Genomic DNA, 144,179 nt, shown 5'->3' with positions numbered 1-144,179 from the left:
CCCAAGGGTTCAGCTTCCACAATACCTTCTCCATCTACTACTGCGTAACCTGTGCACAGCTCTCCCGTGTCCGTCTGTCTATGACAGCTACCATCTGTGAATAAGGTTATGTCTACCTCACTTAATGGGCTGTCGCTTATGTCAGGACGTGCTGTGAAGGTCTGATTCAGGTAGGACATGCAATCATGTTTGTCCTCACTCTCACTAAACTCTGCTTTACCATATTCAGCAACATTCCCATCACCCTCCACCCTTTGTGCCTTGGAAGGCACATGAGGAAGGAATGTGGCTGGGTTTAGTGTGTTGCATCTTTTGATGGTAATATTTACTGGGGCCATCAGCGCCAGTTCCCACTTAGTGAACCGTGCTGAGGACACATGACGTGTTTGGGCAGAATTTAGGAGGGCAGAGACAGCATGGGGAGCATGAACAGTTAAATCGTGTCCCAACACTACGTCCTCACTCTTACTTACTAGTTGTGCTATTGCAGCCACACTTCGTAAGCAAGTTGGGAGTGAGCGTGCTACTGTGTCCAGCTGGCCACTGTAGTACGCTATTGGTCGGTTGGCATCACCATGTTTTTTTACAAGCACTCCTGCCGCACACCCACCTGATTCAGTTCCGTACAGTTCAAAGGGTTTCCCATAATCTGGGATTCCCAGTGCTGGGGCCTTGGTTAGGCTCACCTTTAGTTCCTCGAAAGCCAGTTCAGATTCCTCAGTATGAGAGACCCGATCAGGCTTAGTTGAGGAAACCATCTCTTGCAGTGGTAATGCCAGAATAGAGAATCCTGGGATCCAATTGCGACAGTATCCACACATGCCTAGGAACGTACGGATCTGATGCTGGGTCTGTGGCAGTACCATGTTCTGAATCGCTTGGATTCTGTCGTCGGTGAGGTGTCTCAGCCCTTGGGTGAGGCAGTGTCCCAGATACTTAACCCTGGTCTGGCATAATTGCAGCTTATCCTTTGATACTTTATGTCCCGTCTCTGAGAGATGCATCAGTAGCTGTCTAGTGTCATCCACTGATGACTCCAGTGACCCAGAACACAACAACAAGTCATCGACATATTGTATCAGTATCGAACCACTCATGGGTTGAAAGGATTGTAAACAATCATGCAAGGCCTGGGAGAAGATGCTGGGGCTGTCTATGAACCCTTGGGGTAGTCGTGTCCAGGTATACTGTACTCCTCTGTAAGTAAAAGCGAACAGATACTGGCTGTCAGGATGCAAAGGGACGGAGAAGAATGCTGAACACAAATCAATGACTGTGAAATGAGTACAATGAGGTGGGATTTGCATTAGGATGACAGCTGGGTTTGGCACTACGGGGAATTGGCTCTCAACTACCTTGTTTACCCCTCTTAAATCCTGCACTAGTCTGTAGCCCCTCCCCCCGCTCTTTTTCACAGGGAAGATGGGACTATTGGCCGTGCTGGAAGTTCTAACTAGGATTTCCTGTTGGAGCAATCGTTGGATCACTGGAAATATTCCTAGCTCAACTTCAGGTTTTAAAGGGTATTGCGGTATTTTTGGGGCTATCCTGCCTTCTTTTAAACGGATCTCTACTGGAGCTACATTTGCCATCAGCCCAGCATCCTGTCCATCTTTAGTCCAAAGGGAACTCGGTATTTGTGCTGTAATTTCAGCTACCCTAGATGGATTTGATTCTACAACAGTGGAATACAACATTAGCCTCTGAGGACTGTCCAGCATATCTTGCACTTCTTGTGTAAGATTTTTAGGAGTATCTAGGAATACCCCATCGGGAGTGCAATAGATGACACATCCCATTTTACATAGTAAATCTCTACCCAGGAGGTTAGTCGGGGCCGCTGCAGCCAACAGAAAAGAATGTTTGGTATGCAGAGGCCCGATTGTAACCTCCGCTGGTTTCGTCAGTGGGTAATGTTGTATTTTTCCTGTTACCCCAATTGCCGCTACTGATTTGTTAGTGAAACCCAAGTGAAGAGGAGTGTTGAGAACAGATCTGGCCGCCCCTGTATCAACCAAAAAGGTTTGTCTTACTCCAGCTATATCAACCTTCACCTGAGGTTCCTCTCCAAGGTGTTGTGTTAGTCTAACTGGCTGTAGGATACAGGTATGACCTGTTTCCTATGGTCTGACCTGGGTTGCCCTTAGCACAGTGTCAGCCATCAGATGGGGAGGAGGCATGTTGCGTGACCTGTCTGTCTCCTCCCATTGTCTAGGGGCTGGGTATCTCCGTGTCTCACCTTTGTGAGATTCCCATTCTCGCTTATGTGTCTGATAATTCCTGTGGTTTCCTAACCTACAATGAGCTGCAATGTGTCCCTCCTGATTGCAGTTGTAACAGATAACTGGCTTTCTACCTGTGTCCCTGGTGTTTCGTTGGTATGCAGCTTTGTTTGGGGCATTAGTAAGGGCTTGGATGCTAACCATCATCAGTTTGTCAGTTTGCAGTTCTCTGCGTTTCTTGATGTTACGGTCGTGGTCTACAGCAGATTCCCGTAGGGCATCCACTGTCATTCCACGCCAATTTGGAAAAGAAGTTTGGACTCTGGCTCTCAGGTTTTCGTTAAGCCCTTCCACCAGCACAGAGACAATCAGCTCCCTCAGGTGGGGATCGTCCTTAGGCTCGGAGACACCAGTGTACTTTGATACCGCCATCAAACCCCGGTTGAAATATTCGCTAGCTACTTCACCATCTTGTTGTTTGATAGTGAATATCTTGCTATATTCCACTGCTGCAGGAAAATACACTCCCAACTGTAAGTTAATCAGGCGTATATTCTCCTGGTTGATCTCATCATTTATCTCCTTGTCCACTTTCAATCCACTATCCTGAATGAATTTCGGGATGTCAATGTGAGTGGGGAGACAGGCCCTCAACATGATTCTCCAATCCTTGTTGGTGGGCTCATCAGAGTTTCCCAGATCCCTTACAAATTTCCGGCACGATGCTAGATCTTTCCTTGGGTCAGGGAAATCTGTAATGATGGACCGCAGCTCTAACCGTGTCCATGGGTTTAGCATGGTCATCTTTCTGGTAGGTATCACACCCTCTCTGTCTGCCTTACCATAGGGAACCTCCAGTGTGCGTACAGGGTATGTTTGTACCACATTCGCATTACTGGGACCTGCTTGGGAGTCATTTGTGTCTGTGCTGTGTGGTGCATCATTACCTGAGTCCAATACTATGCTGTTGGCATCAGCCGTCTCCTCCTCCTGTGCTGGGGCCTCAACAGCGGGTTGAGCTTTTCCCTCAATCATATTAATTGCATGAGAGACGGCCAGTGCCAACAGCTGCTCGTTTTCCTCTCGGGTTTCCTTGTAAGGGGATAAGACAGGGTACAGGTTAGCAACGGATACATTATTACTTATTCCTTTCTTATGAGTCATTATCCCCTTCGGCACATATGGGGGTGGGGGAGCTGATTCTATTATGGCAGCGGTTGCATTTATATTTTGGCTGATTGTGTCAGGTATTGCCAGAACTCTGCTTCCCCATTGTTCCTGTCCTTCCTTCTGCCACAATTTAAGAATCTCTATATGCTTCACTCTCTCCTTACGACTGGAGAGTAGGCATATTTCATCTTTTACTGCCGATAAGATTTCTGGATCGAAGCTACCAACACTGGGAAATTCTAGCTTGCTGCCTTGTGTCATTTTTCTCAATTTATTTTGGTAAACAACTGCGAGTTCACCGTGCTTCCTGCACATAATAAAAGCAGCCGATCCTTTTGGCCGGCTTGCTTCCTCCCTATCTTGCACGTTATCACAGCGTGACCCGTTATTACCCATAGTTACAGGAATAAACGTTCACAGCTTAATAGATAATCGGTGGGTTATTACTTATCTGAGAGCTCCCCAACCACTCACTTCTCCACACAGCGACACTACAACGCAATCAAGCGAAGAGCCCACAATGCGAGGTAACGTACTCAATCACCAAGTCTTTCAACTAGCAGCGAACTTCTAGCCAACTTGCTTGATGCGGCACAATTTTTCCAGGGTATAACAAACTTGTTTTCCTATACCCCCAAAAATTGGATTTCTAAAGTAGCTAATCGGAAACAAGTGCGTTCCGATGTATCTTCTTGTACCCTCCTAGCGGAATTAATTCCACTGAAGGGGCAGTTCCTATGTGTACGTCGGCACGTACACCCTGTCCTAACTGGACCTGTCCTACACTGGACTACACTGCGCTTGGGTCGTGTCCGTCCCACACCCGTCCGCCTCAGTTATTTTTCACACTGGGCGCTAGTTACACCTTGGTCTTACGCTTATTTTTGAAATATTTCTGTACAGAAAATTTTCCCAAGCTGGTAGCTTTTCACTAGATACTTATGCAGGTATAAATCCCTTATAATAAACTATAGGAATCTATTAAAATAATGCTTGAGTTGCTTGCTTATGAAAAAAAAAATGAACAAAAAGAAAAAAAACTTATTTTCTTTTATTAATCACCACCCTATCCACAGTATATTGCTATACTGTTTAAATAAAGCTAGTGGTTTAATACTGTTCACCTTTGAGTTCCTATGTGTGCTGCATGTGCAGTACCAATGAACAGCCACGTGGGTACGTGCGTTGTTCACAGGCCGCCGATGAATCGGCCACCCACGTGTTCTATAGTGTATTTGCAAGGTTGCGCTCGGGTTTCGCTATACGCAGTAATTGCGCCTAAATGTGGAATAAATCCCTTAACTCTGTCCGAGAGTTACGTATCAAGATGCGAAATAAATCCCGCACTTAATCCGTAAATCACGTACAAAGATGCGAAAATTTCCCGATATGGGCACGTGCGCGCGCACCTTGCGTAATACACAATAGACGCTTTACGTTACTGCAAAAGGCCCAGGACTTGTCGCCACGTGGCGGAGTCCCTGTTTTTTTCGGTAACTAACAATAAACAATTATAGTTTTGCACAGAGGGGATCCTCTATGTACTATAATAAACACAGATTCCACGTGTGCGAACCTTATCGCACGTGGTACATATACTGTAATAAACAAGCAACCCAAGACACTATACCCCGTTAAACTACTTGTGGCAGGCAGAAGTACAGTTTACTAAACACTTAGGTATGATATACTTTAAAACACGTGGCTTTCACTTATTGTACTCCGGGTTCAGCGCTAGCACTTCCCGAACCCCGCACCGCCGCGGACTCGGCCTATCCAGCAATGGAAACAAATAAATACTTCCACCCTTTTGCTGGTATAGGTCGAGTCGCACGCCTGGTACTGAGTTCTGGACTGTGAAACGGCCGGGCGAGCACCCCAATTGTTAATGGTGATTAAAATATAACCAGAGTGACAATAAGTGAAAAGCGTTGATTACGTAATAAGTCCGCAACCAACGTACCCTTTATACCTAGCTACGTGTGAACAAAGCGTAGCGCAGCGTAGCGTACCTTTTATTGTATTATGTATACCAAGAACCAATACCTTAATCAGAGATTCCTTCGCAGTACTTTGTCTCTAATCTGCGAATATACCTTATCGGACTGTGTCCGCAATATACCTTATCGCTATTATGCGAATAAACAGACAACGACCACTGTATAGAAATATGGAGATAAGAGCTCCGTAAAAAGGTTGTATTTGAGTCCCTAATGGACAAAAGGGGGTTACAGAAATAAGAATAAACAGGTATAACAAGTAATACAATATACTAACAATGAACGCTAAACAGACTCTGCTAAGGGGAAAGAATACAGATACAAGACACAACCAGCCAACTATACAATAAGTATAAATACCGTTAATGCAACCGTTACCGTTCTCATCAAATATGCGAAGTGTAGTCCGGTCAGAGCTCACTATCGTTCAGGGATGAACTATAGTCCGGTGGTCAGGTCAGGGAAAGGTAGATGTGCCGAAGAGACTTTGGCTGCTCTGGGTCGCCTATCTTATAGGGTCAGAAAGGGGAGGTCAAAGGCCATTCTCATTGGTCAGAGATCATATGTCCGGTCCACTGTGATTGGAGGTTAGACGCTGTACCTGGTCTGACCAGGTGCAGGGGAGTGAACTTTAAGAGTCCTTTGTTTGGTGGTTTCGGCGTCAGCAGGGATAAGAACTGGTTTCATCTAGTTTCCTTTGTTAACTACTTTCAACAGAAACTGTCTCTGAGTTATGGATTATGTCCATAACTATCGGGCAGTGTACATTGTGAAATATTCGCAATGACCGGAATACTTCGCATAATGAGCTGAACGGAACGGTACTAAACATGATACAGACAGATGTATGCGGGGCTAACTAAGCTATGTGTGGCGTTCTAAACCTTTAACTACATTTTACTAAGTGTCAGTATGTATTTATGAATTTATGTGTGATAGTATGGCTACTCTTCTGGTCCACTTTGTCACGCATACTCGGGTATGGAAACTTTATTTGCGCAACTCTGCGAACCAAAATGGCGGCCATACTATCCTAAAATGGCGTGTGTGTAACTCGACTTCCATAATACTCACTTTTTTTTTTACACAAACACAACCCATATGTGCAAATGACCATAAATTTGCATTTTTTATTTCTTTGTCTGGATCAGTTGTAATACAATGGTATAAGAAGAGGCATCACAGGTGGTACTTAACAATAACAGATTTAGGCCATTGTAGCGAATGTTCATCGGCTTGAAAGTTGTTGTTTTTGTTTTTTTTCACCTCTTCCTGTGGATGCTCACATTGCTCGGTTCCACCCTTCTTATTCCAGATGTTATGTCCCTCAGATAGCCCACTGACAAGAAGTTGAAGTAGATTCTTGAGAGTTCGGCCATTCGCCCAGTTTTTACTTTGGCCTGTATGTCCATGACCATAGATTGCTGGACAGATTCCCTGGCAGAGAGCCTCCAGTTGGGGGCTCAATGCTTTGAACAGCTAACCTTTTTGAATAACTTCAGGGAGACTAGAACCTACCTGGGTGAAGTGGCTGTGAATGCCGCCACCTTTGAATCTAAGGTTATGACTTCCTCAGTAGCAGCTCATTAAACCGTATTTGTTTTGCTCTTGGCGAGCAGATAGTGAATAAAAAAGCCTTAGAAGCACTTCCCTTTTCTAGGAATATTTCCAGACCTCCCCAAATTCCCCACCATTGACTGAGAATAAGATAGTTGGAAAACCACCATCTTGGGACACCACCACCTACTTACTTTGGGCCTGCTCTTTCCCATTCCAACTGCTAAATGTGTCCATAACATCAGGACTTAAACACCATTGCACAGCAGAAAACCCGGTAAGGTTTATGGAAACCCACAATTTTCAGTCTTCAGAAATTTCCAGTCTTCAGAAAAATGTCTCTGTGCGATCTTCTTTTTGGAGGGACGTCTCCACCCACTCAATATGGAATATGTGAAATAGCTTGGCCCTAAACAAAGGAACAGAAGGGGGTTCCTTGTGAATCCATTGATGTAAGATACATTTACAGGCCACCTTTGATATGATTAGCATCATCTTTTTGCTGGCACGCAGGATCGGCGTACTGGAAGGAAAAACACCTAGGATCGCCCACTCTGCTGACAGTGGAAGGTGGCTCACAAGGAATGTAGTGAAAAATCCCTGAACCTGTTTCTAAAAGTGTTTTATAGCTGGACAATCCCACATTGAGTGTTGAAATGTTGCATTGGGGCTATCACATTCTGCCCAAGTATCTGTGTCCGAGATGCCATTCTTAGTATTTTTAATTATCAAGTGTATTAACAATATTTTAATTGTATTTATTACTTTATACTTGGTGCATCGTTGTATGCTAATATTTGATATGCTATTCGTCTCATTAATGAACGAAAAAGTTATAATACAATATATTATAAATTTTAATACCCAATTCATCAGCTATGATATATCTTTTTAGCGCTCCACCTTCTTTTCCTCTTTTTTTTTCCCCATGTGCACAGCATCTATTCAGGCAGGCAGAGGGGCTGCGGCCATGACCAGCAGCTCACACAATGCTGGCCATACCCCCGAAGCAGGAAAAATGGGGGGAGAGGCCTCACGGTCAAGCAACCCTCTTCCGTCACCTTCAAAGTCGGGAGGTATGCATATATTACATACATGATGACATGTATGTTTATATGTGCTTAACAATCCCCCCCCCCCCACCCTGCACTACATGGGTCTGTCATAATCCAGAGAGGCTTTGGTCAAAATAGTACAAAAAGGGGAAACCGCAGAATGACCTGCATGGAGCTAAGGTCCTGAAGCGTTATCATTCACAAGATGGGGAATTGTCAGGAGCACATGTACAAGCCAGCAAATGAAATTCATTTGGAAAGCCACTTTGAAGTCTATTTTTACATTTACATTCTGCATCTTTCTATCTATGCTGCATTGTGGCATTCTGGCTTTGTTCCATATCCCTGTATGTCTATGACCCCTCCCTGCTGTTTGTGTGACACATACAGAGGGTCAGTCAGTGTGTAGCTAGTAGGGATCAGCAAGTGCAAACTATGGACGTCACAGGAAGTTGCCTGAGTGTTAAGAGGAGATGACTGGTTGAATACATTGCTGACGCTATAGATGTGTAACTATTGCTTTGCTGGACACAAGGAAGACCTGCACAAGACAGCTACAAGACAGCTACAACTATGTTGACTTACAAAAGTGTAAAGATACAAAATAAAGAGTAAAACTTTGTGTATTCATTAAACAGCATGCTCTGTTCATTTATAAACAGATATATTGCTTTTGCTTAAACACAGTATTTTCTGTTTTTACATTTGAAAAGTAAAACCTGGTTACACAATGGGCGATATATCGTTCATGATATCATGTACATATCATCCAGTGTGTATGTTCAATATCATTAGTGATGCACGTGGCTGCGGGTTGTGAAGGACCCACCCTGTCATCTGTAAATGCAGCTCAATCTGACAAGATTGCCAGCGTCTGCATGTATGGAATGGGCAGGGGGGGTGGTGACATCACTGACCGGTATTGTAAACAATATCAGTCAGCGTGTATGCACTATATTGTTTTCCCACGGCATAGTTGATATAGTTAACTATATCGTCAGCCACAGGAATCGCTTATACCCCTTTTACACTTACAAGCTGGGTTGCACCCGGGATTTTGTACCCTGCTCCAACCCAGCTTGTGACCCATTTTAGACTGGCGTCCCTACCTGGCATAATGCTGGGTGACATCACCGGAGGCGAGGCCTGAGCCGGCACTGGGAGATAGATCATCTCCCAGCACCCGCTATTGTGTTGCAGTGAATGGGTCCTGGGTGGCATCAACCCGGATTACCCGTTTACACTGCACAGCGAGCCGGGTTCAAAACAACTTGCTACCCGGATCAAAATGCCGGGGCTCACAACCTGGGTTATTTAAAATCTGAGCATTTAACCTCAAATTTGAGGTTATTTAGGCTGGTGTAAAAAGGGTATTAGTGTGTACATTAGTGAAACACTGTAGGAATTCAAGTCATCCATTAACTCCTTATATGCAAATCTGTGAAAATAAAAGACAACCGCCAAAATCTCATCCACAGTGGGACACTAGAGGTTCCTGTACTAATTTATGATGAGCTGCCCTTAAGAGATATTCCCAGGGTGCAATGTCCCAGGAGCTTTTGCAAGAATTACAATGGCGATGACCTAAAGTTCATGGAAAAATGACAGAATATAAATAGTTTTAAAGTAGATGGGAACACAAACAATGACAATACTTCATTTTAATGTGTCATATACAAAGCATATATTTGTCATATTTTTTTCTGTGCTTTGCTCAGAGGTATCCAAGGTGGTATTTAACCCAATGTATGTAGGCATTTGTAGCAAAGTTTCATCACCTATTGAGAAAATATTTGTCTAAGAATTGTTTTATATTTTTTGGAAGAATAAACTATACATTATTTTTAAAGTGATTCAAGCACATTTGGTAAATATACCATATAGTGTGTCTCTTACACATACTCAGTCTTTGGTAACAAATCTGTATAGTTCCACCAATACAATTGAGTTTGGCTACCTTATTTGTGATTTTGTGGCATATAGTCTTAGTATGGCTGGCCCTGGTAAAAACAAAACAAAAAAACAATGCATGAGGCATGGCCACTTGAAGGGGCGTGGTTCTGGGACCACACCCCCTTTTTAAAAGTCAAACATGCATTGTTGAAAACAACCATTAGATTGTCGAATCTGCGGCTGTTTTGGATCAGTGATTTTTTTTTTTGCACAGCTGGACACATGCATAGTGGACCAGCCAGGGTCAGAACCCAGAAACAAGAAGTCACATGGGGCCAGATTCTCTAAGCTTCAAAAGTGATAAACTGGAGAGTGATAAACAACCAGCCAATCAGGCCCTGTCTGACATTTTTCAAGCACAGTCTGTGACATGGCAGGTAGGAGCTGATTGGCTGGCTGTTTATCACTCTTCAGTTTATCACTTTTGAAGCTTAGAGAATCTAGCCCTTTAGCTCTTACTAATCGCTGGAATGGACATTTATTGGAACCCATGTTCTGGTGACTTAAATTGGTAAATGTCCCAGATAAAATAATCCTTAATACAACTATATACAGCGATAAGGATTCTTCATATTTGTGGGCTAGCTGCAATTTAGAATAAATAGGCCCCTAAGGGGACACAAATATTAAGAATCCCTGGAATGTACCATGGAGTCAAATCTCCAATATCTGATGCGGTTTTTCCATTTCCAAGAGAAGCTAGAAGGTTCTATTTATAGGTTAATATCGGGATGGTTTGGCTGTCAGAATTACCTACTGTAGCTTGGCTCTGGAAACTAACGCCATCTTCAGATCCTATGCTACACTTCGCCCAGATTTTTGGGGGCAGGTTCCCCAGGTACCCTCCCTGGAAATGCATATGCGATTATCTCCGCACAGGTCTTCCAATAATAGAGGTTTGCTGGGATAGATCATATGTGGGCTTAGTACATATGGGAAACGCATTTTCCCATTGATATATCCCACCCACACGGATGACAGAGGAGAGTAACATATATGACATACAGAGAGAGATTGGGAGGGACAGTGATGAAATAGGGGATACACAATGTGGCAGAAACATGGGGAAAATGAGGCTGAGTGGGCACAGTGGAGGTATGAGGGTGGATAGACACAGGGGGGTCATGAGGTAGGAAAGACAAAGGGATGGCTAGAGGCTGGAGAGAACATTAAGGGATGAGATTATATAGACCAGGGGTCCTCAAACTATTTTGCTCCTGGACCCTGTCAGACAATAAAAAAATAAAACAGGACCCCAGCAAGTTATGGCAAAATGGCCGCCACATGTGAGGTAATTGAAGTGAAGTGGGCGCTATATTGACAGGGAGGCAGTGGGTAATGGTGGGATGGAAAAGGGTGACAGGGGGATGGAAGAGGGAGGCAGTGGATGTTTACTTAATGACTTACAACTGTCAAGAAGGCTCAGCAGCGGTTGTTCTTCCTGAGGCAACTCAAGAAATTCAACATCCCGCAGGAGCTGCTGCTCATCTTCTACACTGCCATAGTAGAGTCTGTCCTTTGCTCCTCGATCACAATCTGGTTCGGAGGAGCAAACGAGAATGACAGACGAAAGTTGCAAAGAGTGGTGAGGATGGCAGAAAAGATCACTGGGGCGGAGCTCCCCACTGTCCAAGAACTATACCTAGCCAGGGTCAATAAGCGTGCAGGAAAGATCTTGGCGGACAAGCTACACCCTGGCCACAACCTGTTTGAACCCCTTCCGTCAGGCAGACGTTTTAGGTCCATCCCAGCAAAGACGACAAGAACTACAAAAGGCTTCTTCCCAATAGCTGTCCACCAACTAAACCGTATTGAACATACCAAATACTAACTCGAACTTTTCTAGATACATGTGAAATGTATGTGATGTATGTTTATGCCTCTCTTCCCACCCCCTTTGTGTTCCCTGATTGATGCTGCACTGTTACCACAAAAAATTCCAAGCATACGCAAGTATACCTGGCCAATAAAGATGATTCTGATTCTGATTAACCTGTCCTCCCTACATCCACAGACATATTAGCCTGATGGTCAGCAACATGTCGTGACCCCCTGCTTAGGTGGTGGGGACACACTTTGGGGTCGGGACCGACAGTTTGAGAACCTCTGATATAGACACAGTGGGGATAAGGCTGTATATTGACCACAATAGATAGCAATATGGCAAGTGTTGGTTAAACATATTAGTATATTTCTATACAGCAACATGGAGTGTAGCGAATTGTAATGTGTGTATATAATAGTATAATATATTTATATACAGAAATGTAAACAGATAATGTGTTTACAGTAAATGTATTATCTATTTATATGCAGTAGTATGCACAGTGCAATATACATAATGGGGAAAGTGTATTGTGATTGTAGTGTGCGTGGCAGTTAGTACAAAGCATTGTACATTGAGTAGTTCCTGTATAATAGTGTATATACAGTGCAGGGATGGCTTTGTGTGCAGCTGAGTGTGCGTTTCCTGCTTTCTAGCTGGGAATCTGGCACTGGATGCACAGGCGTCCGATCTCTTCTTGATTCCCTTACAATCCTCTTCTTCCTCCCTTGTTCTGCTTTAGGTTCCCCCTCCTCATGCTTCCCACCCACGCCTGGCAATGGATCGACACACATGGTATGGCTGTTTAACCCATTTCCTTAATGGTTTATCCTAGTCTCCTGTGTTTTAAACTGGGACAGAGAGCAAGGGAGGGAGCGTGGTGGATGGAGATTACGTGTGCGCCTGTACATAGAATGATGACTGAAATATTGTATCTGTTTACTACTCTGTTTATAAAAGCAGTCCCATAACAGATCTACACACATACCCTTCCAATTATACCAATTCACACACAGGCAAATACATATGCAGAAATGATTTAATACTCTGACGTTCTCACCCGCAGTACACAGACTCAAACTCTCACTTCCCATTGTTTAAAAAGCATCAACCAGAACAGAGATATACAAACAATGTGCAGTCACTAGAGTAAACATTTTGCTGATGTACACACTTTCTCATCCATCATATACTGATATGGCACAATCTACTTTTATGCCTGCAGTGTTGCACACAATACAGATGTTTACAGAGTTTATTACTTATTTACAGGTTCTTATATAGCGCAGCATATTCCGTTGCGCTGTACAATTGGAGTTGAGGAATTTATTGCTACTGTAAGCACACAAAAATCCCTAGAAACTCATATGGCACATACATCCCATGGTGTGTACACATAGGCCCGGCATTTCTTGTCCCTTCTGCCTGAGCCACCTAATACCCCTTTCACATTACAGCTAAAACACGGTAAATTGCCGATTTTAAATGGCTTTAAAACGTTTCTAGCTGTAATGTGAAAGGTGCAGAGAGAATTTACCGTTTTTAAAATACCTGTATTCCAAAACGGGTTAAAAGCAGTGTCCTACCCGTTTCAAAGCCAATCCAATTGTAGTGTGAATGGCTCTGAAATGGTATTTACAAGTCATTAGCAGGTCACAGAGGGTGATAGGCTATCTCCCTTGTGATCTCACCAGGCACAGGCAGGAAGTAAAGAGCAGAGAGGAGACTTTTTTAACCCAATGCATACTGTGCAGGTGTTGTGATCATTTGGTCAACAGTCTTTAGGTCAACACTGTTGGATCAACATGCTGGAAGGTCGACAGGTGTCTAGGTCAACATGGCAGAATGTCGACATGAGTCTAGGTCGACAGGGTTCTAGGTTGACATGGGTGATAGTCGACAGGTGTCTAGGTCGACATGGGTTTAGGTCGACACATGTGTTAGGTCGACATGGGTTAGGTCGACAGGTCATTAGGTCGACATGAGTTTTTTCACTGTTTTTTGAGCCGACATGTGCCGACAGGCAGTATCTCATGCCCTACCATACACTAGGGCATGGTGGGAGAAAAAAATAGTGTGCCGAACGCAGCGAGGAACTGTGCCTGAAGCATTGCGAGCGATGCAAGTGGCTGCGGTTCACTCCCAACTATGTCCGTGTCGACTGTGTCGACATTCGGGTAAAAAAAAAAAACAGCGAAAAACCCCATGTCGACCTAACGACCTAACCCATGTCCACCTAATGCATGTGTTGACCTAAACCCATGTTGACATTGTCCCATGTCGACCTAGACACCTGTTGACCTTCACCCATGTCGACCTTGCCCCCGACCTTGTATAAAAAGTCTCCCCCCGGCTGTGGCATTACCCTGCTGGCTGGTTCTTAAAATACGAGGGAACCCTAGTCATTTTGTCCCCCGTATTTTAGGAACCAGCCCCGGAGCCTGGGGCTGGTTTTAAAAAATCAGCGAAGCCCTATTTGTCGGGTTTCCTGATTTTTTAATACCAGCCCCGGCTCTTTCAACCTGGTGCTGGTTACGGCAGTGGGGGGGGGACCCCATGCCGTTTTTTTTAACCCCCCCCCCCTCCATCTTTACTATTTTAAACGGGTCCTTAAACGGGTAAGTGGGAATGGATGGAACAAAAACAGCTTTTACCGTTTAAAAGCTGCAGTGGAAACCGGTCTTTATGGCTATTACCCGTTTAAAAAAACGGATCTTTACCCATGTAGGCAGTGGGAAAGCAGAATAAGAGGAGCAGAAATGGGTGAGCCTGGCAGGAGCAAGTGCATGTCTCGTGCTGCGGTTAAGCAGCCAATACCACTATCTGCTGGCTGGTGCACAGCAGCACTGCAGGCACCCTGCCCATCCCTGAGACAGCCACGGCATGCACAACAGCTCCACAGATACAGTCAGAATACAAGGAGTACACACTCACTGGTGGTAGCCTACATCTTCATCAGTCACACAGTAGGGCAGATGTATTAAGCCTTAACAAGAGATAAATGCAAGGGTGATAAGGAGAGATAAACGTCCAGCCAATCAGCTCCTTACTGACTTTTTTCAAACACAGCCTGTAACATGGCAGTTAGCAGGTGATTGGCTGGACATTTATCTCTCTTTATCACCCTTGCATTTATCTTTTGTTAAGGCTTAATACATCTGCCCCAATGTGTGGTAACTATTTTTAATTTCCTTATTTTTTTTAACCCTTCCCTCTCCCCAAAATAGAACCATTAGGCAGAGAAGGCTGCTTCTTAGTATTCAGCTCCACAATCCAATGGATATGTTAAACAGCAGGGTGGATTCTATTAGCCATAGAACTTACCGTCTGTCAGACACTATAAATCAGACCTGGCCAAAAGGTAGATCCTGATCTACCAGTAGATCTTGGGGCATCCGCTGGTAGATCACGGCCAAATTAACAAAATACACGTGAACTTGAACATCTGACGTTTCAGAACGCCAGCTCCCGGTAGTGCCCCTGATGTCATGACATCACCGGAGTGCTGTGAAGAGCCCTCTGCAGCTGCTATATATCAGTCTGGCCCCAAACCCACATATGCTGGGCTTACCACTCTGTACCAGCACAGAGGCTCCTCACAGCACCAAGAACACCCTGAGCGACTCCATGATGTAGTGTGTGGGGTGTAATTGTCTGATATGGGTGGTACAGTGGCTGCAGGCTGATGCTGCTGGAGTACAGCCGCCGCCTGCTCCGTTAATATGATACGATACCCGAGTGGTTCCGTGCTTGTGTCCTGGTTATCAGTTGCTGGCTGACTAATAGATCCTATAACAGAAGAAAATGGCTGTGCGCAGAGGCGTAACTAGAACTTTTGGGGCCCCATAGCAACATTTTAAAAGTCCCCCCCTTGTAGCGCTGTCGCTTCAATGCCCCTTAGGGGACAGAATAAGGGGAGTGAGAGACACTGATTCAGATGGTGTTGGGGACAGAGAGGTGGGAGGAGGATTGTCATGGAAAGAGAGGGAATGTGAAAAAGTGAGAGGGTGTCAGATAGAGAGGGAGAGGAGCAAGAGAGAAAGGTAGGGGTATGAACAGGAGTCAGTGAGAACGTCAGGGAGGGAGAGTCTGGGAGAGAAAGGGGGAGAGACAGCGCCAGGTAGGTAGACTGATGGGGGAAAGAAAGAGTGGGGGAAAGAGAATGGTGGAAGCATGGGGAAAGAGGTGGGGTGGAGAAAGATAAGGAGGAGAAAGAGACTAGGTGCAGAGCAATGGAGGGGGAGTAAGAGACAAGGCTAAGAGAAAGAAGGGGAGGGAGAATGGGAGAAATAGAAGAGAGGTGAGGCAGCAGGATGATGGGTGAGTGGGGGGGGAGGCGGGCGAGCGATGGGTAGAGGAAGTGAGAGAGAGGAGGGGAGAGAGTAATAGATTGTGTCCTTGAAGCAAGAGGCAGTGCTTGAGAGTGAGACAGGTCAAAAAAAGAGACAGACAGACAGAGAAGAAAGGGGAGGTGAGGGGGAAGAGAGGGCAGATGAGATAAGAGAGTGTAAAAGAAGAGAGAGAGGGGAATGCTGGAGTGAGAGTGCAAGTCAGAGAACAAAAAGAGAGATTGGGGGAGATTATCTAAGGTGAAAATGCGGTAAAACCCCCGTTATCTGGGTTTTTACCGCATTTTAGGATGCTGTAAGCATCCCTGCCGGGTTACCGCAGCGGGGAGCATCGCCAGATAAATCTGTCGATGCCCCATAGAAGCCAATGGGCTTCTTACGCGAACCCACCACCGCCCCGCACGGACCCCCGCCGCCCAGCACGGACCCCCGCCGCCCCGCATCGCCCCCTCACCTGTGTCCGGGCAGCACAGAGCTGTGCTGCCCGGACCTGTGACCTCCTCCCTGCACTGATCCTCTTCCGGGTGCAGGGAGGAGGAGAGCCCGGCGCAGCAGCAGCGCCGGGTGTGTGAGGGAGGGGGGAGCCGACGGGACCTGCTGGGACCCGGCGACTCTCACCGCAAAGGACAGCTCTTAACGCAAGAGCTGTCCTTTGCTATAATTATCGCATATGTTAGAACATATGCGATAATTATAATTGCGATGGGCGGCGAAGGGGGGCAGAGATTCTTAGAGAATTGAGAGAGAGAGGGTAGAGTAAGCAGGAGTTTACAGGTTGAACAGTACCCCTCCCCCTCCTTCGGTATAAACTGCATGGTACCTCCAGCAGTGGCACGGCACCAGATCTCCTCCACATCATCTCAGGCTCAGCATCGTGGGTCCTCTCCGTGGTGCCAGCTCCATGCATCATGTCCAAGTCTCCCCAGCAGCACAGGTCCCCTCTGCGGTGCCAGCTCTATAAATCATTACTGGGTCTCCTCAGCGGCGCCGATCTCCACATCAGCGTCTCTGTGCGCTGACAGGCCCGGGTCCCCACACCAGCACAGACTGTGCCACCATTTCCGCGCCGGGGCTGGTCACCAGTTAGTGACGTTGAGCCCCGGCAGAGAGGGGAGAGCAGAGGCTGGATTATCCAGACCGGCTCCTCCCTTCATAGACCCATCTATAACACCGCAGAGTGCCGGGCAGGGAGGAGGTACAGGCCGGGGCGCTTGAAGCAGGGAAAGACTCGGAGCACGGGACAGGCGGCTGCACTGCGCTGCCAGGGAACTACTTATCAAACATTCTTAAGGGTGCAGGGGATTGCCTGCTGAGCCCTCGGGCCCCCCAAAGGTCCGGGCCCCATAGCAGTTGCATCCCCTGCACCCTCCATAGTTACACCACTGGCTGTGCGCTGTCGGACCACAGTGTAACAAATTATGAGCTATCACAAATATTCTGTTCAGGCAGCAGTCAGATGCGGGTACTTGGACCACATATAGAAAGAACACAAAGAGAGAAAAAGACAGACTGCGCTAAAATAGAAATCAAATGTAATCCAAAAATAAACATAAAGGTATCAAAGCAATTAAAATGCAAAATAAAATCTATCAAAATGAAACCAATTTCATTTGAGGGTTAGTATTAGTAATACTATTAGTAATCCAATGACATATAGCATCTACCATTCTTATATATGTGATTATATAACTAATAGTAGAGAAACTTGTATGCTGCATGGGTGTATATTGTGTGTAGGTATTTTAGCAATTGTCCGTGTTGATCACCCCATGCGAATGTGGGGCAGAGAATCGGCTGGCCTGCGAGGCGCGAATGATTTTAAGCTCAATCAGTCCGAGCACTCTCACAGTGGAGCGAACCCATCGACCAGCACATGTAGTCACCACCCCAGTATACGCCCCAGTTACCGCCCAGTTGTGCCCAGTTTTGTGGCCGCACCAATCCATACGTCCACTTTACGACTACTCTGCACGAGTTTGTTCGCTAGCGTATTTCTACTCGTAAGATCGCGAGTGTGCATGGTTGCCCAAACCTACACATGCGCCTTGGGAATGGTACGCATGCGCAGTGGGCTAAGATACACTCTGCAAATGAATTGGTGTCCGAGCGAGGCAAGCAGAATATGGCCCTACGTGTGTAAGAGCGGTCAGCAAAACAAAATCTATTGTGGGAAGCATAGGGCCTATGAGCCTGGTTCAGAGGTGGATGCTATGTATGTATGTTTGTGTATGTATGTATGTGCAGTTGTTGATTCTTATATATTCATATCTTCAGAAATATACAGTTACCATCTCTACTGGCAGCAATGCCATGTGCAACTGTGCCCGCCATCGTACAGTTAGATTTACGGGTCTGCAGTAAGGGGTTTCCGGTACTTTCATGCATGCCGAAAATATCAAAACAAAATATCAGCATATGGGCCACCTCCCTAAAGAAGGCTAGGAAGCCAACACGGGTAGGAGAATTACCCCTCAACACCATTCTTTCAAGCTACTTCCCCATCCATTCTTTGAAGCTACTACCCCATCCCATCTCCTCCTGGCCGGGAGTTGAGCACACAGGAGCTGGCAGGACAGTGACAGCGGGTGACGGTGAAACCCCGCGCCGCAACCCTGAAGTAACAATCCCGCTCAGGCACTGTGGAGCCGGGCTCACCACACAGCCGCAGCGCTGAACGAGCTCTGGCAAGAAGGACTTCACAAGCGGACAGAAGAACCGGGACCCAGAGGAACTTTGCAGCGGTGAACACAGGTGAGAGGTGCACTGCGGAGGGGACGGGACGCCAGCCCCTCTGCACCACCACCCCTGTGCACTCACCCACCCCCATTGTGATTGTGACATTTCTCTCTCCCCTCACGTCTGGACTGTGAACTCACCCCCATCCCGCTGCCCAGCAGCCCACCATAACCACCCCGCTGCTCAGCAGCCTACCATACCCCATCCCCACTTGCATACCTTTGGCAGTATTGTTGTACATTATCACAATAAATCCATCTACTGCTTGCCTATACAGCCAATTTCCTTCATTACCACCCGTGTAGCATATATTGTGCATCTCATGGTTTGTACATCTCATGTTTTCTGGTTATTCATATTTCCCTCGTGCACATCACCACACTGCATTTCTGTCACCACTGTTACTTCAGTGCAGTTCAGCATTATATTTGTACCAATACCACTATTTATAGCAACGTGCACATCAGAATTACTATACACCAGCCACTAATAGTCCTGAGCACAGGTTACCACCACTCTTTGTACACCTCCGAATCAGGCCCAATGACAATGGTAGATCTCTGCTAATATGTGAACTAAAAGTAGATCCCGCATACCTCCCAACATGACCCATTCCAGGAGGGACAAAATGCTCTGCTCCTGGACTTGCTGCCAGTAGTAGTTGCAGAGGTGGGACTGCACCAATGTCACAAATTCAAAAAGGGGAGCCACACCTGCCAGTGAGTCCAGACTGTGGTGTTTAGGGTGGCAGTTGGTGGGGCTCCCCTATCTGAATTGTGGACTGTGCTGCAGCCCTGCAACTGCCACTGACATGAATGTCCAGAAAGAGAGCATCTTGTCCCTCCTGGAATGGGTTATGATGGGAGGTATTCCCGGGACACAAAAATCTGGCCACCCCTGCTAGAAAACAATTTAACTACAGTGAAAATTGTGTTCATATAAAACCTCACATTACCAAAGATTTATAGGGAAATCCTGCCATAAAATAATACATTAGATTCTGATGTGAACGTAATATTTAAAATAAGAAGTGAAATCACATTTCCCTAGGTCAGTCATGCAAAAGACAAAGGAGCTGTGATGTCATAATAGGCCTCAAACCACAAACAGCCAGCCCTGGCCAATCAGGTGGGGTCTGTGAGGGTATAGTGATGTCATAATCAGGGCTGTACTGAGGCTGTCTCACTCATTCACCTCACAGGACTCGGGCAGTGCGCAGCTCACCAGCAGGAGGACATACTCACATAAGGTTAGTGACTGGACAGAGATAAGGGCAGGTTAGTGCGATGCGGCGGCGGCAGACTCGGAGCGCGACTACTGTAATATATGACTGATCACCTGACCGACAGGACAGTATTGGATACAAACAAATCTCCCACCTAGGGGGCAGTACTAAGCAGTCACTAGGGCTGTACCTGGGACACCTAAGGGCGGTGTCTGGATGATGCTGAATAAACCCTGTATGGAGCGGTTAGGACGTGTCGCAAGGCACAAGATGTCCTATGCTGCATCAAGTCCCAGTACTGATCCCTACTTATTAATGTGCAGAGGTGGGAGAGATGTATATGGTGCTGTACCCATTACTTTGTTATTATCTGATACTGTTGTTATAGATTTATCATAGTTTGGGCTCCATGTAAGAGTGATACTAAATTCTGGCAGCATATTGTGTTTAGTGTCAGTGTGATACACAGGATATGCCGCTGGTATTTACCATCACACACAGTATCTTTCCAGCGAGGACCAGTGGTGTCCCCTCCTCCGCTGCATCCTCTGCTGTGTTGCCAGCAGCCTGTTGGCAATGGGTTACTGACTAATGCACATACATGACGGCTGTCTGTGTATGGGCATAGAGCTCAGACCCAGTGGGGACATAGGAAACAGAGTTAGAGCTGTCCTATATATATCATTGCAGCCCTAACCCCTTATAGCACCAGTAGACGAGTCCTAAAGGGGTTCTGGCTGATTCTTACATAGAGTCCTAATACTAATGTGTAGCTAGCTACCTTGTCTCTTTCCCCCTACCTTGTCTCTCTCGACCCCTACCTTGTCTGTCTCGCCCCCTACCTTGTCTGTCTTGCCCCTTTACCTTATCTGTCTCGCCCCCCTACCTTGTCTGTCTCTCCCCCCTACTTTGTCTCTCCCCCCCATTACTGTGGACATGCGCGTGCCCCCCGGTGCCATCGGGTGCGTTCTTCATCATCTGGGAAAAAAGTTAGAATACAGATTTGGGGTGACAGAAGGGATGACGGGTTATTAAAGGTTAGTAGGTGGGTGGTTTGGGCAAACTCTGCAAAGTCTCTTAATGCCTAGAAGGACGGGCAGTCCGTCAGCCATGGGTCCCCAGAGGTTTCCCCCACAGGGGGTTTTTCCTCTCCTGAGTGCTGATGGATGACTCCACCATCTTGTTCCTCTTATAGGACAAGTGTGTAAGAGTTCTGGAACAATCCTGTTCCAGTATTCCCTATTTTATAATGCAGAGCAAAAATAATATATACTTTTTACTTACAATAAAAGTTTGAATTTATTTACTAAATATATTTTGTGTGAATTTGTCTTTATTTATATTACTAAATGCTCCAAAAGGTCAGGAGGTCGCAGTGAGGGCTGGTGGGTAAATGAGATTAGAGGTGGTAATGGAAAGTAAATGGAGTAGGCTTACACCCTGATCACGGAGGTGACCATACAAATGGGAGGGGCTTATGGAGTAGGCTTACACCCTGATCACTGAGGTGACCATACAAATGGGAGGGGCTTATGGGGTAGGCTTACACCCTGATCACTGAGGTAACCATACAAATGGGAGGGGCGTATGGGGTAGGCTTACACCATGATCACTGATGTGACCATACAAATGGGAGGGGCTTATGGAGTAGGCTTACACCCTGATCACTGAGGTGACCATACAAATGGGAGGGGCTTATGGAGTAGACTTACACCCTGATCACTGATGTGACCATACAAATGGGCGGGGCTTATGGAGTAAGCTTACACCCCGATCACTGAGGTGACCATACAAATGGGCGGGGCTTATGGAGTAATGAATCAATGCCTCCGACTAATATGCGCTCAAGGTTTGGTAGGGAAACATTATATTTGTATGTGAATAATGCAAGTCGGTTATATGATATATGGGTTATTAACTCCTGATAAATAATAATAATAATAATAAATACAAATAAAAAGAAGATTTAACAAAGGAGGTAGAGAAAGAGGAAGAAGAAGAAGAATTATATTTCTACAGTATTTTTCTCCAATTCAGCACAAGACACGTTACAGATAACATGAACGTGTATTACAGAAGTTTAGGTTTTCAGAGACTACAGAAATAATAAATAAAATACAAAGGTGTGACAGACATTTTGTGTAATCAATGCCAAGGATTATTCCTCCTACGCACATTGGGATTAGGAGAGATCATTGCAAAATTATCTTAACCAGTCACGGCTCTTTCTACACAGGAGAGTCCCAGGCGAGGCGGCCATCTTGGGTGCACTACATAGGTTACAATATACAATTAGCAATACATGATATAAGAAGCAACCTATACCCCTTTCACATCGCGTTCATGCCGGTTTCTTGCCGGTTCGACCCGGTAATTGGTGAGATGTGAAAGGGGTTACCGGGTCCTGCAAAGCGGTAGCAACACGGCAATATGAACCGGTAAAAAAGAAGGGTTCTTACGGTTCGTTGTCGTGTTGCTTTGCGGTGTGAACGGGTTAATAAGGTTGAGAGACCCATTTCCCATTCACACCAATGGAGGAGGCAGTGCTTGGAGCAGCGCCAGCACTAAGCATTGCCTCCTCCACCTCCCCCGATGATGCTCTGCCACGCCCCTGGGTGATGTTGAAGAACCGGCAATATTGGCAGTTCGCTGAGGGGATGTGAACAGAGTAAAATGCAGGGTTGCCCAGGGACTGAACCATTTCAAAGTCCCAGTGCGACCCTGCATTTTGCGATGTGAAAGGGGTTGAACAGGATTCACACTGCAGAGGTTCCAATCACGGACAATAATTACATAACTGACCGAAAGTAAAAAATAAATAAGAAAAAAGATATTAAGTCTGTGTGTCATTTGGAAGATGTTAAACTCTGAATTGCATATAATATAGGCATGATCCCACGTGGACTGCTGACAGCTCAGGAGTGATAACTGTGGGCTGTGGTCATGGTTCCAGTGATACAGACTGTTCGGTAGGTTGTGTATGTTATCAGCCTAGCAAACATATGTATGTATGTATATATGTATGTATGTATGTATATGTATGTATGTATGTATATATGTATGTACGTACAAACGTACATACGTACGTGCGTATGAAGGTATGTATGTATATATATATATGTATATATATATATGTATGTATGTACGTACGTACGTATGTACGTATGAAGGTATGTATGTATATATGTATATGTATATATATATTTATGTATGTATATATGTATATATGTATGTATGAATGAATGTACGTACCTACGTACGTACGTATGTATGAAGGTATGTATGTATATATGTATGTATGTATATATGTATGTACTTATGTACGTACATACGTTCGTACGTACGTACGTACGTACGTGACAATGGTAGATCTCCGCTAAATATGTGAACTAAAAGTAGATCCAAGGACACAAAAATCTGGCCACCCTTGCTATAAATCAACGCGTTTCCGCGTACTGGGGTGCCTTTTTCAAGATAATTTTTAAAAGACAAAGAGGTTAAATCGAACAAAATGGCCAGAGGTTTGGCTTTACTTTGCTATTACTGGTGCCTGTCCTTGTGTTTCCCTCCTATATCCCTATAGATTGTAAGCTTGCAGCAGGGCCCTCTTACCTCCAAGTCTGTCTGTTGTTACCCAGTTTGTTTGATCACTGTCTACAATTGTAAAGCGCAACAGAATCTGCTGCTATATAAGAATCTGTAAATAAATAAATAATAATTAAATACTTCTGATTGGAACTACTTCATAGTTCCAATCATATCCCGTCTAGGTCAATGTGTTTATTCTGAGATGTGTGTTTCCACGTAGTCCATATCCCATGGCAAAAAAAGTATGTGGAGGCAAGTATTTTTGAAGTGAATCACATGCAACCTCTAAGTGACTATTGTAGTGTAGTCAAAAATCAGGTGTAGTTCAAATCTCATGTAGTTTAATAATCACACAGTGTACATTCCAAACTGTATAGCATAAATTGTACGGCTCAAATCCCACCTACCACACATCTCACAGTGTTTGGGCACCATCATGATCGCATATACAATGCGATCTGGGTGGGATCTTATGTTATCTATTGGTAGTATGCAGAAGCATGGGCATTGATAAGGAGCCAGTCCCTGCGTTCTGATGTGCGCAGCAGTTAGCGCTGACCGCCCCCCCCCCCCCCAGGAAGACCCTGCTGACCACACTGCCCCGCCGGCGGTTTCAAAGTTTAACTTACTGTACTTAGCCCAACAATGAAGTTGACTATAGGTAATTGTGGGGTTCATTTACAACATCTTTCACCATAGTATCAACAGCTAATAATACAATAAGCAAATAATTTGCACTGTTCAGCATTGGCACTAAAACTATACAGTCAAAGCTGGTCTGAGAGAGCCTCAGCTTGTTCAACAATGCATATGGTCAAAATGCAACCTTTGCTAAAGAAAAACCCATTTGAGTATACTTTCAGAATGTCAACAGAGCGGTTTCTTGAACTTGGATTTCATACGATGTGATGATTTTTGACATACTGTGGTCACCTGCCACCTCCCCCCACTTCTTGCAGTATACCCACACCCACCCTTCGACTCTCACACCCCCGCTCAGTCCAGCCATGCAGAAGGTGAGCCTGTCACACCGAGTTTGGATAAAGAGTCTGATGCTTATATAAGGCAAGGATGAATATCAGGACACTGCTCTACAAAGAGCAGCAGTGTAAGGATTACAGACAGAGCAAAGTACACAAAACTAGGACAGGAGGGTTATTTACAACAAAGCTGATATATACAGAGAGAAAACATCATTAGAACTTTAACACAGGGTCTGATCAATCTATCTATACACACATATACCATACTAATACTACAGTGGAGAGCACTGCTTAGATATGTTGACCTCTATCTACTACAATTTCAAATACTGCTGTGTGTGATATTTTCACAAAAAATTAGGAAATATCACAGGAATGTTTGAAGATTTGCATGCGTGGATGGAGCTAGCGAGAAAGCCATGTCCCTGTGAATCCTCTTCACACACATCTCTTTGCATTTTCCCCCAGAAAATACAGTGAGAAGGTGACCGCGCATTCACCACTGTTAGCTAGCGCTACTCCCCTCCTAACCTCTTCGCTTATACTCCTGGTCTAAGACCCTGGTCCAGGGTAACAGAGCAGAAGCCCAGTGGCCAACTGACTCACCAATCACTGCAACCCTGGCTGCAGGAATTTTTTTTATTTATTATTATTTTTTATTACAGTGACCAGCTTGCAGTCTATTTTGACCACAAAGCTGATCACAGGAGTTGGATTCCAACTGTGCCTATCACAGCAGAGCACGAGTTGGGGAACTGGTGTGGTATCCTGCTTAACGTCATCTGCAGTTAGCGCTTTTATTGCAGGGTTACTCCCCTTTCCGGTGTTTTTCAAACAGATCACATATCCCAATACAGGTTCGGCAGATGTGATCTCATTACATTCTGTGAAATTAAAATCTTGGGGCAGATGTTTTAAGCCTGGAGAAGAGATAAAGTGGAGATAAAGTGAAAAGAGATAATGCACCAGTCAATGAACTGTGTTTGAAAATGACAGTTGGGAGTTGATTGGCTGGTGCTTTATTTCCTTTTACTTTATCTCCACTTTATCACTTCTCCATGCTTAATACATTTTAAAAGATCCACAGGTGGAGCTAATTATGTCACTTGTGATCCTGTGTGGAGACCTGGAAAACGTGCACTGTTGGGGGTACTTGAGGACCAGGGTTGGAAACCATTGCAATAGGCAATGTGGAAACAAGTGAGGTACACACCTATGCAACGGTTGTTTCCATTTCACTAACAATCATAAGATCCCAGAACACACATAACTTCGCAATCTTTGGGAACGATGGTACAAGTAAACTCATTAAATGAATTGTCATTCCTGGGCACTAAGGGCCAGATTCAGATTATTACGTCAGATGATTTCAAAATGAAGCTGAAATTTGTGGGTCTGCGCATGCACAGGAATTGTTCCGTGCGTGTGCAGAACATGTACTCTGTGATTGCTCACAGCCCTCACTTTGGTTTGATGGGTGGCAAACGGGACCATTCTAAAAAATGGATACTACAGCATATGTAGACGGGCCAAGGGCAGCAACCATCGGAACCGATGGTTGTGATAGTGATCGAATGCTCCATTTTTGGATGAAGTAATCAGATTGCAGACACTCACACGAGGTTGCTATTTCATACAATTTCAATCTACAGCATGTGAAAGTTTATTGCGGCTGTGCAATACGGACAATGGGGGTTATTTAGACCTAATCGGCAGCTGCAATAGAAGCAGTCGGGTCGGGTCTGGAGCTGATATCACATGCCCTCCCTTTCAAACGCCTGGGCACATCTGCGTTTTCCCTGACACTCCCAGAAAAGGTCCGGTTACTGCCCACAAATGCTGGCTTTCTGTCAATCACTACTATCAAAAAAATTAGCTGGATTTTAACGCAGAATGACCTCCGTAGTTGTGGGGGGTGGGGGGGGGGGGTTGTTGGTATGCTGGTGGGACCGATGGGCATGCAGGTGAACACTGGCGCAGATGGGCCGGTGCCTACCTAGGTGGGCAACTTATGTTGACTGACATCACATGACATCAGTGCCTGCCCCCTCTTCGATGGACACCGACTGAAATAAAAGTCAGTTCAGACTGACTTTTTTTTCTGGAGAGAGTGTAATCATTCAATGACCATCTAATGTTTTCTCTTCCCTTCTGCTGCATGCAAGGGGATGCGTTCTCATACACATCTCCTTGCATGGTACCAGGCGGATTCGATCACTGCTTAGCGAGCGGTCCTGAATTAGGGCCAGTGTGTACCCACTTAAGTCAGAGGACGTTTTCAAGTGCATTTGATTGTATTTTAGATGTGAAATTCCAAAAATGCTTTCAGGATAATGAATCCAGTATCCGCATAATATATATATACAGAAATATGTGGTCAAACTCAGCTCTTATACCAAGGATTCCACCCAGATCCTCATGATGCTTGAGGGGTTTGAGTGGAAACACACCTAGAGGTGGTGCACTATAGACGTGGAGGCACTTTATACCTCTATTCCCCACGAGGGGGGACTCCAGGCAATTAAATATTATCTTGATAGCGACATTTCTCTTAATGACAGCTTTCGTGAATTTATACTAGACAGCATTAAACTTGTTATGAGTAATAATACATTTGTTTTCCAAGGTGAATACTATGTTCAATTATGCGGGGTTGCAATGGGGACTCCGTATGCCCCCAGCCTCGCTAACCTGTATTTAGGTCAGTGGGAGGAGTGTAATCTTGAAATCAATCATATATATAAGAAGAATATCATTAGATACAATCGTTATATAGATGATATCATCATCGTTTGGGATGGTGATGAAAATCTTTTTAATGAATTTGTTAGAGAAATTAACATTAACTGTTATAATCTCAAATTTACTTCTAAAACAGACAAAAATAAGATCGAGTTTCTTGATCTGTTGCTCGATACTACAGAATGGTCTGAAGAAAACAAAAGTATTGAGACCAGTACATATATAAAGCGAGTTGACAGCAACAGCTATGTTCATTATAACAGCTGCCATCTTAAGAAATGGATTAATAATATACCATATTCCCAATTCATACGCGTGCGCAGAAATTGCGCTAATTTAACTAAGTTTGAAGAACAGGCTGATATATATAGCAAAAGATTCTGTGAAAAAGAATATCCTCCTGAATTGGTCCGTAGTTGTAAAGAAAAAGCACTAAAACGTGATAGAAAGGATTTACTTAAATATAAAGAAAAATCACGTGATCAAGGGACCATTGTTCCTTTTGTCACTAAGTTTAATAGTGACAATAATAAAATTAGACAAATCCTTACCCAACATTGGGATGTGCTTTTATTAGACCCTATATTGAAACCACTATTACCTGCAAGACCGCAGGTCATCTTTAAGAGAGCCTCCTCTTTGAAAAATTCACTGGCTCCTAGTATGCTGAGAAGTGTTGACGATCATAAGGAAGGCTGGTTGAAAACTATGAACGGTTTCTTCCCGTGTAATAAATGCAAGGTGTGTAAATTTGCAGATAAGGAAAGATCTACTTTTTGGAATGCTGAACACACCAAATCTTGGAGGGTTAAAAGTAGGATGTCTTGCCTCACTACACATGTTATTTACATGCTTATGTGTAGATGTGGTAAGAAATATATAGGCAAGACAAAAAGGGTCCTAAAATTGCGTGTGTTAGAACACACTAGGAGCATCACCAATAAATTGCTTACACACAGTGTCCCGAGACACTTTGCTTCATGCTGTTCCTCTGACCTTCAGCACTTCTCCTTTAAGGCATTAGAACATATAAGTCTAGATGAAAGAGGTGGCGATATTCTAACTAAACTTAGTAAAAGGGAGACCTTCTGGATTTACACTTTAAACACTATGTCTCCTATGGGTCTAAATGAGGGGGTTGACATTGTGCCTTTTCTGCACTAAGTGACTTCGTTTACATGACTTTCGCACTGGCTCCATGTTGTTGTTGGGTTGCGGCCCCTTCATGGTGCCTATAGTGCTGAGGTCGTGACACTTAGTCCGTGCAGTTCAGTGTACACTTCCCTCATCTATAATTGCTGTTATATTATAGTTTCATATATTTGCTCGTTTGTCTGTTGGTTTTTATATCTATATCTCTATAGATTAGATTGTGTCTTGCGATTTTTGCTGTTATTGTATATACTGTGATTTCCTAAATTATTTGATTATACTAATACCGTTTTTTATGTATCTTTTCTCCACCCAATTTTTCTTCTTCTCTATCTTATGAGTATGAAATCATATAGTCATTTGTATACATATCTATATACTTTTTAGCAATATATTTTATGTGCATTTATATATGTATATATATTTTGTGTATATATATATATTCTGTTTTTATAACAACCATTATGTATTTTTTCTATTTTTCTATCTTTGTATATTTTGTATTTTTTATATACTGTAAATTATTAAACATTGTGATTTTTATTGATTGTTTGTAATTCCAATCGGGGCGTATATATTTGTTTTTGCTGCCGTTTGGATTGTGTTAAAATAATGCATTTTATGTTGTCTCTCTGTTACATCTGTTTGTACTTGATTGGCATTAGCTGTTTACTATTTTACTAATTGAGCCGGCATATATAAACCCTGCCATACTTACCTCAGACACGCCTCCTGACGAAGTCATCAGTGACGAAACGCGTTGGGGCGTGGTCACCCGACGTATCAGATTTTGATCACAGAGTTACCTGTCCGTCTTGAGTCCGTGTGTGGAGAACGCCGCCGCCGCTGTCCTGAATTCCATTCTGCCGGTCCTCTGGATGTCCTCCGGTGTCCGTGCGATGTACTGGTGTGCTGACGGTGATTACCACTCATGCTGACTGCTGTTATCCTTAATGTATGTGAGCCTGCACTTTGTTCTCAGTAAACGCTGTTCAATCTTGCTCACCTGTGCGCTCCTCTTTTCTTTTGTTACATATATATATATACACTTATATACATACAGCATGTCTAGTGTCCGTTTGTGTGTCTCCGAAACACTGCCATCTGTTGGCAGTGAGTGAAACTACATCTCTTTCTGTCACACATACACAAACACAGAGGAAATCACAAGGTAGCAGACTAGCTTTCGAAGCATTTGCTTCAAGCGGGATTACTAGTCTGTGTATATTTGGTTTGCATTGGGGAATATACATGGAAAACTAGAAGACTTACCCATACAGGGAGGATTTGTTTGTAGTGTGTGTTGTAGTAAGGTACGATGAGCAAACAATGAGTTACTGCTCACATGGAAGAGTAAACTGGAGCAATGAAGCAAATGCAGCATAAGGGAAAGTTACTGACCCAAAAGGGTTATATCTCTAGCTACTCTCCCATTACTGGTAAGGCTGCATATTTAAAAGGTCAGATGGAAGAGAATAATAGCGTGTTGTTCGGTTTCAGATGTTTGCACTTGTAGGGCAATCAAGGAGAAGAGTAGGTGTGTGAAGAGCTCTGTACCTTGCTGCCCCCATTCTGCAGTCCCCAACCGTCTAGAACATGCTGTACTGCAGGCTACATCCATATCCATCTACTCTCCTAATTCTGAGCTGTCTGCACTCAAACGACCGATTAAATGGGAAGAAAAAAATCTATCTGATCCCGTGTGCTGGACAGCTGTGGGGGTGGGAAGAATGGTAAACAAGATAAAGAGCCAAAAATATAAATAAAAAATGAAGGTTTTAATGTATGTACACGTACAGATATTCTTGCATAGATCATACAATAATGTGATGGTGTTTATTGGATATGTTGTATCTCCATGCATGCCAAACATGAAGTTTATATACACCTCAGAACTATGCAATGTATTGATTACGATGTACCACGTTTGCTCTGATCAATAAAAAACAACTTTATTAAAAAAGAGCCAAAAATATAGGGGAGACAAAGGTGGGCAGGGTTTTAGGGGGGAAATATGATAGAGGAAAGAGGGAACAAACATCGGGTGAATGAGAAATGAGAAGGAGGGGAAGAAATCTAGTAAAGAGTGGAGAGAAAGCAAAGGAAGAGAGCAGCTGATATGCACATGGAGGAATGTTAAAAGCATTGGTAGACTGAGTGCTTGGCAGGAGGGGTGAGGCGGGTCAGAGAGTTCTGTAGACTGAAGTGGCTACAGAGCTATATGTTTTTCTCTCTCAGTAAATGCTATGAGCTCCCAGCTTTCAATTGTGGCTAATGAAAAAGTTTCAAACAACAAACCTTAAGCAAACAGCTAATAACATGACGATGAATATGTTGTACTTCAGAAAATAATAGGGTGAATAGAATCACATTATTGTACAATAAAGAATGAAAATGTAGACTTAATTTTATTTATTACCATTTACAGCGCACACATATTCTGCAGCACTTTACAGAAAATATTTGGCCATTCACATCAGTCCCTGCCCCAGTGGCGCATACAATCTATATTCCCTACCACATATACATGGGCCTATAGATTGTAAGCTTGTGAGCAGGGCCCTCCTACATTTTGACTGTCTGTAAATACACTGTTTGTTGTATCACTGTCTCCTTTGTAAAGCGCAAAGGAATACGCTGCGCTATATAAGAAACTGTTAATAAATAAATGAAATAAATATACAGTCAGGTCCATAAATAATAGGACAGTGTAGGAATTACAACGGTTTCTATATGTGCCTCGCATTCTATATGTGCACCCTAATGGGTACTTGTTTAGTTTCAAGGCGGCAGCGTCTCAGTCGCAGCAGGGTCTGTGTCCCCTTGCGGGGCTCGGTACGCTCGCCACGCTATCTAAAATCAACTCCATGCCAACGTGGATAGTGGGGGTATGAACCAATTCACGTTGGCATGGACTTTATTTTAGATAGTTTTCCGAGCGCCGAACCCGGAAGTATCTCCCTTTTATAGCCAATTTCAAAATGGACAAGCTCTTTACCCATTTAATCATTGGAAAACATATGGAGTTGATGTGGTGGGCAGGTTGATTTGTGGGGTCGATAGGAGGCCTCTAACGTTACAGGAAGCCAGAGAGCAATACCCCCCCCCCCCCCCTTCATTAGAGGATTTCCCTCTTGCATTTTTACAGCTTTAATATTATGCCAGTTTGATATAAGGTACTTGTTTCCTAGCACGGCGCCCATCGCATCGTATACCAAGACTAAATAAGGCATACGATGGGATGCGACGAGATGTTGTACAATAAAAAATTGTATGGCATCGTATGCCATACAATGGCATACAATGCAATGGTATACAATTTTTTATTGTACAAGCACCCTGATGGGTCCTTACAATGTTAAATGCCCCCCCCCACTATCAACGCCAACCCGAAGCGTGGCGAGCGCAGCGCTACGCGTCCTCTGACCTTTTCATACCCCCACTATCCCTGTCGGCGTGGAGTTGACTTCAGATATTGTGGCGAGCGTAGCGAGCTACCGAGCCCGAAGCATGGCGAGCGCAGCGAGCCCCGTGAGGGGCCGCGTATTACTTTACATGTATTCCGCGTGCGCTCGCCACACTTCGGGCTTGGTGGCTCGCTGCACTCGCCACACTATCTAAAATCAACTCCACGCCAACGTGGATAGTGGGGGTATGAAAAGGTCAGAGGACGCGTATCGCTGCGCTCGCCACGCTTCGGGTTGGCGTTGATAGTGGGGGGGGGGGCTCTTCTCTTTCATTTGTGCGGCTCCCTCTCTTTCATCCTCCCCCCCTTGCCTCCTTGTGTCTTGCACTGTGTGCATTACAGTGTGACAGGCCGCGGCCGTGATGACCCTCGCATGCGCTGTCACGCTAGACAGTAGTCATAGCGTGACAGTTGTTTAACTGCATTGCTATGACTACTAACATCACTTCCGGGACGAGGGAACCTTTTTGCTGTCCCACTGTATGATGATGCAGTGTTTTGGTTCCGGCGCCTGACTCTACTTCCGGGACGCCAGCACCGTGTATCCGTTGTGATGGGGGATTACGCAGCACAGGTTACCTAACCGGATTTGCAGTTTTTACACATTATGCACAGGTGAGATTTACCATATTTATATGCTCTCTGTACCATTGTTAGGTTGATGCCCTTTGGTAACGGTACTTCATTACCGAAACGGCCCCTCAGGGCTCTATTATGGTTGTATACCATGTTGCTTTCTTCAGCTGTGGATAAGTTTTGATCATTGTGCATAATAAATTGTTCATTATTCGTTTTTTTGCTACAAGGGTGTGTTGGCCCTCTTTGTCTGCTGGTGGCTTACAACCTTAGTGACTGGTTCTTTATTGATTTTTCCTGGCACAGCACCCTGCTATTTACCTTATCTGAGTGTATTCTGTATGTATATATATGTATATACATACCCTGACATCAGTGGCGTAAGTTCATCCAAGTTGCCCGGAGGCAAGATAACTATTGGTGCCCCCCAAATAGCTCAATCAGTAAGGTATCTGTCTCCAGTAAGGTCATGGGATATAATACAGGGTATGATACTTGCAAAAATGATGTTAGAAGGAGGAGTCAGCCACATTAGCAATATCAACTGCTTTCAATTAACGGATTCAAACGTGATGGGGAGGAGAGGTGCCCCCTTGGGAGCATGAGCCCGGCGGCAGATGACTCCATTGCCTCCCAGAGTTCTGCCTCTGCCTGACATCAAGCTTGATGAGACCTTAGTGTCCGCTTCTTATTACTTTATTTACTGCGCTATAAGACCTTTGTGTGCCTCCCAACTTTTGAGTTATATGTATATTTAACAGTTTAAAATGGGGCGTGGCCTTCTGGGAGCTAGGCCACGCCCATTTTTTATGGTCGCGGCTCTTTGTCTTAACGGAACAAATTTTTTGGCTCTTTGTCTCTGATTGGTTGGCCACCCCTGATCTAGCACATTCTAGAGAATAATAGCTAGAATCTGATTTATCCCTAAGAATCCTGGGATTACTTACCAATTTAATTTATGCACACACTAAAAATATCAGCATCTTGCATCTGATGACGTCTCTGTGTCCCCCTCTGATTCATGCCCTAAATGTATTATTACTATAAATGCTTAAGGTTTAAATATTTAGATTGTCCTTACTAGCAGAGCAGGTATCTTTGAGTAGTATAAATCATCATGTTCTATTTAAAGTAAAAGTTTGCTTAACAAAACAAAATGTAATGTATAGATCATTTGCACAAATCACTCACTCAGTCACACTTAAATAGCCGTCACCAACAAACACCGAGACCTATCCTGAAGTGCTTAAGCTATTATAGAGATTGTGCAGGTGACTGTGCATTCCTGCCACTGTTAGCAAACAGTCTGGTCATTGTAGAACGATATTGCGCTGGATAACACACCTGACATCTCATTCTCCCTTTGAGAACTGTTTCTCATTTTGCTGCTCTAGAGGATTCTGGGCCGAATTCAGCAATGCCACTGCAAAATATTTGGTACATATATGGTAGTCGCAAGCTTGCGCAGGCAGGCACCGGGCTGACATTTTCTGAGTCGTAGTAGTGGTTGCATGTGAAGTGATGCAGCCACCGTGAACCAATGCAAAAAAGGTCCGGACATGCCTCCATTATCCGTACTGCGCCCACCCAACATAATGACGACGCTCAGGTGTGCTGCAGCTGGCACCCATGCAGAGTTGTGCAAAAATCGTCAATTTGTGTTCAATCAATAAGGTATCAAGAGCCGTGGCTCTTTTAAATATTAATACGCAGCACGGTCATGGCTTTCTGTCCGTGGGGGGCCCAGGACCCCCAGCCCATAGCAGCTGCACCCCCTGCACCCTCGGTAGTTCCACCACTGATGTATGTCCTGCCGTTATCAAGAGCAGTGCACTATTTATTTATTAACAGATTTTTATATAGCGCACACATATTCTGCAGCACTTTACAGAGAATATTTGAACATTCACATCAGTCCCTGCCCCAGTGGAGCTTACAATCTATATTCCCTACCACATGTACACGCACACACAGACATTCTAGGGTTAATTTTGTTTGGAGCCAATTAGCCTACCAGTATATATTTGGATGGTGGGAGGAAACCGGAGTACCCAGAGGAAACCCACGCAAGTACGGGGAGAATATACAAACTCCGCACAGTTAGAGCCTATAGTTGGGAATTGAACCCATGACCTCAGCGCTGTGAGGCAGTAATGCTAACCATTACGCCATCCGTACTGCCAATGATGGCAATAAATCTCAGCTGCTGATGGCCCTTTAGATGCAGAATTCTGATTACACCACACACCTCAATGTTTGGGAGAGCATGTCTGATATGCAGTCAATTTACAGATTGGTCAAAACAACGACAACCATTGACAGACAGTCAAAATACAGACTTGGTTGAAATGCCAACATTCATTATGCCGGCATGGGAAAAAAGCCAACATGTCGAAACTCGACGAGTTTTTCATGATTTTTTCGTGAAACCGACTTGTTGTTACTTCACTATCCATGTGGGCATAGAGTTAATTATAACAGTGTATGAGGGCAGTGATGCACCATGCCCAAAGCATGACAAGCGCAGTGGGTCATGTGAGGGGACTTGCTACACTTATAAGGTGTCCATGTCAACAGTTTGACCGTGTCTGCATTTTGACTGTCTGCCGATGCTTGTCTGTATTTTGACCTTCACTATTTTGAATGCCAGGAAGTCATACTGAACCAATGAGGCTCAGTCTAATGGCCTTAACAGGAAGTAGTGGTCTACCTGCTCTTATGGAAAATTAGACTGAAATAGAAAACATTACACATGTAAGAGGTCTTGTTACCTAGCTTATTGTACTACCCTTGCATAATAAGCATGAAGCAGTATGCTTATGCAAAATAGTTCACTATACTAACTGACTTCATACAGGAATGTCTGTTTACTGACGTACCAATTCTACAATCTGTTACTGAAAGCTGCCATTAAAACCTCTTAGATTAGAGGAACAGGCACGAATCCTTTATTTAAATCATATGGAATTTATAGTTCCTTTAGAATATTAAGTATTGGAGCTATGTACCAATAGCCAAATGCAGGAGATGTCATGGGAATCTCCTGGAAAAAAAGGCTAATTATCCTCTATGCGGACTGTAGTCTGATCCCTATGTACTGTACCAAGACTTTATGCCTTTGGAGGCAATTTCAGAGGTGAGGAATCTTGAGTATTCTCTGGTGAAGGTTTTCAGAAACTGGGATGTCTTTTGCAGGGACAGGGGGCCTAATTAAGACCTCTTTATTGCACAGTTACAAACCTATCTTTCCAAATTGTAATTGCTTGAGGGTAGTGACTACCCCTTTTTTCAACTGCAGCTTGGCCATACATCTAATCTGGGGCACCCTCCACCATAACTTGTTATTGAATTTCCACAGACCTAATCGACACTTTGCTATTTAGCAAATCAGAAAGTTGTTGCCCTGCCACAGTGAAAACCCGCCTTGTGCAAGTCTGCAAATCCATACGCATCTCACTTACCATTGAATTATTTTTCCAATCTGTGGGAGACCCAATACCTACTCTATGTTCTATAAAGCAGGCTGATAAAGCCGCCCAGTGTGCAGCAAAACGCGTCTTGAGGACCCACACGCTCCTTCCAACAAGCGGACATCCAGGGGGAGTCTACATCAGTGCATGCCGCACAACCCCCCCAGCACGGACGACACACACGCAGTGAACTGCGTCTGCAGTGACCAGTGCCGACAATCAGCTTATACAAACACGCCAAAGGGAGCCTTCTGCCTCTCTGTTGATTGATTGAGGACTGCGCCTCTGGCTGCCCGACGAAGCTATACCGGGCTTACCCTTACTACAACTGCCCAGCAAGGAGACACTGTGTTGGCGGTGGAGACCGTGTGGGAACCGCTCACAGAAATACGGCTCACAAAATCAAAGTGTGTTGGCCACTCATTCAAATCAAATTGGCCTATTTGTTACATCTTGGACACCAAGCCGCCTATAAACAAAAAAAGGGAGGCATTCATCCACACACAAATGTAAGTGAGCCACAATTGAACTTTATTCTGTATGAGCTATACACTTGTTGAAGGGGCCCCTGGACTCTAATCCACGGATGTGGATAACCCATACTGTGGGACTGAAAACCTGAATTGGACTATCGGGTCCACATAACAATCTTAGAGTCCTGCCTCCGATTGATTAATTGTCTAGTTTAAATACTAGTGAGTTGCCTTACTTTTATTAGGCGTAATTTAAATTTTATTTATTTTATTATTTTTCTTGGTATATGTGTAATAAAGTAATATTTACATTTTGATTTGATCCATTATCTATACCCCGAGCGCCTAGTGGTCATTTTTTCTATTATTCTGATCGAGCCCGGAGCCGACGTCATTCCAGGAAAGCGGTCAGGTGACAACCACAAACGTGGCTTCTTGTCTATCAATGGTCAGGTGACAACCACAAACGTTGGCTTCTTGTCTATCAATGGCTAACGATTGGAATAGATGCTGGATTGGCGCTTTTTGGCCTCACACATGCACTCTACGATCCGTACACATGCACAGTCGTTTGATAATCGATCAATATGCCAATTCCCAAATCAGCGATCAGGTCTGAATAACCCCATGTCCCTGCAGAAACTTTTAGCACAGTTATAAAAAAATTGTGGAAAACCATAATATGCAATACAACCACAATAGGTAATAATCACAGGTCTGCCTTGATTATTGATATATAGGCCCCTTAAAGTGGTTGTGGTATTAATAGCTATATTACCAGCGTGGGGGGCACTGTGGCACATGTGAACAGGAATTATGGCCTAATGTGAATTGGGGGCACTACAGTATGTTAAACACTTGTATGCTTCCAGAGTTATTTACACATTGGGGGTTATTTTGGTTCACTCTTTCTGACAAAATCCTTCTTAGATGGACAAAACCATTTGCACTGCAGGTGGGGCAGATGTTACTTGTGCAGAGAGCATAAGATTTTGGTGGGGTTTTACTTCAAAGTGAGATCTATATTGCAGTGTAGAAATAAAGCAGTCAGTATTTTCCCTGCACAGAAACAAAATAACAAACCCAAATCTAATCTAAGAAGGATTTTGTCAGAAAGGGTGAACTAGAATAAGGCCCATTATACTTTTTAGTAATATACCCAGAATATCTTATTGTTTGTTTTGTTGGTGGGGACCCCCTACAAGTTACCTGACCTAGCCCCACTACTATTCTACATATCGAGAGGACAAACCACTTTATGGTAAACTTTATGCTTTCTTCTTTTGTTCTATGTCATAATTTGCTATTGACTATAGAAAACGAAACAAAAGACATACATACCAGTATCCCAGAAGAAAGTATACAAATGAACTGACCTAGCATCTGAATGAAAGTGAAAATGTGGCATAAAATATTTGGTTGCGTCTATATAACGTTTCCTTCCTATTAGTGAAGATTGAATGTGATGTTTTGTTATATTACACACATGCATGCAATCCACTGTGTATTTGTTTGGGGAAAGGGTTAGCCAGGCCTCTTTGTGCCTCCTGATGAATGGGTCCCCATGTGTGACCTGTGGCCCTGACTCACTAAATCTTCTCTCCCAAACATTCACCTTGACCAGATAAAGGACCAGCCAGAGGGGTGGGGGCCCCTGGCTCACAAGATGATTTCTTATTGGGAGGAGCACATCTGGGGATATGTCTGGGAAAGCCATCTATCCCCCCTCCCAGGGGACCTCACAGGACTGCAATACTTTAACCCCATCACAGTCACATACTGTAATCACATACTCAGTGTCCTAACCTCCTACAAATAAACCAGGACATGTATCCCTCACACTCTCCTATTACAAAGTCTCCCTTGTCTCCATCACATCCTCCTAATATAGAGACATCAGGACCTGTATCCCTCACCTCTTCCTAATACACATACAACAAGAAATGTCTTCTTCATTTTCTCATAGTACAAAGTCTTCAATACTTGGTATCCATCACATCCTCAATTAGAAATTCAAACATGTGCTAAGGAATAATATTTAAAGTTTTTAAGTAGAAGAGGACACAATGTTTGCTATCACAGTACTAGACTGATGGCATGTTGGATTTGATATACCATCATGTCCATTGTGCATCTCGTCATTCTGTCTATACGCTAATGGCAACCCATCCTATTCCTTGCGGTGCAATTCAACTGGCAGCATGGCCGCAATGTGCCATTCCACAGCTGCCAGCAACATTGCAAGTTTTTCCATGTAATCAATGGACATGCTTACCTACATTTGAAGTTTGGAGAAGAGATATAGGTAGGTGAAGATGGGGCAGGCACTTACTATTTCTTTAACTAAGCCACACCCCTTTGCAGTAAAATGACATGATGCATGCATATTTGAATAGAGGGTAAAACTAAATTGATAACATTACCATAGAATTGTATCATTGGTCCTCAATCTCTTCCTCAGTGACTGTGAATTCCCGTTATTAACATCCCCATTTTGCCCACTATAATAAAAAGTGGGCAGGACGCAGGGGTTCCCAATCTTCAGGCTCTCTACACTATCTAAAATGAACTCCATGCCAACGTGGATAGTGGGGGAGTTTATTTTAGAAAGTGTGGCAAGCACCGACCCGGAAGTAGCTGGTGCCGTGAAACTACACAAGCACCGAATTGGCCTATTATTTTATTTATTAAGTTTCTTATATAGCGCACACATATTCCGCAGTGCTTTACAGAGAATATTTGAACATCAGTCCCTGCCCCAGTGGAGCTTACAATCTATATTCCCTACCACATATACATTTATTTATTTATTTACAGTTTCTTATATAGCGCAGCAGATTCCGTTGCGCTTTACAATAGTAGACAGTGATAAGACAAACTGGGTAACAACAGACAGACTTGGAGGTAGGAGGGCCCTGCTGCAAGCTTACAATCTATAGGATTGTACAATCTATACATGCACACACAGACATTCTAGGGTTCTTTTTTTAATTTATTTTTTGGCGAGCCAATTAGCCTACCAGTATATTTTTGGATTGTGGGAGGAAACCTGAGTACCCGGGGGAAACCAACGTAGGGGCCAAAGTTATTTTGGGACCTCTGTCTATCTGTTATTACCTAGTGTCATTTTATTACTGTTGTAATCACAATTGTAAAGCACAACAGTTCATGCTAGCACTATCTGAGCGTCAATAAAAAAATGAAATGTGTGCAGCCCAACATTTTGCGATGTTCAGTGGCACATCGCCTCTTATTGTATCAGACCTATAGAATACATGTTCTCTCTTCCTTAAATAGAAACACTGAAATAAAAAAGCAAGGATTGGGTTAATTAAAACTCAAATGGCACAGAAAGGGGGATGGGGGTCTTTTTATCCCCCACCTCTCAAGCAATTTATATCAGTCAGAGCAGCCTAAGCTGAAGACCCATAAATCTTTATATACTAACTTAAAGCAGACAATGAGCAGCCCCCCTCCTTCACTCCTGTTCTGTGATTAATGGGGAGAGACCCCCCCCCCCCAGCTACTCCCTGCCACAGAAAACACATTCCTCACCCCCTATACTAACAGCTCTAGACTTTAGAGGGCTAGGTCTCAGCGTGCAGATTCACAGGCACGTATGAACGGTTATACGCATGCATTGTTTTGTACTCCAAATGTTTATTACATCCAAAATATAATACACCCTCCTCCAATTTATCCTTTTCCTGATAAAATTCTATTTCCGATTTTACCACAGTTTTTTTGTACACAATTAACTTTTACCACTGAAACCACAGTAAAAGTTAATGATTAACCAGCCTCTCTCTATGTTTAGTTTCCATGAAAAATTTAAATCTGAAAATAGGTCTATAAATGATGTAGGGGATGCGTGGCCTTCGCTTTAGCTGCGGTATAATGCGTAGTTCCACAACCGCTTGGGAGTCCCATAACAGTAATGCAGGGTACACACCAGAATGACAAGGGCCCAATCCCATCAATCTAGATCCAATCCCGACCGATTGGATGTAGATTGGGCCCTTTTTTGCCTGTTCTAGTCCGCTCCCGATCCGATGCATGGCCCCGCGGGGTCGGTCGTTATTCAGATCCTACCTGCAGCATGTAGGATCTGAAAACGACCATACACCCGGGTGCGGGTCGTGATCGGTACCCACTCACTGTGCACATCGTGAGCGGGTCGTGCACTCCGTGTGATTGTGAGCAGGTTAAACGACCCGCTTACGATGTGCATCGTGAGTGAGTCGCCCTGGTGTGTACCAGGCATAAGCATTTCTACCGTCCACTTAACATACACAGATAACCAGGTATTTCTACAAAATAAATATACATATAACTATATATTAATAAAGTAGAGTTAAATATGAAAGTTTTATCAGGTTCTGCGCTGAAGAATAGATCCAGCATCTGGCGGCTCAGTGGGCCCAGTGCACAACAACTTTGTTTTTACAGCTGCAGTAAAGTGGGATCTTTCATTATTTTGATTTCTGGGAGTTTTTTGGCTTATTCTGCAGATCCTACTAACGTAGAACACCCTTCCACATCTTCCCTCCCTCTCCTTCATCCCTCAAACAGGACTGCCCGCTGCAGCATGTAACATGAGGCTGCCTAGTGCAGACTGCATTGGGGCACAAGGGTGGGGGTCAGGTGTATGGGTGGCGTTTAACATTTACAATGCCAAAGGGTCATATAATACAGTGAATTTCCCCTCAATTTATTCCCTATACATTCTCTAGCAGTCACTTTAACGTTCTCTCCACCCTATCCACTGTTTTCACTATCGTAAGGTTGTTTCCAATTCTAAGATTGGGCTTTTCACTAGATAATGTCGCTTCCCTATATTTCTTTTTCAGTACCAACCACACTGCCATTTGATATGAATTGAGAGAAAGGTCAGTTTCTAAGGTACTTGTGAGTTATCTGGACGCCCGATTTTTTGATTGTATGCCTTAAGTTAAGGCATACAATCAGATACGATGCGATGCGATATCGCATCGCATCGCATCGCATCGCATGCGACCATCGGATGCGATGACCCGATTTTTCCATAGGAATCAATGTTAAAATGATTCCTATGGAAAAAGGGGTCCTTTTCATACCCCTACTATCCAAGTGGGCATGGAGTTGGATATAAACCTGTGGCGAGCGTAGCGAGCCACCGAGCCCAAAGCGTGGCGAGCGAAGCGAGCCCCGCGAGGGGACGGTATTCCGTGTCCCCTCGCGGGGCTCGCTACGCTCGCCACGCTTCGGGCTCGGTGGCTCGCTACGCTCGCCACAGGTTTATATCCAACTCCATGCCCACTTGGATAGTAGGGGTATGAAAAGGACCCCTTTTTCCCATTGAATTCCATGTTAAAATGGACTCAGTCCATTTTAACATTGATTCCTATGGAAAAATCGGGTCATCGCATCGCATCGCATCGCATCCGATGGTCGCATGTCGATGCGATGTGCCCGATCCGACCCGATTTTGAAATCGGGCGTCCAGATAACTCACAAGTACCGTTTCTAAAGAGTAGACGTCAGAAAATGCCAGACGCCTGAGCTACCCACGCACATCACAGAGCCCACCCTAAGTGCCCGCAGCACGGTGCTGCAGAAAAACAATGCATGGCACTGTACCTACATTTACTTAGATAGGGCACCAAAAAAAATCAACTTTACATAGCCGATGGGACAGGGGAAAGTGAGCAGACAAAGAAAGAGGCTGGAGACAGTGTGGAGTAATGTGAGATGGGGGAAGATAGACTGGAAAATAAACATAGATAAAGAGTGGAAGGGAAAACTACAGTGGAGAAAGGAACACTGATGGAGGAAGATAAGATACATTTACAGACTGTATAAGAACATTTTGGAAATAAGAGACAATCTTTAGTGCACCCCACTATCTCAAAAGTGAGATAGTGGGGTGCAGAGACACAGGGAGAGATGTAATCAGAGCAAAAGAAGAGAGATGGAAAAAACATATGATAGAATATATTAGTACAACCCCCACCCCCTCCAAATAGTGCTGTCCTCATATGCTCTCTGCATCACAATGGCTATAGTGGGTGAGGAAGTTGTACAGTTATAAACTGGAGGAGGGACTTCAACAGCACCCGTGGGTGGCAGGTGATGGGTTCTGCGTGTGATCACAACCCATCACTGAGCAATAAGGGCAGTCTGTGATATGGGTATTTCCTTCTGCATAATACAAACCACAAAAAGCGGAAGATGGAACTGGGGAACCTGTGGTGTTAAAGGGAAATGGCACTCTTGTATAGATTATTCATCATGTCTCTGAAGAACACAATCAGTGGACAGGAAAAGAGCTCTCACGCAGATTAACATAGCTGAAATAGCATATGAAGCAGCATAACATGTTACACTGTTCATTTGTATATATTATATGAGCTACTTGAAGCTCAGGGGGTTATTCTAGTTCACTCTTCCTGACCTATTCCTTCTTAGATGGACAAAACCATGTGCACTGCAGGGGGGCAGATGTAAAATGTGCAGAGAAAATTAGATTTTGGTGGGATTTTACTTCAAAGTGAGATCTATATTGCAGTGTAAAAATAAAGCAGCCAGTATTTACCCTGCACAGAAACAAAATAACTCACCCAAATCTAATTCTCTCTGCACATGTTAGGTCGACAAGCATTGGGTCGACACCACTAGGTCGACATGCAGCAAGGTTGACATTAATCTAGGTCGACATGACATTAGGTTGACATGGGCTAGATCGACAGTCAAAAGGTCGACATGGGTCAAGGTCGACACAAGCATTAAGTCAACATGTGCTAGGTCAACAGTCAAAAGGTCGACATGGGGTTCTCACAGGTTTTTTTACCCGAATGTCGACACAGTCGACATGGACACAGTTTGAAGTGCAGCGCTTCACTCGCCATGCTTCGGGCACACTATTTTATTCTCCCACCACGCCCTAGTGTATGGTAGGGCATGAAATACCGCCTGTCGGCACATGTCGGCTCAACAGTGAAAAAAAAAAAAACATGTCGACATTTTGCTTGTGTCGACCCAGATCCATGTCGACCCTATGCTTGTCGACCTAGTTGTTGTATCCCAATGTTAGGTCACATGGGAAATATCCCTTTTGAATACAGCTTGCACATCATGCACATCTGTAACCTTCATTTTCATCACTCTGAAGGAGGTTGCCCCCAAACAGCATTTGTAAAGCAATGTTTATGATTTTTGCATATTAAACACATTTTATAGGTTCAGCTTACTACGCAATATACTCTGCCTGCCCTGCTCGCAACTTCTGTGTACATCACTGTCTGTCAGTATACCAGCTATTCTTCCCCCAAATCACCCCATGGGAGGAGGTTCAGTTATCTATGTGTGTGTGTGTGACCTATTTTCTGTTGGAGATGCTGGCTCTTATGAAACAGCCACAACCAGCCTAGAATGGGGGTGGGTCTGGTAAGCATGGTTTAGGAGCCACAGGTACCTTTAACCCATTAAATCCAGCACAGTAAATAGATTGAATAAAAATAATGAATATGAAAATTTATTTTATCAACAATAAGATGACAATGAAAGAAGAACTGTAATTGGCTGCTAGATAGACAATGTTTTTCCAAATTCCTGTTATATTGGTGCACCACTTTGTGATCAGCCATGCAGTGACCACACAGAAAACAAGAAGTGCACTGCACAGCATACAATAGCTCTTTAATAGTCATCCATCAAGCTATATTTGTCACTTTACATATCCATATCGTTAATGTCTGCATGCGTGCGTGTGTATACATATATATATATATATATATATATATATATATGATTTAATATTTATGAACTTAAAAGCTGATTATCAGTTTTTTGTGGGGTTCCATACAGAAAGAGAACTCCAGGCGCTGGAGGCGAATGTAAAAAATCAGGGTCAAATGCCCAATTTTACTTAATGCAGCAGGGCCAGCTGACATAAGCTGAGGTTCAACACTACAGGCAGCATAGTATTTAAAGTATGATAGAAACTTACCTTGACAGCAGGGACAATACAGTAGTAGACACATTAGTTAAAGAGGGTATGTGTCATAAGGTGCGTACACACGGGGGGGGGGGGATATATATTGCTAGCAATATATTGCTTGCAATATATTACTGAGCAATATATTGCTCAGTGTCTCCTTTGCATCAGCGACCAGAGATGGTCGCTGATGAAAGGGAACCTCTGCCGGCGGTGCCGCAGATGTAATTAGCTGGTGAGCTTGCTCCTGCGACCAGCGATTACAATGGGGCAGAAAAAGGGAGCACGCACCCGGCGATTTATCGCCGGGGCACACTTCCATCACTGGCAATATGGTCGCCTGCGACCATATTCCCAGCGATTATACCCCCTATCGCCCCCGTGTGTACACAGCATCAGGGTCAATCCAATTAAGGTTGTGAGTCAATAGGTCGGCAGGCCATATGTCAACATAGCAAAAACGTCGACATGGGTGACACATGCAATAAGTCACCATGGAGAGGGTCGACATGAAACTGATCAACGTGGCATTTTAATGGTTTTAGGTGTTGACAAGGACACCCTATAATTGTGCCATCCTCAGTACACTATTATATTCCTATGGCCACTTGGATAGTGAAGTATGAAAACCACCTGTTCTTGGGAAAAAAAATGTGAAAAACTCTACATTTTGATCATGTTTCGACCTATGGCCTGTCAATAGTGGTCGACCTATTGACTCAACCTATTTATTGTCTACATCAGTGGTAGCCAGTCCTCAAGAGCTATCAACAATTAATGTTTTCCATGTCGCCTCAAACAATCACAAGTGAAGTAATAATCTCCACCTGTGGATCTTTTAAAATGTGTTAGGGAGTAATGCGTGCACCTGTGCAGCAACTAGGTTGTCTGGAAAATGTGAACTGTTGGTAGCTGTCGAAGACTAGAGCTGGCTACCACTGGTGTACTGCATCCCAGTAAAAAGAGCACCAAAGATAGAAATGCAGAGGCCAATGACATGATCATTATTATAGCAACTATGTAGTATAATGGAAGGTGAGCTGTGGTTCTCCAGTTGTTGCTGAACTAGTTGTTGCAGCACCTTGGGCTGGTAATGAATACTGGGAATACATAGTCCCACAGTAGCTGTAGGGCTCGCCCTACCTCTGCTAGTGCAAGTTACACATAGAATTTACTCCACACACCCAAAGTGAAAGGATTTCATACACTTTTGTATATTCAACAGAGATGCCACCTACAATCTTATAAGAAATGAGTTAAAGTTGTATAAACTAGCAGATAAATGTAAAAACACGTCAAATATTGCACATCCCAATCAAGTATAACCTTATAAAATTACTATGAAAGGGTCGTCTTAAAAAAGCAGTCCGAGGCTCTGCAATTCCGAGCAGTCTCCTGAAACAGCTGGATTGCTCATTCCCTTAGGGCTGGCAAGGAGAGGTAGCAGAAAAGGGATTTAGATTAAGGACAGAGAGAATCATCTTCCTTACTACACCAAAGAACAGAAAGACAATCTTAAAACCAAAACTTCACTGCCACCTCCTGGTCATTTAAAGGTATGACAACTGTTTCAAAAATCAATGTTTGTTGCCTAGTACAGGTTGAGTGTCTCCCATGTGTCTATGGATACACTGCTCAAAGAAATAAATAGAACACTTAAACAACACAATGTAACTCCAAGTCAATCACACTTCTGTGAAATCAAACTGTCCACTTAGGAAGCAACACGGACAATCAATTTTGCATGCTGTTGTGCAATTGGAATAGATAACAGGTTCAAAATTATAGGCAATTAGCAAGACGCCCCCAATAAAGGAGTTGTTCTGCTGGTGGTGACCACAGACCACTTCTCAGCTCCTATGCTTTCTGGCTGATGTTTTGGTCACTTTTGAAAGCTGGCGGTGCTTTCACTCTAGTGGTAGCATGAGACGGAGTCTACAACCCACACAAGTGGCTCAGGTAGTGCAGCTCATCCAGGATGGCACATCAATGCAAGCTGTGGAAAGAAGGTTTGCTGTGTCTGTCAGCGTAGTGTCCAGAGAATGGAGGCACTACCAGGAGACAGGCCAGTACATCAGAAGACGTGGAGGAGGCTGTAGGAGGGCAACAACCCAGCAGCAGGACCGCTACCTCCGCCTTTTTTGCATTGAGGAACATGCAAAAATGACCTCCAGCAGGCCACAAACGTGCATGTGTCAACTCAAACGGTCAGAAACAGACTCCATGAGGGCCCAACGTCCACAGGTGGGGGTTGTGCTTATAGCCCAACACCGTGCAGGACGTTTGGCATTTGCCAGAGAACACCAAGAATGGAAAATTTGCCACTGGCACCCTGTGATCTTAACAGATGAAAGTAGGTTCACACTGAGCACATGACAGATGTGGCAAAGTCTGGAGACGCCAAGGAAACGTTCTGCTGACTGTAACATCCTCCAGCATGACCGGATTGGCAGTGGGTCAGTAATGGTGTGGGGTGGCATTTCTTTTGGGGGGCCACACAGCCCTCCATGTGGTCGCCAGAGGTAGCCTGACTGCCATTAGGTACCGAGATGAGATCCTCAGACCTCTTGTGAGACCATATGCTGGTGCGGTTGGCCATGGGTTCCTCGTAATGCAAGACAATGCTAGACCTCATGTGGCTGGTCTGTGTCAGCAGTTCCTGCAAGACTAAGGCATTGATGCTATGGACTGGCCCGCCCATTCACCAGACCTGAAACCAATTGAGCACATCTGGGACATCATGTATCGTTCCATCCACCAACGCCACATTGCACCACAGACTGTGCAGGAGTTGGTGGATGCTTTAGTCCAGGTCTGAGAGGAGATCCCTCGGGAGACCATCTGCCACCTCATCAGGAGCAGGCTCAGGTGTTGTAGGGAGGTCATACAGGCACGTGGAGGCCACCCACACTTTGACTTGTTTTAAGGACATTATATCAAAGTTGGATCAGCCTGTAGTGTGTTTTTTCACTTTCATTTTGAGTGCGACTCCAAATTCAGACCACCATGGGTTAATAAATTTGATTTCCAGTGATAATGTTTGTGTGATTATGTTGTCAGCACATTCAACTATGTAAAGAACAAAGTATTTAATAAGAATATTTAATTCATTCAGATCTAGGATGTGTTATGTTAGTGTTCCCTTTATTTTTTTGAGCAGTGTATGTGATATATATATATATATATATATATATATATATATATATATACACACACACACACACACACACATATACATACATACACAAAATATATAGATGGCCCGTGCAAAAGCTTTGCATGTGAATAAAACACAATTCATTTTATAATAAGGTTGGTGGTTTGTAGTAAGATGAAAGAACCGTTTCATTTGTAGCTAGTATACGAGAGTATACATGGCCAATAAAGTGATTCTGATTTTGAGTAGTCAAGCAATTGTAAATTAACAATACGTCAGAAGTAGAGAACGTTATCATTAAAATGGTACCTCATTTATCGATTTTGATTAAGAATGATGGTAGAAGGGATCCTCACCAAAAATCATCTTATAGAAATAATACACTGCTCAAAAAAATAAAGGGAACACTAACAACACATCTTAGATCTGAATGAATGAAATATTCTTATTAAATACTTTGTTCTTTACATAGTTGAACATGCGGACAACAAAATCACCCAAAAATTATCAATGCAAATCAACTTTATTAACCCACAGAGGTTTGGATTTGGAGTCGCACTCAAAATGAAAGTGGAAAAACACACTACAGGCTGATCCAACTTTGATGTAATGTCCTTAAAACAAGTCAAAATTAGGCTCAGTAGTGTGTGTGGCCTCCACGTGCCTGCATGACCTCCCCACAATGCCTGGGCATACTACTGATGAGGTGGCAGATGGTCTCCTGAGGGATCTCCTCCCAGACCTGGACTAAAGCATCTGCCAACTCCTGGACAGTCTGTGGTGCAACGTGGCATTGGTGGATGGAGCAAGACATGATGCCCGAGATGTACTCAATTGGATTCAGGTCTGGGGAATGGGTGGGTCAATCCATAGCATCAATGCCTTCGTCTTGCAGGAACTGCTGGCACAGTCCAGCCACATGAGGTCTAGCATAGTCTTGCATTAGGAGGAACCCAGGGCAGACCGCACCAGCATACAGTCTCATAAGGGGGTCGGAAGATCTCATCTCGGTACCTAATGGCAGTCAGGTTACCTCTGGCGAGCACATGGCGGGCTGTGCAGCCCCCAAAACAAATGCCACCCCACACCATTACTGACCCACTACCAAACCGGTCATGCTGGAGAATGTTCTAGGCAGCAGAACGTTCTCCTTGGGGTCTCCAGGCTCTGTCACGTGCTCAGTGTGAACCTACTTTCATCTGTTAAGATCACAGGGTGCCAGTGGCAAATTTGCCAATCTTGGTGTTCTCTGGCAAATGCCAAAGATCCTGCACGGTGGGCTGTAAGCACAAGCCGCACCTGTGGACGTTGGGCCCTCATTCGACCCTCATGGAGTCTGTTTCTGACAGTTTGAGTAGACACATGCACATTTGCGGCCTGCTGGAGGTCATTTTGAAGGGCTCTGGCGGTGCTTCTCTTGGTCCTCCTTGCGCAAAGGCAGAGGTAGCGGTCCTGCTGCTGGTTTGTTGCCCTCCTCCACATCACCTGATGTACTGGCCTGTCTCCATGCTCTGGACACTATGCTGACAGACATAGCAAACCTCCTTGCCACAGCTCGCATTGATGTGTAATCCTGGAGGAGATTGGGGAGAGCTGTGGTGGACTCCTGCTGTATGCTACTGCTCATCACATTATTTTGATGATTTTTCATCCTATGAATCCCATAACATTTTATTCAATCTGAGGACGAATCTTTATTGCCCTGATTTGTATCAGGACCAATATTGAAATACCAGTCTACAGATACTCTTGTATAGGACAAACATAGTTATTGTCGGTTGCACTTTCTGCCCCTGATGAAGTCATGACAAAACGCATTGGGCCTCTTGCTTTCGACTGAATTGACCAACTGAACTAAGTTGTATCTACATAAGATTGTTCACCACTTTGTGTACATTTGACACCCTTATTTGGGTTTTTACATATATATTTTTATATGTTTATACATTTCATATTAAATGTTAATGTCAACTAAGTGATTGCTTTATTATCAAAAGCGCCCTCTGAAAAAAAAAAAATTATATAACATTTTGTGCACTTGGGAGATCTCAATTAATTCTTACACCAATCAATGAACCTGTATATCCATAGACAGTGGAGTCTGAAGATAGCTGCACAATCAGCACCAGCAGCTTTGAGACACATGTAGCAGGAACCCTGCATATATGATGGTGACAAATTGAGGTACCAGGTAATCTTTCTGGCCTGACTACCATTGGGACCAATAACAAATAGTGGACGTTATAATGATAAACATCTAATCCAAAGGGACAATGTACTAAATTACTGGACTTGACTACTAAAACAGAGGAGCATCTAACAAGCTTTGTGCCATATCTAACAAGGTACAGTAATTGGTGACACATCTGACAAACCTAATGATAGCATGTTTTTTTTTCTTAATTAAAATGTATTATATGCAGTTTATTAATTACTGGCCAGTAACTGTCATTTTAAGTAATAATGTACATATGTACTTATGCGCAGTTTAACCTTTCGTTTCTGCTTTATCTGGGGCCAAGCACCCCTAAAAAATAACCACTGCAATGGAGATGGGTAAAAACCAGAAGTTTATAAATAACCGACCTATGCACCAGCCCATATCTAATCATTGGTTCTATTTCAAGCCTAAAAACATACCTTCACTATGGTGGGTAATTGTTTGCCTTCTCTCTACTTTTGTATCAATGTGCCCCACATATAAAGATTCCCTATAAATGAAAGTTAAGCATGACGAACCAGAGAGTTTAGCCACTGCTGTCACTCATTGCAGAAAATACCTCACAGGATTTGTTCCACGCTGTATGATTTACACTATATAAGTCACCAGTCTAACTTTCCCTGAATATCAGTACAGTCTTCTCCCCATAACCTGTTTAGGTTCTGCCGACTAGGTCAAATTTGTACACAATGTATGCTGACTAGGAACTATACGTCTTGCAAACATAATGGCTGTATCTATAGTAGTTTACGAACCAAAATTATAATAAGCACATATTCTAGACAGATTAAATATACTAATTGTTTTGATTTCCCTGGTTTCTCTACTAGAAGTGTCAGAATAGGACAAGCTCTTCCAAAACGTCATACTATGACCTTGAGAGAATGGAAAATGAGTAAGAAAACACCTGAAAATAAAATGCGGGTTAGTGGTAATGCTTACAGCACCCGCCTGATGCGGCGGGTGCAGCTTGGGCTCCGATGGAATGGAGCTTGCTTCCAGAGGTGGGGAACACTGAGCAGCCTCTTCTATGCGTTTCGTGCTTTCAAGCACTTTTCCAAGAGGCTGCTCTGTGGTCCCCCCCAGTGTGTTCCCCACCTCTGTAAGAAAGCTCCATTCCATCGGAGCCCAAGCTGCACTGTTTGTGCTGACTGAAGAGAGAAGACGTGCAGAATCTTCACCGGCCGCAGCACGCTGATCTCCAAATGCACCACACTTGGTCCCGGCACTAGAGGTAGGGCTAGCTAGTACGGCACACCCCACAGACTTTTTACATCAGCTCAGAAGAGCTGTAAGCATTACCACTAACCCGCATTTTATTTTCAGGTGTTTTCTTATTCATTTTCCTTTCTCTCATAATCTAATCTTTTCCAAATAGCGCTCATCCCCCAAACTGTATTTGCTAAAATATATTGAGCTGCTTTTTTCTACCTTATTCCAGCGCAGTGAAAAACCCAATTTTTTAATACTATGACCTTGTTTTTCTTTACTTCTTGCCTAGCAAGTCAGAGTCTTGAAGTTACTAGCTGTACATACATTGCCGATCTACTTTGTCCCCCTGCCCAACAGTTCCAATGGACAGTCACAACATCACGTTTAAAGAATTAAAGCGCCCCAAATTTAGAATATATATATATATATATATGATGTTTTTCCAGTTGTGTAATTTCTTCCATTTAAAAAACAGACCTTTGGGTAGGATTAATTCCTATAAACCACATTGAGAATGGTATTTGTCAACCAGGTCTGCCTATACAAATGGGATGCATCAGTGACCCAGAGAAGTATTGAGGATGATAAATTTAGCCTCGTACCTGCTCTTACAAAATTGCATCTACTGCAGATTGTCAAAGGTCATTAAGAGTTGCAATTAATTTCAAAGTCCCTCTTTGCCATGACAATGAGCTTAATACCAAAACATTTTCACTGCAATTTCTAAACAGACCAGCTATTATGTCAGTGATACTTTTGTTAACACAGATGAGTGTTGACTAGGACAGGATCAGAGCGCTACCAGTGCAGGAGAAATTGCAGCATAGTAAAGCAAAGACTTTGAGGATGGCCCTGTGTCAAGTAGGGCAGAAAAAAAGGCACTTGCCTCCAGGTAACATTCTGCAAATATTATTGAATTGCTGAGAACTTGGGGCAGGGGGCTGTCTATCTTCAATCAAGAGGTGGGTGGAAAAAGAGGTCATGGATTCAGATTGCTATTGTGCGAATTCAATATCAAATTGTAATCCCCTCACAATTTGACGGACAGAAAGTCAGCGTTTGCAGGTGGTAACCTGCCCATTTCTGGGCATAGCAGAAACACAGGCATGCCCAAAGGTTTTGAAGGGAGGGTGTGTGACAAGCACAGGTCTTCCAGCTTGTATCAGTTGCAGAGTTGTGGAAGGAACAGACTGTCGATGGTGTATGGCTGTGCGGCAAGATAGCAGATAATTTATCACATTTCACTCAGATTAACACAGGGCAGCTATTCACTGCCTGGGCAGCAGCTAACTATGCGCAGTCATCTGCAAACTTCCGGATGGGCCATGTATACCATAGGAACGTCTGACAAAGGTCTGAAAGCACTAAAGCAGCAAACTTTAAAAAACAACTCATTCTCCAAACTTTGGCCATGGCTGTACACAAAATATTCAGGATCAGAACAGGGGAAGGAGCTGCTTTACATACACTTGGGGCAGTGCCACTGGTAAGCACACTGAAAAGACAGGTTGATATTAACAATATATGGGAGCGTGCATTAACATTGAGCATACACACACACTGGACTATCGCTCAGAAGAGCCCTCCTGAGCAATGTCTTTTAAAGACTTGTCTAGAGTGGCTTAACTTAACGGCCAATAATGTCAAGATCTGAAAATTGGCTTAAAGAATAAAGTTTATGTAGTGCAAGGAAGAATACAAACACTTGATTTTTCATGTTTATTAAAAAGCAAAACAAGAGCGCAGAACAATCTAGAGTAAATGCAGACTCTGCGTCAATAAAACCAAAACGTACCTCAGAGATACTAACACATTAAAATCTGCTGTGCATCACAGCAAACAGATAATTACATATTGCACATTATACACACACACACACAATAGGTTTCTTTAAAACAATCACGCTGCCACAAGAGCGCATGCGATTGTTAAGGTCTTTAAAAAACACATTTTGACCAGACTGCATGTCTGTCCTCAAGTCACTGATATTACATATTTTAAAAACATATATACAAATAAAAACACTCCCTAAAGGAGATTATTTAAATTCCTGCATGTATAACATTCCCAATTAAAACCTTATCCTTAAAAGTATATTCTATGTCCCGTTCCTCGATTTTCAATGACACCTGCAAATAAAAATAAACAGATTGAGCGCTCACTCCGGGATCTAGTAGAAGATAAAATACATTAAATTAAATAATCAGGTTATCCTTTTGACTCGAAAGCAGTATGTGGCCCTCTAGCTGCTGTAGAACTACACATCCCAACATGCTCTGCAAAAATATTTAGCATTTACTACTAAAAAGACTGGCAGTGCATTCTAGGATGTGTATGCATGGCTTTTCAACAAACAAACCCATGCTCTAGAAGTCTAAAAACAGTGAAGAGTCATCTACCTTTGTGAGACGAGCGTCTTTGGATCTTTTGAGTCCTAAAATCCCTCTAGCCTCCAGAAGTTGGCAGAGGGACAGGCATTCTGACTGGCCCACCGGTTCTATCTGCTGCTTGCGGCAAACTTTGCTGTAACCCTCATGAAGCTGCAAGACAAAACATTTTATCAAGCCCCATTTTCATCAGCAGTATTTATGGTACTGACATCCAAGTCATATCTACTTTGCAAGCATACCATGGTGCAGCACTTACCTTACCCAGAGTCACCTCCTTCATCTTTTTCTGCTGAGTGAGCAATAGAAGGGTGCATACTACAAGCTTTTGCTGCAAGGGAAAGCTTTCTTCACTACCACCTGCCATTTTATCGCCATACACGTCAGATAGAACACGGGATATGTGTGGCAGACTGACCTTCTTAGGAACAGGACTAGATACGGATTCCTTAACTGAAGACACACCTATGAGAAAGTAACACAAGATTAGTCAGTATTACCCAGTTACATATCACAGAAAAAAAAATATGAAAATACAAATAAAGAAAAAAGAAAAAGCTCTAAATATTTTTTAAGTAACCTATTTTTGGAAGCCCAGCAAGTATGGACCATTTTGCTTACTGCCCACAAAATTGGTTGAAAGTCTATTCGCTATTCTAACAATGCAACTTGAACCAGTGACGTTATTGAAGCAAACATGGTTTTAGTATATAAAACTGGTAGCATCCGCAACCCTCAAGTTGAGTTTATGGTGTAACCTGATAAGTGTGGCAGCATAATTAGGAGATGGCGCTAATGAGCAGCAGATTCTGTGAGACACGAGAGCTACCTACACAGGGAAGGGAATTAGATGGCTATTGCAGAGGACCCTATACAGCAACTGTGAAGCTGTGGCAGGCAGCCCAAAGCTGGAATCTGGAATACACTGCAGGAAGCAGAGCTATAGTGTGTACACACGGTACAATTTGCCTTCCGATGTTGACCATAGTCGGCATCGCACGCAGATCACAAGGGTTTTAACCCGATGCACACTCCCGTATCACATGGCAGAAAGTCTTGGCTGCATTAACTACCGTATATACTAGAGTATAAGTCGACCCGAATATAAGCCGAAACACCTAATTCTACAACAAAAAAACTGGGAAAACGTATAGACTCAAGCGGGACCCTCACTCGAGTATAAGCCGAGGGGGGCTTTTTTTCAGCATAAAAAAAGTGTTCTGAAAAAGTAGGCTTATACTCGAGTATATATGGTATATAGTGCAGATTTGCACTATATAGTCAAAATTGTACGCCATTGCATCGGGAATCGCATGGCACAACTGACTGTGTACACACCTTAAGACTTGTGGCAGACTGTTTGCTTGATCACTGGGGAGGGCCGTAGCAGTTGCTCTGAAGTCTATGCGGTGTTTTGTTTCTTTATACTGACAGGTTTAATTTATTTTAACCCAGAAACCATCTATGACAGGGGAGGCCAAACCTGTCCTCAAGATATACCAACGGTGCATGTTTTCCAGGCAACCTGTGGATCTCTAGTAGGAATGAATGCAGCAGGTTTGAAAATGTGACCATTAGTAATGACTACAGCTGTGCACCAGCTAGGTAACCTGGAAAACGTGGACCGTTGGTAGATCTCGAGTACCTGTTTGGCCACCCCTGATCTATGGATTCTGATTTTGCCCTTAGACACTGCAACAAATACACCACTTTATCCACCAAGCTATTTACCCCATATTATGAAGTGTTACCTCCACTGCAAGAGTTCTATTTCAAAGCCAGTAGAACTATATATTTCCAAGAGAAGGGCAGCATAGTCATCACCATCAGTGACATTCCCTCAAAACTCGCTTATATTAGAAGAGCACCTCCAGTCTTGGGATAAAATGATGTACTCTACAGCCCCAGTGCTCCACCTAAGGCCAAGAAGAATCCTAGAACAATTGTAATGTGTAGATCAGGGGTGGGGAACCTTTATGACAAGGGCCGTTTGCATGCTTAAATTTTTTTTTCCTTCGGGGCAGTATTGCCTTATTGTCCTTCTGCAGCAGCTGTCCCACAGCTTCCGCTGAATGGGACTCAGTGTCTCTGGCTGCGGCAGATTAAGAGGAAGTACAGAGGAGTTCTTGTGAGAAGAAGTCGGTATTTTTCACGAGAACTCCTCTGTACTCGACTCCCAGCAGAGCCGCCAGGCAAGGTCACTGAAACCGGCTACTGGGGCCGTTTACTGCCCGCGGGCTGGAGGTCCATGACCCCTGGTGTAGATGGTACAGCATGTATGCATATTAAAGCAGTACAAAAGTTTAAGAAAAAAAAAAAAAAAAACACACATTGTAAACAGGTAGTCTAATACAAAGCAGAAGTATCCCACAGAAACACGAGGAACTGGGCAGGATACATGCAGCTGTGACATCCTGTCCTGCAACTGTCACTAGTAGTGAGGAAAGGGACTAGAGATAACCATCTACTTACATTGAGACAGTGGTTTCACGACAGTCTGGCTCCTTACATCCGACTCCACTATTTCTACCGCTCGCCTGCAAATTGGAAACACTTGTTTGATATAAACATTTAACAAAGCTTTCCTGTAAAATTTTCTTAAAAAAAAAAAAAAAAATGACCAAGGACAAATACTTATGTAATAAATAAAGTTTGCTATATAACAAGGTCAAACAAAGATGGGTACTTATGTATTATCTGGACTCCCATGTTAAATGCACCCCATTTTTTCATACCCCTACTATCCAATTACGCATGGAGTTGATTTTATATAGTGTGGCGAGCGCAGCGAGCCACCATGCCCGAAGCGTGGTGAGCGCAGCGAGGCCCGCGATCTTATAAGAAAAACAGGAGTCCAAATATTACATAAGTACCCAAAGATGAAACAATTTGTCCTAAACATGACCGTACCAGTTTAGTGAAACTTTAATGTAGTAGGGGGACAATTAAGTTTACACTTCAGATTGTGAGCCAGATGTATCAAGCTTCAAAAAGTTATAAAATGCAAAGTGATAAACCAGCAGCTCAACTGCCATGTTACAGGCTGGGTTTGAAAAAAAAAAATGATAGGAGCTGATAGGCAGGTTGTTTATCACTGCTTGAAATGTGATACGTTAGGCCGTGTAAGCCTTTTTACCCAAACGTCCTTTTTCGCCCTCACTTATATTAAAACTCTTCCGTATTGCCAAAAGCTGCAGAAAACATGTGTCCTTGGGGGTATTATGGGGAAGATTCTCTTAGGTGAAAAAGCGGTAAAAACCCCGTTATAGGGTTTTTTACCGCATTTCAGGATGCTCTAAGGGTTACCGCGGCAGGCGGGGGGGGGGGGGGGGGGGGAGATGGATGCCCCATAGAAGCCAATGGTCTTTTAATGCAAACCCATCGCCGCCCCGCATCATCCACTACCCCTCACCTGTGTCCAGGCAGCACAGAGCTGTGCTGCCCGTGACCTCCTCCCTGCACTGATCCTCTTCCGGGTGCAGGGAGGAGGAGAGGCCGCCGGGACCTGGCGACTCACCGCAAAGGACAGCTCTTAATTATAGCAAAGGACAGCTCTTGCGTTATCGCATATGTTAGAACATATGCGATAATTATAATTGCGATGGGCGGTGGAGATTTTTAGAGAATCTCCCCCTATGACTGTTTGGAGCAATGTATAATACTGCATTTTTTTTGCATGTTTCCCATTTTACTGTCAGTTTCTGCTTTTACACTTTGTAACGTGATATAACCCCCATTTGGTACCATATAAAAAGAAAATTCTTAAACTTTGCTAATCCAGTCCAGGTTTTAAGGCTATCCATGCTGGTGTCAATTTTGAGAAATTGAAAGACACTAGCATGAATATCCTTACAAACTGGACTGTTATGGAACATTATGGGAAACTAATAAGAATAAAACAAGAACCATAGAAGTTTTTACATTAAAAATGTAGTAATCACCTGCAGATATCCAAAGCCTTCCGGGCATCCCCAGAAACCGCAGACACTTTTCTGGCACAAAACTGAATGGCAGCATTATCCAAAACTTGGTCACCAGCAGCCTACATGAAGTCACATATGCAAGACAGTCACTCTTTAGTTTTATTTCACTCAAAAGCTAGCATTACCTAATTTCTCTGGGACTAAACAAGGGTTGTGGATGATTACAGCTTTTGATTAAGCTCCTTTATTAATATACAAAAATACTTCAATTTGGTTTGCTAGCTAGCCATATACCTTAAGACCGTGTAAACCAATTAGCTAGCTGGAATGAAAACCTTGTAATGGATGGGAGCAAACAATTAACAAATTGCTCCCAAACACTGTAAACAGACAAAGGTTCAGTGACAACATTGTTAAATATGTTTGATACCAGATTTACATTCTAGCCAGTGAATTGGTTATACAGAAAGTCATGAAGTGTATGTGCAGCGTTTTGTGCTATAGTGATAGGGGAGGAAAGCCTCAGCACTTGGAGACCTTAAAGATAGTTTTACAGAATTGAGTTCAAGTGTCCCCCATGGATAAGAGAAGCTACCTTGATTAACCATAACATGCCACAGTTTTATCTGCAGCCATTTCAAGTAGCTATCAAAATACAGATGTGTAGTAGTTAGCATTACTGACTCACAGCAGAGGATTTTTATGTACTCTCCATGCTTGAGATGGGTTTCTTCCGGGTACTCCCATTTTTCCACCACAACCCAAAAATATACTGGTAGATTAATTGGCTCCCAACATAAGTTAACCCTAGTGGTGTACGTATACACGCGTTTACTGTAAAGTAGATGTACAAAAATGTAGACGATTTAGAATCAAAGTATGAATCTATCACCCATTTACACACCAGAAACCTTACCTGTGGCAATCGGTCTAGAAGGATTGTGGCAATTTGGTCCTTTGTGTATGGAGCAAAGTTAAGCAATTGAGGTCTACAGCGAGGTCGTGCTTGCAACCTGGGCAGAATTCGATCTGTCAAATCCAGAGCATTTGCTATACCTAAATAGGGATTAAACATCATAAAAATTCAAGGATACAGAGACTACAGATTTGCTGAAAATATGTATGTAATGTAGAAAACTAGAGTTTAACACAGGAACAGTTCTAGAAAACTCCAAATACTTACCAATAAGTACAATCCTGGAGTTCAGGAGCCAGGGCCACTCAAAAACTGTATATAGGACATCCTGTCCCCTACTGTCTAGCTGATCCATTTCATCTAACACAAGGAGGCTGCAGAAGGGAGACAATACAGGTCACATTTAGGTTCCCAAGTTAGCTGCATGTAGCTAGTCAACTGTTTGCAGAAAGGCAAAACTAGCCCCAAAAAGGTGTGATCACAAATCTACATTACTTTGTGCTTTCTGTGCTAGTTTTAGGCGGTAATTGCAGAACTCTGGGATATTAACCCAGGAGCTTAAACCCCATGGGAATCAGCATGACTAATTAAATATGCCCTTCATGTAAGCAGAAACTATGCATACATTTATGTACCTGGCATTCAGATTACATATTCCCAATAAATCTATATATGGACAAATAAAATGCACCATTACATCCTCAATGCAGTAGCTATTTTGTGAACCAACCCCAAATTGGTGACATGCCTAGTGCAGTGGTCCCAAACTGCGTGCCCAGTCACCCTCAGGGATGCTTGCAAGGGTGCTTCGGGTTGGCAATCCAGGGAAAAAACAAATTTATGATCAAAGTAATAGGAAAAACCAGCGTTAGTAGCTGCCAATAATAAAATGTATGGACAATTAGAACCACCACTATGTTCCACCACATAACTGAATCAGAGGGTTCACAGTTAAGCAGTTTACTTATCCATAATCTTTTTGACTTGGGGTGCCTTGGACAAACCATGATATTCCAGGGCACCCTGGTTCTAGAGAGTTTGGGAACCACTGAACATTACTGGCTCAGACCTACACAATGCTGCCCCCGAGGTGTAGGAAAGTAATCTGAGGTTTATAACTTGGTACAAATATAAATGTACACATTTTTAAATACATACATAATTGGCCCCTTGGAGGTAACGTGCTTCTCTAGACTCCTGAGAACATCTTTCCCACAGGTTGGTTTTCCAGGCTCAGATAGCTCTTCTGCTATAGCTGGGAAGACCGCCTGTGAGCTGCGTAGGGACATGCAGTTGATATACACAGTCTTGCAGCCCTGCAGAATCTCCTAAAACAGAAAGGTCTGTCAGACCAATATTTCAACTTCCAATGAGAATTCTTATGCCCAACATTTAACAATCTAGTTTGGCTGAAATAACCATAAAAAAAAATGGAAACAAATAAGTGGCTCATACCTTGTTCTCCTGTAGCAACTTCTGTAAGCAAGCCGTTTTGCCTGTCCCTGGAGCCCCGGATATATAGAGGCTGCCAGGCTCCTTACAAGACACATGGGTCTTTAGAAAGGAAAGGATAGTGGCAGTCTCCTTCTCACGTGCTAGCAGACGTTCTGGCACAGCAGTGTTTAGGGCACTCTTGGCTCGCTGATAACAAGACCCTGAAAAAAAAAAAAAGCCGACATTACATCTCAGCTGCTGACAGGTGAGCAAATAAAACCAAAAAAAAACTATTCATAAGCAGCGACTATCAATACTGTCCATGTGAAAAGTACTGTCGTTTAAATAGACAGCTGAACACAAGGAGCGATGTATCAACAGTCTCAAAAAGGACAATCATAGCACTCCGATTCTACCTTTCATTTTATAGACTGTACTAGAAAAATTAAAGCTAGAAAGGATGTGTCCTTTCAAAGGGTTTGATAAATATCTGCCTATTTCGCACGCACTTGTAAACGGAATAAAGCAAAGCTGAATCAAATAAGGGTACTTGTGTAATAGCACAGCGCCAGTTACGTAAGTAAAATTTATATAGCGCACTTTCTCCAGCAGGCGCTTACAAACATTAAAAAACAATGCACATAATACAGAGGATGTTGGTGGTACAGTAACAGACATGTCACAGACAAAAGAAACCCTTGAGCACACAGTAAGCTTAATGCAGGAGTGGTGCAGCATTTTGGATAATAACTTCCATGGGTTGTGTACTCCACCCTGGCAAGGTACCAAGTGCGGCAGCCATTTTAGGAACTCTGCGTAGGATTACCCAGGGTGAAAATCGATTACTCCTAAAAAATTACCCAAAATGGATGATTTCAATGTATACTCAGGTCCATGTATTTTTCATCCCATCCACAAGTGCACCAGATGAGGCAGCCATGGTGGGCGCACTACGAAGGTTACACTGTAGGAGGCGAGCCATACAAGGAGCCAATGCATATATTGGAAAGCAAATACTTGTGTGGTAGTATGATAATCCCTGCACAGAAACATCCATGTGACCCACATCCTGCCCACAGAGAAACCATCTGAGGCAACCAGCTTGGTGCACTGCATAGGTCAGCGCTGGCAGGGTGTGCAATCTGCGGAGGTACACATTACAGGAATAGCACATGGTGGGGTAGATGTGTGCTGCAGGAGAGGGGGGGGGAGAAAAGATATGAACAAACATTTGCAGGGGACTGACACCTTTACAAGGGATTGATGGGTGAAGTGTTCGTGCATAGGCTGGCCCTGCTGCTTCCCCTCACAGCTCGTAGTTAGCGTAGCGTCCCCGTCAGAATCAGCGTAGTTTATTTTGTGTCGAGCGGACGTGGAATACATGTAATGTCCACTTCGGGCTCGACACTTTATAAATTCAATTCCATGCCAACGTGGATAGTGGAGGTATGAAGAGGTCAGGGGGGTCCGCTTGCCGCGCTTCGGGCTGGCGTGGATAGTGGGGGTTTGAAAAGGAGCCTCTCCCTGAAGCGGACACGGGCAGGGTTGCTGTACCCTGCCACAATAAGTCAGATAGATAGAGCGCCTCTCTGCCGGCGCCCGCATGATCACCTTTCCTCTACCATCCGCCAGCATTGTGCTACAGTGACAGCGTAGCTTAGCCTGCGGTGAAAACGTATAGTAGTTGGGCACCGTGCTATTACACAAGTACCCAAATAAGTCACAATGGATTAAAGCATTTATTACACATAGGCCTATAGTTTTTAGGTTCATAGATGTCAAAGTGTCTCAAGCATCAAAACAAGAACCACATTCAAAATATGAAATTCAAACACCCAATATATTAGAATGAACATCTCAAGGCTCACCATCCTGCTTGAACAATCGGGTACACACACTAGCTCTTTCTGTTGGTGGACGATGGGATGAACTGGAAGGGGTTTCTTGACCTCTTTTCTGAGGAGATACAACAATGGAATTCTGATCCTTTAAGGGAGGTGTTGTAGCTGGCTGGTTCTGATCAAATATGAGGCGCCTTCCCTTGGCTGGACTCTGTGGACCATTTTCGTTACGGCTTTGTTTAGGTGGGGAACATCGAATAGACTGAGGGATATTACACAGATTATCATCACCTGGAAAAATGAAGGAGAGTGAAACACTGGCCTGAAGAGAAGTAAACTCGTATTATATATCTTTTCCATATTACTTACCAAGTCTTTTCCGTGGGCTGAGAGGCAACGCATTTTTAACTGGTGACAAAGCCACAGTAGCACCAATTTCCGTTTTCCCTCGAACACGCAATCCTGCTTTAGTCTGTAGTTTAGCAGTCTTTGTCTTGGGGAATTGAATGGAGCCTTGAGAATGGGACCTGGTGCTTGGCATTTCTAAAAAAACAATTAAAATAATAATCTGTATCCAAAACTAGCACTCAACCAACTAAGATATGGCTTGAAGCCCTCCTCTACATCGGTAAACAGAAGCAGACTGTGGCACTCTCATGATTTATAGCAGCATAAAAAAGGAGCCTCTAAACAATTAAGGTTTCAATGTTTAAACTTTTACCAGAATAAAACTGCTATGTAACTTACATTGTTTGATTCTGCCGAAAGTTTAAATACTGAATCGTTAATAGAAGTTCCAACTCTTATTTATGTTGCGGCTATAAGATCTGTGTGTACACATACATACGTTTTTGCCACAACATTGATAACGACAACCAGACCCCCCCCCCCATAAAAATCTATTTCAGTTTCACTAACATTTGGGGATCCACAGCTGAGATGTGCAGCAGCTAAGGAGTCTCTCCAATACTACAATTCTGAAACCCATTCTAAACTAATGAGCACAGCATTCTCATTAATGATCTTCAAGGAAGCTCTATATTAAGTCATCAACAGGGAGCAGTTATAGCCTAATGAATGAGACAGCCAGGCAGCACGCAGGTTAACAAGTTTAATCAGCATGAAGCTGAAGCCAGCCAGCTTGGCTTTACCCCTCATGCATCATCCATCAACTCACAAAGTAGAATAAAATTAGACTTAAACGAGAACCTTGGTACACAAGTGTAACACTCAACTACTCAAGTTTTATTTATTTGTACACAGCATTCTCTTAAGTGGGCTAAGCGTCATGGTGGGTACACTCTGGCCGATAAAATGGTTATTTTGAAATACCGATATACAGACCGACTATCAGCCAGTGTGTACTATCGATATATCTGAACAGCAGTTTACAGATCTTTTGCATTGGCTGTGCAACACAGCCGATATATTCTTTGTGTATGGGCGATTCACCGACTACCGTTAAAACCACTGACAGTGATCAACAGCTCACTGGGAAGCCACATACACACACCCAGTTTTGATGTCAACCGCGATGGATCAAGCAGTGTGTATGAATGTGAAACACGCTGACTGATCGGTCTGTATGCAACAGTCAAGAGGTGCTAGTTATACTGGACATAAACTAGACCAACTTTCATCCATCTAGTGGGTTGTACTGAAAATCTGGTACTGAATGGGTGCAAATGACCATCAATTTGCTCACAGACCAGGAAAATGGACAAAAAAAATTCAATCAAATGTTTTAAATCAAGCAGATTTAACTACAGTACTTTGTGTAAAGGACACTTACCAGATTTTTACTCTGGCCAGCTAGTTGGATGAAACAGGTATGGCCAGCATAATACTGGTTATTTGTATTGAGTTTTGTCAAAGGAGGCTCCATACCTTACAATAAGTACAAGGTTCAGGTTGCTTAGAGATCAGGACAGATCCCCAAAGCAGTGGACATGCAAAATCAGTTCAGGAATTCACACAAGAGGAATCTCAGAAACCAAGAGTTGGTAACCAGCGACAGCACCAATTTGATGGAAGTATGTTCCCCCCATGTGATTGCCAGTGTTTGATGGTTGCCAGTTCACCAACACCTAATCAATTATCACTTCTGTGCAGCTGCAGACACCAGGAACTTGTGCTGGCAGTCCAGCTAATGTGAACATGCCTTCTGGCCACCATTGGTGGTAATACCACTGAAAGGTTGCAATACGATTTGCATTGAATGTCACCACTAATTAGACGCTGAAACAGTGGTAGAGAACAGCTGCTTTTGGTGCATCTGTCCCCTCAGCAGGAGTTTATTATCAGCTCCTGGTACATATCAGGCAGCTTTAAAAACATGAGAAATGTGCCTCTTGACTAATAATCAAAGGGCTGCATTATAAAGTTTTTACAAGTGATCCTTAAATTGGAACAAACTGCTCAATAAACTTGGCGCAGTAGTACAGACTGCACACTGCAGAGATGGCATCACACATGGAAGAGTTATCGTGTGTACACACTTGTACAATGTGCATGATATTTTGACTATATAGTCAAAATCTCATCTGGATCTCATGCAGATCACACAGGTTTTAACCCTTGCGATCCCGATGTGCGCTCCCGTATCGTAGCCAGAAAGTCTTGACTGCATAGACTATATAGTGCAGATCTGCACTATATAGTCTAAATTGTATATACTGTATGCAGATAGTCTAAATTGTATATATTGTAGGCAGATAGTCTAAATTGTAATATAGTCATGATTGTACAAGTGTGTACACACCATTACACACAAAGGCCTGACACTACACTAGGTCCTATACATAGATTCTACATGCAATGAAATGCCTTGGGGTAATGGACAGTCGCATTGCTAATACAGCCGGGCATGCATATAAATTCATATGCATGCCCAGCAGCACGACCCTCCCTTACCCCCAAGGAATTTCACTTTTACACCTGTTCTATACCTATGGCAAGATGTTGCAGTAGCATAGCTGCACGGTGGCACAGGGAGCAATGATGCGAGGACCATCATGGCACCAAGTGATCAAGCCTATGTACCCCCACATACAGGACGCTCGTAGACAGCACAGACCCCGCTGATCGCTACAGTATTTGAGAAGGGAATTACCTGGTGAATGACCACGACATCATGGCTGGAGCCAGTTCGTGGCTGCTCACACAGACACCATATGTGGCGATTTTAGGAAGCTACAGGCTAATTCGTAACCATTAGTTTAACATATGTTTAAAAGTGTTAAAGGGGACGCACGCAGAGGCTGACTACATACCTGCTTACTGTTGTGGATTAGTCGAATACAGAACCGGGGTCTCGGCGTCAGCAGCTCAAGCAGCGATGTTACCTCTCACACCAGCAGCAGATGCGGACAGAATGTGAGAACCGCGCGCCAAACCCCAGCAGCTGATACCCAGTGCGCGCTCAGAATGTCGCGCCAAACACACCAATTGGACGTGACTCTAACCCAGCTTCATTCTAATTGGCTGGTCACGTCACGAGTTGGCGGGAATATTTAGTTTTGCAACTTTAACAACGTCATTATCCCTCCCACATATAGGAGCGGGCGGGGCTGACCGAGCGTGCTGCTGACCAATGTGGATGCACCCGCCCGCCCATTGGCTCAGTAATCTGCTCGACAGTCAATTTCCTTTTGTAGATTAGGCTATTGTATTGTGTACGTTACTTGCCGGCCCCTCCCCCACCTGTTCTCAATCTCCAAGGTTACGATGTACACGTTATGTACCCTAAATACACAAGATTTTGATAGTAGAAGAACAGTACATATGATACAGCCGGCTGGCGAGGTGTAGTCTGCAACTAATATAACACAGCGATCAGAAAACCTGTTCTGACTTGTTTCATGCTACAGCGTAGGGTTTTTCTGTGGCACCTTACAATTGAGGTGATAATTATTATATCGCATTTGAATCAGAATATGCTTTATTTGGCCAGGTATATAGTATCAAGAAAAACAGCGACAGTACAGATATATATTACACGTACAGATATGCGTATCCAGATGAGAGGCACGGACATGGGGAATATGTATTTGCAGAGCTTCACACACCCAGGCAGTAGGGATGGCCATCGATGATTAGAAATCATCGATGGTTTATGGCCGATATCGAATAGTTTTGACATTGATGGGGGAGAACCAGATGGTTTCCCACCATACTGTCAAGCTTAAATAAAGTTTCGTTTTTGCTTTTTACCCAAGGAGCTGGGAGTGGGACATGGAGCAAATCCCCGCCCCAGTATTTTGATTGGCCCAGGGGACAATCGATCAAAGAAAATGGTTGACCATCGATATGTAAAAACATCGATGGTCATTCATTGGATAGTTATGCACTATCGATGGGTAGTTGTGCTTTTGCCATCGATGGCAAAGGCAAGGATGACCATCCCTACCAGGCAGCCATACAGCAGCGCCACTAAGGTGTGTATACACAGTCGACATGCCGTGCGATGCGAGTCCCGATGCGATCTGATCGCATCGGGACTTGCATCGCACGGCATGAAGGAGAGAAGAGGGCAGTACCGATACCTGTCACAGGAGACAGGGGCACAGATGGCAGGGTGCTGCGACACCCGGGGCCACGGCACAGGAACAGCTTCCCCCCGCCGCATACATCAGAGGCCACACCAACAGACTTCCGCAGTGACCCGGAAGTCTATACGGCGGACTTCCGGGTCACTGCGCATCAGCTCTGCAGCCCCAGGAGAAGCCCCTCTGGCCGCCGGAGCTATGTAAGTATAAAGGCACAAAGACTATATAGTGCAGATCTGCACTATATAGTCTTGCCTGCCCTCACTATGTCGCTGCCGATTTGCGCTCACACGGGAGCGCGCATCGGCAGCACATCGGGCTCGCAAGCCCTACAAAGTACACAATCGACTTGCGATATGGCTTCCGATGTGCATTATATCGGCAACATCAGAAGCCATATCGCCCCTGTGTGTACACAGTTTAAGTCATTGCAACAGCCAGCTAGGTTAACTGTAAACAAACAAAAAACAGTACAGATATGGAACACTACAGGGGAAACATGGGGTACGTATTTTAGGCAGGGTGGCACAGATCCTAGACAGCCATCAACAGTGCCATCTTGACTTAGCTACTCACAGGGCAGCGGTGAAAGGACTTAACAGGCCATCTTCCCTACAGCACACCACAGCCAGCACGGATGGGTCCAGAGGCTGACTAGGGGGGTTGACCAGCATGTCAGGGACCCTGGCTGGAGCTGCAGCTGGAGGGAGAGCCAGCGTGGGGGGCAGTCAGTGATGCCGGGGCCATAACTGGGCCCTCTGTGGGTTTAGGTCCATTTCCGTTGCAGGTGTCATTACCCTTAAAAGGTCCTCCAGTTCTCCTGGGGCAGGGACATCGATGGGGGGGGGGGGGGGGGTCTCTAGCAGTCCTGGGTATAAGTCTTGTGTAAAGGGACATGGATTAACCCATTACACCGCCACTGACCCAGGTCCAGGAGGGAAAAACCCTGGTTTTTGTGGCGGTGTAAAAGGAGTATCATTCTGTCTCTATCTCATTTTGACTAGAAATCTCTGGAACATGCGCGCTATAACACTTCCTGCTTCGTCTCAGTAGCGAGGCGAAGCCGGAGGGGAGAGCGACAAGATCTACTAAGATCTTGCCACCGAAGCGGGGGAACGCTAACTCCCCCCTCCGGCGATGCCCCCTCCAGCTGACAGCGCATCAGTTAACACTGACGCGCTGTCTGCTTCTCCCCGGCCGGCTGGACTGCGCATGCGTGGGATCTCGCTACTCACGTGAGCCAGCAGCAGGGACAGCACTATCCCTGCTATCCCCACTATCCCTGCTGTAGGCATAGGGCATCGCCGTCTGCAGCTGTCGAAGTCGATAGCTGCAGGCGGCGGAACGGTCAGCGATGCTGACCATTCATAAATTAGGCACACACACACTCACCCTGAAGAAGCCTTGGTTTAAGGTGAAATGATCGTTGGTGATAGTGGAGTAATGCCAACACAGCGTGCCTCCCGCAGCAGCAATCAGCAGCCGTCCGGATCTGACCGGGTACTACGAGCGCACCAGCGTGCTCAGAGGTATTTCCTTAGACTCTAGCCGGCAGCCGCACAGCTGAGATCAGGCGCTCACGTATCTCTGGGCATTGTCGCACAGAGCAGTGCGCCTCCCGCAGCAGCAACCAGCTGCCCGGGTACTTAGAGCATATCAGCACGCTCTGAGCCATACGAGCGCACCAGCGCTCTCAGAGGTATCTCCCCAGACACGAGCCGGCAGCAGCCGCACAGCTCAGATGGGAGCAGTGCATCTCCCGCAGAAGCAACCAGCTGCCCAGGTACTACGAGCGTACCAGCACGCTCTGAGTTAGTCCCCCAATATTCCAGCCGGCAGCAGCTGTACAGCCCGGCTCAGACATTATAGAGCAACAAGCGCATTAGCGCTTCACCTGACACCCTCACATATAGCAGTAGCGGGCAATTCATACCATAATTGTCTGGGTGCCATAAGAGTAGGTACAAAACAGTGGGTTACTGGTTCTCAACCTACACACACTTATCCAATTACCCTCTAACTGTATCCAGTTTTTCAAACTTACTTATCTCTATCTCTGCTGGATTAACTCCGTCAGTATCGCTCATCCCCCACCTCCGTAGCAAGTCACAAGTGGAGGACAGCAGCATACTAAACCAGCACAACCTCTTCCCTTACTACTTCTGGGGCCACTCACCCAGAATTTATCCCCAAGTACCTCCCTGCACTGGAATTTTTTCTTAACAGGGAGGACGAAGGGATGGTACCGGGCAGCAGTACCCCCATTTACTGGCTCCCATATTAGGAACCCCCCTTGTTGTGCACACAGGCCCGCTCACCCGCAATACCTAAGGGGCCCACCTAAACTAAACTGGTGGCAGCCTGTCAGCTGTGTCAAAAACATTTGCTGAAGAAGGGGGACCTCTTCAGACAAACCTATGTATTAATTCCACTCTGATCATATCGTATATAAAGCTGGGCAGCAGCCGCCTGTCACTCAAGGGCCCCCGGAGCCAACTACCACTTCTCTGAGACCCAGGGGGGGAAGTGCTCCCCCACAATACCCATAAAGCCCACTCAGTTATATTGGTGGCAGCTGACCACAGGATTAGAGGGACCTGCCAGACGGGAAGGGGGACTTTCCCTGGTCCGACCAGATCTCACTACCTGTCTGTCAAGGGTATATAAAGTAGGTTTGGGAACACCTCACACCACCCTCATAGGGATCCTCAGACCATTCTACCTCTAACCCCTCTTTACCCAGAACCTTACTATAAACACAGATGAACACCACACCGATACCCCTCAGATTTTCCACAGCTGTTATTATATTATTGATCTGCTGCAAAAAGGGAATGTGATATGACAAATGCCCATACCAGATATTGGATGCTATAAATATGAGAGCACCATAAAGCGGCAGGTATATTGGTATTAGTTATATGCATTCTACAAATATCACTGTATAGTGTGACTTTTTATCTGTATTAGGACAGTAAATCGTGTATGTATACGTCATACGTGGTAACAAATAGGATCGTTTGCCCCTAGAGACACATATGACAATTGGTCTCCTCTCCATCAAGTAAACTATGTTGCAGAATAAACGGTTGTAAATTCTACAAGACTAATTAGTAGATACATCACTCTGCCTTTATTTTGACTTTTGGGAGATACTCTGTGACAATATTCTCTATGCACGTATTTAAGTTGTCAGATTGATACTAGCTACCACGAAATCTCCTCTTTTTTATAGAGGAGGTATCAGACCTTAACCCACGGTGACTAACCAACGTATACTGTCTCTCTTTCATGTCATTTATGTATGTGTGTCCAAGTTAAGTTATATGTCTGTCTAGTCCAATTTTTTAAGGTATTTGATTAAAAGCTATATTTTAATAAATTCACTCTAAAGAGGAGAAATGTGGGAACCCCACACAGGGTCCCCAATTCTCCCCTACACATTTGTGAACTAGAAACAATTACCCACAGTTACCTAACTACTACAGGTACTGCTTTTTCATTTGCAGATATTTACTCTTATATAAGAAGCCTTAATCTGCATATGTACTATTAAAGTGACAGGTGAGATAGGGGGTTATTCTAGTTCATTCTTTCTGACAAAATCCTTCTTAGATGGACAAAACCATGTGCACTGCGGGTGGGGCAGATGTAACTTGTGCAGAGAGAATTAGATTTGGGTGGGGTTTTTCTTCAAAGTGAGATCTATATTGCAGTGTAAAATCATGCAGTCAGTATTTTCCCTGCACAGAAACAAAATAACTCACCCACATCTAATTCTCTCTGCACATCTGTTACATCTACCCCCCTGCAGTGCACATGGTTTTGTCCATCTAAGAAGGATTTTGTCAGAAAGAATGAACTAGAATAAACCCCATAGTGTGTACCTCGCCAAATCTTGTACTTCTCTTAACGACCGAATCAAAATATGTATAGATTACCATGCGTAATCTGAAGTAAAAGAGTGCCCCAAAAAACAGAGAGTCTTTCCTTCTTCTTCTTTGCAACTATAACCACTCTCTTGGGTGCACCTCCACACTCCTAAATAAACGGAGGATTTTCCTCCTGATATATAGCAGTTACTGTGGAACCGAAAGTTATCATAGGTTATCACTTTTTGTAATACCTACCTGTGCACCGGTCACCATCCCCCTCCCCTTTTTTCCCCTCTAAAAGCACACTACGAAATATTGTAGCTGCACTATGCCTCCTGCCCCACAGTGCCGCACGCTAGAAACCTGCTCAGCGGGTGTCATAGATCAGGGGAAGCGCTATCCCCTGCCATAAGGCACGGGGATAGCGCATATTCCCCTGATCGCCTAATAATAAATCTACCCCCTAGAGATTTATCTCCCACAACACAAAAAAATACAGACTGGCGATATGGTCACTGAGTGACCATTTAGCCAGCAATAATGGCTTAAATCACTTTGTGTACAGGGATTGTGCCCATTTGGATAGTAAAGTATTAACCACGTCAGTCTACACCAAAAAAAAAAAAAAAAGTGGAAAACCTCATGTTGATCATGTCCAGGTCAACCTTCTGTCAATGCCAACCTGCGGGATCTGATAAATCCTATGTACAGCCTCTGATCCAATGCACATGGTTCCGCGCATCGAATTGAAAGGTTAAACAATACTATTTGGGCACTACTTACCTAATTCTGATGAAAATAACATAAGTCATATAAAGTGTATTGGGGCCTTTATTAACAGTTTACAGATAGTCAAAAAGGTAGAAGGGCCCTGCTCGCAAGCTTACACTCCCCTTTAGAAGCTTTAGTAAATCTACCCTACTGTATTGTCTCACTGCTAGTTTTGGGTAGCAGAAACCAAGATAATGGTGCGTACACACGGGGGCGATTATAGCAAATATCGCTGGAAATATGGTCGCTGAGTGACCATATTGCCAGTGATTTGAGTGTGCACCAGCAATAAATCGCCAGGTGCGCGCTCCCGTTTTCAGCCGCTGAATAGTTGCTGGTCGCAGGAGCATGCTCCTCCAACCAGCGACATTCACTGCCTCTTCTCCCGGCAGTGTGACATTCTCATCTGCGACCATCTCTGGTCACAGATGAAAACAGGACACTGAGCAATATGACTGCTGAGCAATATATTGCCAGCGATCATATTGCCCCGTGTGTACGCACCTTTAGTGTCTATGTTCCTAAATGACAAATAGATAATTTACCTGGCTGTGCTGTACTTAATTTATTCTGGAGTTAATGCCATTTACATGTGTCCCACGCTCCTTATTAAGGAAAATGACTGGGGCAGTAATACGGAGTACCACATGTCATCAGACCATCCACTGCACCGACAGAGTGGAATATTTGAATGGTCAATACCCCATCGGCTTTAAATAGTGTGCTGAATACATTTTTATGTATTTTATTCCAGGTAATAAATGCTGAAACAGCTAAATGGTGTATCAATGTTTCAGGGTGTAAATATTCTGAACAATTATTGGTCTTGACTAAAGGCGTGTGTGGACCCTGAAAATTGAAACACCATGAAGGCATTTGAGCATTAATTTCTGTGGACCTAGTGTGCCACCCATTATGGATTCATATAAATTGCAATATGAGACATACCAGGCAAGTTGATAAATTGCATGTGAGTGCAGGACATTTATAGCAAAATACATTCACCTATAAAATATGGATATATAAAGTCATGTACCTAGTCTTCACCTACCATTGTAATCTCTCTAATTTCTCTAATTCTTCCTTCCCACTCTCTGACCACAATCTGCTCTCTTTCACCCTCTCATCCTCCCCTCTCCCCTCATTGCCCAGACCCACAGTCACCAGACGTAACCTCGGGTCTCTTGACCCTACGGTCCTGTCTTCCCTGGAGACTTTCCTCTCTCCTCTTTCAACCATGACTTGCCCCAACCAGGCTGCCTCTTTCTATTACTCTTCTCTCACCTCTGCTCTCGACTCTGTAGCCCCCCTCCACACTGTCCTCCTCCGACGCTCTAAACCCCAACCCTGGCACAACAAAATAACACGATTCTTGCAAAAATGTGCATGCTCTGCTGAACGCCTCTGGAGGAATTCTCACTCTTTGGCAGACTTCCTCCATTTCAAGTTTATTCTCTCCTCTGCCAAACAATCTTTCTTCTAATATCTCATCTCTTCCCATTCCTCCAATCCCTGACGTCTCTTTGAAACTTTCAACACTCTACTTCGCCCTGCACCCTTCATCCCTCACTGCCAAGGACTTTGCCTCCTTCTTCCTCTCTAAAATTTAGGTAATCCAACATGATATCTCCTCCCATACCCCCTCTGCTGCCCATCCACCCCAATCATCCCCCCCCTCCCAACTACCCCACTCTGTCATCCTTCTGCCCTACTACAGCTGAGGAAGTCCGCTCCCTCATCTCATCCTCTCCCCCCTCTACCTGTCCCTTGGACCCTCTCTCCTCAGTTCCCTCTCCCCCACTGGCTGCTCCCACCTTGCTCACCTCTTTAACCTATCTCTTTCTACTGCCATCTTTCCCTCACCCTTCAAACATGCTCAGGTCTCACCTATTCTTAAAAAAATAAACCTAGACCCTTTATCTCCCACAAGCTACCGCCGCCCTATCTCTCTTCTGCCATTTGCCTCTAAAATACTAGAACGGCTGGTTTACAGGCATCTCAACAGCTACCTGTCTGACCACTCCATTCCACTGAGACTGCCCTAATGAAAGTCACCAATGACCTGCTGTCAGCCAAATCCAAGGGTCACTTCTCCCTGCTTATCCTATTGGACCTATCTGCTGCCTTTGCCACTGTGGATCACCCTCTCCTCCTCCACACACTCCAAAACATTGGCCTCTCTGGCACAGTCTTCAACTGGTTTTCCTCTTACCTCTTCAACCGTTCCTTCTCAGTCTCTGCCTCTGGCTCCACCTCACCACCGCCATCCTTCCTGTCAGGGTCCCGTCCTTGGCCCCCTTCTGTTCTCTCTCTACACCTCCTCTCTGGGTGCACTCATTAACTCCTTTGGCTTCCAATATCACATCTATGCGGATGACACCCAAATCTACATCTCCTCTCCTGATCTGTCCCCCACTGTTTTCTCTCAAGTTTATAACTGCCTCTCTGCCATCTCCACCTGGATGTCTGAGCGATTTTTGAAGCTGAATATGGACAAAACCGAACTTATTATCTTTCCCCCTACTAATATCTCTATCACTGTTAACAACACCATCAACTCCCCCGTTCCCCAACTCCGCTGCCTGGGTGTCACTTGACTCCTCACTCTCCTTTGCACCCCACATCCAAGCTCTGGCCCATTCTTGCCGGTTCCAGTTTCGCAACATTGCTCGCATCAGGCCCTTTCTCTCACAGAGTGCAACTAAACTGATCATCCACTCATTGGTCATCTCACGGCTTGACTACTGTAATGCTCTCCTCACCGGCCTCACTCAATCTCCAGTCTGGCTCCTCTCCAATCTGTCCTCAATGCTGCAGCCAGGCTTATCTTCCTCTCCCGCCGCTCTAATTCTGCCACTCCCCTTCAACAAAATCTGCACTGGCTTCTATTCCCCTACAGAATCCTCTTCAAACACCTCACACTCACATACAGGGCCATCTCTAATTCCATTGCTCCATATATCTCTAACCTCATCTCCATTCATACACCCTCCCGCCCTCTACGGTCGGCTGACAAATGCTGTCTCTCCTCCACCCTGATCACTGCTTCCCATGCTAGAGTACAGGACTTTGCCCGTGCTGCACCCCTTCAGTGGAACGCACTCCCTCGCTCCATTAGACTCTCCCCGACCTTGCAAAGCTTCAAACGGGCACTGAAAACTCACCTATTCGTCAAAGCATACCCTTCCACTGCATAAACCAGCTGGTTCTCCGACCCCTTACGTTTACATCCTGCTATCTAACCACCACCCATTCGCTTGCACCTCTTGTAATCTGTCTGTCTCCCCTTCCTACTAGATTGTAAGCTCCTCCGAGTAGGGCCCTCTTCCCTCCTGATGTCAAAGCCCACTTCTCTTCACATTTCACTCACAGCTCTCCTATACTCAAACACTCAGTGACCATCTTTGTCTGCATACTCATCTCCATCATTGGCATCAAGCCTCTAGTTGTATGTTGATTGAGTCCTCACTAATTACATTTAAGCTGTAATGTGTATTGATCTGTGGCGATCTTGGTACTCTTTACTTAGTTGGGCGCCCATCGCGGGCATCGCGGCCAGTACATTAACGGCCGCGACGCGATGCCCGCCATCACCGCGATTTCCCATAGGGTTCAATGTTAAATTTAGTGCTGCCCGCGATTTTACATTCAATGCTTCAATGGCCGCGATTTGGCCATAGGAATCAATGTTAAATGGGCTACAGAGCCCAAATAGGCACAATTAACACTTAAATGTCCCCCCAAATTTGTAACGCCACCCCACGATCCACGCCAACCCGAAGCGTGGCGAGCGCAGCGAGCCCGCGAGGGGCGGCGTGACGCGTCCTCCGACCTTTTCATACCCCCACTATCCACGTCGGCGTGGAGTTGAGAATAGAATAGTGTGGCGAGCGCAGCGAGCCCGAAGCGTGGCGAGCACAGCGAGGGGACATGGATACCTGTGAAGCCCGCGTAGGGCCACGTTTACCTGTGAAGGTATCCGCGTGCGCTCGCCACGCTTCGGGCTCGGTGGCTCGCCACACTATTCTATTCTCAACTCCACGCCGACGTGGATAGGTATGAAATGGTCGGAGGACGCGTACCGCTGCGCTCGCCACGCTTCGGGTTGGCGTGGATCGTGGGGTGGCGATACAAATTTTGGGGGAAATTTAAGTTTTAATTGTGCCTATTTGGGCTCTGTAGCCCATTTAACATGGATTCCTATGGCCAAATCGCGGCCATTGAAGCATTGAATGTAAAATCGCAGGCAGCACTAAATTTTACATTGAACCCTATGGGAAATCGCAGTGATCACGGGCATCGCGTCGCGGCCGTTAATGTACTGGCCGCGATGCCCGCGATCACCGCGATTTCTTTACCCACGACGCCCGCGATGGAGATCGTGGGCGCCGTGATAGGTAAAGAGTACCGCGATCTTTATTTGTACTCTATTTTTGTTATTTATTCAATGTTATGCCAAGCTTTGTCTCCCTGTATTGTTCCTTTGTATAGCGCTGTGAAACACTTGTGGCGCCTTATAAATAAAATTATAATAATAATAATATATAAAATTCTTGAATCATGTTTTCATTATATCAGTGTATACTGTTCTGAATATTAATTTTTGTTTCCATAGATGCGGATGTATATTTGTATGTAACGTTAGTATTTACACAGCGGACCACTTACTCATGTGCTGTGCACATGCCAAGGTAATTTTGCAATACCACTTGCCACTAGGATTTATTTTCAGAGTTATCGATAGACACCATTCTGGGGCTGTTTTAAAAGTAATGGTGGAAAAAAAAAAACTTTTGGATCACAGATTTAAGCATGATCAATGCTTACAGTACATCTTTGATCATGAAATCAGAAAATGTTTAAACCAGCCCTTCTGCAAGAACGTAGCCACTCGGGAAGGTCAATGTTCCTCAGGTTTGTACTGATTCTGCGAATGTGCATGCAGTTGTTGATATTTTGTGACAGCTCCAGTGAAAATCTCATTATTTCTGTGTGGCTAATTCTCTTGTATTTTTCATGTCTGTAGCCTGAAAAAAAAAAACACCCCACAGAATGGCATAGAAATTGGAATCCAGCACAAAATAAGAGCACGAGCTAAACAAGAAGACACTGACTTACAGTACATGACATAACAATACAAGTACATGTATATAAACATTGCTGCATCAGTGGTTATATCAAGCAGATAAGCAGCAGGATGGCCAAAAAAAAAATCAAAAGGTTAGGAACAGTTGTATGGAGTACATTATATTATAAGTAAAGGAAGAAAAGGCAAATGAGAAAAAAACCAACCCATGAGAACTTACATTCTTAAAGGAGGAGGAGAGACAAAATAGGTATGCAGTGTGCATAAGGCAATGGGTTAGTATGGGAGCTGGATAGTTTTGATAAAGTAGTAGATCAAGTAGTAGCTCATGCAAGTCCAATCATTTAGAGGATTAATATGTAGCCACTAGGTTAGGGTCAGTTGTACCTCAAGCCTCAGTGACATTGTTTGAGACTTGGGCCCTAACGCCACTTGATTCACCCCGTTGCAATTTCACAATGGGGAACAATGATGTAGATCTGCACATGGGCAGGTCTACACTGCAGGCGCCCTCTGAGACTTGCATAATCTCTGAAGTGCTTGCAGTGGGGTAGAACCATGCAGGAGACGCCCAGGAAACCGCTAAGCATCCCCATGCAAACAGGGGCAGCTTCCTACTTTCTGTGGGCCGATCGCTGACTTCACAGTGCATGGAGAAGGGCGCCGCCAATCTAAGTCACCAGAGAATGACTTTGATTTCTGTAGCACTCGCTAATCTATCAATGGTCAGCCACCATCAAATGATTTGTGGTCCCCATGCAAGGCTGCAAATGGATGCTTATCCAAAACATCCATTCGCAGGCTTGTGGGGACATTCGGCAGGCATACGTGTAGGCGGCGTTAGTTTGCTCACATAGCAGCGAAAAAACACTGCTTTGCGAGTAAACCAGAATGAAGGCCTTGATCCGCTGATGCTGGCCGTTCTATTTGATTAAAATCTGCAGAGGATGTGAATGAAACTGTGCCCACTCAATCATCTCAAAAGGTGACACCATGAGGCTGAGAATCTGGGATGATGAAGGCACCTGCATATCCTCGCCTGTATATTCAGACTTTTCAGAAACAGATGCTGAACTTCAAAGTTCAGTATGGCTCCTAGGTGTAGCATCCATCAAGATGGTAAGAGAGCAGAATCTTTTTCAATTCAGAAGACACCCATGTCTCTGGAGAAACTTCACAGTCATTTTATGGTGATCAAGCAAGTACTTCTGAGAATTGGGCAGAATGAGCAGGTTTGTCCAGGTAAGGAATCACCCTTATTCCCGGACAACGACTGTATGCTGCCATGATTTCCATAAGTTTTGTGAAGATTCTGGGAGGTGTAGCCAAGCCAAATGGAAGTGCCTGGAACTGGAAATGTTGGGACATAACGCAAAACGGAAAAAAGGAGCAATATGCAGATAGGCTGGTTCCATTGTCAACACTATAGTTCACAATGTTTCTTTATGAAATTTGGGTACATTTACAAATTTGTAAAGAGATTTAAAATTTGGAAAGAGCCTGGATGTCCCGTTTGGCATGGGGACCAAATACAGAGTTAAGTGATATCCGTAGCATATTTGGTGTTGAGGGACCGGAACAATTACTCTGGACTGCAGCAGGGACTTTATTACCACGTGGAAGTTTTCCACTTTTAGAGGATCTGGTGGAAGGCCTGTGTAAAAGTATTGTTGAGGGGGTTGTCCCTTGAAGGACACTACACACCCATGGGTCACACCTTCCCACACCCAAGCATCGGAAGTGGTGCTGAACCATTTCAGTGCAAAGTGAAGTGAAGAAGGCGTCCTGCTAACCTGGGGTCCCTCAGAGGTAGGGCCACACAGTTAGGCAGCGGGTTGATCAGATTTAGCAGGGGCCTGCCTGGTGGCCCACAGGGTAAACAGGCTGTCTTTGCAGAGAGGCAACAATTCTATTAAGCTCCTTCCCAAGAAGAACCTCACACATGAAAGGAAACATTTTTAAGTTCCTTCTAGAATCTAAATCAGCTTTCCACAAACACAACCAATGTGTTGAGCCAATATTGAAGTAGCTGATGCCTTTGCTACCAAAATACCCACATTGCACAGCGCATCACAATGCTGCTTGTTTAATGTGAATAAATGCACATTTTGCAACTTCTGAAAAGGAGTGTAGACAGCAGAACAAGCACACAGCCACATACAATGCACATAATATAAGTACAATGTACTGCAATGAGCTTAGTCAACTGTTCTGCTTCTAAAGGAGCAGGTAAGATATCAATGTGGTAAAACGTTTTTACAGGGGTGACCAGTCCAGCATTCCCAGACCTTTGCGTCGAGATAGATATCCCAAAAAAAAAACATTCTTTGACTAATAATCAGTTACCGTTATGCAATGCAATTACATATAGGGGCAGATTTAATTGTTGGGCACCCTGGCTGTCACAATTCAGTAGGTGCTCTTTTCAGGCAAGGATTCATTTTAGGTCTCAGCCTCCTGAGGTGCAAGCTGAAATGTGCAAAAGCACTGCAGTTGGGGCACTCATACTGGAGTTTCAGCACTAACCATGACCTTTGCTGCTTTGCACAGCTAAACCTTGTACTTTCCAAAAGACAATCAAATCGTTCCCATGGGCACCCCCTTATGTTTAGGTGCCCACAAAACAATTAAATCAGGCCCTTGTTGTTTATATATCCAACGGTGTCTGAATTGTAGTTAAAATAGCAGGCATGTGGACTATCCCTTATTTTCTCATTTCTAACAAATCAAGTTCCTTAACCATTTGACCATCATCTGTGAAAGATGTGCAAAATATCCGTTAAAAATGCCAGCGATGCTCACATTTGTTATACAAATTCAAATAAAATGTTCTGTAAAAATAGATTAGATTTCCTATATAAAAGTAAACATTACAGGTCATGCAATATTAATTGTTTGCTTGGCAATTTTCACACCTATTTTTGACAAATTCACTTGGCACTCAAATGGTTAATCATGCAGTGATTAATTACTACATTTTATTGTAATCATAGTTATCCCTAAGAGTGGAAGAGTCAAAACATGAAAACTTCACAATGCCCTACAAATACCATCTTTGGAAGCAAGAAAAGAGTCTAGGGAAGGCCTTCCTCTGGACTGGCAGACCTGTTTTCTAAAAAAAAAATTCTTGGTGTGTCTATTGTCTCCAGGGTTATGCTCTAGCACACGGGTAGCCAACTCCAGTCCTCGAGAGCTACCAACAGTTCACGTTTTCCAGCTCACCTCGCAGGTACACAGATGCACTATTACGGACTAACATTTTAGATCCGCAGGTGGTGCTAAATACTTCACTTGTGATTCTGGGCCTTATTCTAGTTCACTCTGACAAAAACCTTCTTAGATGGACAAAACCATGTGCACTGCAGGGGGGCAGATGTAAAATGTGCAGAGAGAATTAGATTTTGGCAAGTTATTTTGTTTCTGTACTGACGGCTTTATTTTTACACTGCAATATAGATCTCACTTTAAAGTAAAACCCCACCCAAATCTAATTCTCTCTGCAAGTAACATCTGCCCCGCCTGCAGTGCACATGGTTTTGTCCATCTAAGAAGGATTTTGCCAGAAAGCGTGAACTAAAATAAGGCCCTCTGTGAGGAGACCTGGAAAACATTAACTGTTGGTAGCTCACGAGGACTGGAGTTGGCTACCCCTGCTCTAGCACCTTCATTATGTTGTTACAATAATGGCTTCCCTATTCCTTATTCCACGCTCTTTCCTCCCCTTTATGGTTTTCCTTTCCTATTCTAATGCAGGTTTCCAAACAAGAGGTTTTAAGAATATCCTTGATTAAACCCAGATTGTTAAATCAAATTTACTGAGGTACTATTTAAGTCACCTGTGCTCATGCATGGATATCCTTTAAATCTGAACTGTAATGTCAGAGTTTAGAGTCCATTATAGACTAAAAGGACTATACATTCTCAGAGATGCATTTAGCATCCAGCAGTGGGGATGCCGAAGTTCACAATACCGATGCTTGTGTCCCAGCTACTACCAGGCACTGGTTCCTGAAATCCTGACTGCCAAACTTAATCATCATGGGGCAGGTTATGCCGGGGAAGGGGTTAGGCACTAGTGGAGAGGGATACAGTTATGCTACGGTTGACGGTGGGAAGGTAACTATACTTAAACCCAGTCGAGATTCCCTCCTGGAATGTCGGTGTCCGTATACTGAATGCGGGCATCCCCACTCTGGTCACCTGTATGCATCATTCCCAGCGCCTCCCTAACACACTTTGGTCCTTAGTCCTGCTACAGAGTAAATGGAGGCATTACTAGCTGTTCATTGGTAATACAACAATCATTCTTTATATTTCCAAAATAAAACCTTTGGATACATTTTCCCTAAATCTCTTGTTCCACCGCTGTAAGTAGAAAGGGCATCTGCTACAGAATATAGCTTTTACAACCCATCTGTCTACTGTAGCAAATGATCAAACACTGCCTTGTAACCAAGAAACCACTTTTGTATAGAAGACCTTTAGCTGGAGAGCAGCTTCTAGCCTTGAGACTTCACATGACCTTCCACCCATTTCCAGTTCAGACATATAGGGAATAAATTAATTACTTATCACATCAAGGTAAAACATTTCACTAGACAGATTATACATTTTATATATAGATATATTTATATTTTAGTATTTTTCAACCATTTTCTCATAATCCTATTTTACAACATACAAAATAGACATCAGTATCTATAAGTTCAGATTATTTCAGAGTAAAATATACATTAGAAAAGAATAGTACCAAATTTGCTCAGTGTTTACCCTTTTCTTGACCAATAAAGAAGCAATTGCTTTGGGGCCCAGTTTCTGTTCTTTACAGAGAAGTGCACCATGGGGGGAATGTACAACCACCACTCTAGGCATCATAGCAAGGAAATACATATACCAACTGACACTCCGCAGAACAAAGCTTTGCTCCAATCAGCATTTAAAAAGGGTGTAGTAGTGTTTAGGAAAGGGGAATAGTTGATTGCAGTTTACAGGCCTAGCTCTTTAGGGATCTAACTAAAATTAAAATGTCAATTAATGTGTCCAGATTTGTAGTGGGAAAGGACTGTACCTTATAAGCCACAGGCCAAACTCCAACACAATGGAATCGCATTCATGACAGAATATTGCAGCTCTCTGAAAAATTAAAAACAAAATAAACCCCTGGGGATCCCCAATGTTTTTTGCTTTTCAAATGCACCTCTGGGCTTCCTTAAAGGAGTATAAGTGTAATGGGCAATGGTGATTTTCACAGCAGTAACTCCTGCTTTACCTGTTGGGTGGGGGATTGTAAAACATTTTCATTATTGCTTTGGAGAATTTGTGCAGATAATCCCAAAAGCCTGGCCTATTCTTGCCAATCAAGGGCACGAGATGTTCTCTCCATAAAAATAAGGCAAATAAATCCCCACAAATTGAAGCAGCACTGGGGGCATTGGCAGTCATTAACATGCTGCAGCCTATAGTGTTGTATTGTCTCTATGCACAGAAAATAACATGCTGCAACAGCAAATGACAGTATATAGCAGTTTCCATTGCACTGTATAACAATGCAGAGTATCTACAACTTGTTCCAAATGTGCTGTTCCGTATACACGGAAAAAGTCCAATACCCAGTACATGATCCATTATAAATGTCAGTGTTACCATTGTTATCCTACACATTTGTAGATAGGAAGCCAGTTACCAGAGTGCAGTCTTCATGTCTGGCATGGGGTGGTAATCTTAGTCATATTATGGAATACAATAACATTAAAAATGTAGTGATAAGTGTAGGAAGACACGGCCATGAATGGATACTAGAAAAATAAAAGAAAATGAGGGGGAAGGAAAGTATTTGGGGTTTGACATAGCAAATGAAAAAAAAAAAAAGGGGGGGGGGGGGGGTGGGGGCAAAAATTCCAGTGACCTTAAAAAGAAAACACCACTTATGAATAACCCTCCTTTCATCATATGCATAGACAGTGAAGTGCGTAACCACCGAGAAAGATCTCACCAATCACCTTATAACACATAAACAGTCATCACTAAAATATGTCACACTTCAGACTCTGGCAATACCAGGACCATCCTCACTCTCCTTGTAACTCCTCCAGTGTTCCAGATGCACAATTGTTAGTGTTGCTGAAGGCTACAATACAAACTATTCATTCTCCCAACTTTTCAGGTTCTTCCATCTTATGCTTATATCCAGAGTCCGATATTTGTTATCCTGGACCCGCTTTGGAGGGGCCTGGGAAATTAGGAATAGTTCTGCCAGGCCTCGTGTGAAGAAAGTGCATTGTGTGGAGGATGGGACCTAGTCTTTGCTAACCATCCCGGACATCCTTACTTTCAATTGTAGAATATTCCTATAGTATAACTATTGTTCTCATATACAGTGCCTACGTTGTCGAGATTTTGTATCCCCTCAAAAGCCACTGCCAAGGTATTAAACTATTCAGTTTCTCATGGCATTAGCGAATGTAACAATCCATAAAGATAGACACAGATAGAATGGAAGGGCGGAGTCATGAGTTTCCTGATTAGACACAGGAGTTGAAGCCGTACAATGCCCACTCCCGTGCAAGGTGTGGAGAGGGCTGTATCGGAGGCGAGGATACGGAATGCATAGAAAGGTAACTGGGAAACTCCCAGATCCTTTTTGTTCACAAATGTTTTCATGCACGAGCAGCCCCACTCTGCAGGAAATAAGGAGGGAGCAATGGAGGTGGGCTGGGGTGAAGAGTCCAGGCAGCAGAAACCAGTTGAATCATCTCACCTTGGAATAGGAGGCAGTGGCGGAGCACCACGGGTCCCTGGAAGACAAAATTATGTTGATTAGTAAAAACATACTACAGAACTTAATGCATTCACCTTGCACATTGTAAAATTTCACCTCTGACTGACTTGCTGGGGTAGATTTTTTGGAAAGGTCTATAATCCTCAGGAGCAGGAAACTCGTCCACCGAATGGAAGGAATATTTTGATTCAAAGTCCTCTGCAATACGAAAACAGGAAATATTTTATATAGCAAAGTAAATAATACAGGAATGAAGACATATTTGTAAGAATAGCTGAACGAGTATGTGTCCAAGTAGTGCCAGCTGGGAGGAAATGTGCCGGTACTTCACAACACCCAGGATTTTTTAATTTACTACGGAGACTCTTTATTCTATTAGCAAAAACATATTCTCTAGTATCTGGAACTTGCATGCATAACAACTGGAATACATTTGGAAAAATGCTCAAGCATTATCTTAGTTTTATTTGGGAAAAGGCACTGAAGCAAAATTGTCTATGCCAAGTACAGATTAGATTGGTTTTGCGTACTCCCAAATATAAGCTAGAGCAGCGGTTCTCAAACTGTGGGTCCCGACCACCTCAGCATGGGGTCACTACTCCATGTTGCTGGCCATCAGACTAATGTGTTGAGGGGGGACAGGGGATAACTCATTAAGTAAACACCCACTGCTTCCCTCTTCTATATCCCTTTCCCCCTTTTATATCCCCTCATTACCCACTGCCTCTCTGTCACAATAGCGCCCACTTCACTGACCACAAATGTGGCGGCCATTCTGTGGTAACTTGCTGGGGTCCTGTAATAATATTTATTGTCTGACGGGGTCCCAGAGAAAATAGTTTGAGAACCTCTGAGCTAGAGCTATAAGAAAAGACACAGGAAAGGTTAATCTGACCAGACACCATGATTTCTACAATGGATTTTGACATTGGTCGTTCTGCTCATGTACTGTATTTTCGCAATGAAGTTAAGGCGGCCCATAATAGTGGCTCACCAGATTAAAAACACTGTAAGAACCAAGCAAATGTGACTATCAAAAGACTATAGTGCTGGTTATGGAAAGGGCCACATCATATAACATGACACGAGAGCCTAGTAGTTTCATAAATGAATCTTATGTCAGATTACACATATTATAGCAAACAACCATGACCGATAACAGTCAGTATACTTTATAACAAAATTTTTGAACATTTCAGTGTGCCTGTGGGCAGAAACAATTGAATACCACTAGCGGGCATGCACAGGTGGAAACAATTAAATATTACCCTTAGAACAGGGCTCGACAAACCCCGGTCGCCAGGGCGACCAGAATTTCCTGTCTGGCGACAAGATCCTGTGTGGTCTGCCGCTGTGTGTCAAGGAGTTAGGACGCAAGACAGTGTCCCAGCTCCTGCCTAAGGGGGTCACATAGCTGCGGATATCAGCGGTTATAGCACGCATTTTACCCTGAATTCCCCCCCCCCGGGGACTCAGTTTTACAACCTGAAGGGGTCCCCGAGGACGCGCTCTGCTGCAGCTGTGAGCCGCCAGGGAGCCAATCACTGCAGCGGCCGCCCAGCAGCCAATCACTGTGTGGCCGCCTGGGAGCCAAGCTGGGGTCCCTCCTCCTCCTGTGCCCCCTCGGCTGCTGGATGATGTGCAGTGCACCGCGGTGATGGTGCGGCAGCGAATGAGTGCTCTCCCTGCACACTGCAACTGCCCTGCACTCCCCTCGGCCTTCCTCAACCCCATGTACACACTGGGGGATGACACTGGTAGAGAGGGCAATGTATATTTTACAGAGCCGGGCAGGTCCGGCACAGGGGAGGAGCCACCCACCCAGCCCGCCGCGTCCTCCTCCCGCATGCTCAGACCCTGGCAGCCGTGCCCAGCTCCCAGGAGGAGAGTTACCTGCAGTTAATGGCTCTGCAGCTGTACTGCAAGCTGGAGGAGGAGGTACAGCCTGGGGGCACCTGAGGCATGTGTGGGAGTTGGGGGGCTCACTGTGTATGCTCATATGTCCCTGTGACACTATATACTGGGGGTCCCTGTGACACTGTGTACTGGGGGTCCCTGTGACACTGTGTACTGGGGGTCCCTGTGACACTAAGTACTGGGGGGTCACTAGGTTACTGTAGTATACTGGGTCTTGCTATATACTAGGGGTCACTGCTATTTACTGTGGATCATGGTTGGGACTGGAGGGGGGAGGGTCAAGATTAAAAAGTAAACTGACCCCCTATTTATTTATTTATTTACAGTTTCTTATATAGCGCAGCAGATTCCGTTACAGCGTCTTATATAGCGCAGCAGATTCCGTTGCGCTTTACAATAGTAGACAGTGATAAGACAAACTGGGTAACAGACAGACTTGGAGGTAGGAGGGCCCTGCTGCAAGCTTATAATCTATAGGAAGATAAGTCTAGATCTGCCCCTGGTACACAGTGGAGCTGCTGCCTAAGAATATGCTGCTGCCGCAGGATATGCCCCACTTCCTGGAAGCCTGGTCCAGGCTGGCCAAGCTGGTTGTGGCTGCTACCTACTACTTCACCGCCAACGACTGGAAAAGGCCCCCGAGGCACTGCCTGGGGGCCAGCGGAGCCTCATCCCCAGCCCAGGTCTGTCTTCTGCGTGTGCCTCATATGTAGTATGGCTCCCCTGCCCTAGCTCTGTACACCTTGTATTAAGCCACGGCTCTAGTCTGCCAAACATCCAACCACCCTCCTGCAGTGCTTTGGTCCTCCTCCCCGTCGACCCCCTCAGTTTTCAAGGGAACCCTGCACATGAATATAATTAATACAGAATGTGGTGGCCTGTCATTTTAAATTCACTATGTATATATGTATAGAACTATAAATGTGGTGCGGCAGTCAAAAAAGAAATTATTATGCATAGAAGAGCTATATATGGTGCATTTCTACAATAAAGTCAGTAACTGGATAATGTCAACTAAATTTCAGTTGACATTATCCAGTTACTGACTTTATTCTAGAAATGCAGTATATATTAATTTTCTGTGCAGCATACACACCTTGTCCAAGTTTTCAGTAATTTTTATTGGTACTCCCTCATCTTTGCGGCCACCTCCTATGCCAGTTACGGATTTTCACCGTGCCACCACCCTGGGTGCATGCCACCATCTATTACCTTTAAAGTAAAGTTGTGACAAGCGGAGTGCAGCTAGCCACCAAGCCTGAAGCGTGGCGAGCGGACGTAAGCGGTGGCCGCAAAGATGAGGGCTATTTTATTTTGTCTGGCTCCTACACTTTTGTCCTGGCTCCTAGATTTTAGAAAAAATTGTCAAGCCCTGCCTTAGAATGTTATAACAGAAACAAAGACACCCCTCCCCCCAAGATGGCTGCATCACCTTCTGCAATAGCAAAGTACGTCAAATCACATTAAGAGAAAATATGCTAAAACAAATCATCTAGATTTTCTGTCCACAATTCTTGCAGCTTCCTACTCTGAGCACTACCACACCACAGACAGGTAGACAAAAAAATGGAGCAACACTGTACAAAGACCTTTAACTAGTCAAGTGCTGATTGGAATAGCAGTAAAGATAGAAGGTTCAAATACGTCCTCATACATTTATCCTCAATACACCTTGCAGCACAAGAGGTATAGGGGGGGTATACAATTCTCCACTGCCATTTCCGACAGGGGAAATAGCGGTGGGGACCTATTCAATGCAGTCTTTACCGACAGCATTGAAGAGGGATCACGGCAGAACGAGCACGACTTTAGAAGCGGTCAGGCCAGTTCTGCCAATAACAGCTGTGGATTGTCACGATCATGGCTGCAGATGGACAATCCGTGTACGTGGACACGCCCCCTTTTCGCTGATCGGCAGGCGGGACATTGAATTCCATCTGAAGATTTGCTGTGGGGCAAAATGCAAACTGGCCAGGATCACCGCTGTCAGCAGGGATCGACAGCAGTGATTGCATACCCTTCCTTAGTGTCCCAAGCAACTCTGCTAATGTTTTGCTGAAAATGCACCATCGTCTGAAGCTACCAGATTCTCATGCCAAGAGGGGCTGTTTGGTATGAATGCAGCAAAGATTAACAAGGACATATCTGTAAATGCAGGCATATCAAAACTAGCACTGTATTTCCCAAACCCCCGATCCATATAAGGAATAACTATATTCCTAGGGTGATCTAGTATAGGAACTATATTCCTATAATAGCTAGGGTGAAGAGCTGTAGAACATGGGAACAATTATCCACTGACATCACATGAGGTTTCTAAGGACAAACGGCATGTCTAACCAGAAATAGTATGCGGTCATTAAGTCGACAGTCAAAAGGTTGACTGACAGAATGTTGACACATGAAAAGGGTCAACATGAGTTTTCCCCCCCCCCAACAACCGACTTGGTCATACTTTTCTAACCCAGTCTTCATAAAGGGGGATATAAGTGTACCGAGCACAGAGTGGCACAGTGTGCAAAGCATGGAGCGCGCAGCGGAACACTTATAAAAAGGTGCCCGTATTGACCTAGTTGGACATAAACCGCCAATTTTTTTTTTTAAAATAACTCCTGTTGACCTAATGCATGTCAAACCTTTTCATGTGCCGACCTTCTGCCTGTCTACCTAATTATCCACCTCCCTCCAAGCTCACCTGCTGTGTAAATCACATATACTATAAAAAAATACAGTCTACATGAGCAGTCTATGCATGCCATCAGCCAGCAGTAACTAAACATCCAGATTCCTAGAATTCATTAGTTCCTTTATTCAGGTGTAGAACCAATATACTGTATGCTAGTGTTGAACAATATGATTTATGCACATTAATTCATGTGCGCAGCTTACAAAATAATTCTACTAGCAGCAAGACAACTATGCTGAACCTAAGAATATTCATAACTGCATGTTAACCATACCTGCAAACGATCTTCCCACAGAGATAGACTCACGGTGTCCATTTCTGATCGGGGGAGGAGGTGGAGGAGGACCAGAGGGAGTTCTAGAAGGAGGTGGTGGTGGCTTGGCCCTGCTTTGTGTCGTTTCACTTCCACCAAGAACTCTGTAGGGAGGAGGTGGTGGAGGTGGTGCATCACGGCCCCCATTACGCACTATGGGAGGTGGTGGTGGTGGAGCTGAAAAATGAAGAATATTTTCAAAACGATTAAATCCAAGGAGGACGAGAGAGAGAGAGAGAGAGAGAGAGAGAGAGAGAGAGAGAGAGAGAGAGAGAGAGAGAGAGAGAGAGAGAGAGAGAGAGAGAGAGAGAGAGAGAGAGAGAGAGAGAGAGATTTGTTAACTTGATCACAAAAATCCTTACAAAATTCCAGTAAAAGAAGACCCATTATGTAAACAGTATTTGAAGTGTCTCACCTGCCCCTCTCCCTGGGGGATCTCTGGCAGGTGGTGGTGGTCTGCTGCCACCTGGAGAAAGATTTGCAGAAGGTGGGGGTGGGGGTGCTAGCCCTCGTACTGGTGCAGTTTGTTTACGATGGAGCGAGTTGTGCCGTTGTGGTAGTTCTGGTGCCAGCTCATTAATGGGACTAGGTGGTCCATTTACAGATGCTGGAGGCTGCCTGTAAGGTGGTGGAGGAGGAGGCTGTCCCTGAGAATTAGGGACCCTCATATTGACAGGAGAAGGAGGGGGCTTCACTGGAGGAGCAGCAGGAGCACGGTGACCTGGAGTTGGTGGTAGGGGCTTCTCTCTATTGTAGGGTTTGGTGTTCTGGGAAGGAGGAGGAGCAGCCCCAGCATGACGCCTGCCAGGAGGTGGTGGGGGAGGTGCAGAGGAACTGTGCTTCATTCCAGGACTAGTGGCACTGGGGGGCCGAGTGAGGTCTGGTAGGGATGGTCTGTGTGATCGTCCAACATCAGGAGGAGAGCAGCGGTTGCTACTGCTGTCAGAATCATCAAGGGGCCTACCCCCTGATACTGGGGGACGGGGAGCAGCTGATCGTGTTGATGAACCCTGAAGGGGAGAGCGACCAGAGGGTCCTTCTGAAGAAAAGGAAAACAAATATATACAAAAATTCAGTATGAATCTGTAGAAAACATTAAACAATGTATCAAAAATAAAAAAACAGGTACAACAGAACATTGGATTCTCAAAACTATAAACGTAACTGCTTAAAAAGCACTAGTTTTAATTGCAGGTCCTTAAGGACATACAATTTGTTCTTTATAATAAGGTTAACCCAAAATGGCTTAGTAATTTACAATGCTTGATACTGCATATGAAGTTATTACCATGTTTCCTGAATACTCACATAGCAAAGTATCTAAGGCCGAGCACTCATCAACTAGCGTCACTATTTATTCGATGTATACTTTATTGTAAAGATCCAGAACTTCTTTACATTTTGCACACTACTGTTGTTTCATTAGTCATAATACTGTATATCAGGGATTCACAATCCCATTCCTCAAATACCACAAACAGAACATATTTGGTTGAGTACACAAGTTGGTTAATGTATTCTGCCAGATCACTATCACACAGGGTTCCAAAGACAGACATCCTCAAACATAACCTGTTGGGGGAAAACATTGGTACTGGTTTAGTTTCACGGCGGCAGCTCTACGCTACGCTGACAATGTAGCCTAACCTACTTTTTCAGCAAAGCAAGCGCCGCCGTGAAACTACACTGGGAGCAGAGTTGGTGCTTCGTTGTATACTAACCGATCCCCGCGGGCAACGGATGGCAGCTTTCAGTCCCTCTCCTCCGGCAGTGACTCCCCGGTGCCAGCAATGTATGTAATTCAGCGCATTGCTGCTGGGGGAGCATCACATGGTTTCCCTGCTCCCCCAGCGGCACTAAGCTGGCAGTGCTGGGGGAGGGGGACTGAATGATGGCACCGGGGAGTGAGGAGGGGGACCCATCGGTGGATCGCGTGGACACGGTGACCGGGCCGGAGGAGGGTAAGTATAATGCACAACAAACACATTTCTCCCACTATTTACGTCGGTGTGGAGTTGATTTTATAAAGTGTGGCGAGCCCGAAGCATGGCGAGGGCAGCGAGCCCCGTGAGGGGAATCTTATCCGCGTGCGCTCGCCATGCTTCGGGCTCGGTGGCTCGCTGCACTTCACACAAATCAACTCCACGCCGACGTGGATACTGGGGGTATGACGTGGATAGTGGGGATTTTAACCACTGTTTCATTTCAGGGCTACAGAAGCAGTTATGTAGTTTACGTAGGCAGCATAGTGCTGTATTGGTATTCTCAATACAGCACTACGTAAACTACGTAACTGCCGCCGTGAAACTAAACAAGTATGAAAAAGTTACAATGAAACCACCAATTCAATGTAAAATAAAAAGTATGAACAGATCATAAATGGGGATATTTGAAACACTTAACGGTACTAATTTTGTAAATTTAATATTTCACTGTCACTCTGTATCATTGTCCTGGAGTGAGCGGACAGAAAGGATCAGACACACTAAGTGGTAAATTTATGAAAGCATCTATAAAAGAAAAGGTGATGTTGCCCATAGCAACCAGATTCTGTATTTTTTATTGCATCCTAGAAAGATGATAGACAAAATCTGATTAGTTACTATGGCAGGGGTTTCAAATCTTTTTAGAATCACGACACCCTAGAGCAGTGTTTTTCAACCACTGTGCCGTTGCACACTAGTGTGCCTTGAGCTGTTCTCAAGTGAGCCCCCAGATCAAGAGATGTGCAAACCAGCTTATAGCCTCCACCAGTTCAACTGTTATTTACTGGTCTCTTCTTTTCATGTAAAAGGCCAATGTATCTTATTTGGGTTACCTGTGGGGACCAGTGTGATTGTTTGTTGTATGGGAGCCAATAGGTTTGGTTTTTGCCTGTGGGGGCCAATGTGTTTTGCCCTGTGGGGTTATCATGGTGTGCCTTGGCAATTTTAAAATCTTATTTAGTGTGCCGCAAGGTAAAAAGGTTGAAAATCACTGCCTTAGAGTATCAAAAAATTTTTTACGGCACCCCTAGTTCCAAAAAAAATAAATAAAATGTATATCTAATTAAGTAGATTGTGTTTATATGTGCTTCTTAGGTTCAGTTATGTGTTAAAGGGCAGTATTTGCTTCTGTACACATTTTATGATTGGAAGCCACCAGCACTGGTTTTGTCCAGAAATAATTGACCATAAATAATTGAATTGGTCCTGGACCACCAACTCATGGCAACCCTGCAAGTGTCCTGAGGCACCCCAGGGAGCCTAGGCGCACAGTTTGGGAACCACTGTACTATGAGATGAGGAGAGCAGCATAGAAGAAATCAATGGAAAGCTGCAACTAAGTGACAGTAAGAGGGAGAGAATGTGGAATGAGAGGAGGCCGGAGATGCAGTAAGAAAAGAAGTGCATTGAATAAATTGGTTAAAAAGATTAAAAATAAATGGTTTCTGTAGGGAAAGGAAAGCTAGTGAAGGAGTGGAGAGGTTGAATCAAAGCAGCAGGATAGGAAGATAAGACAAGTGGAAAAAGGAGTAGAGAGAATTTTGGGATAGAAGACCCAGAGCCGGCCCTAGCCAATATGATGCCCTAGGCAAAATTTTGCCTGGTGCCCCCCTAGCACTAGTTAAACCTCTGATCCAGCACACGCAACCCAGTAGCACATATCACAGCAGCAGCCAACAACACCCTCCATCCACTGGTGTATCCATAATGTGTGCAAGGTTTACAGTGCCTGAGGGCCCCACACACTGTACACCCTGCACCCATTTAATTCTACTCACCTCTCTATCGCCCTGGCAGAGAAGCGGTAACTATCACTGGGAAAATGGCTGCGTGTGACCAATATTCACATTATACAGCACGTAGTGACCCATTCATATTACACAGTGCGTGGTGATCCATAATTAAATTACACAGCAAGCATCCACATCGTTGTATTGTTTCAGAACAGTGCTGGCTTTTCTGGGAGAAAAATAAAAAATAATATATATATATATATATATATATATATATATATATATATATATATATATATATATATATATATATATATATATATATATATATATATATATATATACATACATACACACACACACACACACACACACACACACACATAGTATACGGGAATATTCTATTCTACCAACGCTACATTGACGATCTCATTCTGGTATGGAGAGGGGACATTTCCACCATCGATGATTTTATGGAAGGCCTTCAGAACAATGAATTCAATCTTAAGTTCACCCACAAAATGGATCAAAAAAGTATCGACTATCTAGACTTGGTTCTGGAAGGTTCCCCTGGAGAAACAGTGACCACCAAAACTTTCTTCAAAGAAGTGGATTGTAATAGCTACATTCCATATGACAGCTGTCACCTACCACAATGGAAGGATAGTATCCCATTTGCACAATTCTGCCGCATTAGAAGAAATTGCAGTTCTATAAGAGATTACAATGACCAATCCTTGATGTTGGCGAATAGGTTCATCGAGAGAGGATATGACCCACAAAAAATCAATCAAGCAAGAAGTAAAGCGTCTGCTAGACCACGGGAAGACTTCCTATCACCAGTTGAAGCCCCATCCACCAAGAACTTTGGAAAACGATCCTTTGTAACCCAATATAACAAGGAAAACTTTAAAATTAAGAAAATTCTGAACAGACATTGGGGCATCTTACTGAAGGATAACATCTTGGGCCCACATCTACCGCCCAAACCAGATTTGCTTTTTAGACGTGCAAAAAATCTTAAAAGTATCATTGCTCCCAGTCAATTGAGAGCTATCTCCAAAAAACCACCAGAGAGTAATTTTCTGACAAAAGTGGTACGTTGCACACCTTGTAATAAGTGTCTGTGTTGCAAATTCATAGAAAAATCCCCATTCAAACATGAGACTGGAAAGAAAAAATATTCCCTGAACCTCCCAACTACCTGTAATTCGAGTTACGTGATTTACCGAATCACTTGCGGCTGCGGAGCTATGTACATCGGCAAAACAAAGCGGCAGGTCAAAATTTGGATACAAGAACACATCCGTAACATCAAGCATAAAGTATCCATCCACAGTCTTTCACGGCATTATACAGAGAAACATAATTCCTCTGTGGAAGTGAAGAATTTCTCTTTCACATCTTAGAACAAGTCACTGTAGATCCCAGAGGTGGAGATCGGGACCTAAAACTCTCCAAACAAGAGACATTTTGGATATACACACTTAACACCCTTTACCCTAAAGGGTTAAATGAAAATGTTGACATAGTGTCCTTTTTAGGTTCATAGAAAATCCTTATTATTTTTTGGACACTAGTCCCTTTCATTCAGCTGCCCATCCCCTCCTTTTTTTTTTGGAAGTTGTATGGTTGGGTCCCCATCTTTTGAATTAATTTTGTGTGGTACTTTGGGCCCTCATACCCCTGGGTATACTTTGAACCTTTCCCATAGCATATTCCTATTATATCTGTCTATACATTCATACCATTATATGTTCTTTCTTCTTTCCTATTATTAGTGTATATCCTTTAAGAGATTCAGGATTTATACTCCACCCTTGTACCCTTTTTCCCATCCTATTGGCACTACTACGGTTCTATAATATCCGCTTGGGGCATACTCTGTTCTAAATATTATATCCCTATACGGGACACTATTTATGGTTGGGTTCACTTTTTCTTTATATGTTATCACACTTTAAATCCATACATAAATTTCTGTATGAAACTATGTGATATCACACTTTAGATCTATGTATAAATTTCTGTTTAAAATTTCCTTGGATATTATTGGTCATCATGTGATCACCAGAATTTTTATAATCTGTATCACCTGTACAATCTGTAAAAAGCCCATATTCACAACCTGTAAACATAGGATATATATCCTCTGTCACCCATTACTATGTCATCATTGTATTTTGATATGTAATGTCAGATCCATCATTGTGGTTTACCCAGACCTCATAAGAACATTGGGTTTAATCATTAAACACTATGTTTCTATCCCATTCAACACTGTTTATTATTTTCCCCTTAAATATTTATGCTCTTATTATAGCAACACTATTATCCCCATTATCGGATTGGGGAATGCATAGGTGCACTATATAGAATGCTAGGTATACTAGCACTTAGGACACTTAGTTGCGTGACTTGGCCCTCTATTATCTATATCAGCCGATTATACGGCTCCCTGCACTTTCACTTTAAATTAGAATTCCAGCTATCCACATTACATCTCATACCCGGTTTTTGCACTCCTTCCACTGACCGGATAGGACGGCCCACATTCAGGGTATAAATTAGGTCCACCCTCCCATAGTCCATTCATTCTGGAAAAGGTGCAGGAGAGTTCAGTTGTGCTCACCAAATTCTGGTAGGTTATCCTTTGATATATCTGACAATTGTTTATGCTATTATGCTGTTGTAATTCCTTATGCTGTTGGATTGTGATTCACATATCCATTGTCTTTACTATTGTCACCCTGTTTATATGAATATACTGTTGAAATTTATACATTGGTGAATCACATAGCCATGTTGATTAGGTGGATTTATGATATATCCAGCCATTTCATCTGGATGTAGTCATTTATATCATGCGGAGGTACAATATTGTTATGCCGATATTTCCAGGTACTAACACTACAAATGCTTTTGTAATGTGGCCCGTACTATACTGTGCTTATATAAATCGCCCAGCCATGCATACTTTATTGGACCCGTAAGATATCAGGTTGTCCTCTGTTATATACACTGAATCGGATTATTAAAGTTGTCCTTTTCAGATGCCATCATCATTGAGGTTTAGTGATTATACTATCGTTTATAGCCTCTATGATGGTATATTGACCCCTTAGTTGTGAGTTAGAGTCTTTAATGGTCTTGGGCATTCTCCCTGTTATAATTGTCTACTCAGCCTCACTTTTCCCTGAGCTAGATTTGTTATTAGCACATGACCCCACCTAAAGTAGGTATGGCCAATGAATTGTTAGCATTGATTTTGTGCTTGGTGACCTTTTGACCTTTAATGGTTCATCTATCTATAGGTACACTCCTCCCCCTTTTTTCCAGCGCCCTATTCTGCCAAAAGGGCCCTTATTGAAGGCCTGTCTACATTGGGTATGTCCATTTACCTTATATTCGTTTATGCTTTCTCTCCTCCTCTTCATTATCCTACTTTTTGCTCCTCCTATTATTGTGGTAGAATTTTGCTACTTGTGACTCATGAGACACATGCTCTGGTTTACAGAATTTTACAAAGTCCTTTCCGAACTCTGTTTGATTCTTACAAAGAATTTTAAAAGATTGTTTTTACAACATACCGCATTCTACCGGTATGTATTATATATCATATTTCTCTAAATTTCTGAAAGAAAAAGTTTTAATATTCTGTGTGATATATATATATATATATATATATGATTCTTATGGCATTCTGTACCACCCACAGTGTACCCCTGAGGAAGTCTCTTCGGAGACGAAACGCGTTGGGTCGTTTCCTTGCGGTTCACAAGAATATGAATTTGTAAATGTCATACATTTGTATTTTTAATAAATGTGATTGAATTATTACTCTACCTATCTGCTTGAAACTTGAGCACACAATAAGGTGGTGGAAATTCCTACAGCGCTATATATATATATATATATACACACACAGATGCAAGTTGGCGGCACCCGGAGGCAATGAAGACAAGACACTGCAGTTAGTGATCAAACGTTTTCGATGTATTGATTTCACATCGTCATCAGGATCCTGATGACGATGTGAAATCAATACATCGAAAACGTTTGATCACTAACTGCAGTGTCTTGTCTTCATTGCCTCCGGGTGCCGCCAACTTGCATCTGTACATGGGGAGACTTATCTTAGTCTCTTAGGACGGGCACCGGAGCCCAGTATTTGAACTTACAAGGTGTGCTACTCCCCCCCTGCATTATATATATATATATATATATATATATATATATATATATATATATATATATATATATATATATATATATATATATATATATATATCCACAGAGATGAGGACACTCACCGGTCTTTCTTCCAAAGAGATTCTATTCCATATCACCACATCAGATAAAGTGCAAAGTGCATGACAGTGGGCCTAGGGCCAACGTTTCGGTCTGCCAATCAGACCTTTGTCAAGGCCCCCACTATCTCCTCCTAAAGTGCATAACCCACAGGACATCGCATGTGCCTTATATCCACCCCACAGGCAGCAGCACACTCCCCCATAGCATGTACAAAAACCTGGATCAGCCCTAGAACATATGCTTAACATAAAGCTATTACCTTAATATATCTCCACATTTTATAAGTAACAGGCGCCAAACTTCTCGCCTGCCACGCAGGTAAATAGGAAGCGCCGCTCACCTGGGAAAGTTTCCACACATCGTCCATAACACCAGCGCATAGCGCCGTACCCGGAAGTGCGTCATCAACGCATCACTTCCTGTGCGTGGAGCGCACAACCAGGAAGCGTGCGCTCCATCCACGTCCCTGTACAGTGGCGTAGCGTCACTTCCTGCGCATGGAACGCACAGCTAGGAAGTTTGCGTTCCATTGCGCTCCCAACGGGGTATTTATATGATCCATATATACCATTTTAATCAGCTAAGAACGATGAACTGCCTAATCTAACTAGCACAGCTCTACACAAGTAGTCAGCAATAATATTACAATGAAGGTGCCAACTGCGTACTGTCGCTGCCTGAGGGGACCATACAAAGCACACACAATATACTGCCACCTAGTGGTAAATGTAAAGTACAGAAGTAATAATACAAAATATAACAAAAAATTTTCTCCTAGTACATAAAAAAATATATACAAGGTACATGAAAAAACAAAAGTACAAAGGACACTGTCACTAAGGTTGCTCAGACCATCCAGCAATTACCAGAACCACTTCACAAAAAAACAGACAAAGAATTATTCTCGTTAAGGCCCCTAGGAGCCACCGTGTCGAGCCTATGGATCCATTTCACCTCCTTCCTGAGTAGCATCAACCCCCGGTCTCCGCCTCTTAACAACGGGGGGACCCAGTCAATGATCATATAACTTAATGAAGAAATCTGATGTTTATACTTCAAGAAGTGCGCCGCCACCGGTTTATCAGTGAACTGGTGGGCATACGCCAAACGAATTGACGATCGGTGTTGGTTCATGCGCTCGCGAAATGTTCGTATCGTTTTCCCCACGTAGAGGAGGCCGCAGGGGCAGCGTAGAAAATAGACCACATGATCCATAGTGCATGTCAAATGATGCTGGAGAGCGATCTTTTGGCCCGTATGGGGATGGTGAAAGGATGAACCACTGTTGAGTCCATGGCACGTAATGCAACTTGTGCACCGGAAGCAACCTTTTCTGGTCAGCAGCCATCTCTTATCTGTCGACGGGCTCGGAGTGACATCAGGCCGCAATAATAGATCTTTCAAATTTTGCCCGCGACGTGCCGCAATCAAAGGGGGTGTTTCAGTAATTCCCTTGAACACCTGATCAGTGCCCAAAATACGCCAGTTGTTTTTAATGGATCTCTCCATGGTTTTCAGCCTGGTGTCGCATTTCATCACCACTGTCATGCGTTTGGAGTTGCACTTTTTCTTCAGGTTAGGTGAAGTGTGAATCTCTCTTGCCCTTCTGAGGCTACTCTGTATATCTCTTTCAAGATATCCTCGTACCCGAAATCTCTCACAACATTCCTTTATTTGTTGTTCAGCTGCCTCTGGATCGGAGTTGTTTCTATACACCCGCAGCAGTTGTGATATGGGCAGTTTAGATTTTAACCTATCAGGGTGATGGCTTGACGACCACAGAAGTGTGTTCCGATCTGTCGGTTTACGGAACAGTGTGTACTCCAGGTGAGTACCTCTCCTCAGTACAGTCACATCCAGGAAGTTCATACTGTCCCGGTCAGCAACTGCTGTAAACCGGATGGGACTGTCCAATTCATTTAACTGCTGCACCATGCAGTGGAAGGACTCAATCGTGCCTCTCCAAATTAAAAACAGATCATCAATGAATCTTTTAAAATAAAGGATGTTTGCACCGTGTCTACCCAGAATGTGCACCGTCTCGTAGGCCGCCATATAAAGGTTGGCGAACCCCGGCGCCAAATTTGAACCCATGGCGGTTCCTGATATCTGCATATAGTACCCGCCATGGTACAAAAAATGATTTTTAGTCAAAACCAGTTCGATCAATTGACATATGAACTCCACAGGAGGTCCCTCATACGGTCCTATAGTTAAGGCCTCACGTACAGCTTGTATTCCGCCTTCATGCGGAATCACCGTGTACAGTGATGAAACATCCATAGACGCTAAAATGCAATCCTCAGGAAGGTCACATAAGTCGCTGAGGCCCTCCAGGAAGTGGCTGGTATCTTTAATATAACTGTTGCCTGCCTGCACACAAGGCTGCAGGAAATGGTCTACAAACTGGGCCAACGGTTGTAATAATGAGCCACATGCAGAAATTATAGGTCTCCCTGGAGGAGCCTCAAGCGACTTATGCACCTTAGGCAAAGTATAAAAGATCCCTAGAGGGTTCAGAATTAATAACGTGCCCACCATAGGCCGAAAAAGTTCAGCATTCTGCATCAAATGGTGCGGGGTGCTGAACAAATGTTCCTCTGATTTAATGGTCCTTGTAATAGAGGAAGTGGGAAATGAGTTAAAGAAAATTAAAAGTGACATCAAGGAATTTGAAAAAACGTTCAACCCTACATTGGTTAAGGACAAATCAGGCGACTGGCTAAAAAAACTCCAGGAACAGATAGATAAGTATCGAGCTGATCTATTAGCATTTAAGAGAAAGAAGTGGGATACCGTTGAGATAGACATCAGAAACATTCAGTCTATCGGTGGTTGAGTGGGGAGTCTTTTGACAATCGCCGCAGATTTAGACCCCATTTTAGAACAGGCTATCAGGGCCCCCGTGGGTCAGACTCATCCCCAGACTCTGACGCCTCCGTTAACCGACCCCCATTGGATCATACATCATCCTCCACTTTTTTAGGGAGGGAACTCAGACCAAGAAAGGTAAAAGATCAAGGAGCAGGAGGTTACACCCGCGGAGGGGGAGATACAAGAGGCGGCAGATGGGGCAAGAACAGGAGAAATTGATATTCAACTTATCAGATCATATATTAACAGCGCCTGAGGAGTCCTTACTAATGAAGGGTTTAAGTTTCATTCCCACGTGTAAATTTGACACCTTTGACTGGTCCATTAATCATTACAAAATGGGGCGCAAGTTGCGCTTAAAAGAATTTTTTTCCAATAAAGCTGATCAGGGGTCCTCTGCACCTATTTTTATGTCAAAACCTAGTACCTTTGACCCACCCTCTGTGAATCCCAGCTTAAAAACTTTTTTGAAAGTGGTGGACAGCGAAGTCAAGGGGAAACAACCACAGGATTGTAGAACATTTGACAACTTGACGAGAGAAGAACGCAATGCTCTGAGAGACCTGAAAGGTAATAAATCCTTGGTTATTAGGAGTGCGGACAAAGGGGGGGCGGTGGTACTGCAGAACTTTTCTGACTATGACCGTGAGGTCAGGAGGCAGTTGGGGGACACAGATACCTACCGCCCGATACCATCTAACCCCATGAGTATGATCAAAAAACAGATTGATGTGATCTTGTCGTATGCCCGCAACATGGGCTGGATTGATGATACTGTGTTCAAGTTGCTACAGGTGGAACACCCTAGATGTCCGATCTTTTATACTTTGCCTAAGGTGCATAAGTCGCTTGAGGCTCCTCCAGGGAGACCTATAATTTCTGCATGTGGCTCATTATTACAACCGTTGGCCCAGTTTGTAGACCATTTCCTGCAGCCTTGTGTGCAGGCAGGCAACAGTTATATTAAAGATACCAGCCACTTCCTGGAGGGCCTCAGCGACTTATGTGACCTTCCTGAGTATTGCATTTTAGCGTCTATGGATGTTTCATCACTGTACACGGTGATTCCGCATGAAGGCGGAATACAAGCTGTACGTGAGGCCTTAACTATAGGACCGTATGAGGGACCTCCTGTGGAGTTCATATGTCAATTGATCGAACTGGTTTTGACAAAATCATTTTTTGTACCATGGCGGGTACTATATGCAGATATCAGGAACCGCCATGGGTTCAAATTTGGCGCCGGGGTTCGCCAACCTTTATATGGCGGCCTACGAGACGGTGCACATTCTGGGTAGACACGGTGCAAACATCCTTTATTTTAAAAGATTCATTGATCTGTTTTTAATTTGGAGAGGCACGATTGAGTCCTTCCACTGCATGGTGCAGCAGTTAAATGAATTGGACAGTCCCATCCGGTTTACAGCAGTTGCTGACCGGGACAGTATGAACTTCCTGGATGTGACTGTACTGAGGAGAGGTACTCACCTGGAGTACACACTGTTACGTAAACCGACAGATCGGAACACACTTCTGTGGTCGTCAAGCCATCACCCTGATAGGTTAAAATCTAAACTGCCCATATCACAACTGCTGCGGGTGTATAGAAACAACTCCGATCCAGAGGCAGCTGAACAACAAATAAAGGAATGTTGTGAGAGATTTCGGGTACGAGGATATCTTGAAAGAGATATACAGAGTAGCCTCAGAAGGGCAAGAGAGATTCACACTTCACCTAACCTGAAGAAAAAGTGCAACTCCAAACGCATGACAGTGGTGATGAAATGCGACACCAGGCTGAAAACCATGGAGAGATCCATTAAAAACAACTGGTGTATTTTGGGCACTGATCAGGTGTTCAAGGGAATTACTGAAACACCCCCTTTGATTGCGGCACGTCGCGGGCAAAATTTGAAAGATCTATTATTGCGGCCTGATGTCACTCCGAGCCCGTCGACAGATAAGAGATGGCTGCTGACCAGAAAAGGTTGCTTCCGGTGCACAAGTTGCATTACGTGCCATGGACTCATCAGTGGTTCATCCGTTCACCATCCCCATACGGGCCAAAAGATCGCTCTCCAGCATCATTTGACATGCACTATGGATCATGTGGTCTATTTTCTACGCTGCCCCTGCGGCCTCCTCTACGTGGGGAAAACGATACGAACATTTCGCGAGCGCATGAACCAACACCGATCGTCAATTCGTTTGGCGTATGCCCACCAGTTCACTGATAAACCGGTGGCGGCGCACTTCTTGAAGTATAAACATCAGATTTCTTCATTAAGTTATATGATCATTGACTGGGTCCCCCCGTTGTTAAGAGGCGGAGACCGGGGGTTGATCCTACTCAGGAAGGAGGTGAAATGGATCCATAGGCTCGACACGGTGGCTCCTAGGGGCCTTAACGAGAATAATTCTTTGTCTGTTTTTTTGTGAAGTGGTTCTGGTAATTGCTGGATGGTCTGAGCAACCTTAGTGACAGTGTCCTTTGTACTTTTGTTTTTTCATGTACCTTGTATATATTTTTTTATGTACTAGGAGAAAATTTTTTGTTATATTTTGTATTATTACTTCTGTACTTTACATTTACCACTAGGTGGCAGTATATTGTGTGTGCTTTGTATGGTCCCCTCAGGCAGCGACAGTACGCAGTTGGCACCTTCATTGTAATATTATTGCTGACTACTTGTGTAGAGCTGTGCTAGTTAGATTAGGCAGTTCATCGTTCTTAGCTGATTAAAATGGTATATATGGATCATATAAATACCCCGTTGGGAGCGCAATGGAACGCAAACTTCCTAGCTGTGCGTTCCATGCGCAGGAAGTGACGCTACGCCACTGTACAGGGACGTGGATGGAGCGCACGCTTCCTGGTTGTGCGCTCCACGCACGGGAAGTGATGCGTTGATGACGCACTTCCGGGTACGGCGCTATGCGCTGGTGTTATGGACGATGTGTGGAAACTTTCCCAGGTGAGCGGCGCTTCCTATTTACCTGTGTGGCAGGCGAGAAGTTTGGCGCCTGTTACTTATAAAATGTGGAGATATATTAAGGTAATAGCTTTATGTTAAGCATATGTTCTAGGGCTGATCCAGGTTTTTGTACATGCTATGGGGGAGTGTGCTGCTGCCTGTGGGGTGGATATAAGGCACATGCGATGTCCTGTGGGTTATGCACTTTAGGAGGAGATAGTGGGGGCCTTGACAAAGGTCTGATTGGCAGACCGAAACGTTGGCCCTAGGCCCACTGTCATGCACTTTGCACTTTATCTGATGTGGTGATATGGAATAAAATCTCTTTGGAAGAAAGACCGGTGAGTGTCCTCATCTCTGTGGCTGTATTGGAGAACTGGACTTGTCTGGGACCCCTGAGCTGACACCCCGGCAGTTGCTACTATTTGGAGGAGAGTGTGGTCCTTACCCTTGGAGATATATATATATATGGGGTTCCCCTTGTCCACATGTATAAAACTAGAAGTCATCACCAACACACACATCCTGTTCCCCTCATACACTCACACACAGCTAATTCACCCACAATACTGTATATAACACACACACACACTCGCTGGTCCCACTCCCATTACATAAGGCCAAGAGTCATCAAAGTAGGCAGGCAGGGCTGCTGCTGCACTAGTCCACTCGAGCGCAGCAAAAGTCATGGGTGTGGCCTAATCACAGACCTCTGTGCCCACTCCCCCTTTTGAAAACCCTTTCATGATGAAGGAGCACAGGTACCACTAGCCAGCAGGGGGAGGGGGCACTGCTGACAGAGGTTAGGGGGGAGCCCTCTAGCCTGCTATACTTCTGTCAGTGCCCGCTGTCAAGGCAGAGCCGGCCTTAGGAAGGCTTGAATGCCCCTAGGCAATAGCCTAGTTTGCCTATGCTTAGGGCTGGCTCTGAGAAGACCAGAGAGTGTAGTTGTTTGCAATAGTCCAAGTGGGAGATGACAAGGACATCAATAAGATTTGGTAACCTCAGAGGAAAAAGGAGGATTTTGATCTTAGGAGAAGTAGCAGGGAAGAGAGAATGCAGATAAGGGGTGGTAAAGTTGGAAATATACAGCAAAATTTCCTTTTGTTCTATGCTGGAGAAAAAAGTATTTATATGGGAGGACAAAGTGCTGCAGCAATGCTATGTTGTAGTTTCAATATATTGACCACAGACTATACCAATATGCAGTCCTATTCCTATATTTAAATCAGGTATTTTTTATTGCTTTTTCAAACACAGAACAAACGTAAAATATAAAACAAGACAATAATGATTGCATTTCCCCAAATAGAAAGTTATGCAACAATGATTACAGCTGTCAAGAGAGCATTAAACACTGTATAACATTAAGTCAGAGATAGTTCTCATTTGTGACAACTTTAGACAAGTGTACACATGACAGGAATAGTGGTCAAAACATCCGTAGAGCAAAATTATGCAATTCTAAAAGAAAGGCAAATACAGTTTCATGTCTGGATAAAAAACATACCAATGGCTGTCTCTGTAATAAAAAGTAAACCAATAGAAAGAAAATACCATGTACTATGAACAGAATCAACTTTGTAAAATGGTTTCACTGTTACCATGCTTTTCGTTTGGATTGAAACCTAGACATAGCATGGTGGATGGATAAGCTTACATACTTTACATTGTATATAATAACTTTCAAGTGTATTTAGGTTTATGGTCACATGCAGCCTTTTGTTGTCATAAGTACATAAGGGATAAGATATAAACTACTAGGATAATTATGTATGACTTCAGAAGATACCCACTTGATATTAGTAACAACATTACCAACCTGGGCTATCTTTAGTACCCACTGGTCGCAGTTTAGGTACACCACCCTGGAAAAGGCCCACTTTGGGCTGCATTGCAGATCCACTGGTGGGCCCAAAACTAGGGCCACCCCCTGCACCTTTTGGCTCTGCAATAGAGAAGAGATAAGTAACAGAGTGAGACACTTTGTATTAGTGAGAAAAAACTAGCATGGCTAGAACAAACAAAAAAACAAAAACGTGATTTTGGTACTTACTGTTAAAGCCTTTTCTCTGAACCCACAGGGGACACTGGAGTGATACTTACAATGGGTAAAGATTGGTTGTCACTGGGAGCTGGAAAAGTTAACTTAAAAAAAAAAAAAACGGTATGGACACCCCACTAGCAACCGCCCATGGAGGGTGCCACTGAGCGATTGGAGTGAGTGTACACCACCGAAAGAACTTTGGATGTGGCCAGTTAAACTTATCTAATCGTAAGAGAAATCCAGCCTGACTGAGCAACATCATATAGTACAAACCTCAAACCTGACTTCTGCCCACATAAAAAAATGTTTAACACCAGTACCACGTTTAGAGACCTTGAAGGAGCATCATTTGAGAAGACAGTAGGGTTACCACCTAGTCCCTTTAATTCCGGACACATATTAATTACACAGGTTCTGTGGCTGGCTGACTTCAAGACTCCACTTCACCTGATTTTAAACTGCCACAGAACCTGTGTAATTAACATGTGTCCGGAATTAAAGGGACTAGGTGGTAACCCTAGAAGACAGGAACCACAATAGGCTGAATTATGTGGAAGCGGGAATGACTTTCTAAAGAAAAAGACCTTCTAGTTCACAGTTTCTCTCTATCAGGATGGATTATTAATTATGGAGGACGGCAAGACAGGTCTCCTAAGTCCGAAATTCTCCTAGCAAAAGCCAAAGCTAGATGCATGACAACCATCCAAGAAACATTTCACTCCACCGACTCCAGAGGTTTAAAAAGAGACGACTGTAAGCAAAGAACCAAATCCCCATCCCAACTGAGCAGTGGGATGAGGGAACGGTGGTTGCTACAGAATTATCCTCCGAAAGGTCTGAAAGTCAACTGCGCAAACCTCCTAGAAAAGAAAATAGAAAGAGTGGAAACTTGGACCTTAAAGAGCTAAGACGCAAACTAAAAGTTAGACTTGCCTGCAAGAAAATGAGGAGCCGAGAGGTATTGAAGATCAGAGGGGAAAAACAAATACCAACGATAATGACAGGATGTCCTTACAGGCGGTGAGCATTGTAGGGATGACGAATGATGGAAGACCTCTCTTCCTCTAAAGAGCCCGCTCAACAACACCATCAAATGAAGAGGCTTTAAGTCTGAAAAAGACTAAAAAGGTCCCTGCTGTAAATTATCTTCCCTCAGAAGAAGGGACCATGGTTCGTACACCAGCAGATGGTGGAGACTGGAGTACCAAGCCCTGTGGGGCCAATCAGGAGCTATCAAGAAACCCAGAGTGGCTCCCTCTTGATTCCCTGAAGATGAGGTAACAGACAAACAGAGCCTCAAAAGGAGCTACAAGTGCATCCACTGCCACCACAATGGGGATCCCTAGTGTGGGAAAGATACAGGGATTGTTCCTGGAGGCCATGAGGTTGACCTCACCTGTGACCCCCCTGAAAGACATAAGGTTACAGAGACCATTCCCTGGATCCACGTCCTGCCAACTGAGGTAGTCGCCTCCCAATTCCCTGAAATGAACATAGTCAATACAGCAGCGGCATGGGCCTCTGCCCACACCAGGATCCTGGAAACTGCTCACATGGCCATGCGACTTCTCATGCCTCCCTTATGATGTACTTGCTCAACTTAATATATTTTATTGGTTACCACACCTTGTAGAGCCCAAAGACCTTGGAAGTGCTCCCTGCACAACAACATGCAGGCTTGCATCATTGTCCAATTCCACATCCAACCTGCAAATGGTGGCGGAGTCCAAACCCCAAAGGAGAGAGACAGCCATGTCTGTGGGGAAAGAGACACACTCTGGTGAAGTAAAAGATGTGACCCCGACCACTGTGACAGGAGGTTGAGATGGAACATGAAAAACGGCCATAAGGAAGTGCCTCGAATGCTGCCACCATCCAGCCCAACTGTCTGATGCAGAGATGCACAGAAATCTGTCTGTTTAGCATCTACAAATTGATTGTTTTCTGAAGAGCAGTCACTTTGTCCTGAGGAAGACAGACAAATATTGTGCCGTATCCAACACCATACCGAGAAAGAGAAGTCTGAGTCGGTTGCAAGAGGAGCTTAAAAAAATTGAGAATCCAGCTGTGTCAGAGGAGAATGGACTGTGTTGTCGCTATGCCCTGAAGGAGTTTATCCACATAAGGAGCCTTTATCAACAGGTCGTCCAGATAAAGAATCATTTTTATTCCTGTCAGATGGAGCAACATCATCATTACCACAGAAATTGCTATCACCAACGAACTGGAAGCCAGAGAACAGATATCCCTGGAAGCTTCACCCACAGAAACTAATCGACTCCTAGATGTGCTCTACAAAAGAGAAGATCCTTAAATCTGCCTCTTTGCTTGCTGACCAGCAAGCTGAGATGCCCACGTTTCAACAGCTTTGTTGACCCAACAAACCACCAAAGCCGAACGCAACCGTACACTTGCCCCTATGTAAATAGACTTCAGGGAGATGTCAAGTCTCCTATCCGAAATCTCCTTTAAAGAAGTGGCTCCCAGCACTGACTACCCTCTTTTATAGAAAAACTCAATATTGAAGGAGCTACTGGCTACTGCAGGGGTATTTCACAATTTTCTGCTATCTGTAGGAAAGGGATGTCAACGTTGTCCTCGTCCCCCCCCACTTTGTAAAGCCTGCACTTAGGGAACCTAATGACAGGCTTAATGCCTGGCATTCCGCTAGTCAGGTGCCAGGCACTATACTAAGGAGCTCCCTGTGCTGGCCAGATGTGGTCAGGTGAGAGGTCCTCGCATGCAGCGATGTCCGGTTACCCCAAGACGGTGGTTTAGTCACCGGAGACCCATAAGCAAACCGCAGTGGCAGAGGGGTCTCCCCGGGAGCGTCATGATGTGAACAGGCAGTGCAGCAGCTGCCTGCCCACAACTTGCTCATAGCAGATCCCTAAATGATAAAACATGCCTCTCAGGAGGAGCCTAGAAAAAAGCAACCAGCCAAGGGCACTAAATTGAAAACTGGCTTGTAAGAGGGGGAGGAGCAGTCACACTGATTATAATTTTTTTTAAGTGCCAGCTCCCAGTGACTACCAATCTATACCCATTGCAAGCATGACTTCAGTGTCCCCTGCTGGATGAAATAGAAAGACACATTTTACAAGGAACGCTTCACTTCAAGCAAGTAACAGTAGGGATAATTGGGCCTTGGTATATATCAGCATTCCTAAACTGTTAATGGTGGATCACAATGATCTGCTCTTTGCAAAACGTAATGTGTATTACTGACCAATGATTAATATTGCTTTAACCCATAATGTTGCATACATTTCTACAAGTTAATTCTATATATGGATGCATGTTTGAGTGACAGCCAGTTTTATTTCCATATCTACCTTTGCATGTGGTTATGGATTTATCACAAATAAAACTTTCAGTCTCTTGTCTGGAGTAAACAGTACAACAGATTATGGCAAAAAATAAATAAATAATTCTACAACAGATTACATAAAGCAGAGAAAGTTATGTGCACCCTATGAGCCACCTCTAATCATTATCATGTCAATGTGGTCAGTACTAGTACATTTCCAAGATCAATGGATATGCCATGCAGCTTTACAGACCACCTAAAGTTTCCTTTGGAATGCAAGAGATAACACACATGGACATAAACCCCATTTTACTTTAGCGTGCAGCAACTGTCATTTGGATATAGGATGGTAAGTGTAAACACTTAAGTCTGTTCTAATTCAATGTTTAACTACAGCCACTGGGCCTGGGCGAGAAGCGATGCAGTGAATAGGTTATACATATGTTCCCAGGCACAGACTTGCTCAGCAAGTACTTGAGCACTGCCAATATGTGTGCTGCCATTGCCACTACCCAGATCTGCACTTAGATTTAGTTTTTTGTCATAATGGAGAAAGGTTACCAATAAACATTTTATGCACTCAGCTCAATTGTATAGCATTAGATAAAGAGCTAGTCACATAGCTGTTGGAATGTTTTCTGCCATTATGTCAATTACTATAGACAGGTTACATACTTTCCAACACAGGGGCACTCCTGTCATTCATTACTGTGGTCTTCTTCAGCTTTGGAGCCTTACAGATGTCATTGAGAAGTGCCCCTCTGCCCTTCTGCTCATCACGGTTCAGTTTAGGGGGCTCAGTATTTGCCTGTAAACAAAAATGGAGGTACATGAAGTAAAGTAGTGTGTGGAACCCTTCTGTTACTGTCAATGAGAAATATTTATTTACAGTTTCGTTGCGCTTTACAAATATTAACAGTGAAAGAACAAACTGGGTAAAACAGACAGACAGACAGACAGACGTCCCCGCTGCAAGCTTAAATATACAGACTAACATCAACTTCTGCCTCTGAACTTTGCCTATGTGAAGCATAACATTCAGGAATTGGCAACATGCAGCTCATCAAGGTGCAGTGTTCCAGCATGCACTGAAACCCTTGCGAAATTAAGGAATGACTGGACACTTTGTTGCTCAACAGATGGAGACCCACAGCTTGCCTATCAGACGTGATACAGTTACAATGAGACAGGTTATGAGTACTCATTAAAACAAGATGTGGGCTGCATAGAGAACTATACAACCCTTGATATACTGCGGCTCACTGAGTACACTTAATGTGAGTTGATTAACTTGGTCATTGGTTATGGCCTAGTTACGCAATTATCCCTAGATTATAGCATCTTGGGTAAAGTGACAAAACCAGGGACATAAAGCAGATATGTTGGTCTTAATCCAGGGGTGGGCAAGAAACAGCCCTACAGCTGTTGATGAACTAACACCCCCGCATGCCATGCCTCAGTTTTGCTATTTGGCCATACTAAGGCAAGGTATGCTGGGATGTGTAGATCATCAACAGCTGGAGGGACGCTTATTGCCCACCCGTTTAATCCCTACTCTGGTACTGAACACATTTGCTAAGGAGTTTACTATGGAGCAAGAAGCATTTCTGCAATAGGCAACTTTGTATAAGAGGAAACTGCATCCACCTACTGCCATCTATCCTTTATCTTCTGCAGTATAAATGTACCTGATTAAAGGTTGGAGGTGGAGGAGGGCCCGGAGGGGGTGGTGGAGGTGGAGGGATAGGCATCTTTCTGATGAGTAAAACTACTCCTTCAGAACTCCAGCAGTCAGTCCCTGTGAGGGTTGGCAACCACTCAAAACCTGTAGTAAAAAAAAAGTAAATAGATATGCCACAGTTTAACACACCAACCTGACAAAACCAGATCAGATAACGGTCAGACAGATAATAGACAGACATGGGTTGAAAAAAAAAATCTCTACGTGTGTAGGCCCCATAAATCACTATGAATTAGAGTCAGCTGGAAAAGAGAAAATACAAACTATACCCTATAGACCAGGCATTTCCAACCCTTGGATGCCAGGGTACACAACAGTGCAAGTTTATAGTGATATCCAGGCTGCAGCATAGATGGTTAAATAAGGTACTAGTTTAGTAACCTGTGCTCAAGCATGATTATCCCTAAAATCTGTTTGTATGCCTTGGGAGGACAGAGGTTGGGAATACTTGTAATAGATTAAACAAATTTGCCATTTTACACATTTTGGCCAATACTGTACTACAGGTTGAGTATCCCGTATCCGAGTATCAGTTATCCGAATTATTCCGAAAACCATACATTCCAGAAAGTGAAAAAAAAATATTTTTTTTTTGCTAAAAACTCACTGGGGACATTTGTAACAGCACTACTGGTGACATGATATGTAACTGGCACTATATATGTGCAAGAAAATGATTGCTTGGCATTCAAATTCAGTGCTGAGATAGTACACACATTTTGTTTCATGTTTTGAAACCTTGTTTTTTGAACAAATAAAATATATGTGTGTATTTTATGTGGTAATAAAATATATTTGTGTGTATTTTATGTGTTTATACAGCATACATGCAAGATACTTCAAAATACATCATTGAAATATTAAAATATTCCGAAATACGGAATAATCCGTTATCCAGAATTCTCCTGGTCCCGAGCATTTTGGATACGGGATACTCAACCTGTATTTGGTTAGAAGCATTAACTTGTATAACGGCAGCATACGTTCTTGAACTATGCCGTATTTTCAAGTAAACTAGAATAAGAAAATTCAACATATTCCCAAGTAGGGCTAAAACTGGCCAAACTTTCATCAACAAGTTGGTTGGTTGGACTTAAAATCTGGCACTGTATGGGAGCAAATGGTAATCGTTAATTTGCTCACAAACCTAGGATAATGGACAAAAAACAGTCAAATTGTTAAATCAAACACATTAACTATAGTACCTTGGTCTGACCGACAGTTTTTGTCTATTTCCAGATTTTGGACACAAAATTACACTTGCTCCCATCCAGCACAAGATTTAAGGTGTGTTCACACGCTTCGATTTTGCTTATAGAAGCGAAAATCGAATCTAAAGGTTTTTAGGACACTTTATTCGACGTGCGCCCCGTTTTCTCTATATCGAAAAGAAAAATAGACTGTGCAGGCAAGTAAATATCAAATTCGATCCAGTAAATGGAATGTGCACACTGTGCCTTGAATACAATTTTAATTGTCAAATGTGAAATCGGTACTTGTTTCCTATCTAGGCGCCCAGGTTTTCTACATACGGCACCGTAATGAAATCGGAACGCATCGGATTCGGTACTCGATGTACGATGGTATACGATGCGATGCGATTTCCCATAGGAAACAATGTGAAATGGCTCAATTTAGCCAAATTATCATAGGAACAATAGTAAATGGGCCAAAAACACCCCTGAACATTGAAATGTCCCCCCAAAAGTAGTTGACGCCACCCCGCCATCAACGTGAACCCGAAGCGTGGCGAGCGCAGCGTGCCCACGAGGGGCGGCGGTACGAGTCCTCCGACCTTTTCATGCCCTACTATCCACTAGGGCGTGGAGTGAGAATAGAATAGTGTGGCAAGCGCAGCGAGCCACCGAGCCCGAAGCGTGGCGAGCCCCGCGAGGGGACGCGGATACCTTCACAGTTATACGTGTCCCCTCGCGGGCTTCCCAGGTGTCCATGGCGACGCGGACACCTGGGAAGCCCGCGAAGGGACGCGTTTACCTGTGAAGGTATCCGCGTGCGCTCGCCACGCTTCGGGCTCGCTGCGCTCGCCACACTATTCTATTCTCACTCCACGCCCTAGTGGATAGAAGGGGATAAAAAGGTCGGAGGACGCGTACCGCTGCGCTCGCCACGCTTCGGGTTCACGTTGATGGCGGGGTGGCGTCAACTACTTTTGGGGGGACATTCCACTGCTCTGTGGGTTTTTTTGGGGTTTCTGGCCCATTTACTATTCTTCCCTATGCTGATTTGGGTAAATTGATCCATTTAACATTGTTTCCTTTGGGAAATCGAATCGGATCGCATCGTTCAATATCGTGTATGTGTATTTGTGGTATCCGATGCGATCCGATTTTTATACGGAGAATAGCATGGTGCGCAATTAACTTAGCGGGCGCCCAGATAGGAAACAAGTACCGTGAAATCGAATGCAAAGCAAAAGGCCAACTCAAAAGGGGGTGGAATTGGGGAAATCTAAAGCAAATTGAACTGAAAGTAAATCGATGTGTGTGTACACACCTTTAGTGTATGGCCAGCATAAAACGGTAATTCTGAGGTTACTGTTTCAGGAAGTTACCAAATGTTATTGTTTTCCTAGGTGATGTCAAACAAAGCAAACGTGCTGCTCTGACCATTGCTAAGAGCGCTTAGGGCAACCAGCAAAAAAAAAAAAAGGATTTAATTCATCTCAAAAGCCATAAAGCAGCAGCAAGAAAAACAACTTACTAGAAAGGATGCAAAACTCCTTTCTTTAACTGGTCTCCTGCTGTACGAAAAGCTTGAGTGACCTTTTTTTTATTTATACATTTTGTTCTTCAATAAAATACATTTATCATACAAATATAATCCAATGGAACAGATCCTCAATGACATAATAATAAAACATTATATACACACACACAAAATAGAAGCTCAACAGAACATAGTATTTTTAAACATGTGGTTCTAATAACTTCTACAAGACAGTCTAGAAATACAGATACCCGATTTAAATGTTTTGCATTCCCTTTGAGTAAATAATCAAAAAGCAGGAAAAAAAATAAAAGTAAAAAAAAGATTACATTCAAATGAGAGGATAAACTATAAAAAGGGGAAGGATTATAGGCCTCACCTTAAATACACAGCCACCAAATTTGGAACATGGCCTGAAAGCAGAGAACAAATGTAAGAAACATGAGTGAAAGCAATCATAAAGGGCAAGAAACAACTAGTTACTAAAGTGATCTACATAAATTCCAATAACACACACACACGCTATTATATGGCCAGGTGATATGTATAAACGAAAATGAAGGTGCTCACTCATGAAGCGTTTTGTGTTCGCAATGCTCTCTCCCATGCACATCATGCATAGTACAAAACGTGCTGCACATACTTTTTGGACTTCATCACATCTACTTCCAAATAAACGCTGCTTTAGCAGATCACATGTGTTTTGAACTAGATGCGAGGAAATCAATCCAAAATTCATGGTGCGCATTGCACCATGTGTGGCCAATTTGAGAGCAATTATCCTATTCGACCACCAACAAATGCTGCCAGATACAATAAGTCTTATGTTCAGCACTTGCTATCTCTGGGGGATGCAGTTAGAATCCCGGCGGTCAAAATCCCGACACCCATAGAGGGAGAAGAAGTTAGAAGAAATTAGTGTTCCGAGCGTAGCGAGGCACCGAGCCCGCTGCGTGCGCAGTGAGCCCACAAGGGGGGGGGGCGATCCACGTCATCTCCCTCCCCCCCCCCCGATCGGGATTTCGGCGGTCGTGATTCCGGCCCTGGGATTTTGAACGCCGGGATTTAGTACCAATCCCATCTCTGGATCTGATCCGATGCACACAGGACCAAGCATTGGAATGTAATAGGAGGTTAGGCACATACGATTTGGGGACTTATCAGATTTCTTAGTTGGAAATCAGGTGAAAAGGGCCCAAATCATATTCGTGTATGGGCACCTTTAATCTTCCAAATTTACCATTACCAATAGACACTCAATATTAAAGTAACCTTGTCATATGCATACTTATAATTACTATCAGACAGAAAACAAACATGTTATAATGTAAACTGTATTTAACACACTTTTTACATGGTTAGCAATCCTCAACAAGTTTTCAAGATTAGCGAGTGTATGAGCTCATGCACTTAGCAAAATAGTTCAACAACCACACAGTCCTCAGTGGGGATGGCTGCTGCACTCTGAATTTACTCTTCACAGCCGCATAAGGAAAGTGAGGGGTGCAAGTTCAGGTGCTGTTGAGGCAATTAAGCTGGGTACACCTTAGACAACACCGCAAACAATGCAACTTGGTTACGAATTTCCCGTGAACTGCCTGGAACTCCCCAACATACGATATAGTACATACACACTAAACTAGGTTACAAACATTAATGTTCAGTGGCCACCTCTACACTACATATGCTGCAGCTGACAATATAGGGAGTTATTCAGTATGGTTTGCAGATTGGAAAACATCAAAATAGGGCGATGTATGCAAATCTGCACATGCTCAAACACCAGAGTGCGGCCTCTTAAACTGTGGTCAGAGTGCAAGAAAAAGCAACCGCTGTCTAAGGACGTCAAATCAGTGTTGCAAAAGCACGGCCTGGACCATTTGGGGGGTGCAGTGGCTGCTTGACGTCACACAGTCAGTGACCAGAAACATGGTAGCCATGCCCCTGGCTTCCCGTAGCCAGTACAGCTAAGGGATACTGGTAGTGTGTGAATGCTTCGCATAATAAGGAAGCATTCCCAAAGTTATGCGAATGTATCGCGCAAAAGGAACCGACATGCAGGTTAGGAAAGCTGTAGTTTTGCGAACTCTCAGAAAACTACAGCTCAGGCTGAATTAGGTGTATAATAAGGATTTTACTGCATGTACTGATGACAGAGGGGGTCGGTAAAGACAAAAGGGAGCGCAAATTGTTGATGATATAGTACAAAAACACAAGACAATCTGCACAAAAATATCTAACGATATCATTATCATGCATATCATTTGTAACGATCGTGTAATGTGTACCCGGCATCACAATTCGCACCCCATTAGCTGTTTGCAAATTCAGTTATCCTTAAAACTCTAGAAAAGCTGACCAGTCCGCTTCAAAGTCATATTTATTAAGTAATTCTATAAAATGCTAAGTAGAAGCTGACTGGTTGCAAAGTGCAACTTCTTTACTCTTCATACTGCTTGTAACATGTCCCCTAAATAGGATTAATATGTAAAAATGTAATGTTTATAAAAACATGCTAAATGCACATAGTAGTTTAAAAAAAAGTCCAGAAGAATCCACAGTCACTGTTACCAGGGTATGGGTCATACGCACAGAGAAAGTAGAACAAGTTAAGTCAGTTTAACCAGAATTCAGGTGTGATCAGACAATATTGTTTTAATATGGCAATAAGACAAAACAATATTCTGCATAGCCACCTGATTTTCATAAAAATGACATGAAGATTCCAGAGCTGGGTGAAAAGTACATAATAAAACCACAAAATGTGAAACTCATGCAATAGTGGTTGGGTTTTTTAATGCAGATTTCTGACATGAAGTACATGAAGGCAGCCACATAGTCAACAACTATATGGCCAACAATATGTGACAGCGTAGCTATGCTGTTTGGCCATTTCAGCCACATTCATTACTAACCGGTTCATAATAGTAAGTATTATAGGCCAAATAATAAAAATGAAAAAAATTAGCTGGCAGCCACCTGAGCTATTCAACTGTAGCTCCGTTTGGCTACCGGTGGCGAGCTGAAATGCACAAAATCACCCATTTCAGTGGTCAAACAGGATTCGCCTATTAGTTTAGTCAGGTTTAGCTGCACATAGCGACCCCCCCCCACACACACAAAAAAAGGGCTATATTGGATAGCCCAGTAATTAATCAGTTAAAAAATGACGATTGTAGGCTTTTTTTTGGGGGGGGGGGGGGGGGGGGGGGGGGTTCGTACAAAAAGTTAGCAAAGGTGATTGGATAACTCCCTTTGCAGACTCTGGGGGGTATTCAAATGCAGTCGTGCTCCCGCAGCCATCTCCCGACGGGGGAGATGGCTGCGGGGCCCTATTCAATGCTGTCTTCCCCGACAGCATTGAACAGGGTTTCACCGCAGAACGAGCCCGACAGCATAAGCTGTCGGGCTCGTTCTGCCGAGAAAAGCTGGAAATAGGCGAGCTCCCGGCCGGAGCTCGTCTATTTCCGTCATCAACTCGCGGCCACGCCCCCTTCTCGCCGCTCGGCGGCCGGGACATTGAATCCCGACCGCCGAGCTCCAGTCGAGCCAAGCGAGAACGGGACAGGGGCACGGCTGTCGAGCTTGCTCGACAGCCGTTCCCCTGACATTGAATACCCCCCTCTGTCATAAACCAATTGTCACAGCTTTGAAGAATGCTGGAATGCTTCAGAAGGGATCTGCATGCGCCTGCAGGGGTCTGATCCTTTTGAACCCCAATAACAACAATGCTGAACAGGGAATGGTGTACCCTCCTTGGCACTCCCTCCTTGGTTACAAGGATAAAGATAGCGTAATAGAAAATATACATTCCTGTATACCCTTTATTAATACAGGAACATATACTTTCTATGACACTAATGTCCGAACTGAACTAGCAGATACACTGAAGCCTGCCCATGCATCTGCCCTCAAGCACATGTATCTGGTATGCTGGGAGAAGCCCTGGGCTACATGTGTTATGGGTGTTTGGAGAATTTTAGCATAAATCACACTGATTTTTGGCAACGATATGCACAATCAAGATATTATCGTGCATTTTGGTCAGTGTGTACCCTCCATAACATTAACAATACCACACGTCACCTAAAAAATGACGTGAAATCTGACTATCGTCAGTGACTGCATATTGGGCCATGGTCCTGGTGACATCACTTAACATCGTTAATCATTCCCAGCACCGCCAATATCTTTAATGCATATCGGGCACGTGGTTTTCATTTTTCCAGTATTTAGCTGTAGACATGCCAAACTTTCTAGAAATGAACTGCTAAAAACATTTTTTAAAAATAAAGTATTGTGTGTCCACAAACTATTTTGGAGGATTTTATTAACTTCCTTTATGTATAGAATTTCTTGAGATGTTTTTTTTTTATTGGGGCTGTACGGATAATGGAATTGTTAGTATTACTGCCTCACAGCACTGAGGTCATGGGTTCGATTCCCACCATGGCCCTGTGCAGTTTTTAATATTCTTCCCGTTCATGGGGTTCCTTCACTATTCAACCACAATCCAAAACTATGCTGGGTAAATTATTGTAGGAATATAGATTGTAAGCTCCACTGGCGCAGGGACTGATGTGAATGTTCAAATACTCTCTGTAAAGCGCTGCGGAATATGTGTGGGCTATATAAATTACTAATGCCTTTCCTAAATACACTTAATGCATATATTCCTTACTGCTCTTAAAAATAAAGTTACTAAATAATACATGACCAATTGTGCTTGAAATTTTTTTTTTTCTTAGTTTCCTTTCAAATTTTATAAAAATATACCGGTATTTAAAAAGGTGCAATCAAATCAATGGATATACAATGACTGACTGTTTTATAAATCATCCACAAGACAATGTAATATTTAATGTATTTAACAATGCATAAAAAGGAATTCACATTCCAGATGTATGATCAATATATTAAGGATATCAGTACGCATGACCAGCGGAGGGGATGCCAACTTTCAGAAGACCAACAGAGGCATCCCGCTAAACAGAATCCCGGTAAGAGCTGGGATACTTACCCTCTCCTCCTACCCCAACCTACCTGCAGCTCCAGCCTAACCCTAACAAGATATGGTCTGCAGGACGACACAATTAAGTACAGTCAACAGGATGACACATGAATAAGGTCAACCAAGCTACATGAGTTTTTCACCTTTTCCTCAAAAAATGATTTTTTCTTCATACTTTACTATAGGACAATTTCACTTGAACTTCTCCAGTTTCATGGAAGAAAGATGAATGATAGGACATAAAATCTAGCTAGAAGCTATAGCTTCTAGGATATCTGATATCGGCCTGCCTACAGTCAATGAACAACCTTGAGGAATGAGCAGCGGGACCGCACATGGTTGCTAGTCATATACACTGGCCGATATTTTGACCAATATCGTTCAGTAGGGCCAAAATGAACGATATGCCAAAAAAAAAAAAAATCGTACTAGTGTGTATGCACCTTAATTCGGCATACAGACAGTTCAATGCTTCCTTCATTATCGACAGCCACCGGGACACAGCATCAAAGAGGGAGGGACGGACAGTGGACACAAGTGGGGGATGCTGCATAGAGCAGCATTACACTGCCTTCGATCTTCCAGTTTGAAGCAAAAAGACTTGCCTGCTAAGTCTATTTCTGTTTTACATTCCAAGCATATGAATTAAGGTAGTTGATACTGTTAGATTTCGTTTAAATTTTGCTTCTAGAAGTAAAATCGAATCGAAAAAAATTGTCCAAACTGAAGCGTGTGTGTGGCCCATAAGTTTTAAATGTGGTACTTGTGTATTATCGGCGCCCCCAATATTAAGTCGCACGACTTTTAATCGCATGCCATACACCCGATGCACACCAATGCGATATAAAATTGTATAAGCCCCCTATGCGATTTAAAATTGTATAAGCCCCCTATATGATTTTAAATTGTATAAGCATCCTATTGGGTGCTTACAATGTTAAATGCACCCCCACGCCACCCCCAGTATGAACGCCAACCCGAAGCGTGGTGAGCGTAGCGAGCCCGCGAGGGTCGGCGGTACGCGTCCTCCGACCTTTTCATACCCCCTCTATCCACGTCGGCGTGGAGTTTATTTTATATAGTGTGGCGAGCGCAGCGAGCCCCGCGAGGGGACGCGTATTACTTTACATGTATTCCGTGTGCACTCGCCACACTATATAAAATCAACTCCACGCCGACATGGATAGTGGGGGGTATGAAAAGGTCGGAGGACGCGTACCGCTGCGCTCGCCACGCTTCGGGTTCACATTTATAGTGGGGGTGCATTTAACATTGTAAGCCCCCATTAGGGTGCTTAAACAATTTAAAATCGCATTGCATTGTATGCCATATACAATGCTATACAATTTTAACATTGTATGACATCGGGGGAAATCTCGTCGCATCGCATGCCTTATGGTCTGCGATGCGATGGGCGCCGTGATAGTATAATTGTATCTGGTACAATTTAAGGTACTATCTTCAGCCGTTTCCAAAAATTATCAAGGCAGTATTTTGAAAAATTAGGGGCCCCTAATTTAGGCTTCTATTGAAGATAGCATTATTATGGCAACAATTTCTTTTCGGGCTCTGATTCATGCATAAAGCGCTGATGCTACATATATTTAGGAGCAGTATGGATGGTGTAATAGTTAGCATTACCGCTTCACAAGCACTGAGGTCATGGGTTTGATTCCCACCATGGCTCTAACTTTGCAGAGGTTGTATAGTCTCCCTGTACTTGTGTGGGTTTCCTCCCATAATCCAAAAAGGTACTTGTTTCCTATCTGGGCGCCCAGGTTTTCTATGTACGGCACCGTAATGAAATCTGATCGCATCGCATCGTACACATACACGATATTGAACGATGCGATGCGATTCGATTTCCAATAGGAAACAATGTGAAATGGCTCAATTTAGCCAAATTATCATAGGAACAATAGTAAATGGGCCAAAAACACCCCTGAACATTGAAATGTCCCCCCAAAAGTAGTTGACGCCACCCCGCCATCAACGTGAACCCGAAGCGTGGCGAGCGCAGCGAGCCCGCGAGGGGCGGCGGTACGCGTCATCCGACCTTTTCATGCCCTACTATCCACTAGGGCGTGGAGTGAGAATAGAATAGTGTGGCGAGCGCAGCGAGCCACCGAGCCCGAAGCGTGGCGAGCGCAGCGAGCCCCGCGAGGGGACGCGGATACCTTCACAGTTATACGCGTCCCCTCGCGGGCTTCCCAGGTGTCCATGGCGACGCGGACACCTGGGAAGCCCGCGAAGGGACGCGTTTACCTGTGAAGGTATCCGCGTCCCCTCGCGGGGCTCGCCACGCTTCGCGCTCGCCACACTATTCTATTCTCACTCCACGCCCTAGTGGATAGTAGGGCATGAAAAGGTCGGAGGACGCGTACCGCCGCCGCTCGCCACGCTTCGGGTTCACGTTGATGGCGGGGTGGCGTCAACTACTTTTGGGGGGACATTCCACTGCTCTGTGGGTTTTTTTGGGGTTTCTGGCCCATTTACCATTCTTCCCTATGCTGATTTGGGTAAATTGATCCATTTAACATTGTTTCCTATGGGAAATCGAATCGCATCGCATCGTTCAATATCGTGTATGTGTACGATGCGATGCGATCAGATTTCTTTACGGAGAATAGCATGGTGCGCAATTAACTTAGCGGGCGCCCAGATAGGAAACAAGTACCTCCAAAAATATACTGGTAGGTTATTTGGTTCTTAACAAAATTAACCATAGAATGTCTGCATGTACCTGTGGTAGGGGATATAGATTGAAAGCTCCACTGGGGCAGGGACTGATATGAATGTTCAAATATTCTCTGTAAAGCTCTGCGGAATGTGTGTGTGCGCTGTTCATAAATATTTATAAAACTAATATTGGAAGCTTTGTGTGTAGTCATTTAGTTTATGCCCATAAGAACAATTTATCTATCTGTAATATCAATAAACATCATTACACTCATTTCTTTTTGAGTACTGACACCTGCCATATTAGTCATATAACAGTGATTTTCTGCAGCATTTTTTAGTTTGTGACAAAAAGTAGCCATTGTTACAATTAATACAAATACTTGCATTCCTTCGTTAAAAGGCTGATCCAGATTATATATATTTATTAAATGAAATGTAAAATAAAGAGAAAAGTTAACAAAACAAACCATGAGCATACAAATACATCAAGTACAGCCTCCATATCAGGACTACAGTTCATGTATAACAGAAAAACACCATCCAGATTGATTAAGATTACGGTAAGTGAAATTGTTTTTTTTTTTTAGAACATAAAAACACAATCCTTAAATAACTATGCTTCTAGAAGACATTTGCACAGACAACTATGTGCTCACCTGTCAAACTCTTATATAACATGTTAAAACTCTCTATATTAAAAGGAATGATCATAATTGTTATGTACAGTACTAAACAGTACTAAACTGATGTGACTGACCTCAGTACCATTAGGCAGCAGACCGACAGCACCAGCATTTCCTCTGTTATGTACCCTCTTTTCTAGCAAAATTCACATTTAAAAAAAAAAAGGTTTAGTATCTTGCCTTGCAGTAAGGTATGCGATACAGCTATGCAGTCACGCCCCCAGGCCCATCACTCCCCTATCACACCTTACCAGAAAACTAGGTGAGGTAGCACAGACTTTCTCCGAATCTGTTCTCAACCAATTGCTCATGACCCTTAAGAAACAGTAAAATCTAATAGCATTAAGGTTTATCAACTTTAAAGCTACAAAGAAACGTAGCACACAATATGCACCTTACCTGGACTATTTTAAGAAAACTGCATATTGGGAACTTTTCTAACACACTACAGTATTCAGTACAAATTGTGGTGCACACCTCAGTATTGGACATTCTGTCCACAACCGAAATGTGGGGGGCGTCTCCCTCGCTAGCTCTAGCAAACAACCACAAGAACCAGCAAACCCCTGGTGACAGAGATCCATGGAACCTGTAGTTCCACAGAAGGTTTCGGTGCCCAGCACTATAGAGCACCCTTATATACTACTCATGGGGAGGATATTCCCATCCGGGACCCTGCTGCAGGTCACACAACAGCATCTATACATTTACAGTAGAAACAGACACGTCGGACAAGCCAGGAAAGTGTGCTGCATCGCGCTCCTGAGCCACACTGGGGTAGCCTGACTAGAGCCGGGTGCCAGCCTCTGCACAGCCGTACACTGCCTCCTCACCCTTTCTCCGCAGCTCCCGCCGGTTTCCGGTCTCCCCGGTCTCCGTCAACCCGGAAATACAACCCAGCAGCCTAGTCCAGTAGCACAAAATGGAGTCACCGCAAGGGGCGTGGCGCATAAATCCGTACGTCATTGCGTCATCAGCTTTACCTTGCGTTAGTTAAAGTGCGGCCATATTGGGAAGGTCAATGCTCTGCTATACTAAGGCCACCATGATGGGAAGGTCAAAAATCATGATTTCATACAGGAAAGGAAGCAGTAGAGTACCTCATACTAGGATAAATGTGCAGTCAGTGTAGTTTTTCTGTATTAAATCATAGGGTTATTTCCAAGAAGAAATGTGTCACATATATTATTATCCTGTGACAGATTTTTCTTGCAGAAAAAGGTTTGTATATTGATTTTTTTTTTTATCTAATATTACTCCTACTCTTCTACTGCCCCAAAATGTCCTGGAAAATTCTTAATTTTGGGGCAGACATCTGAAATAGTGGACTACTTTTCAATCCCACATACTTCCCTATTACCTCCCAACAGGTGAAGAATCAGATGCTCCAAACAGTATTAATTTTTTTTTTAATATTTCTTTATTGGTGTTTACATTATACATCACTCTTTCTTCTTTCACCTTTTAACATACAATTGACCCCCTTCAAATGTAAATATACAAACATTATAATGTTACATAATATTAACAAAGGTCATAAAAATCAATAGACAATACTAATACATACATCCTACACATACACAAAAAGCGCCTGCCTCCCTATTCCCCATCCCAACCCTTCTCCTACTCCATAGATTTACTCTACAATAGTCAGCTCTCCAGTACTCCTAGGTTCCTTGCCTTCTCTCTGATTTATAAGGTTATATTTTTACATCCTACGTACATGCCTTCTATTGCCAGCTATTGAAGGCCCAGACTTTGTATCTAATCCCAATAGTAATCCTCATTAGAGGGGCACCCAAACAAGGAATACAACGTACCAATATAATATAATATAATATAGATAAAAAAACAAAAGAGAAAAAGGGAAAAAAAAAAAAAAAAAAAAAGGAATATAAATAGAGTGTTCTCATTTGTGTCTCTTTAAAATCTACAATTTTTTCCAATGTGAATTAGACATAATTAAATATATATACTTCTCTAAGAGTTGTGCTACATTAAATACACGGCCCAAAAAAAAAAAAAAAAAAATAGTGCATACCAGCCGCTTCTACTACCACTCAAAAGGTGTATGTGACATTAATTAAATTTTTACCCTCCTCCCCTTCCCTCCCCAATCCCTCCCCGACCCCCAAATTCTTATTATCTAAATATGTACCCTGAATTCTTTAAGTATATATCTATTATCGTGTTTCTGAAGTGATTTAAAAAAAAAAAAAAAAAAAAAAAAAAATTAAATTAATTTTATTTCAGCTAGGAGTCAGCTACATAAGATGCTTCTTTATAATATAACGAACGGAACCAGCTCCCCCAAACTAAATGAAATTTTTTAATATTATTCCTTAAAAGGTAAACCTCCCTCTCATGATTATAAAACCTATTAACCATATTTATCCATTCCATTTTATCTGGTGCGGTCTTTGCCATCCAGGATCTGGCAATACACATTTTCGCTATTGAACCAAGGTTAATGACCAATTGCCCTAGCTCTGGAGGGTTCCCCATATTATACCAGATGCCCAATATCAGGGCTCTAGGCCTCATCTCACAATTCAAAAATCCCAATTCTAAAAGAATACCTATTATATCCTGCCAAAATTTCTGCACAAACTTACACTGCCACACTAGGTGCCAAAAATCACAGCCCCCCACTCTACATTTTGGACATGAATCCCCATTCTCCCGTGCGAATCGATTGATTTTTATAGGTGTATAGTAGATTCGATGGAGAATATTGTATTGTATTTGTTGCAACCTTACTGAGGCAGTTGCTAATCCAGGTACCTTAAGGGCCTTTTCCCAATCCTCTTGAGTTATTTCTGGAATATCTCTCTTCTATTTAGACCAAAGATCATCTAGCTGATCGTCTTGTGCTAGAGTGGAAATGAATTTATAGCACTTAGATATACTTTTTGTGGCATTTAATTTCTTTATGAACTTTTTTATTGGGTTATCTTTAATTAATGTAGAAGACTCCTGCATAAACTTTACCGTGGCACTTCTCATTTGCAAGTACCTAAAGAACATGCTATTAGGCACCTCAAACTCCTCCCTTAATCTTGAAAAGGGTTTGATTCTATTTTGATCTATTATATGCCCCATATTATTAATTCCGTATATTGACCATACAGCAGCACCCTGCTGTTTATCTAATTCCACAAAGGAGGACAATGAAGTGAAATTGACTTCTGGGTCTGTATCTCTGTAATCAATTTCCCTATTCAACCATTTCCACACTTTGATCGCTTGATTAAGTATCTGCGGATGATTTTTGCGACATCTATTGGTTAGAATAGCTTGAAGAGGGGAATGGCCAGGGATAGCCATATTTATTAAATTTATTAACTCAAAAGATTGGGCCTGTTCGTTTATCCATTCTCGAAGATGCACCATTTGCGAAGCAGCATAGTACCTCTTGAAGTCTGGTAAAGCTAGACCACCTTGATCTCTAGGTTTCATCAAAGTCTTAATTTTAATTCTAGGGATTTTATTTTTCCAAATGAAAGAGGTTATCACACCGTTTAGTTTCTTAAAAATCGTATCATTAATGAAAATAGGGGAATGTTGTAAAAGATAAAGCACTTTTGGTAATATTATCATCTTAATAAGATTGACCCTACCCATAACAGTCAAGGGGAGTTTGAGCCAGTTTTTACACCTAGATCTAGTTTGCTCTATAACGGGAAGAATATTATATGTTATAAAATTAGCGGCCTCTTTTGTAATCACCACTCCCAGGTAGTCAAGTTTTTCCACCCTGGGAATATCCACCCCTTCTCCACTACCACAAGAAGAATCGATTGTTTTTTCCACAACCAATAATTGAGATTTTTCTTTATTGATTGTTAAACCTGAATATAGACCGAACTCATTTAAATTATTCAAAACTCTAGGCAGGTCTACTTTGTAATTGACCAATCCCACCATAAGGTCATCCGCATATAAAGAGACAAGGTTGCCCATCACCCCAGACTCCCCTCTTTCGCCAAGTATATTCCTAAGCTTACAGGCCAAAGGCTCGATAGCAATTGCGAACAGGGTAGGGGATAATGGGCAACCCTGTCTCGTCCCCCTATATATGGGGAATGGAGCAGAAACATAGCCATTTATAGTAATTCTAGCACACGGGTTATGATATATGGAAAAAATCCTTCTAATAAAACGAGATCCGAAACCAAATGCCTCCAGGGTACTCCCTAAATATGTCCACTCAAGGGTATCAAAGGCCTTATTGGCATCAAAAGATGCCAATGCGACGTTTCTAGCTGTAATTTTCCCGGTTTGTAAAAAGGTGAACACTCTACGAATATTAATAGCGGTTGACTTACCCCTTCTAAAACCTGTCTGGTCATTATGAATAATTTTGTCTATCACGGTACAAAGTCTATTTGCTAAAATCATAGCGTACAATTTTGCATCCGTTGTTAATAAAGATATAGGTCTATATGAATCTACTTTTAGAGGGTCCTTTCCCTTTTTTAGAATAACAGTAATGACTGCTTCTGTCATAGATTGTGTGAGAGTACCCTCCTTCTCCATTTCTTGAAAGAAGTACAGAAGCCTCGGGGCTAAACTTGCACCGAGGGTTCTGTAAATCTCTGCTGGTAACCCATCTATGCCAGGAGCTTTGGCAAGTGACAACTCCTTTATTGCCCCTTCTACCTCCTCCAGCCTGAACGGGGAATCCAAGAATTCCCTATCCTCAGCGGATATGGTAGGGAGGTCTATATTATTCAAATAATTTCTACATTCACTATCCCCCTTTGTGGTTTTAGATTTATATATTTCCTTATAATGATCCACAAAAACTTCAACTAGTCCCGGTGTTTCACTTACAATTTCCCCGGAGGGCGAACGGATTTTAGTAATTATATTTACAGGTTCTTCTGCCCTGGCAATGTATGCCATCAATTTACCCGCCTTATCAGAGTGAATATATCTTTTATGAGATTCTTTTAGTAACCTGTATCTTGCCATATCCTGGAGGTGCGTCACCCATGAACGTTTAGCATTTAGCCATTCCAATTTACTGGGTTCGGAGTTTTGTACTAAATAAATCTGTTCGAGTTTTATCATAGTCCCCTCTAATGTTAATGATGTTTTTTGTAGTATATCTTTTGCATATGCCACTTTTTTAATCAAAGTACCCCGTAGATAGGCCTTGAAGGCTTCCCAGACCATACCGGGTTTCGCAGAGTCAATATTAGTACCAAAAAACCCTTCAAGTTCCTGATCTAAATCAGTAAGGTTATCCAACCGGGACAGCCACATTGGTTGAAACCTCCAATACCGGTGCCCCCGGCACGGCTCAGGATCCAGCTGTATAACTAAGGGGGAATGGTCAGAGATGCCCCTTGCTTTATATTCAATTGAGGAGATTTTATTAAGTAAGGCTATAGATGTAAAAATATTATCTATCCTGGAGAAATTGTTATAAGTGGGAGAATAACATGAAAATTGGCTCCCATTTGGAAACTTTTCCCTCCAGACATCGTGCCATCCAATCTCCTCAATGAATTTAGCAAGGGAGCTTCTCCCCGACGGGGAAGATTTCTTTGGACACCATATGTCCAATCCATAATTCATTACCATATTAAAGTCCCCTAGGCATATTATGGGGCTATCTGGTCTAGCAGACACAAACTCCAGGGCAGCTCTTAGGACATCAAAACCAAATGGGGGCGGGACATAGACTGTAAGCAAAGATAGCCTAGTAGTACCAATTATTCCGTCCAAAAATACATAACGCCCACTTGGATCAATTTCTACTGCTAGGTGTTCGTATGCCAGGGATTTTTTAATAATTACCGAGACGCCACGAGAAGCCGATGTGAACGGTGCATGGTACATCTGCGCAATCCAGGGGCGTTTTAAAGATCGGAGTTTTTCACCACACAGGTGGGTCTCCTGCATACAGATCACATCGGCCCCTAGGGTCTTGCAATAATTAAGAACCAAGGATCGTTTGATCCTGTCATTCAAACCCCGCACGTTCCATGACAGAATTTTAATCATAATACAGATTATTTACCATATTGAGACGGATATAAAAAAAATCTAAATTGAGGATTGCTATAACCAGAACAACTATACACTTTTAGAAAGAAGGAGTGAACCAGAGAGAAGCATCTTTTCCCCCAGACTGTTAATTTCAAGTTATATAAGGAAATAGGTAACAGGATAGAGACATATATCGGCAGGCACATAAAAAGACAAACAACACGTACCACAAACCCCCCCCCCACCCCCCTCCCTGTATAACCTATCCCATTAGGCATACCTATAGTAAATGACCCCCAATTACTCCTCTACGTACCCACTCTCGCTTGGGGACCTTTACCTAATGACCACATACAACCCGGTAGGGGGCCCCAGCACTTTTAGTACCAATTAAATATATCCAAAATAATATAGGCCACACACATCCTAAAATCTATTCTTTCAGGGCTAGTTAGGCCCTAAATCCTCCCACCACCCCCCCAGACTCCATTTACAAACCCTTTCGGATTTTCAGTATCCAAGATTTACATCAAAAATTATCAATAACTATTTATCAGCCAGTTGGGTTCGGCCGGGATAGAACTTATCCAGCCACAATGCTGCCTCCGACGCTGTGGAGAAGAAAGTTGTTTCCCCATTTGCCACCACCCGGAGTTTAGCAGGATAAAACATAGCATATTTCAATTCCAGTTCTCTCATTCGACTTTTAACATTACGAAATTTTGCTCTATCTTTTTGCACATCTTGTGGCAGATCAGGGAAAACAGAGACTTTAGACCCATTAAGACTGAAATCAGGTTTTGTACGGGACAGTCTAAGAACTTGGTCTCTGTCCCTATAATGTAAAAATTTCGCAATTAAAGTGCGGGGTGGACCCCCAGGAATGGAGGGACGGGCTGGAATTCGGTGTGCCCGTTCAATAGAAAAGTGAGCCGAGAAATTTTCCTGACCAAGCTCACTCTTTAACCAGTCCTCGATGAACTTTTCAGGCTCTCGCCCTTCTATTCGCTCCTCTAAGCCAACAATACGGACATTATTACGCCTTGAGCGCCCTTCAAGATCGATAAGTTTAGCCCGTAGGTCCGCCATTTGGCCAGAAATCCCCACTACCTGGACCTGTAGGGGAGTTACTATATCTTCTGTGGCCGAGAGTCGTTTTTCCAGCTCACAGACCCTGTCTCTCGTTTTTTGTGCATCATCCCGTATCAGCATAATATCCGACTGGAGTTTATTCATCTGTTCGGATAGTCGCGTTTCACAGGAGTTTATCGCCTCCAATACTTGTGCCAGAGTTACTTCTGTTATTTGCACCTGGGTGGAAGACTTGGAAGGAGTGGTCTGTGGCGTAACGGGCTGGGAATTAGCCGTAGAACGGGCATATTTTTCTAAGCGGGCTGCCGCAGTATTTTGTCCAGTTTTCCCCATCTTTTCACCAATTACAGTAGTACTGGATAGACTGGTAGATTTATAGCACTAATTACCTTGTTCTCAAGGTCGGCAGAGGTTTCAATTACAATGTCCAGTGCTTATTTCTACCTTTATATCCCTGATTGCTTTCTAACCAGGAGTGGCTAGTACAGGTTATTTAGCAATATATAGTACTGCAGTGTCTCCCATCAATTTCTGCTTAGGGAAAACTACTCCCGCAATTACTGACAAGTCCCGATCCCAAAGTTCAGCGGGGCAATATATCAGAGGTACAGCACCTGTTATTCTTTTCAAATGGTATCTCACAGATATTGCTGCCAAGGAGAAACTTCCCCTACTATTTCTGACAAGTCCCGGTCGCAGAAGCCCATAAGGGTGATATATCTGAGGTACAGCACCTGTTAGTATCGTCACACGGTGTCTTATCCCAGCAGAGCAATATATCAGAGGCACAGCCCTGTTCAAATATTCAAACGATATCTCACAGAGATTGCTTCTAAGGAGAAACTTCTCCCACAATTTCTGGCCCAGCAGAATAATATATTAGAGATACGACACCTGTGTCCTTTGTAGCGTTTGCCGGTTTTTCAATGTCCCAGAATACAGAGGGCTCTTGGTATGCCAGGTCTCCGGCGTCCACTATGCCCGCTTGGCGAATCCAGTGGCTACTTGGAGGTCAAGGGAGCCTTAAAGAAGCCGAATAGCCCGCTGCGCTGCCTCGGACCAGCGTCTCACAGCCCGACTGTCTGCCGTCCTGTGTCCCGGCCGAGTGACGCGGCGGGTGACGCGGCAGATGACGCGGCAGTTCTCCGAGAGGCGACCCGGCCGCGCTGCTGACAGGGGGAAACACTCCTCTTCCAGCTCAGGCCTCTATCCTCTCTGCTCCCTGTCTCACGAGTCAGACGGTAAGGGAAAGCTTTCGCCGACCTCAGTCGCCTAGTAAATATCGGCGTCCACAACACCGGGGAAAGGGTATCAGGTATCTGGTATCCGGTATGGAAGTCTGGTAACGGGGTTGGAGGTAGCAATTTCACATGTGTGGCATACAAGCGTGCCGGAGCTCCCGCTCCCGCGTCCTCACGTGCGTGCTGCCGTGGTCACGCCCCCCGGCAGTTGTTGATTGTCAAACCGTATTAATTTTGACAAGGATTTTAAATTTTGTTCTAGTTCATCCAATTATCAATGAGTTTTCGCTATTTAAAACTCATTGTATATGATAAAAGGTACTCCCACCAACCAGCTCCTAACTGTAGTTGATACATTATAGTTGAGAGCTGATTGGCTTGAGCACCATTGCAACCAGCAGCGCTTAAAACTGCAGGGGAGAGCCAGCAAGGAGAAGCCTATGTCCTGTGCTGCGTAGGCTGCTGATCCCCAGTTAAGGCAGCTAGCACATATCTTACAAACAACTTTACATGTATGTTGATATGTCCTGACTGGCTTCCCCCTGCAGTCTTTGGCCAGCACTGCAGACCAAGGGCAGCTACCACTGCTGGTAACAAGTTTTAAATAGCTACAATATGTTGATAAATGGGCCCCTTTGTTGCTTACTTAAAATTGTAGTTGGGTAATTCAATTCCAGTTCAACCAGGGGGGGTCTACCGGCCCGTCCCCGATTTAAAAAAAAAAAGTATGTTAAGAGAGGATGTCAAAACAATTATATCAACTGTCTGACAATTAGTTGACAATTGATTAATTGATTTAATATTCAAATTTTTAAAAAATGTACTATGAGAAGCTTCTATAACCAGTTTATTTAAGTATCACGTGTGTTAATTAAGGAATCACCACGACAATTGGAAGGGGGGTACTTTGTTTAATAATGGAGAAAAAAAATAATGAAGTTGATGCTTGATTACTGTTGTACTGCATATATACACTACCGGACAATTTCTATACACCACCATATTTGTGATTTTTTTTTTTTCAAAGAAAGACGAAAGTAATTAACCCCTTACCGACACAGCCTGTTTTTGCCTTCCTGACAGAGCCCTTTTTTTCAAATCTGACATGTATCACTTAAGTGGGGATAACTTTTTTTTGCTTTTACTTATCCCAGTGATTTTGAGATTGTTTTCTCGTGACACATTGTACTTCAAGTTAGTGGTAAATTTTGGTCGATACAGTCTGTGTTTTTTTGTGAAAAATACCAAAATGTCGTAAAAAAATTGAAAATTTTGCAATTTGCAAAATGTTAAATTTTCTGCTTGTGAGACAAATAATCATACCACTCAAAATAGTTAATAACTAACATAGACCATATGTCTACTTTATGTTTCCATCATTATTTCAACCTCCTTTTAATTTTTTTGGACACTAGGAGGCTTAAAATATGAATAGCAAATTCTCAAATTTTCAAGAAAATTTCAAACACTGATTTTTTTAGGGACCAGTTCAGTTCTGATGTGACTTTGAGGGACTTGTATGTGAGACACCCCCATAAATGATGCCATTTCAAAAACTGCACCCCTCACAGTATTCAAAACAGCATTTTGGAAGTTTGTTAACCCTTTAGGTGTTTCACAGGAATTAAAACAAAGTGTAGGTGAAATTTCAAAATTTCATTTTTTTGCAGATTTTCAATTTTAATACATTTTTCTAAGGAACACAGTAGATTTTACTAGAGAAATGTGACTAAAAATTGATTCCCCCAATTCTTTTGTTTTCATAAATATCCTATATGTGGCCCTAGTGTGCACGTTGACCAAACCACAGGCTTCATAATAGAAGGAGCACCTACTTGATTTTGGAGCCTCCTTTTTATGAGATTATTTTTTAGGCACCATGTAGGTTTCTAGGCACCATAAGATGCTAAAAGTTAGGAACCCCCCCACAAGTGACCCCATTTTGCAAACTACACCCCTCAGGGAATTCATCTAGGGGTATAGTGTACATTTCAAACACCCAGGGGTTTCACCAATTGTGGTACAACTGGGCTGTGAAAATGAAAAATTAAATTTTTTACACAAAAATGCAGTTCTGGCTCAAAATTTTTCATTTTCACAAGGAATGAAGGAGACAAAGCACCCCAAAATCTGTGCCCCAATTTCTCCCGAGTACGGCAATGCCTCATATGTGACCAAAAAATACCATTTGGGTGCATGGCAGGACTCAGAAGGGAAGGAGTGATATTTGGATTTTGCAGCACACATTCTGGTGGAATGAATGGTGGGTGCTATGTCGCATTAGCAAGACCCCCGAAGCACGGTGAAATGATGAACCTAATAATCCATAGATGTGTGGTATATTTTAAAGCACTCCTTCATACATAGGCCGGGTTTGTCGGGGCAAGTTTCACAGTGGAAAATAGTTTGCTTTCGTATTCCCTTTTTATAGCAAACTTTGCACCTTTTTTGTGTCCTGCCCTTTTTTCAAGTGGAGGGGATTTCGTTAGGAAAATGCTGCCCTGATACAATACGGGGGCCAGTACTAGAAGTACTGGGGCCAGTACTAGAAGTACTGGGGCCCTCTGCCTGCTGGTTCCCAAATATTAGGCCCTTTATGACTTCCTCTTGAAAGTGCATAAATGTCCCCGTCTGGCTGGTAGAACGGAATAGTACGTAAGCGTTATACAGTGCCATCTGGATGATATACACGGCCAGCTTCTTATACCAGATTTTTGTTTTCCGCAGGGCACTGTACGGCTTCAGTACCTGATCTGAAAGATCCACTCCGCCCATGTACTTATTGTAATCAAGGATACAAATAGGTTTTGAGGTGTGGGTACTGGTACCTCGTACAGGGACGGAGGTGGTACTGTCTCCGTGAATTGTTGTCAGTATAAGGACATCCCTCTTGTCCTTATATTTGACCAACAACATATTTTCGGTGCATATTCACCTGCTTTCACCCTTTCTCAGTAATTGGGCAACGTGCTTTTTTGGGAGGCCTCTTTGGTTCTTGCGCACAGTACCGCAAGCTGCTGTACCTCTTGAACCAAGGGCCTTAAACAGGGGGATGCTGGTGTAAAAGTTATCCACATAGAGGTGATAACCCTTATCCAGGAAGGGGTGCACTAAATCCCAGACAATCTTTCCACTAACACCTACGAGGGAGGGGGGGCATTCTGGCGGTTCAATTCTTGTGTCCTTCCCTTCATATACCCTAAACCTGTGGGTGTACCCTGAGGTACTTTCGCACAGCTTATACATTTTTATGCCATACCTTGCCCTCTTATTGGGAAGGTACTGGCGGAATTTAACCCTTCCTTTAAAATGTATAAGTGACTCGTCTACACAAATGAATTTTTGGGGGATGTACATCTCAGCAAATTTGGCGCTGAAATGATCAATGACCGGCCTGACTTTGAATAGCCGGTCAAAGGTGGCATCATCTCTGGGTGGACACTGTGCATTATCATTGTAATGCAAAAATTTAAGGATCGTCTCAAAACGAGTCCGGGTCATGGCCATACGATGAAGTGGGGTGCTGTACAGAACATCTGTACTCCAATATTGCCTAATTTCTGGCTTTTTAACTATGCCCATATGTAACACCAGACCCCAAAACGTCATCATCTCTACTGCATCTACAGGGGTCCACCTAGCAAATGATGACGTGGGGTTTTGGGCAATAAACTGCTGGGCATATAAATTACTTTGGTCCACCATTAAATTTATAAAATCATCAGAGAAAAAGACTTTGAAAAAGTCAATTTCTTTGAGGCCTGTACTATCAAATTGGATTCCTGGGTTGGCCAAAAACTCAGGAACCTGGGGCTCAAAATTGTCTGGTGGTGGGGTCCATACGAGATCAATCATTGTGGGGGGGTCTCAGCTGCTCTACGGGGGCGTCTTTGAGGGGGTCCCTCATCACTAGAGGAGGAAGAGGAGCTTAAGACAAATGCCAATTCACCGCTTACTTCACTGGCTGTGTCAGTGTCAGAGGCAAGAAGGGCATATGCCTCCTCCGCTGAAAACAGTCTTTGCGATGATTGGGACATTTTTATTATTTTTAAGTGTAGTGTTTCAGCACGTGTATAGTGTAGGGGGGGTACAAACTTTATTTCAACACGGGGGGGTATGTAGTGTGTATGTAGTGCTTTAACACGTGTAAGTGTAAGAAAAAAAAAAAGGTCCTGCGCCAAAAATTGAGCACAGATGTTGGTCAGTAACGTCCGTCACTGATCAGCGCTCAGCGGGCACAGGACACCCACAAAAGCACCGTGGGTGTAAAAACAATTTAAAAAAAAGCCCACAGCACTCTCCAAAAAAAAAAAAAATTAAAAAAACTGCTGAAAAAAAATTATATCAACCCTGTGCCAAAAATGATTAGCAGTGAGGGGCAGCAGGCACACAACTGTGGGTGCAACCTGACAGGGTATAAAACCAAAACCCTGCACCCCAAAAAAAGGTGCTGATCACTTAGTTTATAGTGATCAGCACAAAAGGGGGGCAGCAGGGGGCAGCAGATACAAAATTATAGCACACAATTTAAATCTCTGACACAATGACGCTGCTGCAGCAGCAGCAGCAGCACAAGGAAGTCACACCAGGAGCTGGCAGCACGGATGCCACCAACGCTGATCAGGTCAGTATAGGGCACAGATGGGCACGGAGACCGCTCTGCACGCTGTTCCTGACCGGAATGGCGGCTGCAGGGCTGTCTCCGTTATTTCATCTGAGGTGAAATGGCTGTGATTGGTCCGTCGGTCCGACGGACCAATCACAGCCTTTTGGGGGCAGGTGGGGTGAGGTGGGGTGACACCAGTGTCACCCTTACACCCGGTGGTGATTGGTGCTGTACTTTACAGCACCAATCACCACCGATCCCTGTGTCACCGGCGAACGTTATTCGCCGGTACACAGAAAACGCTGTAATTGGCTGTTCACATTTGAACAGCCAATCACAGCGATCGCCAAAGGGCGGGGGCATCGCTGCCCCCCCTGGGCAATGAGGGAAGATGTCTGCTGTCAGGGACAGCAGACATAGTCCCTCTGTCACCGCGTCTCTAGACGCGGTGACAGTTAAATGGCATGACGTACATTTATGCCATGTGTCGGGAAGCACATCCCGACCATGACGTAAATGTACGTCAAATGTCGGGAAGGGGTTAATGGATGCTGCACATAAATGGGTTGAACTACTATTGTAAGGGATGCTCATCCGGAACCGTTTTGTCAACACAAACAGAGCTGAGGAACTTTGGCGCCACTCTTCTGTTATTTTAGTATATATTTGTGAGTTTGACCAATGTGTTATTAATAATGGCTTCAAGGAAGAAGTTATCGATCGAAAAATTATCTGCTATCATCGCTTTGAGAAAAGCAGGGCTTAGATTACGCCAAATCGCCCATCAAGAGAAGATTTCCCTTGGTGTGGTGCATTGGACCCTGAAGAGACTTGCCGAATACAACAGTGTGCGTGATCAGCCTTGTGTGACCATGAAAAAAGAAGATGAATATATTAGTTAGTCGTAGATGGGAAAGGTTCCAAACAGCCCCACAGATCTGCGTGGTACTCATGACAACACTAGAGAAGAAGAGTGTATCAGTTACTACTGTAATGCGCCACCTCAAAGCTAAAGGGTTAAAGGGGTATGTAGCAGGAATTAGATCCATTGGTGAAAATAGAAGGAATCATGGACTTGAAGCACTATCAAAGCATCTTACAGCACCACACCATTCCCTCTGGCATGCACACTACAGCAAGATAATGACCCCAAACATAACACACAAAAAATCACGTCAAAATGTGATGAAAAACAGTTTGGCCACCCCAGAGTCCAGATTGTAACCCAACTGAACTCTTGTGGGATAGCCTTGACAGATGCATTCAAGAAGAGTGAATTATGAGTAAAAGTCCTCTGAGGAAGGTTCTACAAGAAAAGTGGAGGGCAATCGGAGCTGAAACTTTAGAAAAAAATGGTGAGTACTTTAATTAAGCAACATTTAAAAGATCATCTTTCCCATTGTTTTAAAACCCTGTCAATGAATTCAGATGAGATTACTCCACTTCAATAAATATGAATTTATCACAAAATAGCTTTTTATTGTGTCCCTCATAGAAAAAAACACAAATATGGTGGTATATTGGAATTAATGGCCTGTAGTGCAATTAACACAAGAAATCATGACATTTTAAAAACCTTAACATAACTTGAGTCCATATCTGAAGTTTAGTCAACGTGAATATAAAGAGCAAAACACTAATCATCTCTTGAAAGCCAACACAACACATTTGATGTTATCATACACTGCTGCTATGTATGTTCCAGGTTGCAGTTCACTTTTGTCCACATTTTTTTGTGACTGTGGTCAGAGTGACACTAACTCTTGTTCCTGCTGTCTTCACGTCATCTAATGACAATAGATATATGTGTAGCTCATCATTACAAATAGGCCAAAATCTGTGATTTGTACGTGTTCCTGCCACAGTCTTTGCTTTTTCATTGCTGGTTGCTATGCTGGCTGGCACTGCAGCTATTAGTAACTGAGCATTGACTGACAGATATTGTCAGGCACTCGCTGCATGACAGACCCAGGCCAGAGGTGCCTATAAAGGTCCCCATACATTAGGGTGACTTGTCCTTAGGACATTTCCCACTTTCCCCTGAGCACCCCGTCAGCTTCCCGGGAGAGCTCACTAAGATTTGGCACTTGTTGTACCATTTTTTTTTTACATTTGAAAAATTGCATGCAATTTATTGCATGTAAGCCCGGGTGGTTGAAAAATTATTTTTAAAAGCCTGGGCAGCTGCTGATTGGTTGAGAGAGCTCTGTCCGGACCCATAGCTCCACAGCTGTTTCTTCCTCAAGAGCACAGCACACTAACTCAAATGTGGCTAATAAAGGAGCCTGCCAGGTTGCTGGAATGCACTGACCATCCTATGGTCCTGGTACCAGCTGTCATAATCACACAGATCAAACAAGCTCACCTCATCACTATAGTCAAGGCATCTGAGTTCAGTGGATCACCATTACTCGGGCCGGTGACAAGTCATAATCACATCCTTACCCAATGGCTCACCCCCACAACCCGAAATATTACCGGAAGTGGCATCAGTCACTTGACATCTGGAACACATGGAGACTGGCAGTGGAATGCTCTGCAATATTTCCTGCCATCCAGTGACATGGGGACACCAGCGGAGGAGGGTACTCAGCGATTGTTGCATAGCACCACCCTACTCCCGACACGGCTGCAATATTGAGGTGACACATTTCTTAAATGATGATTATTATAGGTAAAGATTATGTTCAGTATGATGGTAATGTCACAAGTAGGTCGCACCCTTCGCCTGATGGCACCCATTCTTCTCACATAAAACAACAAAAATAAACAGATTAAAGCACAAGGGTCAATCATTGGTTTAAGAAATAAGAAAAGAAAAAAAGAAAAGCCAAAGGTCAAGAAATATTACCATAAAATTATACTGCGGTAAATAAATGCGGTATACGAATAATACCTATACAAGCAGTCCATCATAGAAAAACATTAAAGTTAATTTATTCTTTTAGTTCGGGGGTGGAAGAAATGACAATATCACAGATTGCACACTGATGTTAAAACCAAGGTATTGGTCAAGGGACTCTCATTTGTGCAGACCCACAAATAAAAGGTATTTAAAGTGGAATTGCACAAATTTCATAGACAGCTCAAAATGCCCTTCATGAGACTTCTGCGTCAAGATACCATACCATTTATGGAAAAAAATCAAAAAATGTCCTCCAATATTATTCCTAATCCTTATTAGGAAAGACAAGGTATTAAAAATGTAAAAGAAAATGCATTGGTTATTATATGCGCTGTGGACAAGGGAGGAGGTTTAGTGGTCCTTAATAGGTCCGCCGACCTTTCGGAGCCCTGTCCCTGTGTGTGGGGGATGATACATCCTGCCGATAGGATTGCATTTTACAATGCAATCCTTGGCGGTAATATTCCATGATTAATAGGCACCAGTATCTGAAGTCAGAATATGGCTTGTGTAATGGTGATAGTTGTGGTAGGCAGAATAAATATATTACAAATATATTGCCATCCATTGCAATCTTATGAGCAGTCCCGTGAGTGTTGGATAGGAGCCCTCCGATCACTTGTACTACACCATTGATTTATCGGCATCGCAGGAATGGAGTGCTTTTTGAGCATGCGATATACCACAGGAAGTTTGACTGGGAGCCAATGGTCAGGGGTGGCCTGGAAGCCAATGGTCAGGGGCGGCTTGGGAACCAATGAACCGGGTTGGCCTGGGAGTCGATGGCCAGGGTCATGTGCTGCTCTCTAGTAACTGAAGATTCTCAGGATGCTGGAGATGGTATAAGCAGTTTATCAGGCCCATGGTAATAGACCAGGCAAGGCAGCAACTGCAGCAGGGCCGGATTATAATGGAGGCACAAGGGGTCAGTGCCCCTGGGCCCCCCACTAGCTAGGGGCCCCCTGTGGTTGGCATGTATTTCTTTTTAAAAAATAATAATATTTTTTTTTTTTTTTCCGCTAAAGGTTTTGTGCATGGGAGTGGGGTAGTGCTGCAGCTTCACCTATCTGCCAATGTGACAATGATTAATGGTGCTGAGCATCAGGAGCCAAGGCACACTGATTGCACAAGTGTGCAGTGCATTCCTGGGAGTTGTCTAAGTCCCATGACACTTTAAACCAGAGGGCAGAGGCTGAGAGGATTGTGCTGAGCTCTAATTGGTGGAGCTCATTACATGCCCATGGAGAACAGCAGCAGCAGCAGCAGCTTAGTCATGGGAGGGTTTTTAATCAAAGGCAGCACTAGGACTGTGAGGTCTCCTACAGAGTAAGGTGCAGAGGGACAAACACAGGCTTTTCATATGGTATGTATTTATGTGTATGTGTGTGTGTGTGTATATATATGTGTATATATATATATATATATATATATATATATATATATATATGCAGTTACCCATTGACCAAGTTTATACTGCCTTTACTCTGTGTTTTGACAGTGTAATATTCTCCCATGCAGTGTGCGGCCAGTAATGACAAGTGCAAGGGGGCCCCCCTGGCTAAAGTACCCCGGGCCCCCCGAAGGCTTAATCTGGCACTGAACTGCAGAATAGGGTACTCTGAAGACAGGTAACCTGGAGCCTAGAAATCAGTCTCTGTGATCTCTCTCAGAAGGAAGACAATTGTTCAAGGCGCTGGACTGAACACGACTGACTCCTTTTATCGCCTCCAGTGGTTCCTGATTGGTAGACTGTCACATGACTTCAGCAGGGTCTGGGATAGGTGCATGGAACCTGGACAGGTAACACTGGGCCTGAGTCACATGGTACACTCTGGGGATTGGAGTGCATGGGTCAGGTGACCCTGGGTGTCATGACGGCGGCCATGCAGCCGCACACAGTCGTGAGACGCCAGGCTGTATGACGGACCACACCAATGAGGTGACAGTGAATAATGTGACAGTTGAACATCATGCCAGCCCGTGGCACCATTGTCGATGCCAGCAACAGATATACGGCAAAGCGCAGAACAACATGCGGATAGACGCACATGCCAGTGTTTCCTGATATAGGGGTGTTTTTCTCCAATGCGTGTCGGCTCTCCGGGGCCTTTTTCAGGGAGTAGGTGTCTTGAAGTGGGATTGTGGGGTTTATGTACTAGTGAAGAGTGTTGTCACATTAATTAACTGAGTCCGTGAAGGCCTCACATGGCCATCTTTGTTGTGGGCAAGTCTGCCCTTAGTAAGTTGTGATATTTACTATCTGAAGGTCAGTATAGTAGTATTGAGGGTATAACTATATTAGTAGATTATTAATGATCTTTTTAACTACTGTCGTAGATATTGCATATACTGATCTGGATGCATAATCGGAATTGTGCATGTGATTGGGGCTTTTTTTGATAGGGTCAAATTTGCCCTTAGTTGTTATTGGCTGGAATCATTGTATATTATTGTGGTCACTATCTAGATCAGGCATTCCCAACCACAGTCCTCAAGGCACACCAACAGTGCAGGTTTTGTAGATATCCAGGCTTGAGCACAGGTGACTTAATTAGTGTCTGAGGGATTCTGATTAAACCATCTGTGCTGAAGCCTGGATATCACTAAAACCTGCATTGTTGGTGTGCCTTGAGGACCGTGGTTGGGAATGCCTGATCTAGATTGACCAATAGATGCAATCTAATGCAAAAAGTCATTTTAGATTTATTAGTACATAAAACATTTTTGGTAATTGTTTCCTAGCACGGCGCCCATCGCATACCATACTTAGTAGTGTGCGATGTGATGCGATATTCCCGTTAAATTAACAGGAGTGCTTGTACAATGAAATATCGCATAGCATTGCATGCCAGCAAACGGCATGCAATGCAATGTGATTTTTAATTGTACAAGCACCCTGATGGGTGGTTACAATGTTAAATGCACCTCCATTGTCAACGCCACCCCCACTATTAATGCCAACCCGAAGCGTGGCGATACGCATCCTCCGACCTTTTCATACCCCCACTATCCACGTCGGCGTGGAGTTGATTTTAGATAGTGTGGCGAGCGCAGCGAGCCCGAAGCGTGGCGAGCGGATGCGGAATATGAGCCCGAAGCGTGGCGAGCGGATGCGGAATATGAGCCCGAAGCGTGGCGAGCGGAGGTGGAATACATATAAACTAATCTGTGACCGCTCGCCTTGCTTTGGGCTTGGTGGCTCGCTCTGCTCGCCACACTATCTAAGATCAACTCCACGCTGACGTGGATAGTGGGGTTATGAAAAGGTCGGAGATCACGTACCGCCGCCCCTCGCGGGCTCGCTGCGCTCGTCACGCCACGGCGTTGATAGTGGGGGTAGCGTTCACAATGGGGGTGTTTTTAGCATTGTAAGCACCCATCAGGGTGCTTGTACAATAAAAAATTGAATCGCATTGCATACATCGCATGCTGCGATATTGCATGCGATGCGATTGTATAAGATGTAGTACGATCAAAATCGGGGGCACCGTGCTAGGAAACAAGTACCAATTTTTTTTATTATGCTCAATTGGCATGGAGTTAAGTTACTTTATTTTAAATAGTTTGGCGAGCGTACCCAACCCGGAAGTAGCACGGCGCCATGCTGGCGCCGTGAAATTACACAAGAACCAGAGAAACATTTAAAGTGGTTGCTTATAAGCCCAATTTAGATTATATTACTGTCAATAATGTATTGCTGCTCACAATCAATTACGATGAAGCCCTGCACAGCCTGTGGCTCTGCCAATCACTGAGCCTCCGACATCTGCCTGGCACACTACGAGACAGCTGCGCCGTTGCTCAGCTGCACTGCGCCGACGGCTCAGCTGTCACTCAATTGAGTCAGGGCAGTGGGGAGCCTGGTTATGTGGTGCTGCTGAGAAAATCCCAGCTGGCTGCCCGTGTGTGGAGTGCAAAATATGTCCTCGGCGGCACCGCAAGCCAGTCAAGATCCAGCGGCACCGCGGGCCAGTCAAGAACGGGCTGTGGGCCGGCCCACGGGCTGTAGTTTGCTCATCCCTGTTCTTTTCTGTTCTTTCTATGGTGTAAAACATTGATGGTGCTTTGATTTCAGTTCTATACTATTGCAAAGTGTGCTTTGGCAGTGGTTTTGTCCTTAATAACTCTGCAGATAGGCAATCTGCTGCCACACCACTATCAAACCACTGGATTTTAGAAACCGCTGCTTTGTAAATGTAGCCATTTGTCTTCTCTTCTTTCTCTCAATTTGAAAATAATTGTTAATCATGCACTTCGGACATTGTTGTATTCTAAAAAGTTTCCAGTTGTTATATAACTGAACGATATATCTTCATGCAGTAACCAAATGTGCATCATTGTGGCACAGTGGTCAGCACTGCTGGGTTCATGGGTTTGACTCAAAGCAGAGCTCTGTATGTAGTTCTACCTATGTTTGCATAGGTTTTCTGCAGGTGATCTTGTTTCCTCCCATACTTCAAACAGATATAGTACAGTACTAATAGACTTTATCGCTAAACTTTCCTCAGCGCTCCTGATAAGTCAGGATATTATGTTTATTTTAGATTTCTATTTGACTTAAAATGTCTACATGTTTTGAGGAACTGCAAAGGTTAGTTACTTGAAAATCTTCACCTTGCTTTGAGCAACATTTGAAATTGCTATCGGATTAATTGCATATCTGCCAACCAGAGAAATGCCATTGTGACAATGGGCCTAATTCAGGCCTGATCGCAGGTCAGATATGTTTTCAAATATGTTCTCAAAATGGGCAAAACCATGTGCACTTCAGGTGGGGCAGATGTAACATGTGCAGAGAGAGTTGGATTTGGGTGAGTTTAGTTATTTTGTTTTTGTGCAGGGTAAATATTGGCTGCAGCGCTCGAAGGGCCCCGGTATACACCGGTATGACATACCGGCACTTCTTCAAGCACTGCTTTTTTATTTTTTTTCAGAGCAGCACATATCATGGTTCCCCTGCTCACCGACTAGGAGCAGCTATCTACCCTCACCCACTCAGCGGCTCCGTGATAGCATTCCCCGCACCAGACCCCCTCCATACCCTGTGGGTGTTTGTTGCATGGAGTCCCCTCAGGGCACGGAGCTCCGCACACCAGGCCCCCTCCACACACAGCGTCTGTATGGTACACACCGGAGCTCTGCACCACAGCCCCCCTCCACACACTCGGGAGCTAAAAGCAGAAGGCAGCTCATCCGGCGACGCGGTGGTGAGCTGCGTCTGTGGCAGCTGTCCTCTCCCAGCAGTTATCTTTCCTGCACTGTTAGGAAACACTAGTGCGCACTGCAGTGTGTGAGAGCTCTCGCTAGTGGCCGGTCCTGCAGCCCTCTCGGCCTGTCTAGTCCAGCACCATTATCCCTCACATTAAAGGTGCATACACACGGGGCAATATGATCGCTGGCAATATATTGCTAGCAATATATTGCTCAGCAATCATATTGCCCCGTGTCCCGTTTTCATCTGCGACCAGAGATGGTCGCAGATGAAAATTTAAACACTGCCGGGAGAAGAGGCAGGGGATGTCGCTGGTCGGAGGAGCATGCTCCTCCGACCAGAGACCATTCAGGGGCTGAAAACGGGAGCGCGCACCAGGCGATTTATCGCTGGTGCACACTCAAATCACTGGCAATATGGTCGCTCAGCGACCATATTCCCAGCGATTTCAGCCCCTATCGCTGCCGTGTGTACACAGCATTACTGTGCTGCACTTGCGCTCAAAGACCGGAATCTGGCAGTTGCTCCGGCCAGTGGCTGTGCAGTGTGATTCAGGCTGCCGGAGCCGGGGACAAAGAGAGATAGATAGCAGGCAACACCCGTGCACTGTGCCTGCCACCAAGTGGAGAGGACCCGGCTGCTTCTGTGAGATGTGCTACAGGTGGGACTGCTGGAGACTGGGCAGCTGAGGTCCCATGGTGAGCCAGTGTGCGTGTGTGTGTCTGTCTGTTAGTTGCCAGTTGCAAAGGGAAGAAGGGCTGTATGTGTAAAAGGCCTGACCGGGTGGAGAGAGAGTTGTTGATAGATGGGATATGTCTGTTATTTACCAGTATTAGGATAATACAGTAGGTTTTTATTTTCAGTGTAAATCAGCCATAGGTTTTTAGGGCAAAAGGGTGATCTTTTGCTTTCCTCTACCCACTCGCCAGGATGGACCTTACCCTATACCTACCCTCACTGCTCCCTACACTTACACTCTCCCTTTTCCCTATTTCTGGCTCCACTACTTGATTCACCCACTGAAACTGATCCCTACAATTACTTACACCATGTAGACACTGCCAGTGTGAAGAACATGGGTTTTATCAGGCACTTATATGCTGGGACTGCAGCGCTGGACACCTTTTCTCACTTCTAGGCAAATTCCCGGGTCAAGCATGTCGATCTGGTAATTTGCCTTTTAACACAGGTTCTTTGTCAGTGTGAACGGGTCAACTCGGGTCTCCAACCCAGGTAAAAGCAGGGTTGGAGACCCGGGAATTTCGACACAGGTTCACCCATTCACACCTACAAAAAACCTGTGTTAAAAGGCAAATTACCGGGTCGACATGCTTGACCCGGGAATTTGCCTAGCAGTGAGAATGGCGTATCACTCTCGCTACGTCTGTTGTCATAGTTTGCCTCAGGGCAACTGGGACGAAGTTACACCACTGAAGGGGCACTAGTACTAGATAGTATGAGGGTTCCTACTATTGTGTGTATAAGGGGTATGTAGTGTGATACACTACACTTAAAGACACGCCCTCTTTTAAGTGACCACACACCCTTTTTGGGAGTGCATAGCCACAACCTTTATTTTTCTATACCCCCACTTTAAAATTTCCACTTTGAGCACAGGGGGCTGTATTTTTACATTGCAATTTAGATTTCTCTTTGAACAAACCCCCCTGAAATCTAATGCTGGCCATACATTAGGACGACCGGCATCCGATCTGAATCATCTCACGAGTTCCCTTGAACTCCCGGCAGCTCCCTGGCAGTCCCAGACTCATGATTTGCTAACCCATTTTTACCCATGATGTGCTAACGATGTACTTAGGACAATAACATTCGATTTAGCTGCCCAGTACCATGGATCGCCTCACAATTGATAGTTTGTCTCACAAACAGCATGCAATTATCTTTAAGATTTGAGCCACTAAAATAACGCATGTGATACTATCCATCTGACGACCGATTGTATGTAAAAATAACACCTCACGATCTGCACCCAATCCCGACAGATCATATGTACAGAATATAAGTACATAGAATCCATTTCACGACCGCTCTTCGGATTGTATTCATACCGGTACAGCTTACGATGTGCACAAAAACACACACAAGAGCCATTAAAATCGTACATTCGGCCCTGAAATCGCTCTAATGCAGGGCTGGGCAACACCGGCCCTCCAGATGTTGATGAACTACACATCCCAGCATGCCTTGCATCAGTTTCAGCATGGCCACATAGCAAAACTAATGCAAAGCATCCTGGGATGTGTAGTTCATTAACATCTGGAGGACCGGTGTTGCCCAGCCCTGCTCTAATGTATGGCCAGCATTACTCTCTCTGCACATCTTCTTCCCCACCTGCAGTGCACATAGCCCTTATTCTGATTCATTCGCAAAGGCAAATTCCTGCTCAAATGGACAAAACCATGTGCACTGCAGGGGGCAGATGTAACATGTGCAGAGAGTAACAATGTAGTGTAAAAATAAAGCAGCCAGTATTTCCCTGCACAGAAACAAAATAACACTCAAATCTAACTCTCTCTGCACATGTTGCATCTACCCCTCCCCTGCAGTACATATGGTTTTGTCCATTTTGAGAACAGATTTGTCCTGTGATCATGTCTGAATTAGGCCCAATGTTCTGTCCTTGCTTTTCCATTTGCAATAACCTGGAGTTCATGTTTTACCTTAACCCAATTTACAATTATTGCAAATTATCTAGGAAAACAACAGCAGAACTAGGGTGGCCAATCCCGGGATCGGCGGGATCCCGGGATTTGGCCACTAAAACACAGGGATTTCAATCCGGGGATTGGAGTTTCCAATCCCGGGATTTCGAGATTAGACTGCGCATGAGTCAACAGCCCGCCCGGCTCCAATGTCAGCCCGAAAGCCCGCCCACCCGGCTCTTCACCCACCCGCCCGGTCCAACCGCACCACACAGTAAGAAAATATGCGGTTTGTCCGGGCGATTTTTGTATTAGGGATGCCAATCCCGGGATTGGGCATTTTTCAATCCCGAATTCCGTTATTGAAAAAATGCCCCGGGATTGGCATCCCTAAGCAGAACATTATCATACTGAAGGTTTTCACAAATGTTGCAGTATTGCAGAGGATAATTTGCATTTACCTATGGCAATTTTGTATATCACTAGCCTGCCCTGTTTTACATTTTTTTAAACTTTTTTTCTAACACCCCTTTTACACCGCCGAAAAACCCCGGGTCTTCGATGGGTCATACCCAGGTCAGCGGCGGTGTAAATGGGACATGCCGTGTCCCTTTACACGGGACTTCTACCCAGGTCCTGACCTGGATAGAACACGGCTAGGACCTGGGTAGAGGGTGGTGTAAATGGGTACGCCGGGTCATCCGACCCGGCTCCCATTTACATCAATGGGGGACGTGCAACCTGCGGACCGCATCGTCCGCAGGTTGGACGGGGGTCGCACACAGCCTGCGCTGCTG

General features: G+C 43.9%; 2 protein-coding genes and 2 long non-coding RNA genes across 7 annotated transcripts; 2 read left to right on the top strand and 2 right to left on the bottom strand.

Annotated features, from left to right (window-relative positions):
• Positions 1 to 12,445: 12,445 nt before the first annotated feature.
• LOC146007072 (uncharacterized) lies at positions 12,446 to 21,357 on the top strand. Its single transcript, XR_014444230.1, has 3 exons — positions 12,446 to 12,577; positions 18,406 to 18,882; positions 20,069 to 21,357. It is a non-coding gene; the product is annotated as an uncharacterized LOC146007072 (long non-coding RNA).
• A 31,455-nt stretch (positions 21,358 to 52,812) lies between these two features.
• Positions 52,813 to 65,089, bottom strand: CDC6 (cell division cycle 6). Its single transcript, XM_083147253.1, has 12 exons — positions 64,881 to 65,089; positions 61,978 to 62,151; positions 61,636 to 61,899; positions 59,789 to 59,988; positions 59,492 to 59,661; positions 58,601 to 58,707; positions 58,334 to 58,473; positions 57,436 to 57,536; positions 55,967 to 56,031; positions 53,754 to 53,959; positions 53,507 to 53,647; positions 52,813 to 53,236 (listed from the first exon to the last, which is right to left on the bottom strand). Exons 2-12 carry the CDS (start codon positions 62,147 to 62,149, stop codon positions 53,150 to 53,152), a joined length of 1,653 nt encoding a protein of 550 aa, XP_083003379.1. The 5' UTR covers positions 62,150 to 62,151; positions 64,881 to 65,089; the 3' UTR covers positions 52,813 to 53,149.
• Positions 65,090 to 79,508: 14,419 nt separating this feature from the next.
• Positions 79,509 to 120,623, bottom strand: WIPF2 (WAS/WASL interacting protein family member 2). 4 transcript variants are annotated; one of them, XM_083147250.1, is made up of 10 exons: positions 120,497 to 120,623; positions 119,738 to 119,799; positions 111,667 to 111,700; positions 108,508 to 108,644; positions 107,495 to 107,627; positions 103,285 to 103,410; positions 87,997 to 88,620; positions 87,543 to 87,758; positions 82,762 to 82,863; positions 79,511 to 82,681 (listed from the first exon to the last, which is right to left on the bottom strand). In XM_083147250.1, the coding sequence occupies exons 4-10, from the start codon at positions 108,568 to 108,570 to the stop codon at positions 82,641 to 82,643; spliced, it is 1,305 nt and encodes a 434-aa protein (XP_083003376.1). In that variant the 5' UTR covers positions 108,571 to 108,644; positions 111,667 to 111,700; positions 119,738 to 119,799; positions 120,497 to 120,623; the 3' UTR covers positions 79,511 to 82,640. The 4 variants fall into 4 exon arrangements, with proteins under 4 accessions (XP_083003378.1, XP_083003376.1, XP_083003377.1 ...); XM_083147251.1 differs by having other exon boundaries at positions 119,738 to 119,794; positions 120,497 to 120,536; XM_083147252.1 differs by lacking the exon at positions 119,738 to 119,799 and having other exon boundaries at positions 79,509 to 82,681; positions 87,997 to 88,617; positions 120,497 to 120,615.
• Positions 93,889 to 94,899, top strand: LOC146007070 (uncharacterized). The gene is made up of 3 exons (XR_014444229.1): positions 93,889 to 93,940; positions 94,614 to 94,686; positions 94,817 to 94,899. It is a non-coding gene; the product is annotated as an uncharacterized LOC146007070 (long non-coding RNA).
• Positions 120,624 to 144,179: the final 23,556 nt, after the last annotated feature.

Source organism: Crinia signifera, chromosome 6 (assembly GCF_055691185.1).
Source record: "Crinia signifera chromosome 6, ASM5569118v1, whole genome shotgun sequence".
Classification (NCBI taxonomy): domain Eukaryota; kingdom Metazoa; phylum Chordata; class Amphibia; order Anura; family Myobatrachidae; genus Crinia; species Crinia signifera.
The sequence above is the reverse complement of the archived record's forward strand: the minus strand, read 5'-3'. Positions and strand labels throughout refer to the sequence as shown.

Excerpts from the sequence above, each read along its gene's own strand:
- WIPF2 (XM_083147250.1), bottom strand. The coding sequence starts at position 108,570 with ATGCCTATCCCTCCACCTCCACCACCCCCTCCGGGCCCTCCTCCACCT. Across the intron at positions 107,628-108,507 it reads CACCTCCAACCTTTAATCAG|GCAAATACTGAGCCCCCTAA; the intron begins GTACATTTATAC and ends TTTTGTTTACAG. Across the intron at positions 88,621-103,284 it reads GGGTACTAAAGATAGCCCAG|AAGGACCCTCTGGTCGCTCT; the intron begins GTTGGTAATGTT and ends CCTTTTCTTCAG.
- CDC6 (XM_083147253.1), bottom strand. The coding sequence starts at position 62,149 with ATGCCAAGCACCAGGTCCCATTCTCAAGGCTCCATTCAATTCCCCAAG. Across the intron at positions 57,537-58,333 it reads TTCTAGACCGATTGCCACAG|GCTGCTGGTGACCAAGTTTT; the intron begins GTAAGGTTTCTG and ends GACTTCATGTAG. Across the intron at positions 53,237-53,506 it reads AAGACGCTCGTCTCACAAAG|GTGTCATTGAAAATCGAGGA; the intron begins GTAGATGACTCT and ends TTTTATTTGCAG.